Below are 113,791 nucleotides of genomic sequence, written 5' to 3'. Positions count from 1 at the left end.
ACATTTACCAAGAAATCTTCAGTCAATTGAGTTGGTATCTAATTTTAGTTTAGGGCTCTAGGAACTGATGAATTCACATATATGGCTCATTCTTCATGATGTGTTCATATAGGTATTATATAAATATATTACTTTTATTTTTACTACAACTACTCTGTCTGAATTCAGGTTTTCTAATCCATCCTAGACTGATGAACACAAACACAGGTTTTTGTTATAAGCAGACATTCGCTTTAGTGACTTGAAATTGGGAAACTAGGGCACTGACTATGTTGTTTTATCTCCATCACTGAGAAAGGAGGGATGATGTTCATTCACCTGATTTTTGATCTGCCTTAAGAGAGAGAGAGAGAGAGGGAGAGAGAGAGAGAGAGAGAGAGAGAGAGAGAGAGAGAGAGAGAGAGAGAGAGAGAGAGAGAGAGAGAGAGGCAGATGCTCGACAGCAACCAGCAGCCATCATCATCATCATCATCATCCAGTCATGCAAGTTTACAGCTCGCAGTGTGGGGAATAGGGACTCGTCTATTTTCGGCTGACCGAGTGTATTTTCAAACCGAGGAGGTTCATAAACAAGGAGCGAGTCTCGGAGAGACGCGCAGGAGGAACAGAAGCACCAGGATCCGATCACTCAGCGGCCGATGAGGGATTTTAACGACAAGATAAGAGGAGCAATGCACAGTGAGAGGAGGCTGCCGGGACGACAGGAGAAACTCGTACTCCTCATCTTCTGTCTGCAGCTGTGGCACAGGCCCATGGTGAGTGGCACGTCTGACTCCGTGCGTCATTCCACTGTCATCCATGGAAAAGCAGCTCAAAGTGCAGCAAAAGTTGGAGATCAAATGAGTAGAAATCGAAATTAGAAACCGCTTCATGACATTTGTATTGCAGTTCTATTAGCGTGGAGGTTGACCTGCACCATCCACATTTTGATACGGATTTGCAAGAGCCATCGTTGGTATTTTCTGGCACGAGAAATCAACTTGAATATTTGTGGAGGAATTCAAAGACTGTTTTGTTTTTCGACTTTCGACATTTTCAGGCGTCTTCTGAGACTTTTTTAATTTGAGACCTGAGGATACAATCTGTGGAGAATGATGCGTATCTGTTCGTGATGTTTGTTTATTAGACTCATTCCTGTTTAAATCTTCCATCACTGCTGCACCCACTCAGGCATCAGTACTCCCTGGAGAGAGGGAGCAGAGGAGCGTCGGCCGTGTGTGTGTGTGTGTGTGTGTGTGTGTGTGTGTGTGTGTGTGTGTGTGTGTGAGTGCTTTATTGTAGATAACTTTGGTGTGTGTCGTGTTTTTTCAGGCTGAAGCGATCCACCCGGACTGCGCCATCATCCAGCAGCACCTGCGGGCTCGGGAAATTTGCAGCCAGATGAGGAGGAGCGAGGCGCAAAACCAGAGCGACCACAGCGGTGGGTTTATGTGTGATGCTGCTGCTGTGTGTGTGTGTGTGTGTGTGTGTCTGCAATAGAGTTTTAATACCCACAGAGGGTTTTCATGATAAATTCCTCCATGGAGGCAGATGATGTATCGTAAAGTTTCGGCTCAGACCTTTAACCTCGTGGTTTGTGGTGTTTTCTTCTTTGTGGAATGATGTTTGCATGAGAAGACCTCATGTTAAACTTTGTTAATTTGATGAGCCACAGATGCATGTGCCAGAACCCCACGTGACTTCATGTGAGAGGCCGACAGCTGTTAAAATGCAGTCACAATGTTGAGAACTCCCTTTGACGAAATACAATCATGCTTAAATCACTTTTGTTAGAGAATTTAATTAAACTAATGTTTGTTTTAAAGTTTTAATTCTGAAACATTGTATAGGATGTTGGAACTCTATTTCCAATTTTGAAATACTTAACCAGAGTGTTTGAGGGTTTAGTTATCAGATAAAATATATGATAAGTTAAAACAACACAAACCACTGTTAAAATAAAAAAACAACTGTGATTTCCAATCGATGTGCCTTTTTTATCTCAAACAAGTGACCAGAGCCTGAACCTTGTCATATCTCTCAAGCTGTTGTCCGACATGAACTCTTCAGACTTTGCCATTTAAAGCACATATGTGTTTTTCTGGCTGCATTCTCACATGGGCTCATTATGACAGGTGAAAAGTTCAGGAAAATATCTGGAGGAACTGACTCCGACATTAATGTTGTCACATACAGCCCCTCTGGATAATTTCAGGGAGACGTCAGGAGTTCAGTGCATGTCTGAAAACAGCTTCTTAATTGTCAGCTCAACCAACAAATGTTAGTGGGAACCTCTCAGATCATCTTACGACTGTGAACCTTTCAAACTGTTTCAACAGTTTGAGGCCCAAAGAAGGAGAATTTTTCAGATATCAGAGAAATAGTCGAATAAGATTTTGTTGGAACTTCTGTTTTCTTTCCTCTCTCTCAAGTTATCTCACGACACTTCAGCTTTATCTTCTGATCCATTGGAAGTTTGGGAAAAGCCATATTGAACCATAAGACTGTGAATACAGCAGTAAAAGATCCATCTTACGCAGTTTCAACAGTAAAATGATGACTAGTAAACAATAATATGTAACATTCACTAATACTACTTTTATTTGAATATAATTTTGAATACATGACGATCACTTGTAATGGAGTATATCTACTCTGTGGTGTAGGGAACACTTCACACTGGCATTGTATACTGTTCTGCCAATTATTTTCTCATTTAATCAGTCAGTTGATTTGTATACTATGCCATGACCATAAAAATTCCCCCGATCCCGAGGGTGATTTCTTCTGTTTTCTTGAGCCAACCGTCCTAAATCCCACAAAAGACTGTTTATTTTCCAAAATGACAAAGCACAGCAGCAAATAATCTCCACAGAGCAGCTGGAGCCAGTGAGTATTAAACATTTATACTTGAAAAAGGTCTGAAAAGATTATTGGATTATCAAAGAAGTTACAGATTATCTTTCTGTCCGCTGAGGTATTGATTTACTGACACATAATTTCAGCTCCAAAACAATAATTTAAATACATTTTTTCAGAGGAGATTTCTGTTTTAAGTCTAAAAATACTCCTGTTTGAAATGGTGTTGTTTACACACAATGATCCAGACTCTGCTATATATAGATATATATTTCAACAGAAAAGAAATCCCTTGTTGCAGAGGTGGAAAGGAGTTAGATTTATATCGGTACCAAATACTGTTTGAAATAATTATCTTGTTTTTCTTGAGTTTTTCTATTTCATATTCCCCAGTACTCGTTTCAGAAGAAGAATAGAATGTAGAGCACATTCCTCCATCAGGGCCCGCCAGACCCCTTAAAACACATACAATTCACTAGATCTGGATTTTCATTTTGATCTGCAACTAACTGCTCATAAATACCTGTCCTCTGAACTTGCCTGATTTTGTCACAAAGATCCACAAATTATTCTCTGAGAAATCAATGAAAAATTCCTTACGTCAATGAAAGTGAAAAAATATCCTGGATCCTCCCCCTGATTCAGATCTGCACCAACTTTTGACAAGTTCTTTCCGGACCTAAACTGCATCTGTCCACTTAGTTTCATGATAATCCATCCAGTAGTTTTTACCTAATCTTACTTGAAATTAAAGAAACCAGTAAATACATTTTACTTAAGTCCATTTACTTCAAAGCCACACTTACAGTTCCTTTGATACAACATTTCTAACATGATCAGTGTATAAAAGATGTTGCACTGGTTTAGGTTGAAACATTCAAATTAGCTCCTGATTGAACAGCTACAACATGAAAGTACAGCTTTCAAAAAACAAATCATCCAGTAATAATAATACAACACTGACAGACTGAATACTTTTACTTTGGATACTAGATTTGGTGGCCAGTACTATACTGGACCTTAACTAAGTAACTGAGTATTCTTATATTGGGTTTTGGCTCAAGTACCTCAGCCACCACTGCTGGTTTGTTGTGGCGGTGGTTCATTTCCATGAGTGGGACAATAAAAGAGTTTTTTTATCTTACTGCCTGTGTACACGGACGCAGTGATGGAACACCATGTTATCTTCATCACACCGATCTTATACACACACTGACACCTGTTCTATCTCCTGGTGAGGCCTCACCTGCCTGTCCTTCCGATCGGACTCATTGACCTCATTATATTCTAATGAACTTGGCGTCTCCCAGAGGGGCCGCACCGCGTGTCTCCACACCGTACTGCACCTGTGAATCCGCTCGCCACTTCATCAGAAACCGCTTCAGAATTAACATCACTCTTCCGACTCCCCTCCGCGAGAGTGATGAACTTTAACATTTCCACACTGATTTGATCTTAATCATCCGTGATGACTTTGAACGCTGGAGTGACACTTTGGTGCGAAGCGGTCATTCACTGCTTATTGCACGGACACACGCCTGCTGATGAATTTCACTGCTGAACTGGGTGTGTATGTGCTTCCATCAGCGTAATGCCAACCTGCAGGCAGCATGTAATCACGCAGAGTTGGAGAATCCTGCAGAGAAGAGAAAACGTCTCCTTTGTGAATTGATAACAATGAGCCGTGATTGACTCCTGATGGTAACGGGACCAAGAAGATGTTGTATTCCGGTTACATCTGCCAAGAAGGGAATGTTTTCATTCCGGTCCCTTGGTTGGTTGGTTTGTTTGTGAGCAAGATTATGCAAAAAGAACGTTACACATTTCCACTAAACTTGGTGGAAGGATGTGGTATGGGTCAGGGAGGATCCCATTCATGTTTAGTTTGGATTCACGAATTTTCTTTTCACTTTCTTTTACATTGCGAGATAAGGTGTTTCTCAACATTTTCACCTTTTCCCAGCAAAAAAATCATCAATCTTGAATTTTTAAAAAAAATCAGATATATGTAGAGGACTGGTATCTATGAATGTGTGCAGTTTGGTGCAACTTGATTGAATTTAAGGGGACTGTTGGGCCTTGGTGGTGGAATGTGCTGTATTGACTGCCATTGTAGGTTTGTATGTGTTAAATTTTTTAAAAATTAAAACCAGTAACTGTTACTGTACCTTTATCGACGCATAGAGAAACTGTAATTCCTATTCAATAGACCAACTGTATTAAGCCAAAAAATAAAAAAAATTCCGGGCACTGAAAAAAACCCTCATTATAATGAACGGTAGACATAAAAAAATGTAATCCCATTAAAACGTAAGAACCCATTTAGAAAAATGAACGAATGTCGCTTAATAAATGATCATCCACTTCCTTCCTCACCAGAGCTCTGGAAGCACTCCAGAGTCATTTCAAACGTCCCTGTTAATCCAAAATGAGGTGACATTTAAGCGGCTGTGTGTTCAGCTTCCTCAAGAGCTGCCTTTTAATAAAAGCCTGAGAATAGAGTCCTGTTGAGGGGGGGGCGAAAAACTTTGGAATGAAAAGAAATGTTTGAAATTAATCATCAACCTCCTGCCATTACTGTCAGTTGCAAACAGTGGCAGAAGCACCAGGGAATACAACATTATGGTTTTTCCCCACATGATTAACACAAATACAAAGATGCGGTTCCCTGTGAAGCCGTGAACGTTTCCATAATTCATGCATTCATTGTCACTTTTGTTATATGGATGAAAGAGGACAAACGTTTAACACTGATCATATAATGGTGCCTCGTACTTTGATGCCTCTAATCTCAAACTCTTTTCATAACCAGGACATCAAGGTTGTCACGTCACCCTCAGTTGAAGACTCCAATAAATCTGGAGATCTGAATTAAAACATCTGGAAGTGAGAACTCCCTAATGGGAATATTGTTCCACCACTGAACAGACCATAAGCTGTTTATGTGGAAGCAATCTAATCTACAAGATCAATCCAACAAACAACAATACCAAAAATTTGTAGTCGATAGCGATACTATGAAATTCCCACGATTCTCAATACCCAAATTCGACAAGGCAAAAAACAAAACAATAAATCCTATTTACTTTAACACACAACTGTATACCTCAACATGGGCATGAATATTGACATATGGTACAAGTTAGCAGTCGGGTAATGTAATGGAGATAGATACCAGATAGTGTATTTCAGCATATGTGGCAAAAGCAAAAACTTTTATACCCTTGAAGGGATCAACATTTAGAAATGCTCCTGTGGGGGAACATGAATGTCACTGAAACTTCATCCATTCATGGTTATATTTCTCTCAAAACCACAAATCACAGGAATAGTTGAGTATCTTCTGGGAACCATGAATGTCTTCATTTAACGTCTTAACATCCAAACCTGTAGATGCTGAAGTGGAGGAGCAACAACCAGACAGACCACAAAGTCAACACTGTTCAAAAATACAAAACCTCTCTCAAAACTTTTAATATTTCTCATGTCAAGAAACAAATTAAATAAACCATTCAAAAATAAGGTTAAACTGCCAAACACCAACATGTTCTGTTTTTTATGTGGGTCCTGTTTCAAACGATGCTACAACTTTGATGAATTCATGTCTTTCTTTGTTGCCCTTTACTCCCCCATGACTTAATGCATCCTAACAGCCTGCCAGATAAAATTTATAGAGACGCAGCTGAAGTTCAGTAATTAAATCAGGTCGACCATCAGCTCTCCTGTTCGTCATGTCATTAATGCAGCAGGGTCTGTGCAATTGGTTTTGTTTGTTCATCCCCAGCAAAGTGCCCATAAACGTTCCACTGTCTCTGCTGTGAAATCTGAAATACTGTTTGGAAGCTGCCTTTGTTTTTTTCTGTTAGGATTTGATTAAATTAAGATTAGAGCCGCATCTCGAAACCTCCCACACAGTATGCTAAAATGCTTCTCACAAAATTTAAAAGTTTAGAGAGACCAACATCTGCTCGGCATTAACCACAGTGGAATTAGCACAACATCCCTTAATCCCTGATGCCAATTATTTTAGCACAGCCATTTAGCCCTTTTATGAAGATACTGTAAATGTCCCTCTCTTTCAGCTAATCCCTAACAGACAACACAGTTAACTGAAAGTTTATAACCAGACCCTTTAATTTGAACGCAGCACTTCACATGCCAGTTTTAATCGTCTTGAATGAATTTCTTCCCCTAACACGGAGATGCACTTGACCACGGGCGGTTTGAAAGCATTGTTTTTTGGGGTGTGAATAATTTTGCCTTAACGTGGATTGAAGCCCACAGAGAGAAGATGTGTTTTATATAATCAGGCAGTTTTTTGTGGACATGCACTCACAAGGATCATCAAAATGACACGAAACATCCTTTTTCACCGCAGACACTTAAACTTTTAATAGTTGTAGAAACGTCTTAAGTGTAATTCAACCAATGAGTGTTGTCCTGGAAGTGATTTGTCTGAATATAATGCATCCACTATTTATGTTATTAAATGGGATTTTACTGCTATAACATGTCTGACAGTCAGCTACTCCAGATTTGTCTTTACTAAAATGTATTGAGGTTCGACAAATATATGTCTGTAAATATTTTATACTTTAATTTCACACTGCTTTAGTTCCCCAAAACAAATCATTTATTTTTACCTGTATGATACAGAAATGCAATTTCTCAGGTTATTGGTTTGTGCAGAAGGAAACATGTTGTTCTTCCTTGGTTGGTTTTGGGCAAAACAAGTACTGGTGAAAGAGCTACTGAGGTCAAAACCAAGAGATGAAGGGATGAGTCCAAAAACATAATGTTCAACTTTACATTAAACATAATGACATGTATATAAATAATATAATAAAAGCCAACCATGCAAGCTTACACAACACAATTTACATCAAGTAACGGAATAATAACTGGAGAAGATCCAGGAATCATCAACCAAACTCATCGTCATTAGGTAAAGCAATGTCAACATCATTATAATTTTTTATTTAAAGAAGAACTATGAATTATTCAAATTAACTACAGACTTTGTATATTTACACGTGTTTTACATGTATGCTCATTAAGCACATTATCAGGGACACATATATACACCTGCTTTTCATGCAATTCAACAACCGATCACGTGGCAGCATAAAATCATGCAGATGCAGGTCAGGAGCTTAATGCTCACATCAAACATTTAGAATGTAGAGAAAATGTAATCAGGTTTTTAATCAGTTGGATTCGTGAGAGAGCAGTGGAGATCTGAAAGGGAAAAACATCGAGGGGAGGCGGGTGTGACACAGTAAGCCTGAGATGTAGAGCGTATTTGAATGGTAAACAGACAGTCAAAGAGCCAAATGCAAATATTAATGTAGAGTGTGTACAAACTGGCTTTTTCTCAGCTTGAGCCATTTTGGCATGAAGACCCCTGGTAAATGACTGTATGGTGGACAAAAGGTGGCCACTGTGAAAAGGCACCAACATTTAAAAACAAAGAAGAAAAGTAATGTGTTAATGCAGCGGAGTAGTTGAAATTGGACAAACCCAACCTTCTGTTTATGCATCAACATCTTCTTTTCCCACACAGTGATTGAGAATAATGCAGGAATAAATGTGATGGAATAAACGACATCCTGCTGAGTTCAGAGCAGGAATCCTGATTTCAGCTGGAGACAGACTGTGCTGATGTTTTTACTCAGACATCTCTCGTGGCCTTTTGAAACATTTTTACATTCCTGGAAATGTATAGTGCCTGAGGAGTTTCAACATTTTATTTATTTATTTTTTCCAGAAGAAGACATTTCTCAAGATCATATTCTGACATTTATTTTGGTCTCACTTCAGCCTTGAGGATAAATGAAGAGATTAATGCCTTACTTTTTTTAAAAATTCACTTCATCACTGCTCTTGACATCTGTGCAGCATGGATGAAGATGGTTTCAGATACAATATTTGCAGCCCCACACTCACTGACATGTTCATCCCTGTGATTAATGAGTATCAGATGTGAGCCACTCCGTTCATTCTTCTGCGAACATCCAACCTGTCACCTTATCTCCTGAGACCACGTCCGAGACACAAAGGAACAACGCTGAAATGCAAATTACAGAATCTGAAAATGTGGGACAGAAGATGGAAATATCTGGTGTGCGGGACATTAAGCAAAAAAGCTTTTACTGTAATCCATTTACATGACAAGGCGAGGGCAGTGCTGCTGGACTCTGGATAAAACCTGTCAGCTGGTTTCATGCACTTGAAAAGATTTATTATGTCGGGATTGATAAAAATATATCCTCTATTGGCTACATTAGAAAAGGAAGGTATCCAGGTCGCCTGTGTGTGGTGGTGGAAGAAGAACTCAAACATTTTACTCGAGTGAAAGTACAAATAAATAAACATAATGTGCACAAGGAAAGGTAAAACATTTTTCCTAATATAATTAAAGTATTAAAAGTACTTTTAGTCATTTCCCTCCACTCTGTTTGGATCAGTGGACCAGTTCTTTTCTTGTTGTCGGTGACTTTTAAAAGTAGGATGGCTCCCAGTAGAGCTCATACCTCCACCGAGGCAGTGACAGTCGAAAGCACACTTAAGAAAACAAGGTCTCCTTGGTGGAGGACACAGTGTGAACATGCAACACAATGCATCGTAACAATGTTGTGGAGAGTAAAGTAAAGATATTCGTGGAGTAAAAGTGAAAAATACATGAGAATAAATCTACTTCAGTTGAGAATAGATACATGAAAAGTACAGTAACAAAGTAAATGTACTTCTCACCACTGCCCGTATGTTCTGTAGGATCTGTGGTTTGAAAGGCTGCTGAAATGTTTCTACTTTGTTCTCCATAGATGCTGGGAGGTTTCAGGAGTATTTTTTAATTCATTTTGTGATATTATATTGAGAAATTGAATTGACACGCTGCTCCCTCTGCCTGTGACCGTAGGGTGTAAAACAGAGTGGGACGAGATCGGCTGTTGGCTGAGAGCTGACGTCGGGAAGGTGGTCAACGTATCCTGCTCTGAAGTATTTCAACATTTCTCCAGCAGTCAAGGTTTGTCTTGCTGAGAGCGAGTTGACATGGAAACACAGGAAATAACCTATAGTTCCAAACTCTTCAACCAATCTGGTGGTTAGATTAAAGTGAACAATTTATAAGCCCTTTTTTTTTCTCTCCTCGACAAAGTATAATTATATGTTCTGTAAAATCTGCAGCACTGATGCAGTCTCTCTGATAAAGGAGATCAGCATGAATTTTTCATGTATGTTTGTTGGCGAGAGGAAACAGTCGCCTATGTGTGCTCTGGGAAATTTCTGGCACAAGAAATTATTTGAAATCTTGTCTGCAGGTTTCAAACGCCACAATTTGACGACCACTTAGGCTGCTGTTCCCAGAAATATAGTGCTGATGACACCAAGAGAGACATTTCTAACAATAATAGAGTCATGAGAAGTATTTTACATTTAGAGTTAACATCTTTTTAAAACAGATGTCTTGAGGTAAAATACCTTTTGTGTTTATTTATTCTTTGCCTATCATTTTAATTAATTTGTTAGTTTGTTTATAGGACAGGAGGTACATTTTCAAAATATGGAAACCTCTGGCTTCCCCACCCTCTTAAGACATACGGACATGATAAATAAATTAAATAAATTGTTTGCGCTGTACGACCTTAATAGGATTTTCATTGTAACAGGATCATTAAGGGAGGTTAGGTCAGGATCATTAAGGAATAATGTTCTTTCCTCCTTTAGCTTGATGGAAATCCTGGCTCATTATGATTTGAATTGCAGATCAACTCAAACACAACAGTTTGAACTGTGCACATTTCTATTTGCTCAGTTCATAGTGAAGACAAAAAAACCTCAACACAACTTTGTTTGCTAATGACACATTGATTATATAATTTCAAGGGACTGTAGGGGCCCCAGGCAAAAGGGTCATGGAGGGTCCGACATCGAACCAAAGTCAACCCTCCCTGCATGTTAAGTGCAAACCCGACTGTCATCCAAGGCACATCATACGCACACATTTAGACATTCTGACCTTTAACAAAACCTCAAAAATGCAAAAATACAAAAAGACACATATTTCAAATGGATAGATGCAGAGATGCAGGATTTCCACACAAATATTCCATACAAAATGTGCATGATGCAATCTTGCAAAAGCCAATCAGCATTGAGAATAAAATGAATTTCTGGGGCCAACCCAAGCTAGCAGGTCATCAAACTAGCGCTGAAAACGGCACCAGTCCAGACACGGCTTCTTTGCTTTGGCTTCTTCTGCGTTTCCAGGTACAACGCAGCATTTGTCATCCAATGGGCAAATAATTGTGGTTTGTGTTAACTTGCACTGCTCACACAAGTAAAGCGATGTGAAAATTTGCTTTGCGTTTGGTGTGAACACAGCATAAGATTACGAAGCTTTTGACAAAAAGCTTGTGGCATGGGGCGTCGTCAGGGCTGCTCCGACCATTTTGTCATCGCGGTCTCCTCCACGTAGCTGATCATAGAATTTAAGGAGATTCTATCAAAACTCTAAACATGCGAGCGGGCTGGGTTGTAATCAGTCATCTTCGGCGGCGGCCTACTTTGCCTGTAGCCTGTCGCAATGCCCCCAGACAAAGCAGTGCACATGCTGATCCGGCAGACAATGCCTCCTGACACCTGCTGTTTCCAAGTGGATGTTAGCCAGGAGCAAATGTCAGTAGACTTGAACAAGAACGTGAAAGCCTCCAATGTTTTCTGACTGAGAGCACTAATGGAGTGAAACAGTCCAAGAAAGGAAATGTCAGTGAAGTGAATATTCAAGTGCAAAGATATGTCAACTTTCCATTGCAGCGTAGCCATGGTGTCTTAAAGATGAGAAGATAAACGTAATGAGATCTTTTCAGACTGAACTTAAGGCAGTATGAAGCAGTGAGATGAGCTGGTTTTGATTGTTTTAAAGATCACATATACAGTAGGTTTTGTAAAGAGGGTTCAGGGTTACTATCAGAACAAGACACATTAAATATTATGACTATGACTCCTGCTTCCTAAGATGAGGCCACACAGGGACATTTTATCCCTTATTGAGCAAATAGAGTGAAAGATTTATTAAGCTTTTCCATTTACCACTTTTTTTAAGAATCCAGGAAACATTAACATCAACTTTGACCAAAGGAAATCTACTTGTTTCAGTCTCAGCCTCTTAACACCAGGATTTCCAGCAGCATTTCCCACAGAGGAAATTAAACATCATGAGACAATGAGATCAAACAATGTCAAAGGTGTCCTGAAAGATTTTTGTGGTGTCTAGAGCGGTAGGTTGATTGATGGGTACTGAGAATCCGGAGGTCCATATGCTTTTGATTTTCTGAGATAAGTGAGTGTGGGCATTAGGCCCATATGTGTTTCATTAGGTTTTACAACAACAACCCTCCTATATAAACGAGGAGTTGGAGCTGTTGGGGAGAAGAGATTCACATCAGCTCTGAATCTCTCTCCAGGCAGACTGCAGTGCTTGAATTGATGCTGAACTTCTTGTAATAAACCTTTTATACAAGTAAGACAGTGTCAGCGGAGATTCCTTCATCATCTTCACATCATCGCCACCTAATAAACAACAAGAATTGGTGTCATGATCTTAGGACGTGTTGCCGACAACTTCAGCGCACCTACTCCCGCACCAAGCCGGCTGATACGGTGAGCATTTCTCACATGATTGGGCGCTGGTACGTTCGTTGATGCTGTTGTGTGTTTGCTGTTTGGTCGCACCGTTAAAAGACTCATCTGTGTGAGCATGCCATGATGTGTTGATGTTACCACGAAACTCCGTTCTGAATTAGATTTTATTGCGTTGTAAACGACGCAAAAGGGGGGGGATACAATAGAGAAGATAGAAAGGAAGAAAAACAGAAGTGGAAAAGTAGTGAAGAAAATAAGAAGTTGAAGTAAAAAGTGTAGAATAGCGTGATTAGTAACGATAAGGTGAGCTAAATAACACCATGCAAGATTAATGAAGATTGGGCCCTCACCTTCTTAACGGTAAGACATGTGTATATTAGTCCCTGTGTGAAAGTTGGCTTTGAGAAATAGTCGGATTAGGTTAAAAGGACAAATGGAGAAAAGTAGCAGCCCTGGGCCCAGGGGAAATTGGAAAGATGTAAAAAAGAGACACGGTAAAAGAGAATATATAAGTAAAGAGAAACAACAAAAGATAAAGAAAATAGAAGATAAGAGAAAAAAGTAAAGAGACAATATAGGAAAATAAAGAGAAATGAAAACATAAGAGTAAAGAATGTAAGAGAAATAGGAATAAAGAAAAAGAGAGAATAAGAGTTGAAGAGAAAGAAGCCACAGATTTGAACAAAAGGCCTCTGGGAGGTGGTTTTAAATGGGCCTAAAATCCTGGAAAATCACATGGTGAATTTCGGGTCAGTTCTTGGAACTGGGGGTGTAGAAGGAAAATTCAATTGTAAGTTTTCATTTGAACAATAGTTGACGAACAATGTTTGAATCAGCCTCTCATTGAATATCTACACCTCATGAGGTAACATACATTTGGAAGAAAAAAGACAGAAAGGAGCGGCCAGAAAAGCATGCTATAAGAAAAGTATGAATGAGTCGATTTAAGAATTTAGGATAGACAGGATGCTGTCTGTGTTTTTGGAATGATGTCAAGTTCTGTGTGTGTGTGTGAGATCAGCTGAGATGGGTTGATCTAAGTGGTTTATGTTACTGTGATGGATCTTATATTGAATAGGCACATGTAGGTTGTGGTTGAGAATAAGAGATTTAGTAATTCATAAGGAAAGACATTTTGTCTTTAACTGAAAAATCATGAGCCTTATTTAAAAAAGCACTTAAGACCTGGTTGAATGTATGAGCCTTCCTCTGGAATGTTTCAAATATTTAATAACCTAATGAGACTCTTAAGGGGGACGTGAAGCTTGGTTAAACATGAGCCACAAGAAGGACGTTTATAATTGTGAAGAGAAGTGGAGAAATCAGTAAGGATGTTTTCTGTGCATAAGCATGGGTAAAGACAAACTTAATAGGTAAGATAGGAAAAACAAGAGAGTACTAGGAAACACAGCCTGTGGGTAATAATATACTATTGAAAGATTTAAGATGTTATTAGGGTGAAATAAACTAACATTTCTATTAATGATGTTTGGTATGAAACTGTAACTTGATGTTTAAAGGAGGACAACATCTGTTGTAGATAAAACAGACCTAAGTGTTGGCAGATAATGTGCGCAAATCATATTGAATTGTTATTGTGCTGTTAAAAGGACCTAGTGGGTTAAAAATACTAAATTCTTGTCTGTTTCTTATCCATCTATGGTGTGTGAGGGAGAGGAGAGAACAGAGGAGAAGCAGAGAAGCTGCCCAGTGTGTCCCACAGATTGATACTTGCTTTGTGCAGCTCCTGATTCCAATCTGATCAATGCCAGTTCGGTTTTATCCAAAAACTCTTTTAACAAATTCCTGCATATGTATGTTTACTTATTTATAGTCATTATTGTTGATACACATTTAGTCTGCTGTGACTTATAGGCTATTATAAGAATATTTCTCAATTAGGGGGCTAATGGAAAAATACCTAAGTGAAGTGGGAAAATAACTGAGTGAGTTGGGAGATCGTCTTTCTGTTAAGGTAGCACGTTATAGTTCTGAACTGGTTGTGACCCAAAGCCTGTATGAAGCTGCTGGTGTTTTTTTGACCTTTTTAAACCGGAACATCTGGACTCTTACGACTTACTGTATGTTATAAGTTCCTGTCACGTCTCCTAAAATTATGAGTTCCTGTTACCTCTACAGAACCAGACTAAACCGGCTCAGATAACACTCCAGTACTGACTGTTATTCATCAGCAACCTGGGATCGCTGAGACTCTCTGAGTTGATTCTTTTGGCAGAAAGTTACCATTAAATACACTTAGACAGATTTGAACGTCCAGCCTCCTGTATTTTTAGATTTCTACGACAGGGGTTAATAGAGTACATCCATCTGTTCGCATATATATGAGATATCACATGCTGTAGTCATTTAAAAGAGAAGGTTGGCAGCGGACCGACCAGTTAATGCATTTAATTAATTAATGATAATCTTAGTAAGATATCGTAGTTTGACTTAGTTATGGAGTTTCATTTTATTGCATGAGTAATACAAAAATGTTATAATATTATCTTTGTTTTAATTGCTTGGAGAATGATGTTTTCTGTTATAAGGTGAATATATTGGGACCTCAGATGTTTTTTCTCTTGGTGTTTAGGGATATTGGGGCTAGACAAGGAAAGATCCATTGGAAGGTGCGATGGGTAGTCCAGCCTGAATTTGGACATTGTTTTGATTTTATTTTTCTGAGGGTTCCATATGTATTTGTTTAAGTCGTGTTTATACACAGATTATTAAAATTCCTCCTTTTAATTGGTCTGGAGTACTGTGTGGCAGAGGGGGGCCGTGAGAGAATTTTCCTGTCTAGATTGTTTGAGGGACATTTCAGGAAAGATAGCTGCCTGACAGGTTTTGCACTCCATAAAGTTACTTTACCTTCACCTTTTATACAAGTAAGACAGTGTCAGCGGAGATTCCTTCATCATCTTCACATCATCGCCACCTAACAAACAACATTTTACACAGAAGAAAGACACCATAATGAAGGAGTCATTCTATGCCTCTCCAGGGACTCTATCACTCCAACCTCGTTTGGTCCAGACCTTTAGACTTTTCAGTTTAATCTGAACCAAAATAACAGGTTCAGACCAATGGACCTAAATCATATGAATGTCTCACCGTCTCCTTGCTGTCTGCTCCCACACCAGGGTATGTTTACAGGAACTGCACTGCTGACGGCTGGTCAGAAATATATCCACCCTACGAGGAGGCCTGTGCATTCACTGAAGAGCCTGAATCTGAGGTACATGGACATGGTCATTGTATTCACGCCAATCAGTTAAGCTTGTTCATATTGTTTCTGCTTCCTCTCCGCTCTTCCTCCCGAGCTGCTTCCTCTTCAGTACAACCCCATTTGTAGGTTTAGCGGAGGGACAAAAAAAACATGCTTTCATATTGTTTCAAGATGAAATATAAATGATTCAGTTACAGTCCTTTTGATAGCGTAATGCAAAGCAAGTTATAGCACAATTAAAAGTGATTTTTTTATTTCCTCAGATCTCTGTTTCTGTTTCTCTGTCTCCAGATGAGTTACCTCTCGACGTTCAGACAGGTTTACACTGTGGGTTATGCCACATCTCTCATCTCCCTCATTACAGCCATAGTGGTGTTGACGGCCTTCAGGTGAGACCAGAAAAGCACACAATGTCCTAGAAACAAACTCAGAGGACAAAAATAGGTTGAAAAACTAGAACGTGCAACTATGATCCAAAGCGTGTATGTCTAGAGTGGTGGAAACTGTTTTTTACAAACTAGAATGTCACGCAGTAAAATACATACGTACCTTTGCCTTACGAAGGCACATTTAAATTCACTAAATACTTATTTTTATTTGTGACAAAATTAACAAAAATATTAAACAACATCTTATATCACAATGTTAAAGAAAGACAAAAATAAATCCTGCATCCGCTCTCTGATCTGGATCCACAAAGTTGTATTGAGTTATTTTCTGACACTGACTACATCCTTCCACAAGTTTCATGGTAACCCCTCAGGCAGCTTTTGTGTAATCTAAATTACAAACATACAAACCAACCAAACAACAAACAGAAACGATAAAAATGCAAAGCGTTTAAGACGGAATATTGTCTAAGAAGCTGTGCAACAACCACAGAATTAATGTGGATCTTCTGCACAATTTATTGGAAAATGTCCTGATATTATAAATAGAAATGGAGATTTTCTCATCAGTAAAGATGGAGGCAACCTGAAGTTTGCTCCTGTTCCAGGTGACACGTCCCCGACAGCTGGTTTAAAGCATGAGATGAGACAAAAGTCGAAAACTTGCAACTTCATACAAATGAGAGCAAAATGTGGCTGGAGGCTCTGCAGCGACCAAAAAAGTGATGCAGCAGCAATACCACAAGTTCATTCCTCACACGAATGTCTGCAGAGGAGAAAATCATTACTGCTGTTTCTCCAGTTTATGACAAAGAGAGAACAATATACAGAATTTCAGAGAATATCTAAATAGAGATCCAAATAAAAATAGATGTGGTTTCATTAGGGGACTGTCCTTGGAGGAGGTATACGCTCTATTGAGTGACATTCTAGTTGTATATGTGGAGCTCAATGACATCATTATTATTATTATATCATGTGGATGTTCACATCCATTGAGGCATCACAACAGTGAAGCTTTAAGAGGCTTGTTAAGTGTTACTATATTTATATGTGACCTCGCTTCCCTCCGTTTTCCTCGTATCAGAAAGTTCCATTGCACCAGAAACTACATCCACATCAACCTCTTCTCCTCGTTCGTTCTGAGAGCCAGCGCCGTTTTCATTAAAGACACGGTGCTGTTTGCTGACGAGACGCTGGATCACTGCTCCATGTCCACGGTGAGTTGATAATTTCTTTCCGTCATGAAGGAGACTTCCACATCTGGAACATGATTGAGTTAACGGTGGAAATAGAGGGGTGAAAGAGAGGAACTGCCACTGTCTGTGAAATCATCTTGTTAGTCGACAAGACTGATGGAGCCTTATATTGTAGTTACAACTTCATTTAAACATGTTTCACAAAGTGGATAAAAAAAACCATGACCAGTGTGGTTTTCTTTTGACCCCGTGGATGAAATATTATCAGTCCATATGTTCTGTGTCTTTTTATAACAGAATGTAAAGGAATCATTAATACCCACCAATTTAAATCAAACGAAACAAATTTTTTTTATCTCTCCTGGTCCACAGTAACTGCACAGTGTGTCTGATGTACAAGTAACTTTGCTCTCTATGTGTCCCCTCTAGACCGCGTGCAAGTCCGCCGTGGCTTTCTTCCAGTTTAGCATCCTGGCCAATTACTTCTGGCTGCTGGTGGAGGGCATGTATCTGCAGACCCTGCTCGCCCTGACCTTCGTCTCCCAGAGGAAATACTTCTGGTGGTACATTCTGATTGGATGGGGTGAGTGGAGGGGTGACTGCGGGTGGTAAGCCCATGAAAGACTTCCAAAGCAGTGCAGCGCTGGATATGTGAAAAAATAATGATAAAATGAAATAAAAAAGAAACCCCTCAAAAGAACAAAATATGTTCTGTTGTCTGCAATATTGGTAACACATAATCTCTGTTATAAGGGGGAATATTAAAAACCCAGTATTTTTCTTCTTCATATTTTTTGTGAGCCATTCATTCAGGAAAAGCTTTTTCTTTCATTGACATCAGACAGCTCAGTCTGGGAGCCAGATGACGTAACATCAGATCTGCAGTCTCAGATATAAACACCAGAGGGGATTGAATGAAGATGAATGAATGATTCGTCATAGTTAAATAAAGGTTTTGTTGAACACTGCACTTTGTCTGACTCATGATGGACAGTTAAAAAAAAAAAAAGATGATGCACATGCTTTTCTTCCTTGTCAAAACCTGGTGCCTACATTGCCCACAATGCAACTTGAAGGCCAACAGTTCAGTTAGCTAATGGCTAATGACAGAGATAAAGAGCTACAGAGGTGACATTCACTTCAGTTGAAGGAATGTGTTGCTCACCCAACAGAATAAGTCCATTTGGAAATGAAGATGAATCCTGCTTGTTTTGTAGTTTAGCTCTTTAGTCACAGGTTCCCTTAAAATTGATCCCGTTTGTTGAATTTCAGCATATTAACTCGTTCTCGTCACATTGTCTGTCTCTTGTCGATAGATAATGGTCACATGGGTTGGAGATCTGTTTCTTGACTCAACTCTCTTGTTCCCTCATCACTTCCTTTGTTTTGCATGTTGTCTTTTGTCTCACTGAGCTGTCCACAAAGTGTTTTCCATCTGTATTATCTTGTGTGGCTCAGTTTTCCACCGGCTTCCTATTCTCGTCCCATTTGCTTTTTCCTGTTTGTTCCATGTCCTCATGTTAGCCTGTCCTCATGTGCACTTCCAGTGAAGTTTCACAGCCTCTGTCTGTGCCATCCTGGCCCTGTTACCAAAGTGTTACAGTGCATCTCAGCCACTGTGGCCCAAGGTGACACCTACCAGCTCTGTTAAGTGCAGCAGTGAAGATGAAGACAGAGGCTGAACTCTTCAAGTGAGAAGTCTTTGTTACTGAAACTTTTAGCCATTCGCTGTGACACGACAGTAAAAAATAAAGTTCTCTACGAGCCAAAGTCATAGTGTAAGAGTCAATAAGACCCTTAAGTTGAGGCAAGTGCTGCATTCACAAACCATAAAACATCAGGATTTATAATCAGGAGATAGTTGGACCTCACGGCAGGATGCGGTGAAATGTGAAAGCAGGATGTCAGATTTAATCAGATTGTGTCAGACAGCAGAAGCTGGAGGGTAAAAGCAGCGGCTGTAGTTGGCAGCAGTCTCATTAGAGAATAGCTGGTTCCTCAGCATCCGGGCTGACATGATCGTTCCAATAAAGAGGTGTTGGGAGTCGTGTTTATCTAACAATTCCAGAAGTCTCTGTCTGTCTGTCTGTAGCTCACATATCTAGAAAATCATTCATTTCATCGGCTACACACTCGGTATGCGTGTTGTTAAGAAAGTGCAGGGTTGAATTTGGAGACTGGATATGTTCAAAAATAATAAACCTTCCACAACGGGCGCATCCACGTCAACCACAACCGATTCTCCAGTTTGGGGTTCTGTGCACTGAGTTGAGCTTCATTGAACTTGGAATAAATTGCTGTATGTCAACAATGTCTTTAATTTCTCAGGAGATAATCTGTTATTATCTATAGATGAATTAATGCAATTTGGTGTGGATCCAAATAAAAATCCAGATTTCGATTTGGTTTCAGATGAGAACTGTTCGGCTCTGTTGAGGGACAATCTAGTTCAAAAATATAAGTGAGATAAATCTGGAAATAAATATTGCTGTGATGAGTCTCTCTTTTTTTCTTACAACCCGACAGTGTGTGAGAGAGTGTGAATATATCAGTGGTGTTCACTCAGTATCCAGAGTGGCTCTGATGTTTCTTATCAGCATCTACAGTGACAGACTCTCTCTCTCTCTCTCTTGCTTTTATCCTGTGTCTGTTTCTTTTTTTGGCCTCAAGATGCAAGTGGTACACAGATAAATTTGATTCACAGACTTTTATACGTCTAACAACATTTTTTTATAAAATATGCAGTAAACATGTGAGTGGGCTGGGTTGATTCATTTTCCTCGACAAATGCAGAAAGGATGAATAATGTATATCTGTTCTTACATCGCAGGGCTTCCGTCAATCGTTCTCATACTTTGGGTGCTGACCAGATTCTTCTATGATGACAGAGGGTACAAGATCTTACATTAAAAAAATAAAACATGAAAATAATAATAATAATTCTTGCAGCGACTTTTTGATTGCAACATAATTTTAATGTCTTATTAAATGTCATCTGCTTTAAATTGCAGCTGCTGGGATGACACGGACAATGTTAGTATTTGGTGGATTATTAAAGGACCAATAACAGCCTCGCTGCTGGTGAGTGGACAGATAAATATTCTACCTGACTAACAGACTTGTTACCTCAACCCCTAGAGATGACTTAATCCGTACTGATATTTCTCTCATACATTTATTCCAATCATTTGAACACATGTGGGACCAAAGTTAGAGTCTGGCAGGTTTTCAGTCAACATGTTTTTTCTCTATGTGTGTGTGTTTGGGTATTTTGTCTACCAGGTCAACATAGTCATATTCATCAATGTGATCCGGATTCTGGTCCAAAAGCTGAAATCATCAACCATGGCCGGGAACGGCGACACTGGACATTTTATGTGAGTCACAACAAACATATCTGTACATTAAAGTTGCCAGAGACACGTCAGTTAATGAACGGATTACTTGCAATAGAGGGTTTTACACGAGAGTTTGAGGAAAAGTCTCTGCTTTTTGACAGAAATCTAGCAGCAACACTGACTCTGCTACAAAAGGTAACTCCCTCTTAATAAAGACACGGATCAGTAAAGTTGGCAACACCTAAAGCAACAGGAAAGTAAGAGGAGTTTGAGGAAGTGGAAGGAGCTGCAGCTGCAAACAGTGTCGACACCTCAGAGTGTGAGGAGTGCCAGGGCACCAAAATGAGCAGGCAGACAAACAGCTGATTGGAAGGATTAACAGAAGCAGAAGAAATGCTGCAGAGAAAGTGAAACAATGTTCCTGGATCTGCCTGGAATATTCGGATCTGCACTGAAGTGTAATGATATCCTTCCACCAAGATTTGTGATAATCCGTCCAGCTGTTTTTGTGTAATGCTGCTAATTAACAGACAGACAGACAGACAAATAAAACGAAAACATAACCTCCATTGCAGAGGTAATAACTTGGAGTTAAATGGCTCCTTTCTGTCTGCTTTACGAATTAAGTAAAAAGGAAAACAAAGAAAAGTAATTTACAAAACTATTACAATATGTTATCCTGTCACGCTGGTAAAAGGCCATTTATGGTCTTTCAAAATACAGAAACATAATTGTGTAAAATTCCACTGTGAAAAACACACAATGACCAAAAGTAAAAAGAAAAACTTTGCACTCAAATGCAAAATGTGCAGCAATAGGAAGCAGAAGACCGACGAACGAGGGGGAAACTCACACGGTGATAAAATCATTATTCATGATTGCATTGAAGTTATGAGAGTGGGCCTTCCTGTGTCTTTGATGTCTGCCTGTGAGCAAACGCCTCACGAGAACAGAAACAACTTTCCCCTCAGTTCTTCTTTTGTAAGAGAAATATTGAAGTCAGGGTCATAAGTGAATATTCCCAACATAAGTTCAGGTAGAGTTTGTTTGGTAAAGGACAAAAGCTGAGAGATTAATTTGACCCTTTAATTTATTTAAAGAGGACATAAGATTCTGATTCTTTTTTAAGTCTGATTTTAGAAGATTCATCCGCAACACAATACTGATCTGAAACCATCAGCTGACATGAATATACACTTGTCCAATGCAAGAATTAAATGATAAAAGGTTTTTTCTTTCATTGGGGCAAACGAGTTCAAAGTTCAGAAATGTTCAGTGTTGAGGTCAAACTGTGAGAAGGCAGTTTATTTTAAGAGTTTACTCATAAAGAAAACACTTTACTTTTTTCTTCAGTTTCAGAGAGAAAACATTCTCTACATGAATCTGCAATGTTGATCCCAGAAATCCTGTTTCTCCGACATGAATCCCACCTTCATTTTTGACCTTTGGCTGGTGCAGATTCCAGCGCAGTTGAATTAATTCACTGCGAAGGGACATAAAAATAGCAGCTGATGCCAAAAATAGATGTCTCCTCCATCACCATGGGACAGGATTATTCTACTGGGCCAATGAATGTTTCACACTTTCAAAAACTTCATCTTCGTCTTACAGACCTCAATCTGTTTCAAGCGGATCTGTGATATTAACACAAAAGCTCAAATCCCAGGTCTGACATAAGACAACATCAATCCTATTATAGGCTTTAAAATAAGCCTCAGGTTTTTTTTTTTTTAATCTTTCAACTTTTAGCTGCCAAGGCTGTGATGTTATTTTGGTTTTTTGATTAATCAGATGACAGACAGATATATTGTCAAGTCTTACAAAGTGCAGATTGACTTAGAGGCTTTAAATTTAATCTGAACGTCAGGGAACCAAAGAAAATGTCAGGAGTTAGAATGTTAGCTGCTGTTTATTGATCTTTGATAAACTGTTCTCAATTTAAATATCTACTCAGAGAGTTTAAAATGTCAGTGACTGGTGTTTTAGGTTTTATTTACTCCCACATAAATATATATAAAAGCAGGTTAAATGAAGAGTAGTTGGCTAAAATCCCTTTGGGTGATATATAATATTGATTGCACTTCAAATAGACAAATCGATATGGAAAATAGTGATCGGTTAAATAAAAAAATGTACGGGCAGAGATTTCGATATATTGAGATTGGAGAGTATGGTACGGAGGGGGTTTAAGAGCAACATGTTTAAGTTTGAAGTTGATAAACGTAGAACAAGAGAAACACAAGATATGGTCAAATCAAGAGAGTAAGCAATCTGTGCAAGGAGCAGGGGAGAGCTGCTCTTTCCGAACATGACTTGTTACAAGGATGAAAACACAACATGACCTTTGGACATCGATTATCTTATTTAAACTAAGCTCTGAGCACAACGGATCTGAGGATGTGCATTTTCAGCTGAATCCACCACCCTGACTGGCCTGATGGGGGTCTGACTTTGTAATTGCTTATTACTAATTAATGGCAAAATGTTTAAAACTTTCAAAAGCTGTTACATGATGACCTGGAGTTAACGTCTAGTCTGTGTTCCCACTTTCACTCTGCTGTATTTTGCTCTCCTCAGGAGGTTGGCTAAATCCACCCTGTTCCTCATTCCTCTGTTCGGGATGCACTACACCGTTTTTGCCTTCCTGCCTGAGAACACCGGAGTCGCTGCCAGACTCTACATCGAGCTGGGACTTGGCTCCTTTCAGGTAAAAAAAACCAAAGAGGAAGGAGCAGAATAAAAGAGTCCAGATGCTCAAATCACAGCTAGATGTATTATTTACAGTCGGATGCTCTCAGGGTAGGCATTTTCTCCACATCAGGCATTTTGACTTGTCACAGTAGGTGAGGCATGTTTGAAATAACATCAAGGAGGGCTTTGTTCTGCTCAGGTGTGACACTGAGCCAACACACAGTAATAAGCCGTCATTATCTGTGCTTTTGCTCCTCTGAAGGGACGGAATGAAAAAAATAGTCTTCATCAGAAAAACTATTCAAGTGATTGGTGGGGTTTGTGGTCTGCATCTTAAATCTGAATGTAATTGAATTCAATTACATTTTATTTCTATAGCGCAAAATCATGATGCACATTATCTCAAGGCGAGACCTTTGAAATTATAGACAAACCCAACAGTTCCCACAATGAGCAGCACTGTGCCGACAATTTCGTGACTCGCTCGCTAACTTCTGTCTATCGTCTCTGCTTCAGCCATGTGTGTCTCAAGACAAACCCAAGAGTTGTGTTGTTCTTCCAATAAAACATATTTTACACACATTTCATGTCTCGACCCAACATGCCTTTAAAATTGAACTGAATACATTTTAATTAATTTCATTGATTTCTTGCCATGGATTTTATGAAGCACGTTGCAACCTTCTTCAGATAAGTGCAATACAAATAAAGTTATTTATAGTTATATTAGTTATATTTATCTTTAGGGTAAAAACACTATTTTAACAGTCGTCCCTGTCTTCTGTGTCGCAGGGGTTTGTCGTGGCGCTCCTTTACTGTTTCATGAATGGAGAGGTAGGTGAATGTTTGTTATACAAATTCCATCAAACACTTATCATGGCTGACTTTGAGCAAGAAATCAATTCACCTTCAGTTCCCCAGATGGACGGCAAGTCTCCACTTCTTGTAGCCAAAAAATTATTCCTGACATGAGCGATGCCAACTTGTGATTTTAATGACCTATACTGACATACAGTATTATCCATCTTTAAATACAGTCTGCAACTTCCACTGTTGTGTGCGAAAGTATGATGTGTGAATTGTCCACACACACACACACACATATATATGTTATGTCTGTATAACTCTTGTCTGTTATTATTTCACACGTCTTCATCTCCAGGTCCAGGCAGAGCTGCGGAGGTGGCTGTTGAAGTGTCACAGTCAAAACCACCTGACTCCAGCCAAGAGAAGTATCACTCAGATCACAATTCGAACCCAGAGGGGGCTCGGGCGACCTCCTACTTGTGGCAACATCTCCTCAGTATGATTTTAGACACTGTCCATCAGAAAAAAATACAGAATAGCAGAGACTAAAGCTAAATCTGCTGTTCGACTCAAAAACCCCTGTGTGAGAACACAAGACTATAACAAACACTGCTGAGCCACTGAAGATGTGTCAGGATGCTTTTCATCAGCTGACTCTGAAAGGACGGTACAACACACGGTTCTACACTGTGGGCTCTCCACCAACAAACACGAACACTGGTGCTTGAGACCGCAGTGGAAATGTTGTGAAATATTTTCAAATGGTTTTGTTTACGGGTTATACATGGGTACAATACGAACAAATGTGGAGCGATAGCTGGGGAAACAATGCATGTTCGAACTTGTGAAATAAGCTTGACTTGCCTAATGAACTTGTCTAATTGTTACAGGAGCAGTTACATTATCTTTGTGCAGACCGAAACATTTTGGCTGCAGCTGTTGGTACATTGTGTCTTAAAACACTTTTATTTTTAAGAGTTGTCTGCTTTTCTGAGCCATGTCTGAAGAGTGTATATGTGAACATTTATGGCATTGTTTTCTTTTTGTCTGTCAGTTTTTAATAATTTGTTTATATGCATATTTAACTTATAGTTCTGACTCATCAAATACCGATTGCATGTTTTATTTTTTTACTGATGGCTGCAATCTGTGTCAGATCATTTGTGAACAGATGAGATGGAACAAATCCGATGATGCAGCCTTGCAACAATGGTTCTAAGTCTCTTGTCCATTTTGTCCGGCACCATCTTGTTTTTTTTTAAACAGAAGTGACCACATTAGTAGGAGCGAGGGGTGGAGCCTGACTGAGAGCTCGAGGACACTGCACGCCCTCGTCCTCCACCTGCAACCTGGTGGCATTGAAGTCCAGATAAATGTAACATTAATGAAAGTCATAAATGACATCAAAGAAACTGTCACATGACAACGACTTTGATTTGTGTTTGATTTACAATCTGTGTGTGTGTGTGTGTATAAAACTTATATAATATATATATATTTAAAAAACAACAATAATAATTAATAAAACTAACAAATAATTTCATAACCCCCCATATGATGAACACATGATCATTACTTTAAGTTAAAAAAACTATCAGAGGTCAGATTGCTGCATCCTTAGATTTTTTTACGTCAACTATGAACAATGCAATGTTGTGTAACTTTAAGCACTTTGACTGTCGTCTGTGCACAATATGTTTTAATGTTGCACTTTATTTCACATTTTACACTTTGTCTTCTTCATTGTGCGTCTCGTGGAGCTGGTGTTGGTTGGTGCACTGAAATGAATGATGTATTTTCTTTCACCAACGATAACTGCTGTGTTTTTTTGTTTCACCCACTTGGTTTTCAGAAGGTGAAGTGGGACCGGGAGAGGAAATGATGAGGAGTAATCCTAAAAAATGTTTATATGTATTTGGTCCCCAAATATCTCACAGAGAGTGATTCCTTCTTCTGATGAAAAGTAAAGATTATAACAATAAATTGAAAAATGAAATATAATCCTCACAAAGTACAACTAACCACAGATAGATTTATTTTGCAGTCAAAAATACACAAACTGGGACATGAATGTTGGACACCTAAACACATGTTTACACACAACAAAAGTTGGATGAAATTTTATATTTTCTTTCACATTTAAGTTAGCTTACTTATATCCTTGTGAATACTTGCCATTACGTACACATGCATACAGAATACAATCCAACCTTTAAACATACTCAGACGCACACCCGCACACACACACACACACCCGCACACCCGCACACACAGACACACACACTCTGAAAACTGGTACATAAACATCTACAAAAACACGGTCACAAACATTACAGGTCATCAAGAGGTTCACCTGTGTGCCAAAAATATACATATACAGTGTATTGTAGATATGATCAAGAAAAGACATCATTTGTACACTATGGCAAATTCATAGCAGGCGACATTTAAGAGCAGCAGAGCAACGACAGTACATTCAAAAATTCATTTGCAGTCAAAACAACTTACACTCGAACTCAGCACTGAATAAAACTGGCTCAATGTAGCACAGAGATTTATTACATTTGAATCAAATGTTTGGGGAATACGCTCATTTGATTTTCGCTGAGATTTACATGAGAAGATTAATATGTCCGAACAATGGGGAATCAAAATGTACAAATTTAAGTTCACTGAAAAAAACCTTAGATGGTTTTCATAAGTCTCAAGTCTTATTTTCTTATAATATTTTTGTGGCTGAACATTGCCAGTAACATTAAAACAAAATGTCTGTGTGGTATTTTCACAGTTAGTTGAGAGGAAAACGCTTCTATCTCTGATGTGATGTAACATTTATTTGAATATAACATTCATATGTCATTTCATCCATCATACTCTCTATTGTTCATCCATGAAATGAAAAGTTTTAGTGGAGGGTTTCATACTTTGCCAGTACGACCATGAAAAAGGCATTCAATTGTATAAATCTTTAAAAAGTCTCAAATGTGTCCTATTGTCATATTGTTTATCAGTATGTAAACATGCTGCAGTTTTAAGTATATTCCTTGTGCTAAGCTAAGCTAACTGGCAGTAGCTTCATATTCAGCCCACACACAGTTATATCAATCTTCTCATGTAATTCTCAGGAAAACATTAAAAAGCATGATTCCCAAAAAGGTAAAACCAAGGACATTTGTCAATGAATTTTTTTAGACATATAAAAAAAACATAATGTTTAAATCATAATTGATAATAATAAAAAGAGTCTTTTTGAAAAGAGTCAGCTTTAGCCACAGTGAAGCGAAGGTGGATTTTGTTGTTGTGCTCAGAAATACTGGCAATTCTTCAAAGTTCCTCCCATCCCACAATATACAGGCGCTTTGTTCTCAAAGAACATACATGGAAATGTGGGGATTTGAGACGGGGGAGCTACAAGCAAAAATCTCTAACTCTTTTATCATCCAAAGTCGCACACTGGGCCTCATCCAGAGTCCAATTTAAATCTTTGCTGATAAGTACGGAAAAATAAACAAATGAGGTCTTGTGTTAACAATGAGATGTAAAAGTATGTTAACGCTCACTCTACACCTTCTCCCTCCAAAAATCCAAGGTTCAAAAAGCAAAATCAGTGCTGGTCCAAACTTTCTCCTCTGTTTTAAACTAACAAAATAATATTCCAACGCTGTGCTGCCACCTTGTGGTTAATAAATATACAGCACTGACATGGTCAAGTAAGGAGTTTTCTCCTCTTGATTTTTTCTCGGACAGTAACAGCTTTGAGACATGGTCGTTTCCATCTGAGCCGATTCCGACTCAGAGTGACGGCTGGTGATACAACACGTAAGCAGCAGCAGAGTGTTTTGTCCAAAAGCAGCGGAGAAGACGCCTTTGACTGATGCATTTCTCCCGTCACGTTTATGTTTTTATCTTTCTACAGGTTGTCTTAATATTTCATCTCTCGTTACATCCTCTGCAGCTTTGGACAGCAATTTACTGAAAGTGTTGTTGTTTTCTTTAAAGTCAGAATGGCACTACATGTATGAAATTGCATGAGTCTTAAAAGTTATTACACAGTGAAAAGCATGTACACTGTACATTGAGTCACATTAGATGGCACTGGTTGATGGGAAATAAATATACATCCTTACAATATCACAAATTCCTTGTTTAGAGTCGATACATTCTTTTAATCCACTCAAATGACAGTACAAAACAAACCCATAAATAACTTGAATAAATATGGTGAAAAAATTCCCTCTGTACAAATCATTCCCCTTAATCCTAAGAAATGATTCGCCCACCTGGACAGGTATTGTTTGTCGAGACTGAAAAGAGAAAATGAGCAACACGCAGCGATTGTCAAGAGCTGTCACATTAAAGCATTTTGTGATGACTGGGTATTTTCTCCGTGATGAAGCTGTTTATGTGTTTAAACTTAAGTGCTCGTTTCACTAATAAACAAGCAAAATTACAATCCACCAATAAACCCCACCGCTGTACATTCTTTCCAGTAGATGATCGTTGCCCTGTAAATAAAAGCGATTGCTGTTTGTGACTAACTAGGCACTTTGGAATATGAGTGTGTGAGATCTCAGAATTCAAAATGAAGAGCGGTTTGATATGGCACGATGGGTTGAAGGAATCCTGTCATTGGAAAGAGCATGTTGAGGGTTTGATTATCACTGGCTACAATAAAATACTGCACAGATAAACTCATGGCACTATGAGAAGCTTTGGATAAAAGCATCCACGAAATGGCACATTTACTATTTATGTTCACAGTCTGCATTAAAACACGTCCGACAAGTGTGCAAAAGAGAAAAACGAGCTGGAGGAAACTACTCTTGTGCTGGTAAACACCTCTACAGCGACAAGTGTAGATTTGCAGCGTATTTTTCATTTTTAAATAATTTTCTTCATATATCCGGGGGTTTCAACCTTTTTTAGGCTGTGACCCTTTAAGTCCACTCACTGTCCCTCATCAAGCAAACAAGGAATTTAGCTTCTCATCTTGTTTATATTCTACAAGAAAAAATATCAAACGGAATATTTTTATGGAGCAGACACTTGTCTTCCTCAATTTAATTTATCTCCGAGGTCGGGAAACACTGCTCTTCATTTATTTTGGCACTATATTCCTACATACGCTGTTCAATAGGATTTAGGATATGTGATGAAGTCGTCTACAGATCTGGGCTCCAGTTCCTTTTGTTTTTTTTAAAAGGCTGTTACAATACTGTGTTATGCAAATAGAAAGAAACTAGACACCGAACGGAACTATTTACAAAGTCCATGAGTTGTTGTTTTGTTTTTAAATATATCTTTTGACATACTCTGTACTTATGGCTGACTGTAGAAAAATGTTCAAATTCAAGATGAAACATTTAAACTATGAGCATTTGTACAAGCAAGGCGAACATTTGGTTGATATTTCCCTTTGGACTGTTGTGAGATCAGATCCAGTCTGGTGACGTATGGCACTTTGAGTCACATTGATTTTACACCGACAGCCAAACATGACCCCATAATTTCATATTAAATTTTTCATCTGTTTCACAACTTGTAGTGTTTCTATTCGAACAAACTCGACCTTAATATTATTTGTAAATGAAACAATGTATTGGGCAGAAATGAACATTTTCATATTGGCAGAAAGGGAACTCTTAATATCTCCTTAATGTTTTAATTCATAAAGAATAATTTGTTTGTAAAAAATATTAAGTGCATCATTATTCATAAAAGTTTGCAACCTACAGAGACGACTGCAGAATTATAAATACTCAAATAAATTTGAAGTGTGAAAGCCAGCTAAGCACCTCTAATGAATCTCCAGTAAATACTACAAAATATAAGAGGTGTGTGGGGCCACTTTGGTCTGGTCTGGTCTGGTTGGTCTGGATGTACGTTAGTGGGACGGCACCTTGAAGTCGACTCCGGGCCAATCACATGCTCAGGTTGGGAGGCTGATGTTGGCGTTCTCCGCCAGCGGGCTGGACATCCTTATCTGGGAGCTGCTCTTGCTGAGGATCGACAGCTGAGTCCCGCCGTTCACTCCACTGCTGGCCAGCGAAGGGTGCCGCTGCTGCTTCAGGTCCACAGCAAAGTACCGGTTCACCGTCCAGCTGCGCCATTTCCTCTTGATCTCCGACTGCACCTTCAGGGAGAAACTTCACAAGGTCATTTTTAATGTACTTTAAGCTGCACCAGCTCCATGAAAAGGTACAGTACACTGCAATTTGGTGGGTAAGAAGTGAGATATTAGATGTTTGGATATCTGATATGAGATGATACATGTAAAGCAGCAACAGTTGTTTCATAGGAGAAGCTGTAACTGTTAAAAATACCATTAAAACATTCTTATGTTTGATAACATCTACATTTAAAGTGTTTTCATAAATGTTTTTATTCCCCTACGGGTAATTAACACAAACACAGTTGTCTGTACTAAACAATCCTTATGTTAAACTCATGTATTCATCAAAAATAACTTTAAGAGCAGTTATGATATCAGTCTACATGAAAATAAGATGTGATAATGAGACATAGGACAAAATCTTACTTCTCCGTTGAGGAAACAATAGAGAACAGCGACCACAAAGCCCTGAGGGGGAGAGAGGAGAAAAAGAAATCTGAGTAAAATCATCTGGAAGTATGTTTTCACCTTTCAATACATTTTTATTAAAAAATATAATAATAATAATAATTGTCCTCGGCATATCTTTCTTTAATTTATTCTTTTTGGTTGCAGAAATGTATTTATACACATTCATCGCTTCCAGTGAGTCATTATTGTTATTTATGGTTGGTTGCGTAGCTGTGGATAGTGAGATGAAGGTTTAAACATCCGTCTCCTTAAGAGCCTCTTTGTATCCTGTGCACTCAGATGGTTCATCATCACGACTTCTCATCCATCGTTTCTCTGTCACTGAAACCGGACGTTTGAGTCGGTGCTTCTCGTACCTGGAAAGATCCGAGTCCCAGTTCAAACACCAGCCGCTCCCGCTTACTGACGTCCTCAGGTGAGAAGGCGAAGACGGTGTAGTGAATACCAAACAGAGGGATGAGCAGGAGGGTGGAGCGCGCCAGACGCCTGTGCGCACACACACACACACACACACAGATTGTAAATCAAACACAAATCAAAGCGGTTCTCATGTGAACACGTTGCACTGCTGCTGGTCGTCTGGATGTGATGCAAGAACAGAGCCACTGATGAAATGTCATGATGACACACTTTCTGTCTATTGATGTGACCTGGTTCTGTTATAAACAGATTCCAATTTAGTCAAAACACACATTTACTTTGCAGATTGAATCATAATTAACTGTTGGTTTTATTCTATTTTTCTTGTCGTCAAAAAAATCCCACAAAAATAGAAAAAACATGATGTCATCCATCTTTATTTACTGTCTGTGGTTGACAGTGTGTGTGATCAGGTGAACAGGGGAAATATTATCTGAACATCAGTAGCAAGTTATTTGTTTATACACAGTCTGTGGTATTAAGAGATGGACTAACACATTGTTGGTTTTCATCTTTTAATGGGATTTGTTGAAAATAAAAATTATTTTAAAAAACCCACAAACCTTATTGGTGACCTGCAATTAATCCCCGAAGTCACACAGATGGACAGAAACGCACAAAGTACACACAACAGATGATACCTTGATAATGGGACAACACACAAATGCGCAACACAGTGGTTTTTACAGTGCAGATCATAGATGCTCAGGGGTTATTACATGTTAACGTTGTAGTGTTGGAGGGGAACAACTATAACAGCTGCTTTCAGACATGCACTGAACTTTTCTGGAGCGGCTGTATGTGAGAACACAAATGTCTGAGCCAGTTACTCCAGATATTTTCTGGAACTTCCTCTGCCAGTCCCATCGTAGAGTGTTGATTATATTTCTAACATGCTACCGATGCAAAGCTAAAAAACAAAAAAGCAGAAAGAGTTCAAACATCTCCAGGAGCCAGAGACTTTAGGCGATAAGATTAATGATTAGTGATCAGTGATTTCTATAGTGTATAAACTGTCCTCCTGCCTCTAGCATGCAGACACCACCACTCTCCTCACTGGTGTTGGACACGTGGTTGTGAAGGTGGAGGTTACAGGTCAGTGACGGTCCTCACAGGGACAGACGTACAAACGTGCACACATGTACTGTATGTGAGAGACAGGACGCATCTGGGAATCCAGACCGTCAAAGAAAAACTCGAAGAACTCCTGGAGTGAAACACACACACACACACACATGCAGTCGGCACAGACAGACACACAAACACGCATGTCTGAGGACTCACATACACACACACACACTTACAGCGTGATGGTGGATAACTCTGACATCCTGCACGAATGCTGAACAGCCTGTGTGGGCTCACTGAAGCATTTCTGAGCACAGCTGCTACACAGCACAAAGACAACACAACAACACAACAAAGACAGTGTCTTTAGGGACACAGACACACAGTCTCACACAACACACGCACACACGTCTTCACACTTGGTCACGCACATACAGGTCTGAGCAACAGATGAAAATGACATTATCTGCAGGGCCTCAACAGACACGATCCAGTGGGAGCGGAGCAGGAGTGATGTCTGGCTACAGTACAACTCCATAATGAGGCTGGAGCTTCCTGCCAACAGGTAGTACAAACAAATCTGCTGTAAAAAAGCGTCTGAGATTTATTGAAACGTTATAAATGAGACTGTTACAGCTCATCCCAGTCCATTTATTATTGCATGGCTCCTGTCTGAACGGAGCGCCGCTGTGTTTAAAGGACACATCTAGTATTTAAAGTGTCCAGAGTTAGTCAGTAAAAAAAGTCCAGAGTTTCTCCTGGTGTCTCACTGAAGGAAACATGTCGGCGTTTCTATGTTTTACTAAAGTTCATTGATACTTTTCTGTCATTCCCAGCTGGACGGGTAATTTTGGCAAATTCTATTAAACTTTAAACAGTGCAGTTTGGGAGACTACTTTCTTCAGCGGATGAGTAATCACTTGGCGCTCTATTGGGAGCATTGACAGCAGCAGGACTGTGTTTGTGTACTGATCATCTCAACCAGTGTGACAGTGTAGCTTTAAGACAAATGAGGCTTTAGAGCACAGACAGTATATAAAGTGAAGCCCAATCTACCATGTCATCCATATTTATATATATAGTCTCTTCTTTAGATACAAACATTTGTGAGTAATTATTAGTATTAGTTGTTATATTATTGTATTGTTTTGGTTTTATCAGAGGATAAAAAACATAGAACATCACCAGACTTTCATTTAAGCAAAGGTGAATAACATTTATTTTCTAATTGTTTCAATCATAAACATTTTTTTAAATATTAATCTATCCTCATATGCAGGCACACACACACACACACACGGTTTTGACATTTCTGAAGAACATCACACGTGTTAGTGACTTTTAACTTACAGGTAAATGCTTGATTCATTTCCTCCGATATCAGGCGACTGCAGCTTCTGCACCAGGATGATAATGATTCCGATGAAGAGGACAAAATTGATCTGAGGAAAAAACAGAAACAAAACAGTCATCACTTAATTTCCGGTTAGACAAAAAAAAAAAAAAAAACACAAGAAAGAATGAATGAACAAATCTGTCGTACCATTATAGAGGCCACGACAGGTCCTTTGATCACCCACCAGAGGGCAGTGTTCTCATTCGTATCCCAGCATCTGGAGGAGGAGCACAGTGTCAATCAATAATCATCCAGCATGCTCCACTTCACTTTCTCTCCACACGTGGTGATACACAGCACAAAACAGAGCATCAATCAAGTGGCCATTTGCAGAGTGAGCGAGGGAAGGGTCACAGGAGAGTGGGGGGGATTTAAAATGGAAGCAAAGCTGACAACACATTTAATCTTCAGTATTTTAAAAACCGGACTATTACTTATATAGATCTGTTTTCTTACACTTCTATAAATACATATATATTGTTTACAGGAAATAGTAAAATACAGAGCTGGAGTTAAGGGTATGGAAATAAATAAGATAATATTGATAAATTAACAATGACAAAAACAGTGTCACGTGTTCCCTAAATTCCTGCAACTGCAAAGTTCATCTAGTTTGATTTGTGTGTTTGATTGTGAAAGTGGATCATTTGTAATTTTTTTTATTTGTTTTTTTAATTTGTACAATTAACCTAAGACAGTAAAGTAAGTAGTATTATTGAAGTGTACTTATTTTCCACTGTAATCTCAGGAAGTGAAGGTGGGGACGTACCCAGTGTCATGAAAGTGGAGCCTCAGAACTGCCCAGACAGTCACACAAATAGTGGGAGTCCCTGTGATAATACAAACACAGCATACTTGTCATGATTACAGATAATTACTCCAATCACTCAGATCCTAGTCAGATCAAGCCGACACATAACGAATGAAAGTTTGCTGTCAAATCTGGGGTCATTCAGTTTTCGTCTATAGAAAGTTCAGATCATTTTTTAAATAAAAACAAAGAAAGGTCTGTAAAACCTGCCAGGAAATTACTTGTTTTCATCCTGCATTAACAAAAACACACTGTTCAGAGAATAAATAATAATAATTCTCCCTCTCTCTCCCTGTTCTGCTGTATATCTCAAAATCAGTTCTAAAAATCTAATTTAGTCAAAGACGGGAACAAGACAACCAGATTTTCACAGATAAAAATAAAAGAGGGAAGTTCCCACTTTTCACCACTGGTCAGACGCAGACTCACCCCATCCTACGATGGTGTACCAGTAGAAGTATCGTCTCTCGGGAAAGAAGGTCTCCACCAGCAGAGTGAAGAGATACAGACCTTCAATGAAGAGCCAGAAGTAGTTGGACATGACACAGTAATGGAAGAAAACCATCACTGCTTTACACGCCACCTGCACAGAGAAACACATACGCATTAGTGCAGCAGAGGTCGATGGACGTCTGGTTCTCTTGTGACTTTTACATTGAACTGAGTCAATTCTGCAATAATATATAACATACGAGTATAAGAAAATATAAGGTGCTTAACATTATATCTTAAATTAAAGAATATAACATAAAATATAATATGAAGCTGGAGACAGAGACTGCAGCCTTGTTCTATCCAAAGTTTGTTCAGTCCCTTAAAAAACATTGGCGTCAACACACTGCAGACCCTGCTCCCGATTAACATTTTGCACAATTCGATGAGCGACGATTAAAAGTGTCTCTAATATTTCACAACCTGCAGGAAAGGACCCACCTGTGTCAGGTGGACTGTAATCTAATCAGATCATGTTAATGAATAGAGTCCACATGGCGAGCGGGGGGTCAACCAATTACAGCGATGATGTGATTTCCAGTAATACCATGTCATGATAGTGACCTGTGATTGCCATGGCGACCGCGGTAAAGAGGAGGGTTTAAAAAAAGGCCAAAGGAGCCATTGATATGTTAATGGGCCTCTAGTAGAAGGTTTCCACTGGCCTTGCAGAAGCCATTAGCGTAGCTAATTAGCTTTATTTATCATGGCTGCCGAACAAAAGTGAGCTACGTGTCGCTACCAGACAAAGGCTATAAGAGCTTGTTCTGCATGTGTAATCAGGGAGCATTACTCATGTAATTGTGTGTTTACTTTTTCTAACATTTGCGTGTGATTGAAGCTCCATCAAAAGGTGAACATCAAATAGGAAAAGACGCGTCGGTCTGTTTCTGAGCCTTGTTTTGCATCTGAAGCAGAACAGCCCGATTGTATGTTTCACTCTCTGCAATTAAATGTTGCATTTCTATCAAAGTCTTTGGAAACGTTCTCTGGAATCACTCAAATAATAATCTCCACAAACATCGTAAACCTGCCAGCAATTATTTTGTCCGAGTAAGGATCATTTAGATTAATAAAGGCCTCATTTTGCAATTATCTGCATAAAATTTAAATTAATGAAATAATTAGCCTGGGGAATTAAAAACACAATTATCAATAACCAAACAAGCAGTCGTGGTGGTTTTCTTTCCTCCAGATGACGACCACAGATACTGTTTGTTTGATAGAGCCTCTAAACGGCCGTGCAGTACATTTATATGAACGAGCTGCTGTCACTGACTGTGTGGACGAAGCAGTGGTCGCTGTCTTCCTGAGCGTACAGCACTCCGTCCTTGATGAAGACGGAGATGGCTCTCAGGATGAAGGACACAAACAGATTCATGTGGATGAAGTTTCTGGTGCAGTGGAGCTTCCTGCGGAGAAGAGAGGAGAAATAAATCTAATCTCATCCTGTTATTCACACCACTGTTTAAAAATGCATAGATAGATATAGATACAGATAAAGTAATTAATTAACAGGTTTTTAATTATAACTTCAACCTTTGGCTGTTTTACTAGAATTTCATTACCTGGCTCACTGGTTCATGGCATAGTCATTATACTGTTTTCTTTAGCTCAGCATGCCATGTAGTTATAGATTAAAACTCAGGAAGTCTGAGTTAGCTTGTCAGTAAAGTGCTTATATGTTACAGGACAGTTTCTCAGGGTCCATTAATAATTCCATGAGCCCAAAATGAAATTTTTGCAAATCTTCACAACTGAGAAGCTGGAATTTGGGAATATTTGGCATTTCTATTTTGAAAAACACCAATTAAGGGATTCTAATCTTCTATTCATGGACCACTGAGGATAAAGAAACTAAGACTAGACATGGATTCTGTCTTTTATTGGATTTCTTTTTCATTCATTAATTTTTTTAATCCAAAGAAACTCAAAAATACAGACACACATACGCCAAACATACAAAATACACAAATAACAAAAAAGATGTTTTAATTTCTAAATGGGGAAACAATAACTTGAGTTTATTGAAATGGTTGAAAAAAATGATGCTTAAATGAAAACATTATGATGCTCACCTGAATCTGCAGAGGATAACCATGGCTGTCGTCAGAGACACCAACGATGTGCTGTAGCCGACAGTGTACAGGGCCTTGACTGACGCGTAGTACATGTCCTGAGGTCACAGAGAGAGGTTCAGTGTGTGTGTGTGTGTGTGTGTGTGTGTGTGTGTGTGTGTGTGTGTGTGTGTGTGTGTGTGTGTGTGTGTGTGTGTGTGTGTGTGGGTGAGAGATGGAAATGGAAACTTCGATACGGTGCAAGAGGACATACAGGTTTGGTGGTGTTGTCGTAGAAGTAGCAGACGTCCACGTAGTGAGGGAAAGGTTCGGACCAGCCGTACTCGGTGCAGTTACGACTGACCCTCCCCATTTCTGCATGGAAAAAAAACTCTCTCTCAACTTAACAGAAAAACATTGAGCTGCGTTTGAAGGAGGTGGAAAGTGACACGTTTCACTCACCGTCTTCCGGACCCATGATGTCATGGAAGAGCTCGGGACAGTTGACCACCACAACTTCTCCAACATTGGCCCCCTGCCAGCAGGTCAGGTTGTCCCACATCCACGGACACACTGAGGACGAGAGGAAGAGACACACATGAGTTCAGTCCTGTAACTGTTTCCTCTGCACATTACGTTTGCTGTTATTACACTTAACAAATGACACTGACACTAATTAAATTGAACTAAACTGAAATGAATTGAATTTCACGGTAATTGAATCGGAGATAATAGCATTTCATTTCCAAAGATATCGAACATTTTCACGAAACCCACACAGAGAAAACAGCTGCTCACAAGGAAGCTGCTTGGAAATCGTTCTACACATCTCGACTCATCTCAGTCGGATCAGTTTAAAGGAGACATATGTGACGCTCTTTGTTAAAACTATTGCCAAACTGTTGCACCTTTCCTCCCACATCTCCACAGTGCACAGGCCAACATCACAGACAGAGCAACACACGACATTCACACTTAGTAGAACGTACAACTCTCCCAAAGCTGAGCGATGCTACACAAGATTGATGTTCTTATAGTAGCGATACAAAAGAAAAAGGAAAACCGAAATTATTTATTTGTCATAAAACGTAGTTAGAGAAACTGACAATAATAAATAAATCCTGGATCTGCACCAGAATGTAAATGGTTCTTCCCAAACCCAGGCCCCATCCCACTAAGTTTGATGAAATCAGTTTGGCAGTTTTTGCCAAATCCTGCAAATAATAAAAGAACAAACAAATAGAAGATTAGAAAATATGTCTCTCAGTATAATGGAATAGAAATAACTATCGAAAACAAAGACTGAACTACTTTCATGAAGGTTAGATTTGTATCAGCACACACGTTTCAAATGTAAAATAAACTGTGAACTGAATGTATGGGTTTAAAAATCCTCATCTGTCTTTTGGCAGATTATTCTGATACAATCCACTGAATTTGACTCAACCCAGTTCAATCTCTATTTTTGTTTGGTTTTTGTTTTGATCTGGTTCTATTCATCTGCCTCCATCATTACCTGACTCAAGCTCACTAAAAATCTCCCATCTTTTATTTTCAGTGCCGTTACATCACAGCTTTGATTTCTCTATCTCTCTTGTTCTGGTTCCATGTCCTTTATCTTCAGCACCTCCTCGTCCCTCCCTCCTCCTCCTCCTCTCACCAGCTCTCTAGGTTTAACCACGTTGTTGATGCTCGGACGGTTTTATAGCGCTGCAGTGGCAGGTCTCATTGTGTGTATGTGTGTGTGTGTGTGTGTGTGTGTGTGTGTTCACTTACATGCATTTTGTGTCATCTGTGTGTTTGTGTCTCTGGACATGCCGTTGTGTGTGCGAGTGTGTTTTCAGTCCTTCCTCTATTCTGCACGGCTCTCTAATCTGTTTTGGTTCTGTCTGGTGAGCCGGACATGAAGCCAATTACCTTTTAAAGGGCAAATCGGAGCCAAATGAGCCGCACTGAGCTACAGAGGTAACCGGCTTAATAAAGCACTCTGTCTGCATCACTGGCCGCCTCACACAGGATCCCACAGCGGGCCGAATCTTCACTGAGCTGCAAAGCCACAGAATAATAACTACACATGTAGTGCACATGCTCGGTGCAGAGCACATGCACAGAAACAGAGATGGATCCTAGAGATGGACACAGATTCTTATGATGATCTGATCAAAGGACTGGGTGAGATTTGGGTTTTGTATCCGAGTCACGGAGAGCAGCTGTAACAGAATACTGATCAGAAATTCAGAGGTAATGTTTTTATATGCGACCACATGCCACAGAAGAATTCCTTCATTCTTTAAAACATTGATTTGAAAGGGAAACTATGCTCCTGTATTAATCTACTAATTGTCAAAGAAGACAAGTAAGTAGCAAAATTAAAGCAAGGCCGCGGCTACTGATTATTTTCATCACAAACTAATGAGCCAAATATTTTCCTTTTTAATTGATTGATCAATTGGTCGATAAAATGTCCCTTACAATGCCTGAGTGACATCATCAAACTGTCTGTCAGTCCAATACAGACAAGATCTTTAAAGATGGAGAACGATTTAAGATATATTTAATTCATAGCGATCACAAAACCCTGAACATTTCTGCACACAGTGGACGAGTTAGCTACCAGCTTATTTCCTGTTAACTAACGGAACAGTGGCTCTGCAGGAGAAGTCTGTGTCTGTATCTGTGACGTGACCGTCAAGTCTTAGATGCCACCATGAATCCGAACGAATCATTCTCTCTTACATTAGGACGAACTACGAGATTAAAATGGTTCAGTTCTGAATAGTAAACACTGCAATTCATTTAACAACAATTCATTTTGCAGTTTCTAAATTCCGTTGGGTGGTGATTACAGCACCAGACAGCAAATCATTATGGAGCAATTTCACATGAGCTGCAGACCAATCTGAGGCTGGAGTACTGCAATTAAAAATATATTAACAGATCAATCATGAAATACGCGTTTAGAAATGGACCTGGATAAATCAACATGGAAAATGTGTCCAAACAAGCTAGAAGATGCCACCTCTCACTTATTGTTACTCTGTCCTCATTTCTCTTTTTTTCTTCGTCAACGTTTTTTCGACGCCTTAAGTTGGATTTCTGCAAAGCAGGCGTTTTTTATCTCCTCATCAACGATTTGCTGTCAGCAGAAACAGTGGACGGTTCCTCTTACAGGAGAGGAGGGGGTGTGTGTCCGTGAGTGGAGGCAGTGTGACCATACAGTCTGAAAATGGATATCTCAATACAGAATGAACAAGCTGCCCATGTCTCAGAGGAACAGGATTAATGTGTGTGAATGCAAATTTAAAGGTACAGCGTGTAGAATTTTGTGATATCACCTCATCCAAACATGATAAAGAATCTAGCTTAGCTTCAGTTGTCATAAAAACTCAAAAGGTGTTTAGTTTGTTCTGTCTGGACTAATGTAAAAAACATGGCAGCCTCTGTAGAAAGGGTCTCCTCGATGTAAATATAAAGTATTTGAATATAAAGTATTTAAATATAAAGGGCCTTTTCTGGGGTAAAGAAAACTACAAGTTACACAATTTAGATGAAACGAACTAGTGAAAACATCATGAGGATTATTCTACATTAAATTTCTGCCAATAGTTCCCTTTCACCTAAATCTTACACACTGGACCCTTAACCAAATCAAGAGATCTTTATATACGATGCACTCAGTCGAGCCCACCACGGATGAGGAAACGGAGATAAAAACACATGCAAAGATCTCATGCAGTTTGCAGGAAGACTTCAGGGCCGACCTTTAAGAGCTACAGATGAAAAACGAGCTGAACTTACAGCTCCTCTCTTTAAACGTGTTATCTCTCACACTGACGGCTCGATTTTTAACAAGCTAAGCACAGCACACAGTTTAAATGCGTGATGCAGGTGCATTTAAAGGCGACTTTTACTGGTGTAACGGATAAAAAAATATCACTGCAGCAGGCAAGTGGGTCAACAGGGTTGTATTAAGTCTTTTTTTAATTAATCGTGTGTATTTTTGTGCAACCACAGTGTGTGTGTTTTTTTACTATTTTGATAATGCTTCCTTAAAGTAGCCTGATACTGAAATACTAAAAAACAGTTTTGTTGGTGCATTGCGCACTACGCTGTCGCTAAATGTGCACTCAGACAGGCGCAAGTGCATTTGCCATTCAACCCCTTTAGAACTTTAAGAGTGCTTCACGCTTTAGAGCCGGATGAGACATATCCTCTCATCTCATTGTTTTCAAGAAATGTGACTGATGAAATACATCGTAATTCACTGAAATACTCGTGGGAAATGTGCTTATTGTAGCAAATGTAGTTTGTTTGTCTGCAAAATATTTTAAATTTGCATTTCAGACAATGGCTGATGATTTAGGAGAGGGGAGACATTCTTAAGCAGATGAAAATAATGAAGAAAATTCAGAGGAGAGATGGCTCACGTTGAGTATAGCCACTAAGTTTAGGGTAACGGCAATGATTTATGTAAAAGCCAAATGTTTAAGTCATCAAATGGTTTTTATTTCATGTCTCTATCTCCTTCAGAGGCTGAGAAATAAAAGTTTTTGTGCAGCATTGGTAACTTTTCAGAAAACCCTCAGATTTTAGGTGACCATTTTCAAACAAAGCTTTGGTTCTGTTGCTCTGAAACTAGCAAAGACTTCTGTCAAGCTTTGAGCTGCGGATGTAGAGATGGCCCTCGATCTTTAAGGTTTCATGTTTCTTTCTTGGTGGCTGTCAGAAAAGCTGTGACTCACAGTCCAGTCTGGGAGATGAAGTCTGCTGCGCAACTGTTGAGCTGCAGGAGGGCTGCAGCAGTTGCTAATGAAAACCACAATCCATAGCCAAGAAAATAATTGCTTCCAGGGATCACATGGCAACTTTCCTGTGTTTTTGGAGGGGAAACATGTGAACGCAGCTCAGCGTGACATTACAGGCAGACACTTGGTTTGTGAACTGTTTATCATCGGATGGTCGTCTGTGCTGCAAGGTGATGTATTTATAAACTGAACATGACATGAAGAAACGTTCATCTCTCGTCCCTACATGTCTCTCTGTGACCTTTTCAAAGCTGATTGGATAAACTGAAAAATGCCAGATCGCTCAGCAAAAAAAAAAAAAGAAGCCTGTCGTCAATTCATTGCTGGGAAGTCGCATGAAGCTCATGACCCAATACATAAACTATTTAATCACAGAGCCATGAAAACCGGTGGTGTCAGTCATCGCCCGATTGTGCAAACAGAAGGATGTGTGAACAGAAACACAAACTTACCCAACTCAAGGTCATCGCTGGGGTTGTGCAGCGCCATCCTCTCCATGCATTTCTCATGTTCACGCTTTATTATACAGTGCTCGGACTCTGAGGCCACCTGGAGAAAATACACAGACACAAAGCTGACACACAACACACTGATGCACACACACACACACACACACACACTGTGACATTGAATGTGGTCTCACTCGGGGAATGACTTAAGCAGAATATTGTTTGCCAACGTTAATTGATGTGAACGCCTTCTTATGGAAAACCTGATTGCTAACAATTGATTCGTTACACACCCAGCAACATCATGATTTATTTTGGAGTTCTATCTTTTAGCTCTAATTTTAGTTTCTACCAAACCTAAAACTTCTCCCTCTGTTTGTATCAATGTGTATTTATCTATACTACCCCACCCCCCACCCCCCTCATGAAAAAGTAGAAATATGTTTAATTACTTCCCTTGAACCCTATGTCGTAAAAATCTAATCAGAAATGATGTAGGGTTTATATAAACAGATTCCACATGTGAATTTGAAGAATCTGTGGGCGAGGTATGAGATGTTTAGGGTTGAGAAACCTTCTTGCGTCTGATTCCACTTTGACCAGTCACGTTTGAGCAGACTCTGGTTGCCTGCAAGTTAATAGTCCATGTGGGGAACAGCAGGGACTGAACACATTGACAGAAATGCTTCAGTTTTCTGCTTTCTGCGTTTTCATTTATCTGCATTCATATGCAGGTAGCGGTTAATAAAAGACCTACAAAAAGCATGGCTGCTCGTGCTTTGTGTGGAGAAACACGGCATTTGCTCGGCGACTTTCACCATTCGCTCACTTCATTTTATATGATAAAGGCAAACAGACCCCAAAATATATATTTATCTTGTTTTTTGCCTCTTAATTAAACAAATTGTGTTTCTCCATAGATTCGCCAACTGAAGACCACTTTTGAGTGATCAAATCGAATCCCTGAGACTTTTCAAATCCCCAACTTACAACCCACGTCAAATTCTGCGTCACTTTGATATTTAAAAAAAAAACACTGTGTGAGAAAGTGGTGTCGTCTGATTCTGTGGTGCAGTCACAGAAACTCTGTACCCTGAGGTAGTAGAGTTAACAAACCTCTCTCAACTTCTCCATAACTCATTTTCACTCTCTCATGGCCAATCTTGGTTTTGCACCCCCAGCTTTCCTACACCCTCCTCCCTCACTCTCACTATGAAATGATGGGTGTTATATATCCCGGCCCTCTGAGCCATGGCTGACTCTTCACTCCATCTCTCCGCGCCCTAATATGAATTCACTTCAGGCCTCGCTGCCTTGATAAGATAGGGCATCAGCCGACTGTGAAGATGTCTTAAGATTCACTTCCTCTCTCCATCGTGTTGCACGTGGAGAGAATTCTGAAGTGTTGAGTATTGTGCAGAATCATCTGAATCCACAAACAGTTCCTGCTTCACTAAACAAAAACAACAAGAAATCAGAGTCATCTTTTTTCCATCTTGTTGTTGGTGTATGATATTATTTAATGAAACTGACACTGGCGTTGTTAGAAAGAGAGACTCTTTGTACCCGTACCAAGCGTCCATGTTGCTAAGCAGCAGGTAACCAGCTAAGAGCCAACACATATTGACGGCGAGGCTTCCCAGAAATGAGAAATTATTGGATGCAGATGACTAAATGACTAATATCAGTTTGGCATGAGTGCAGACAGGCCTGTTAGATGACAATATGAAATATGTCCCTCATTAAGTGACTTATATGGAATCCTGGATAGAAATGTTTGATACTGAGGTGGAGGTGGATGGACGGGTTGAACAAACACAGGGCGGTGACCAGAGGAGACTGCGTGACTGGTACAATGCTGTGAATAGATGACTGGTTTGAAGCAAGTTAACTAAGAATTTAGGAAGAAAGACCTGTTTCAACCACGTCCACATTAAGACAACCAAGACTTGACTCCTCTCCTCTCCATCTTCCTCTCCTCTCCTCTCCTCTCCTCTCCTCTCCTCTCCTCTCTGAAACAGATGTCTGTCCAGATAAGCTGCCCATTTTGAAGCAGCAGAATTTCCCTCCCCCAGGCTGTTTTCAAGGGCCAGATAACTGAGTGGCTCCCACAGCACTGTGCAGCACAGATAATAAAACTCCCATTTGACGTTGCAGACCACTGGCCCTGTGTACAGACCCATCTGACACACGACAAGTGCATCACAACAGACTATCTGCCACATCAGTCGCTGAAGGTCAGCGTGAGACTGCCTTGTGTAAAGATGTCAGCTGGAGGAACACTTCACATATGTTCAGGAACAATGTTAAATTAGAGGTTAGAAAATACATTTGTGACCGTACGGACACATGGGGAATTCATCTCAGTCTCCCTGGTAACCATCAACAACGCAGACTATTACTGTTTTTTACTGATGATGAAGAAATAAGCAACACAATGAAAGTCAAAGAGTGAATACCAGGAAGTCTGAGTCACATTCAGTCACATTTATTTTAACAGTTAACATGTGTCTTCACCAAGGAAACTGCTGCTGCGCTGCATCAGTGTGTTGAATATAATGCCTCCCACACATCTCGCACAACTCCTCCATACTGCTTTTTATTTCTTTAATAGAAATGAGCAGATTAATCTCCGGTCAGTGAGGCCCTCTGTTATTGTTCTATAACATCCGGCCAGTCGCATTAACACAGAGCTGATCCAGGAGCTGTGAACGTATGCTGATGTGCTGAGGTGGCATATGGTGATCGCCATCCGTCCAGCGCCCGTCACAGGCACACAGAGTGTTCGTATGAAAATAGACCAGAGGAAGAGCGGAGAGAGAGGAGGCCAGTGAAGTGATGGTGACATGCAAACACACTCACAGTCCTTTGTATGGATATATGTATTCCTGTGTGCTCACACACACACACACACACACACACACACACACACACACACACACACACACACACACACACACACACACACACACACACACACACACACACACACACACACAGTGGATGCATGCACACATACAACTCACCAAGGGCAGCAGAAAGATTGCAGTCAGCAGGTAGCCTCTCATTTGTCTCCTGTGAAAGACTTGTATCCAAAAGGCTCTACAATGAATGTATGTGTGTGTGTGTGTGAGTTCACAGTGATCCACTGAAATTGCTCCCCTCAGCGTCACCACACTTCAGCATCAAGGGCTCTGAAATACAACACAGACAGAAAGAAACTCTGTAAGAGAACAAACACCAACACAACAGCAGTTCCAGTGTTGTGTTGCTCCACGGGCCAGATTAATATAGTTTTTTTTCCCAAACACTGAGTATTGTGAATGCTTCTGTTTTTTTTAGATGCTCTTTTGATTCTAGTATTGACGTCATAGCTGGTAGCTCTCTGATCTCTCATGGTAAACTTTAGAAATTGAGTCACTGGCTTCTGGGGATTGATTCCAGATACAATCATTGTTTTTACACAGACCTCAGCTCAATGGATTTATTGTGGAAAACACCAGAGTCTCACAGCAGTAGTGTAGCGTGGAAAACCACGAGAGCTTATGTGCTGTGAATATTATCTGTGGTGAGTTTGTTTCACCAGAGAAGTAAAATGGAACAGAAATGCTAAACTGATGCAGAATGGATTCATATTATAAAAATCAACTCTTTACACTTTTAAAATCATTAAAGTAATTATACTGTATATATTATTATATTGCATTTATGTTTTCTGGTAGAAATTATATCATGCCTGTGTGTGTGTGTGTGTGTGTGTGTTTATATACAATATACAGCTGTAATATATACATCTAATGCTTGTTTATTCTTTCAGAATATTATATAATATATAAATATGTGTTTTGACTTGTGTAAGATAAATAACAACAATTATTACTTTTATTAATATTATAATTATTGACAAGAGGGGGTTAGTTGATAACAAAGGGAAAGGCTAAATAAAGTAAGTCCAGGGGTTGGACTTTAAAACAACTCTCCCCCGCATTCACGTCTTACTCATCAGCATGGCTTCCTCAATGATTCACTGGAGAGAACCAGCAGACAGACACACACACACACACACACACACACACACACACACACACACACACACACACACACACACACACACACACACACACACTGACAAATTCCGCTCTGTGTCCCTTCCCTCCAGAACTGAATCCAATTACCTCTAAAGCATCTCTCGGATGCTTTATCAACTGATAGGACAGACCGTGCTCAGAAGAACAACCCTGAGATACAGAGGGGGATAATAACACGTGTGCAAGCAGAGCTGAAACCAAACTGTCTGCAAGAAACAGAAAGACTGACACACGCAGAGACGGACATGGGATCTGTTGGTGTGTTTCATTTTGTCTCTTTAACCCAAAGTATCACAGCAGCCATGTTGCTGGAGGCTGCAGAGACAACAGAAGGGCCGACATCAAACTCTCCTGGAGGGCAAAAGAAAGCGAGAGAGTGTTTTCTCTGCTCAGCTCTGGATACATGACGCTCAAATTCAAAATGTTGTTTAAACCAAAGGCAAAAAGCATTAGGGCAGGACACCTTTAAATTAAATCAGCCTGTGACAGAAGACTGAGAAAACACATATGAAAAATGTGCACATATATGACTGAGTGAGTGAGTGTGTGAGTGTGTGTGTGTGTGTGTGTGCGCGTGTGGAGATACAGATGCAGAAAGACAAAAACAAGAGATGGAGAGGAAAAGAACGAGCTCTCTTCATGTCTGTGCACCATCTTTAATGATTTATCTCCATGGCAAAGAGAATTTTAAAGATCTGTCTCATCAGATCAGCTGCTTCATCATGTGTGTTGAATTCCTCTGTGGTGCATCAATGATTCATCCCCAGTTTAAACCGATCCCATGTAAGACATGAGAGGCTTCCAATTAACCCAAATGCAGCTCTGTTAAAGCCTGCATGCATCTGTCAGTGTGCAGCGACGCTCCCATTCAAAACCATGACAGAGGAATGACAGTTAATCCCTGCTGCAGTTTTTCCTCCTCTTAAAAACGTTTTAGACAAATCGTGGAGGAAAAGATGAACATAAAACAGTCAATTACAATCAATCAGTAAAAATGATCTTCCCCCTGGTGCTGCAGGATCAATGGGCTAATTTCTCAGCCTTTCCCCTCCTTCTAGTCCCGCTTTCACTCAGGTTTGATTCATCCCGTGCATGCGGGTGACCTTCGCTTTGCACATTGGAAAACAAAAGCAAAGACGAGCGTCTGCCCCCCGTTTGTTCCCTGCACCCACACTGTCATTCAAGAGGAAATTTGACTTTATTTCAAAACGTGAAAATCTTCCTCTTCATGCAGCAGCCGCAGAGAAAGCCAGAGATGTGAGTGAAAGCGCATCAGCAGCCGAGAAAACAAGTAGAAAGGGAACTTACCGATGCGTAATTTTCACAGGCGCAAATATCTACACATGAGGCCATCGGTATTCCGCCGCGATGTTTGGCTGCGGTTTGGTTTTTCTTGGAGAATATCTCGTTTTACGCACACGACGCAGCAATCAGCTCTTTCCTGGGAAATGACAGGTGCCGATACTGCTGCTGCTGCAGGACGCAAACTCACCGCTGCTGCTGCTGCGGCACCACGACGAGGAGGAGGAGGAGGAAGAGGAAGAGGAGGACAGGGAGGGTGGTGTCAGTTCCTTCGGGATTCGCACCTCTTCAGACACAGAGGCAACAAAGTGAGGAAACAGTTTAGTCTAATAATGCAGGGATGCAGCTTTGAGGAGGAGGAGGAGGAGGAGGAGGAAGAGTAAGAGGAGGGATTACAAATAAATCTCAACATGCACCGGGATGTTGATCAGACAGAAAAAAACACACCCTGCCCACGTGTATTCTCATGCGTGGGAGTTTGATCCAAAAACTATTCATGAACTCCCCGACGTGTGCGCCTGCGCCAATCAGACGCTCCAGAAGGTCCGGCTCCCTGCTGTGGGTAATTTGCGGTGCACTGAGTCGTGCGTGACTCACAAATAGTCGAAAGTTCATGTGAATCCCTGCGTGTGATCCAGAAAAATCCAGAAGTACACGTCAGTCAAGACACACAAAAGATATTTTGGTCCAAAGAGAGAAAGTGACTCTCTGGAACGTGAGCTGTGGTGTTTAACTTTCAGCACCACGGACAGTCACCGCAGAACCGCCCCCAGGTCATTAACGAGCTGGAAGACACACCCCCACTGAAGTTCATCACATGCATGTCTTCTGGAAATGGATGTAAACAGTGGATCCATTATGAAATGTAAAAAAATAAATAAGGAAAGCAACAACACAGATGAAAACCAATCGATCATAGGGATGAAAAACCACCATATAGATATATAAGCATGAAGGATGAAATCACAGGGATGCAAAACAAAAGATGACCGCGAAGAAATGCAAAACCATAGAGATGTTAGAGAGATGCAAAATGACCACAAAGAGACACAAAACTACCTCCATAGAGAAACAAATGCATGATGACCAGCAAGATGTAAAGATACAAAGCAATCACATGGATACAAACAACCAACCAAAGAGGCAAAATGACCACAAAGAAGCATCTGCAGAGACAGAGTCAGAGCGACCACCAACAAATGCAAAATGACCATAAACAGACAGAAAATAACATCAATACAGACAATAAACAATAAACGATCACAAAGAGATACACGATGGCTACAGAGATGCAAAGATGCAGGACAATCTTACAGACGAATAAAACAAAGAATCAACCAGTGATTAAACAACATGACACTAAATGACCTCAAGCAGATGCTTTTTCAAACGTTGTGTTTTGTCCTTGTATAGAACTGATGAAAGGCCTTTTCCATGTCTGTGTCCAGGGGCCCATTGTTTCATAACCAATCTGCCTGTCGACTACTCACACACATGCATCACATCTCTTTAAGACTATTTGAAGTGTTCTTTTATTCTACCAAATAAATAATATTGATAATGTACAGATTATTTTTTGCCAAGGGATGGAGCTTTAAACATGAGCCAATTCATTTTCTAAATCCATCTCTGGATCTATTCCAGTCATTTTCTAGTGGCAGTCATATGCAGACCAGTGTTTTGAGTTCAGCACGACACGGCGGTGATTGATCATCCAGCTGAGGCCTTTTAATGGGTTGGCCATAAATCAATGAGGCATAAAAAGTATTAAACCTTGCCATGTTGTGGATAATCTCAGAGGGAAAAAAAGGAGGGAAAGGCCACCATAGCTGCCTTGAACACACCAGCACTACCATGACGTATTAAATGTGGAGGGAAAAAAACCCATGACGACACCTGATTGGATGTAAGGCAGTGAGGCATGTTTACTGCCGTTCCCGAAACCTTTTACCACTGTTACTCAATCTGCCTCAAGGACATCAACGGAAATGCTCCCGTTGAAAGAAATTCAAAAATTTTCTGTGGACTATTTTTTTCAGCATAATAGCAGGTGAGACAATGACATGAGCCTCGTTTCCATGGCGAACACTGCATCTCAGAGACTAGAGGTGTTTTGGTTTTTCCAGTTCTCCCTGAACCTTAGACCAAACAACGAGACGGTGTCAGACACTGCTGTGAAAACAACAAACTCTGCTCACATGTGATTTTATTTCTCCAAAGACATGTCGCTTAATTCCGGTCACAGAATAAAATAATTGATTCACAGTCTCAAGGACACGGTGACACTGACGGTGGATGCCATAATTGAAATGTCTGTCGGTGTCAAGGGTCAAAGCAGCAACCTTCTGGCCATTAAATCTCCTCTTCACCTCCAGGTCATGACGAATCTGTGCTTCTTGTACATGTGCAGGTTTTCATTCCAACAAAAACAGCTGATTATGTCAAATCTTCAGTAATAGCACGAGCTGGTTTAAGGGGAGGGTGCATGGGGTATTTATCTGCCATTTTGGCAATTGCCACTATTGGGAGGCAGCGTCTGTACTATACTGATCGAGGTGTGGACCCGTGCTATCAAGGTTGCATCCAAACTTGTGCTCAACCAATCTCGAGTGCTGTCAATCATTTCAACCGAATTTCATATCATCAAATAATAATTCAACCGAAACTTACCAGAAACACACGAGTCTGAAAACTAGCTTAAACAACTAACAAGCAACAAACAACAAGATTACGCAAATACGATTACAATTAAACTTGGATACGATTGGTCAAGTATGAATCAGTTACATTTGGTGCTGATTCAGGATCAGGGGGTGGAACTAAAAGATTATAGCACTTTCTGTTAACTTTGTGAGAAAGGGTGTTTTTAACATTTTCCTTCTTTTTTCGGAGAGATCCAAATAAAAACCTGGATCTTGGGACTTTAGATTTGGTTTCATAAGAAGTTAAAGCACTCCATCTGCTCTAGTGATGCACTTAGATGATCATCAACAATCAGATATTTTTCCCCTGCCTGCACTTTCCTTGACGTCAGTTCAATGATGGAAACCACCAGTATCATAACATCAAACTGTTTTTATACTCCACACAGTTACACATATGTTTTTCAGGGGTCTGATATCATTCCCATAAAGATAAGAGTTTGTTTGTTGCTTTTTCTGCTTTAAAGATAACACACAGTCGCTCGAAGATGTTTTTGCCTCATTGCTCCGCATTCAATGAAACTCTCCACAGGACGTCTCCGCCTCTCTGTCTGTCTCTGCTCTGCCATCACGCACCAATCGGACGTCTGGATATCCATGGAGACTCGTCTCTGACTCAGTGTGGGAGGAAAGCATCAAGTGGTTGAGTGCTGAGCTCATATACTCACCCCATCACAAAGAGGACTCTGCGGGGAACCAGGCGAGACCTCATCCTCGCCCTCCAGCCCCTCTTCACTCTCCTCCCACATATCTGTCTCCCACCGAGTGTCTCACTTGTAGCGGATTAATCAATCAATTATGCACATGACAAAAGGCAGATGGAGGGAGAAAGAAAATCCATTTAAGTTATGTACGAAAAAAACCCCTGCTGCCTTGGTAACTCCAGACACACTTTTTTCTGTAAGTTCTGGGAGCATTTACTGCAATTTAACTATTAATGTGGAGAATATGCTCGTTTACAAACACAAGTCCTGCTGTAGAAGTGTGTTGATATTATCAGGAAATGAATGAAAGACTATCGGAAACCTCTTTCACTGTTTTTGAATTATATATATTATTTATTCATCCAATTGAAAATGTTTTTGAAATTCTTTGTTTGGACTTGTTTTAACTGGTTTGGATTTATATTTCAATTATGTGGACTTTTGAATTATCTTTGTGAAACTTTGTGTTGGGCTCGTTTTTGAACTGACTTGTTTTTTCAGTTGCTTGGACTTTTAGTTCTGTATGACTGGGCATGTTCATATTGTTTGTGTGTTTGAGTGTCTGGTCTTTGCACTTTGTTCTATAAGTATTTCACTTTTTCCTCGAGAGCACGAGGAAAGCTGTTACAGCACCAACAGCTGTTTTTTCCTCCAACAATAATAAGGGTTAGGGTTATTATTATATTATTATTATAATAACCACATTGACATTATCCTCACAAAGTGTGTGGCTTAGCGGTGGCAGTTTTCCCATCTTAAAACTACAGGATCTAATGAAATATATAAAAACACATTTATCTAAGTGCCAGCAGGACATCGCTGCTTTTATTTCCTCCCGATTCATTAAACATTTGGAAAAGAGAAGGAAATTCAAAGTCACATTTTGAAGCAGGTATTAAAATATGAAGCGTCTTTCGTGCAGCACTTTTATTATCAACAAATCACCATTGATAAAAAAAATATTCTCATAATGACCACAAACAAAGAGACTACTGCCAAGACGACTGGCAGCTCCGATACTTTCAATGTGCCTCTGGGTTAAGATTTCACAGGACGTCTGTCGGGTTGCTTTATGGCACAAAAAAACATGAATGACAAGCACGAGGAGGAGGAGGAGGAGGAAGGGCAACGATCTTTCAGCACAGAGGGAGCTAATGTTTTCTCGCAGTGGCAGATGGTGAGATGAGAAAAAGGCAGATAGAAAATTGTGTCTATTATAAGCGCTCACCGTCAGTAGTGAGTTAGACGGAGGCTGCAGGGGTTGATGGGAAATGTGTCCTTAATTATGAGACATGAGCACTAATCAGCTGTTAACCCTGCGAGACGACTTTCCTTGTGCATGGTCTCCTCAAAACTGTGATTTTTTCTTGGTTGGATTTACCAGATTGTTCAATTTCCCAAGTCATTATTAGTAATTTGAGAATATTGTGGGAAGCATTTAACTCGTTGGGACTTGATGTTCCTCTCTCAGTGTCTTTTTCCTCGAGCTGCAGATGTTAGAAAGACAGCACAGGGTTTGGACCTCCATTTTGTGCCTGACAGCCGTTGGTTGTCTTTATTGTGCGACTGGCATGGTGGCTTGACTTCTCCGAGCATGCTGATATAATTGCAGGTTGTCAGTGGAGGAAAAAAGCGGCTCAGTGAAATGTTCTGTAATGGATGACGCGTCATCATAAGGTCCTTTCACCAGAGTGGGAGAGGAGGATGACAAATCCTCGGCATCACACGTCTCAGTGTTTCTTACCATGTTCGGGTATTTTCAGTTTCCAGTTATAAGTGAATACAGACAGAAGAAGAATAAATGTGTAGTTGTTCATACAAAAAATTACAATTGACATACCAGGGTATAAGAGTAACCATCTGCAAACTAAAGGTGTTTTCCCACTTCAGCCAAACCAGGGTTTGCATTTTTGCTACATGTTTATATTTGATCCATTTAGTTTTGGTTTCACAATGCGATTTAGGTAGAAGACTTTTGCGTGACACACAAATACATCCTGTCGTCATCACCTATGTGGGCGGCGTCTACCTTTACTTGGCATTGATTGGTTTGTAGATGGTCGTGTTTCTGATGTCTGTGTGTTGACAAAGCAGCCTTTCCCTTTGAATGGTAATAATAAATGAACCTGTGCATTTAGTTTTCCTACCATCCAAATGAACGTCCTCTTCACTGAAACACAGAACAACACTACAAGCAATCCTGTGAGGTACTTACGATTCTTTTTCTTCCTCTATTGTTTAATGTGTAACTTCCTACAATTACACCGAAAGTCTTAACTATCCAGAAAGTATTTTCAAACTGCAAACAAACAAATCTTCCAGTTTAATCTGGATTGAGACCACCTCTACATGTTGGTCCGTTGGTCTGATCTGTGATCTGAGGCACCTTTCACACCTTGGACATGGAAAGGTCTGAAGGTCCAGATCAAACATGATGTGAAACAGCCCTAAGAAATACTGCAAAATTCCAAAGAATGGAAAACCTAAAATATGACTAACATGAATTATGCAGAAGAAATATTATATTTTTGTCCGTTAACACATCTACCATACCCACGCTTGTATGCCTCTTTAACTTCTCAAATAAATATTTCATTGTTACAAGCCTAAATACATCAACTGCAGCATGAGGGACTAATTGGCCCAAAGGTCTGTTTCTCCATACTGTGGTTTCTGAAAATATGTGGACCATCATGGAGATGAGTTGTGGTCATGGTCGAGAGTATTCATGACATTCTACAAATACTGACGTAGGAACACACGCAAGTTCAGTACATTAAACTCAAACATTTGTTTTCGATCAATGCTTTCTTTTTTCATGGACAAGTTTGAGGTTGAAAACACATCTCGGGTTACAAAAACAGGCAAATCAAAAACAGGACATTGGTATGAAAATGGTTTTGACACAGAGAAGCAGAGTAATATTCAACAGATATGGAAACTAGAAGTCACACTGTTTGAATAGCTCTAATTTTATAGTCAGCCTGGCTCTGTTTATTCCAAAACAGTGTGGTATCGATGTCTCTGTTTTCACCAGTATGACTTTTATTTCCCAGTCACTGCCTCGCTAATGATGACATTACAAACGCCTCCAAATGCCGATTCACAGGTTGTGTCTAAATGTAATGGGTTGTTTTGAAGGTTATGCATCTGCTGCACACATTGAAGTTGAAAGAGAGATGATTAGGGATAATTCCCACCTCCAGTCAGGGATGCACCTCATCCTGGAAACAGAAAGCCATTCTTATTCTGACGACAATCGCTGAGAGCAAATCTGAAAATCACTTTTTTTCATTCCAAGGTGTATGAATGTTTCAGGTTTTCACCACAATCTACTAGTGGTGCATTTTCAAATAATGACCTGATGACCTGATTAAGGTGCAAAACATGTTTGCAGATGAGGTCATACAGACGACTGGCTAACTTGTTATTTTCCTTCGTCGTATGTCATTTGCGACGGAAGTTAAAGCAGACGGACAAAGCCACAAGTAAAGCAAATATGACGCAATGAAAAGGCGACCTAAAGTCAAACATCCCATCACTTGGAACAATGAAGAATTGTTCCATATTATATATCTTAATATCTCTGTTCACTCTAAACATTTACCCACAACATCCCCATGCCAACAGGTCTGTGTGAGAGCGAAGATCTGCCACAATAACCACTATCCAGTTGCCCAGTTGATTAATGGTTGCCATGTGAAACACGGTAATCACTGTCATCCTGCTTTAGACGACTAATTATAAGGCGAGTGGAAGCCAGCTGCATGACCTCCAGGCTTTGTTCAGGCAGCTGGAGTTTTCAGTGCGCTACAATGACCATTTGGCCTGCGACACTGACTGAGATCTCATGAACCTCCTGAGGCTACATCACAGGATTATCACCGAATGCTACTTGTTGGTGATGTGAAATATAAACTCGAGGGTGCAATGATAATCCTCCTGAGGTAGTTTGTATATAGACAGTGAAGCCTCAGAATGACTCTTCTACGGCAAGTTATGCTTTTTTTTCATGCAGCTATAGAATAGTTTGCCATAAGTACATTTTGTGGGTATATTCCTATTTGCTGCTCTTTTTTTTACTGACCTTTGTAACTTTTACAAAAAGAAATATTAAAAGTCACCTCAAACCATCAGAGTCCCCAGCAGGTCATCTGTGCCACTCAGGTTTATTTAAAAAACTGTTTATTCATGCCTGCAAATCTAATGACATCTGCCTTAGCTGCACTGTGTAACTTGTATGATTGTTGTGAGTTGTGTATTTTAATATCTCATACATTATGCAGTTATGTTAATGTTTGCTTATTTATTTATTTAAACAGCTTTTTAATTGTGGCTCTACTGCTTATCTCCTATCTTCACCTTCTGACTGAGGATGCTGTAATTCAAGTGTCTGTTGAGTCTCCTGTAATCACCGCTCGCTTCTCTTCCATTGTACACGAACACACAGGCCCTCTAATCATAGTGGTTTCACTCTTAAATTATCCAAGCTTTTGTCTCCTGTTATTCATATCCCTGTACTTATCATCCAAGGGGATATTAATATTCTCATCTATCCCTTATTTGTTTATTTAAAACCCGACTCTGGTATTTTCACAAATCTCACAACATCGTTGGTTTTGATTCAGAAGGCGTTATTATGTTTGAAGTATTTGTTTATGACTGTAAAGGTTTGAACTGTTTACTATTTCTCCCTTAATCCCAGACTTCTGATCTTTTGGCATCCTAATTCCAACTCTGCATTCTGTGTTTTATAAAAGCAAACACCAGGGATATTGCAGTCCTGAGGAAATATTCAATCCTAGTGTGTGTGTGTGTGTGTGTGTGTGTGTGTGTGTGTGTGTGCCCAGGAAAAAGTTAAATATGCAAGATACAGTATTTCTCAACGATTTGGGTTGATGATGGTGTGTGCATCTTTGCAAATCTATTGATAAAAGCAATAGTACTTAGCTTTATCTGTGTAAGGTTTGGAAAGAATTATTGATCATTTTCAATGTTTTTATAATGTTGGCAGCGAAAAGGAATTTCTGATCGTCCATTGAAGGAAAACACAGCTGGTTATGTTGTTATTGCAGCTGAGAAAGAAAAAAAAAGCCTCTTTAACTGAAACGGGAGGAAACAAAGACAAACTGCATCTGAGCAGTTTTAAATAGCACAGATTCTTTCAAGTCAAATACAGTATGGATACGTCTCCAGCAACATCAGAAGGATCTAGGGATGACATGTTCCTGTTGTCATGGAGACCAGGGCTTTACATATACAGCATTTGTTGGTTATGAGCGGAACTGAGATTGCTGTTTTCCTTTTAGATTATAGATGAGGAGAAATCACATTATATGGATGATCAAGAGAAGACATAGTTTGCAGTTTATTCACTGAACAAAAGCCTCTGCTGCTTTTCATTGGTAGAACTTGTTTTTCTCATATGTTGTAACTTGTCTTCTTTCTGAGTATAATAACTTATTATTATAATAACCAACTGATGAACCTGTCTAAGTCATAGTCAGTACACTTTATGTAGAGGACATACATGTGATATCTATAGTTCTAATGCTGAAAACAACAGGCATACAGACAAGGCTGCAAACATAACCAGCGATGCATGAATCCTTCTGTCAAGTTAGACCAGACAGAACACACTTTTATATCAGCAACAAATTAACCTCAGGCTGCCAAAGGCTAGCTTAGCAGAAATTAATCGCAGAGAAACTACATTACCCAAATTAATATCTGTCACAAAAACAAAAAACAGGACCTACAAACAACAAGCAAAGTATATAGAAGTATACATTAATAATTTTGCATTTATAGAAAAAAAGGATTTATAAAATGATATGAATTGGTTCTTGAGTGATGATGTCGGCAACTTGGCAACTTATGTTCCAAATTCTTATAGACTTCCAGGGTAGGTGTTCCAACTTGAGATAGCGCTCATGAGAATTTTTCAAGTCTGAAACTCATTTTTCTGATTATTCCGACACCACTTGAACGCACAATCAAACCAATTGCTGGTGACAGAGCATTTTTTTGTAATTTTTGGATTTCACGCAGCTGCAGACTGAAAATGTCTCCTCCTCATGTGTAAAATCAGCAGAGTGCCCCTTTAATAAGTGAACCATCATGTTTACATGCATGCTAATAATGTGATTAAAGCCAGATTAAGGCAATACTCAAATTAGTGCAAGCGTCTTCACCTAACTAGGTTACATAAGTTGAATTAAGGTAAGAAATTGAAGCGATCATAATCCAGTTAACAGACCTGAATTAGTCATGAATCTAAAATTATTATAGCACGTACCACAAACATTGGTCTGATTTCTTTCATTTTGTACATGCAGAAGCTGGTGACATAAGATTTGCATTACAACAACATCAGATAAAGTCAGGTTGTTGGAGAACTCAACCATGTAACCACTTGAATTGAATTTAGAAAGTCCAATCACAGTGGACGTGCTTAATCTTCTAATTTGTATTAATTGGGCTGACTTGAAGCCCAGAGAAGAAAGTGGGCAGCCCAGGAGAAGCAGATTAAATGTGCTGGGTTTACCTAACAATCACTGAATCACAGTTTCTTTTCAGTTTCACACTTTAGATTTACAGGCTCAAACACAATAGGCCATTTGAAAGCCTAAAGGAGTAGATCCCTAAGTTCAAAAAGTGGTACTAAGTGGAAATATTGTTCACAACGGTAACAGTTTAATTTCTTTTTCTTGGACTGTGGATTCTGACTAAAAAAAGACTGGTAAGCATATATCACATGATTCGTGGTTAGAATCTCTTACTTTCAATCATTGGGCAGATTACAAAACTGCATTGAAGATGACAGTAAATGCAAATTATTGTGTAGTGGTGCATTGAGTGCTGCTGATAATAGTCTCATCATGGTTGTTCTGCTCGTACTATGACAATCATGTGCATTTCTCAGTGGTGTATAGCATGTGAGTGTGTGCTCGACAGCATTTATATTAGCCTCAGTGTGAAGACACTATTAGACATGCCATGATCTTTTTCTCCAAAGAGATATACAAAAAGCACACACACACACACACACACACACACACACACACACACACACACACACACACACACACACAGATCTACGGATAGCCGAAGAAAAAGCCGTGCGAGTCTAAAGCTTAGTGATGCGAGCGAGCATGAAATGTTGGCAGGCTGCGATGTGTGCCGAGTCTGAGATCAGACAAAGTGGAGATCGAGTGAATCGATCACAGGGGTCAAAGGCTCTGACTCAAACAGTAGAAGAATGTGCAGAACCGTGTGAAGTTCATGAGCACAAGGAAAAATGAAAACAGAATTTTCAAAATACCACGTCACTCAGGTCATGAAGATGAAGGGTCATTAGATGTCGTGCAGGTCATTTAAAAAAAAACTTAGATATTACCAGCAACATGCGATCACAATGTGTTACAGGGATATAATCCCAAAACTCACATCCTGTTGGGAAATTCTTGCACAAAACTACAGGGTGCTGATGTTTTCTTCATCCCTGTAAACACAACGTCTTAATACAGACAGACATTTATTATTTAGTCTGCACAACGTCGTAATTAAATCAGTGACTGTGCTCTCACCTGTAAATACATATTTCAGCAGCTCCTGGCGTATTGTTGTTGTCACGTTACATTTACGATCAGAGGACATATTCCCTCTATTAACACTCAGTACATAAACCCATGCAGACAGTCTGTCAGCTCGACTTATTAACACCAGTTTGCGTGAGTTTGTCAATACTAAACAGGGACTTCAGCTCATTTAAAATTTGCGATTTAAAAATCAGACCAGAGGTGTAAATGCACCTCATGAACCAATAAATCTCCATTGTTCCCAGTTGATTTCAGAAGCACAGTCACAGCACACATGTACTTCATTAAATCTTAAACTTGGGCCTAATTAACCCATGTGGTGCTCACACTGTGTTGCTTCTATTTCAGTAACATACTGAGCTCCTGGGGAAACAGGATTTAATCAGCTGAGGTCACAGGATGTCTGTGCAGTAAATAAAACTAAGTGCATATGGCTGCAACCTGGGGAAATAATTCATGTGATTTTTTTTATCAATTTGCAGTAACAAATGTTGATGTGTATACTTGAATAACTGCAGCATTAAAAAGAGCATCTCTGGTACGTACTGTACTTTTAAACAATCAGAGAAGGTTTGTACGATTACCGATATGTGGTTTGAATTAGTGCTTAACCTGAGAGGTTGTTTATCTGGAAAAATCAACTTGTGGGGACATTTTGACCTTTTAGGAATTTTAAATACGCTCAAATACACAAATAAAAGTAGAAATACATGACCTATGTTAAGAGGTTGCGTTATTCAAATTGTAAATCCACAGGACTCTGCAAATGTTGTGCAACTGGCCACCTCTGTAATTTAACACAAGAGCAAACATGACAAATTCTCATTGCTGTTGTGCAACATTAGACAAAGCTGATCCCAAATATTTTGTGTTTTGGCCTGGTCTTTAGTCAAATCTGCCAATATTTAGGAGTAAACACTGAGTATGAGGGTTCTGTGCTGCAGCTGTTCCACCTGTGTGTGTGTGTGTGTGTGTGTGTGTGTGTGTGTGTGTGTATGATGAGCACTTTGTAACTTGGCACAGCAGTTATAGAGATCTGAGTAATATCACGAGGTTTGTGTTACTTTAATTAATTATTAAGACAGTTGTGTTTTGTTCCTCGTCACTTTTCCTGTCTTCCCAGGCCGATAAATATTATGTATATTGTAACCTACACACCAATTTAATGCTAGCTGTCTTTCACAACGCAACAAGAGCCACAACACAACCACAAAAGCCACAAAAGCCACCACATAACTAGAAAAGCCACAACATAACCACCGAAGCCACACGATGGAAGCACAACCAGATGTTGTGACAACAGATGTTGGAAATGGAAGCAGTTACTCACTGTGTGTTTGTGGGAGAAGTGAAAACCTGAACAAACATTTTGAACGAACTAACAAACCGGTTGCTGCTTAAAATGGGATGTCTATTTGAAGTGTTACGGTACAGGTGTGAACCTCTTTTTTTGGGGGGCGCCCGCCACTGGTACCGTAACACTTCTAATAGACAAGCATCACATTTTAAACGAAGATTTTCACGACAGTTTACTTCTCTTCTGAAAAGAAACACTTGACGGCAGTGAGTCACTCTGCTGTTGCTCATGTCCGTTGTGGTTGTGTTTCCCTTGTGTGTCATTTGTAGTTGTGATGTCACTTCTGTAGTTGTGTTGTGGCTTTTGCATTTGTGTGCATAGTTGGGCTGCACACTGTGGCCATCAAACTGAAGCCATTCAATCATAACTCATTATCATCCGATTGCCATGGCAACTTGGAGCTCTCAGCATGAGTGTGTGTGTGTGTGTGTGTGTGTGTGTGTGTGTGTGTGTGTGTGTGTGTGTGTGTGTGTGCACTGTAGGGGATAGAAAATGCCAGAAATATCTGAGCTCTCATCATTCCCTCGATATTAATGTAGAAGCTGTCACCTGTCTGGTCCGTGAAGTGAAGGAAATAAACAAATGACGGAGAGAAAGTGGAGAGATTGTTAATTTTCTTTATGTAGCACATTTTATTATGCGATGAAGGTGGCTGTCGAGAGAAAGTCTAGTTATGAGAACAATTCTGTTTCAGCTCACGCAACATGCTTGCTCCTTTCTGGAATACGCTCCTCTGAGAAGGACACGTTACACACAATACACATTCAAACAAACTTTGTGAATGCTCCAATTCTGTTTGACCTATTTTTAGAAGTTAGAACATGAAACAGATGGATAGAAAGTCAGAGGTAAAGTGGCTGAAGAGAGTGAAAGAAAGTTTTGCACAGACATTTACGACAAATCTTCCTGTCATGGTGATGTGTTGACTTTTCATCTAGCACCACCAGCATGTTGACATCTGGATGGATTGTTGTTATTTGTGCTGCAGAGGTTCATGTTCCCTACAGGATGAATTCTAATGATTTTGGTGTTTTAGCGCCATCAACAGGTTTAAGATTTACAGTCGCATAAAGCTGCCAGCATGACTGTTGACTCTGTGCAGGATTGTTATAGTTCAAGCATCTTAATTCTATGTTTAGCGAGATTTTAAAAATGAGGACGTGTTCCAGATTCTCAGGAGGGATTTTGCAAAAAAGGGGGTCAAAAATAAAATGGGACAAAGTTACCTGGAACCTGGATGTTGATTTTATTCAAAGCCTGTGACTTCGGAGACGTGAGGTTTTGATCTGGAGCCACAGAGAGTCCTGTCCTAACCATCTGCTGTGCTCTGAGGGCCGGGCTGCTGTCAGTACATTGTGCCCCTGACTGCCCTCCAGTCCTTACACACACACACACACACACACACACACACACACACACACACACAGACACGGACTTCCTCTCCTTTTCTTTCCTTCCTTGTCTTCCTCTTGTTGTCACTCCAGCTGGTGGCTTTCGGTGAATGCTGTCAGATGCTGAGCTCCCTGGTGCGGAGGCGAGTGAGGAACAGAGGACGAATGGATGAATAAAAGATCACAGGCTAGCTATCACCCTATCCAGTTCTCCAATGTAAATGAAAAAAAAGAATTGGCGCTGATGCACATGAAATGAAAAATGTCACGTTGTTCGGAGACTGTGAGAGAAAATGGAGAAGTTCAATGAATAATGTTCCACACTGTTCTCACAACACTCATTTCATTTTCATTTATTCACTTTATTCCTAACAAAGCTTCAGATTACCTTTTTCTCTTTTACATGTGTGTGGCTCAAACAGTCACATATAGTGTTTAAGTGTCTGTCCCATGTTATGTTTATTTAGATCCATATACTTTTTTGTGTTTTTATCTTATCTGTTCTTATTTTATCTGAATGAAATGCTGTTCTACTAAATAAGCTGTTAAGACAGTTTAAATCGTTTGAAACCAGCGTCCACCCTTGGGGATGTATTTAGATTTCACAAACGTAAAGTAGCAATCAAAAGAATTCACAACAGAACAGATTTTCTATTATGAGCAAAATGTTAAAACAAATTGTACATTGAGATGAAAAAGAATGAAAACCAAATGTTTAACCTGATTCCCTCATCTCAAGAGTAAAAAAATAAATGCATGCTTGGTTCAGTATGGTAGTAACCAACTGTCTTTCTTAAACTGGAGTCTGTTTTCTGCATTATAAAATGATATAAAACACATTGCATTGTTATCAGTAATCCCTGCAGACTTTTTTAACATCATCGTTTGATTGTCAGATCTGCACCTTCCCTCATGTTTGGGCCACAGAGGAAACTGAGAAGCTTTTCAACAGTTTAAGAGCCAAACGTTTCCCTCATTGGTTGGTGGAGACCAAAATCAAGGGTCAAAGGGAGTTGATATTGGCCTTATATCGTGTGACCAAAAATTGAATGAGTCATCATGTTTAAGCGTTTGTGCTGGACATGTGTATCTTCAAAGGTGATGAAGGAAGGAACAAATCTATTGTTTTCCTCGTTCCAATATGTAGGGTCAAAATAGTAAATCTCAAGAAGACATACAGATAGTATCCTCTAAAATTATTTAGATCGTGAAGATTTGATTCAAAAAATGATACACCACAAAAAAACAAAAGTATATATTCAGGTGTTTTATTCAACCAAAATTTGCTATTATAGTATGGAGCATTTTGTTTAGCAGACATGTCTTTGCTCAGTTGAATATTTAGTTCCTGTGTTCATAAGCCTATACAGTACATGCACAGACCAGTGAACCCAAATACTAATATCTTATTTTGCAAAACTGTGGCCTTGCAAACCTCCAGCTGGTGAATCACAGGTTACAAGTAATTGCATTTTCCACTGAAAGTCCCAAAACCTCCTGTTCACGTGCATCCATCTGCACAAAAAACCCCATCATCCCCGGCGATCACACAATTCGCACTCAAGAGCTCAATTTGGAAAAGTCCTCTGTGTAAACAACACGTCCTCCCCACCTGCACTCCCCTCAAAGTAATTGTGTGCTTTTCCTCACCCTGAGGTCCACAACGCTTCATCCCCGTGGTTGAACGTGGAGCTCGCCGTTGTAATTAGCGGGGTTAATATCCCGGGCAGCATCACTAAATTAAATCTCCAACTCCACTGCGATGCGGCTGAGTGATGCACCTGTTCACTGTAATTACAGATGCAGCCTGGGAGTGAACTCGTAATGAGTTGGGATAGTCAAGGTTGAATCACTTTTCAGACTCCTCCCACCACTTACAGCCACTAATGTTTTTATCTGTCTACATGCAAACTGAAGTGAACTGAATGAGGCTCTGGAAAACTAAAACACACGTCATTCTAAAGCTGCAGAATAAATTTGCATCAGTTGGATCTCTGTGAAAATCAACACGTTACTTGACTTTGGTGATTCCCTCACTTTTCCCTATAGCGCTACCAAGAGGTTAAGATTTATGCTATAATGTAAAAGGTTTTTGATCCCTATTAAGGATACATTTCAATGACTCATGTTGGTTTGGAATAAAACACATGTAGTGTATCCTGATTACTTTGGGGATCCTCTTCCTTTAGCGCCACCATGAGGTTGACAACAATATGTTATTACATATTGGCAGGATTGCCCTGAAACTTGGTGCTGATAGTAAAGAATTGTATGGTTAATATTTGGCTTTGGCAATTGACTTGTCTGTCTTTTTTTTAATTTAGAAACATAATCAGATCAAAATCTTTATTATATAATCATATCATATTGAGAGTTAGCATTTGGCTAAAATAGCCGACTTGTGGGGGCGGGTTGCGTGATTGGGAAATGTGATTGTCTGGACAGTTTATCTTCGCTGCCAAATGTTTGCAGTCTGTATTACATCAAAATAAGGTCTGGGTCTAAATTAAAATGTCCTTCAATTTGTTTTGAAAATCTTCCGGCGTGTAAACGAATGCTGTTACACCATAAAGCCTTCCTGCAGCCCTGAAGTCCTCGGCGACGAAGCCCACGCTCTTAGATCTCCTGCGTCAATTTTCTCCAGCCCTTTGAGGCCGGCTCTCTGTGTAAGTATGTGCTTAGGCAAGACGGCCTCCTGCACTAATTGAAGTCAATGACACAAGCTGCAGGGGCGCGTGAACAAATTGTGTCTCCATGGAAACACATGCTGGAAAGTGTGTCCACAGAGCAGCCAGCAGCCAGAGAGAGGGATAGAGAGAGAGAGAGAGAGAGAGAGAGAGAGAGAGAGAGAGAGAGAAAGAGAGAAAGAGAGAGAGAGAGAGAGAGAGAGAGAGAGAGAGAGAGAGGGATTGAGATATGATCAGGTCCAGACACAGAGATGAAGACTCTTGTCTCAGCTTCGTCCTGCAGACATGTGTGACCTCCTGGAAATGGGATCACAAACAAAACCTGTGGTGCATTCATGATCCATGAATCAAATGAGCCACGTCTGGTAAATGTAAAGAAACAAAAGAAAGTGCACTAGAAGATCGGAACACTGGAAAAACAACCTGAGCCTAACTCAGATGAGAAAACCTCTCCAGGCCAAAAGCTGTGTGTTATGATCAAAAGCTCCAGAACAGCCTCTGGATTTAAAGATTCAAGATGGGTCTGAAAACTCTCATCTCATCACCTCTTCATCTCGCTTTATATGCCTTCATTTTGTCAGCTGTAATAAAGCTCTAATGAATTCATATACACAAAACACACCGTTGACACTTTGTGTCAGTTGAGGCCACCTAGTGTCTTCAGGCTTATTCCCAGGTAGCATACGGATGTGGGACACTTCAGGCAATGATGCAGCACTTCTGGCCTTCTTGTGACCTGGATCTGAGCCGACAGTTGCCCACTTGGAAAACAGCAAATGTGGCCATAAATACCCCTGAAGAAATGTGTGCCCTTTTTTGGAAAACATGTGGGATAGTGTGGATGTGAACCTCCAGTGGCCTATGTGGTAAATGGGGGCTATGGTCGAAATAGCACAAAACTAATTTGGGCCACCTTTGGTTGACGTGCAAACACGAGTGGAACGAGGGCCAAAAGTAAGAAAGGAAAGAGGGTTTAAAAGTTTTTAGTTTGGTCTGATTTTAACAAAGTAGCTTAGCAGTTTCAATGAGGAACGTAAAACCTCCTGTTGCAAATGGTGAATACCTTCCTGACTGTTTGTAGCCGCAGAGACACGTCGTCTTCTTATGTGCAGACACGGTTGTTTTTGTACGAGAATTCCTCCTCTCAAGCTTTCGACATCATCTTGTCTCAGGGATACTTTAAAAATAACATCTCTGATCTTTTGAAATGTTGTGGGCAGAGGTTGCTCTCACAGAGTTGCCATGGAAACAGTGGCGACCATTTCACTACATACCTCAGATAGAAGAAAGGCTGTAATGAACAAATATGCCCCCCCCCTCCCACCATCCTCCTCTTCCTCTGTCTGCGGTTTCCTGCCTATATGTGATTGAAGACCATGTAGATTTGTGGGTGGATCAATGGATGATTGGAAAAATAAATAAATAATCACGGCTTAGCTGCATTACATCATCAGAGACTTGCTCATCTAGATACTGCACATAAAGACACATGCATACAGCTCATAGGGGACGTATTAACTCTCCGCTGCTGCTCTTCGTGAATGTGCTCTGTGTATTGAGCACCGGCTGCTGGATCTATATCTGCAGCTCTTAAGACATCCGCTGTAACAAGGCTGACGGTGCTGGCTGAGAAGCTGCAGGAGGGAAAACTCCAGACACGACGTGTCGTAAAGAGCCAGACGGGGATAAAAAAACATCACAGCTTCATCTGATACCTGTGACAAAGACATAAAACGTAAAATTTACATGTGGTAGAAGCTGATCGCTCTGCCCTGAAAGAAAGAAAGAAAAATCTGCAGCGACGATGCTTCAGTCTGGGACCACTGCAGATAAACACAGTGATGTGGTCGCCATCGTCATGACTCATATCAATCGCTCAGGGTGGAAAATCTACTCAAGTACTCTGAGATTTTTACCTTACTCTTCCTTTATACTCTAGGATTTTATACTTTATACGTCTTCCCTTCTACATTTAATACAATAAACCTTGCACTACATTCATTTGACAGCTGTACTTACATACAGGGTGAGATTTTTCATTAAAAGCATTTGATTTGCTTAATAAATGTATTTGTTATTTAGATTAAATCAGTGATTCCCCACATTTTTGGGGAGAGAGTTTCTATCCATTCATACCCATGGTCAATTTAAAATCTCTAACCCATGCAAACACGGAGGAGAACATGAAAACTTCACACATAGAGCAGGGAGTCAAACCGAGAACCTTCTTGTTGTGAGGCGACAGTGCCACTGGTCCACGCTGCTGCACGACAGTGTCTAATCTTTTCAAAAATAGCAAAGAACAGAGTGAAGTGAGAACAGACTTATGAAGCGGAGCTTTGTTTTTGTCTTCCTTCCAAGCAAATGAATCATTTCAAGATCCCCCAGATTTCACTTCTGACCCTTTAGGAGAAGTGCCAACCTTTAAAATGTGAATCACTGGACTAAACCAAACTGTTGAGAATATAACTGTATATAATTGCAACAAGCTACACCTCCACCTCCTGTCCAAGAATAAGTTCAGAGCACAACCGTCCATGAATAGGCAGTTTTTCAATTTTAAACATTAAACTTTTATTACTTTTGGACGGATCCAGACCAACTCTCTGCTTCAACCTTTATGCCAAGCTAAGCTAACTCCCTGCAGCTTTGTATACAATGTGTGGATATGTAGAGAGAAAGATGTCAATCTTCTCGTATAACTGCAAGAAAACAGATAAATGTTGTAAATTTCCCCAACAGGTAGAAATTTTCCCTTCGGCACATTTTGTGTATTCATGCTTCACTTTGGCCAACAACATTTCACCTGTTTGTTTGTTGGTTGGTGTATTTCTTTATGACCAGTATCATGCAGAAATGAGTTAACAGATTATGGAAGGACTAGAGATTTTCCTATAGAGACATAACAATAAATCAACATTTAAAGAACTGAGAGCAGCTTGGTTGAACTTAAGGAGACTATTAGAGAGTTTTTAAAATTATTTTCCTGGCACTTCATCTACCTCTCTCCCTCTCAAAGAATCAGGTGAAACTCCAGACAGCGTGAAGTTTAAAAATAAATAGATAAACGAAGGGGAGTCCTGTGGAGGGAACAAGTTGTGCTGCTGAGGGGGAAAGTCCCTGACAGGCCAGCAGCTTGTGATGGAGGGTCCCAGTGCAGCAGGAGCCGTAACCATCAGGGTGAAACCATATTTGACAGGAGCAAACTGTCTGAGAGGGGCCAACATGATCCGCCATGACCACTCATGGGGGCCGCAACGCCTCCAGAGAGAAATGGTTGACACAGGAAAAAAATACACACACATACACACACAGGGAGGGGACAGATGGAGGTACACTCACAAACACACACACACACACACACACACACACACACACACACACACACAAGGGGCACACACTCTGTGTCTCTTGCACACAGAGCAGGGACACAGAGGTGAGTTCATATTGGTGCTCCGCCCTCTGCACACAGAGCGGCTCGCTCTGACCCATCTTTATTCAGTTATGATAATGCAGTGTCACGCAGGCACAGATTATGTTCAGGTGTCTGAGGGGAAAGCTTAAATGGAGGATGAGAGCTCTCACACTGGGACGGTTACCGTCGACAAAGCGCTGCCTGAGACTTGGTCTTGTGGAGAATTAACTTTAAATCTACCGTACGAGGGTTCTGTCCACTTCTGCAGGTTTTTAAGCTCACTGACTCTGAATGTAAAGTGGCCCTGACTGTAAAAACACATTTCAGATCATGGATCATGGTGTTACAACACTTCTAGTTTGTGATTTGACAGAAGCCCCTGGGAATGGTTTAGTGTTACTTCCTGTTTCTGTTCCATGTTTGAAATCTAAACTGAGTTTCACAGAATGGAAGAATGCTCTTTGTTGGAGTCCTCACATTCTTTGAGCCTGAAACACGTTAATAAGTGCATAATAAACAACATATACAAAGTAATAGGAACATCATGAATCATTCATATAAAATTTAAATTCACAACAGAAGTATGTAAAATCTAAATATTGAGTGAAGTTGCCTCTACGGAGTCGAGATCTGCAAAGAGCACATCACTTCACACGAGAAAACTTTACACACAAATGATTTAAGCCACATTTCAGGCAGTTAACAGACAAATGTGACTCAGCTCTGCACGTTCATCGATCCTGTGGGAACTTTTCACAGAACGTCTTATGTGTCCATTGTTCAAACTGTGGGAGACTTTGACAAGCTCCACGGCAACGATAATAAAAGTGTTTCCCCTTTTTCTTCTATTAGGAAAAAGGAAGTAACACGAATTTGTGGGCAACAATATCTCGAACTGAAGAAAGGTCAAAGCACGTTCATCAAACTATAGGTATGTGTGTTTTTGTGTGTTTGTTTGTGTGTGTTTTTGTGTGCACGTTGCAGGAACTGATGTTGACAATGATGTGTATATTATGCTGCATATGCAAGAATGCAGCTACTTCTGCATACTTATGTGTATGAATTACCCCATCTGTGTGTGTGTGCATTTATTGTTGCATTAGCATTCAGCACATGCAGACACACACACACACACATACACACACATACACACACACACGTTCATACATGTGCACGGCCACAGAGCAAATCACAGATTCAGTGGAAGGCAGCAGGCAGGAGGAGAGAAAAGCAGGAGAGAGAAAGAAAGGGGGAGTTGAGGAGGAGGATGTGACATGATTTACAATGAGATCATTAACCTTGAGAAACAGAATGGCGTCTGTGACATAAACACTATCTCTAAGACGGACACCTTGTGAGAACAATACCTCGTGCACACACACAATACACTCGTGAACACTCTGAAAAACAAATGCACGCCAGTGGGTGTGCACGAAAAAAACAGCTGCGCAAACGCACACACTGGAAACGTTTCAATTTGATCCTTAAAAGAAGTCAAATGTGTCCCAGATACAACTCAGCCTTTTATGTGTTTGCATTGGAAAGTGACAAAATAAATGACAAAAACAATATGCTCAATAAAAAACCCAGGTTTTTGAGTGTGCTGTTGTTGAACATCATTGTCCCATAATGCAATGCACTTTATGAAACTAAGCAGCTACTTACAACTGTGGAAGATTAAAAGAAATGACTGATGAAACATGTATTTGTGTATGTGACGCATCATTTCCTGTAAAACACAGCACATTTTGTTCATTATTGTCGCCAAGGTTGTTATGTTTTCCCTGTTTGTTTGTTCGTTGGTTAACATGGTTGTTTAAAGCAAGATTACACAAAATCTGCTGTGCGGAGTTCAACGAAGTTTACTGGAAGGATGTGGTTCAGGGAAGGAGCCCCTCAAGGACAGATTTCTTTAACATAGTGAGATAGGACAGTTTTCCCAGGGACTGATTCGCGGATCTTGATGACAGACATCAGAAACATTTAGGGGGCTGATTCCTGAGCGTGTGAACAGCGTCATTGAATTCATAGGAACTGTTGGACCTTGGCGGAGTTGTGTGCAATTCTAGCTAACCGGAAACAAATGGTGTATTGTATAAACTTAATGCATTTACTAAGTCGTGCAGAAATGTGACATATTGTAAGAGTTCACAACGACACCAGCAGCTCTGTGAGGCCACCCCCCACATTTGAATTCTGAATTCTCACTGGCAATATAGCAGGATCTTTGTTTATCAATATTTTTGATGAACAAAAACTGACCAGCACTCACAAGCATTTATCACACAATCCTTATTTATTTATGTATTTGTCCACAATCATGAATCCGTTCTATTATAAATGTTTAGTTTGTAAATGACATTTCAATAAAACATTGCCAACGATCATTCACAGGTTAAGTCAGAGAGTTTGAGCTGCTCTCTGGTAAATCCAGCTGTAAAATCTAATCACTCACTAGAGACACAGGAAAAGAAAACCATTCATCGACTGGCACAAAGGCTTATGGGATGTAGACTGACAAAAAAAACAAAAACAAGCCCTTTTCAAAAGTGCATGATACGGCAGTTGTGTCACAATGTCTTCAAAACACAAACTCCCTTTTAAGAACAATAAAATAGACAAATATGTTCCCCCAATATATTTGGCAACGAATCACTCCTCTTACTTAGACATGTATAAAAAGTGAATTTTCTTAGAAAGTAAATTTCTTCCTCATGTCAGTTATGCTGAAAATATATTATTAGTTATAAAATGGTTTCAAAATGTTGGAAGACACTTTGGAAATGAGTCAGTGTAATAATTCAGTTCTAAGACACTCAACAGAGGATTAATGATTTCAACTTCAAGTATAAAGCAGATTTTTTGGATTTGTATTATTTGAAGACTGTCTTCTGTCTGACACACTGCGAAACGCATCCAGAACATCACACAGCAACAGTAAACATCTACTGAGCGTCAAACATCTAGAAAAGCACTCTATATAAAAGTATTATTGATTGGTATCATTTATTAATCTTAATAACTGAGCTACAGGTGTTATGGATCTTATGAAAATATCACATCCTCACTAAATGTTTTGCAGAATCATCATTTCTTTTTAAACATTGATGATGATTGATATTAAACACTAAATATTTAAAGCACTGAACTGTATGATATGATATGTGCTCCCTCTTTTAAACCCTTCACGGGTTGAACTGGGGACATTCTTAGTGTTTATATCCAGAGAAACCACATTCTTCTCTTCCTTCATCTGCACTGAATTAAAGCCTGTTTAGTTAAGACAATTCAAACTGAGCGATGTGCTGCTTTTCTTTGGAGTCCTGCTTCTTCCACCTGTTCTTTATCATCATTGCAACAAAAACCTTACAGCTGAAAAGGCAACAATCATACAGATACTCTATGTGATGAGAACAGACTTCAGTGCATATTGTGATGAGTTTCCTCGATAACCAATAAACAGCTACTTGAAATAGTTTAAGGTTTAAGAAAGAAAAATAAATTCAGTTAAGCTCAAAGTTAAATCAGGGCTCTAGTGATTTTCTTCAACATTGATTTGAGTAAGTAAAACAAACTACTCAACAGTTTACACAAGTTGGGTTTAATCTCACGTTGTCAACTAGAGCCTGATGAACGTATCTATTGGCCAATAACAATTGTCTGATATGAGCCTTTTACAGGACACGTACTGAAAACTTTTATTTGAAAGAATAAACAATTAAAAAAAGATGTGCATATATGTTGATATTTTAAATAGGTTCAACATATTTGTATTTTATTAATCTATTATAAACAAATTTAATGGTTCAACTGTATACATTTATATCAGCTGATATAAACGCTATCTGAAATTGTTTATTTTCTGATATCAGCATTGGCTTCAAAAAGTCCATATCAGTCAGGCTCCATTGACAACACAGTAAACCACAAACTTAACATTACTATCCACAACATGCACACACACACCAACACACCAACACGCACACCCACAAACTCTGATGGTCATTACATGTTTGTTTATACTCTGGTTTCTCTCTCTTAAACATCTCTTTATTAGACCAGTGTGCAAATCACTGAGCAGCACTGACTTTTATCAGTACTGAGATTGTATATTATATTTTAGCATAAACAAGATAAAGTATCTCAATGTGACACATTAAAACAGATTCTTCTCTGCTACTTCATATCTATAAACAGTTTCTCTATTGATTTTCCATAAATGTGTTGAATCCGAATGAATACTGACATAAGATCAGATATACTGTAACAGAGGATTTTAACCATTTCACCCACTTCTAAAGGGACACTTCTCACCATGCATATTAATCCTATGATTAGAGTATACGCAATCTGCAGCTTTACTTTATCAAAATGTGGCCACTTGACCTGCATCTCACAAACCTGCCACATATGTTAAGTTCTTCACACTCAAATATGCCACAAACCTTTACTTATTGAGTAAATCTTAGTGTCTTTGATGCTACATTTAAACCACAACGTCAAGCTTTTATAAAAGGTAGTGCATGCTCACATTAACCAGTACACCATTGTTTTACTCCACTGATTTTTACCTTTGTTCAGCTCTCGTATGATCAGAAATCATCGGCAAGCCGCACGCTGAGAGAGATGTTTTTAAAAATGCCAGAAGCTTCCCGTGAGGCGGATGAACGTCAGTGGACTCCAACCCAGGGACCTCGAAGTCATGCGCATGAGCTCAAAACACCCAGAATTCAAGAGTCGGTTTCACACCTGCTCACGGTGCCTCCTGTCACGCTCAGAGGAGGTCAGTGCCGTCGTAGACCACGGGCCTGTCAAGACTCAGGTGATACAGCACCTTCTTTGAGATGAACCTGGTTAACAGGAGAAGCAGAAATGTTTGCTTTACGTTTGATATCACTCCTCCCAGTCTGGTTTTTTACGAGTGACTAAGGTTTTTATTACATGGGAATACCTTGTGTGAGAAAAAGAAGTGAATGACAGGACAGGGCGACTGACCTGGAGAAGGAGTTGTCAAAGATGAGTGTGTATTCTCCGGGGTTCCTGACTTTCAGTTCCCCCTGGATCGTCTCTTTGTGGGAGTTACAGCGAGTCAGTGGGATCAAAACCTGCACAGTGGGATCGGATTTGGCATTTATGCTTACAGCAGAGAAATATATCTGCATAGATTCAGGACAAATCTGAAAGGGTGAGCGAATGATGGGGGTCGACACATTCATCAAATCTGCTTCCAGTTTTGAATCCCTGGGAATAAAAAACCCTCTGGGTTATTTCACTGGAATCTAAATTAATTCTGCCGTGATGACAGGTAGGACTTTCACCACATATAATGTTTAAGATTAAGATTAAGATTCGTCTTTATGGTCCCTCACTGCTGTTTTTTAATGAACTCTTTCCTGAATCGTTTCGTCTCTTGCTGTGAGGGAAAATATTTTTGCTTCTTAGAGGGGCGCTGGTGTGCTGCAGAAGCAAAAACACAAAGGGAAAATATTATTCTACTTTATTTTTCAGCCAATAAACTAAATAAGAAAAGAATCCTACATGCAAAATGCAGAACAAGTTACCTTAAGCTGCCATCGTTGTTTCACTATAGGTCACAGAATCTGACAGGGGACAGATTGCAGTGTAATACCAGCTGTATGCTGAGGCAGTGAACTCGTCCATCTTGAGACATTTAAATCCCTCCTTCCACAAATGCAGCATTTACGAATAGTATTATTGACTTAAGTGTGACATTAGTGCGATAATCCAAAGTGCAGATTTTTATGTGCTACCTGAGAGCAGCCGAAACTGTGGTCACAACACTGACACATCATCACCCTCAAAGTTTATATGCAAACATGTGTTTATATACACACCCAGCACATTACATAGCTGCCGTGCTCAGTTTCCCTAACAGGGTCACCGAGTTAGCATGGAGTTTTTTATCTTTGCATATATCTGTTATTTAAGAGACAAGCAAAAGATTCGAGAAGGGATTCATCCAGAGCCCATCCCTAAAAGCTGGCATTGTGTTTGCACTTCCACTTCACACACGTCCCAGTGTCTCACCTTGGCCTGCTCCAGCGGCGTCTCTGCGCTCTCCCTGTAGACCACACTGAAGGAGATGCTCTTGGGCTCAGAGGTGAACGTCCAGGTAACAGTGGGACCAGGGCTGCTCATGGTGATGGGGATGGTGCTGTAACAGCTGGATTTGATGAAAAGCTCTTGGGAGCTGTCCCCAAACCCAGAGATGTCATCGATGGTGAAGTGGACAGACAGTCTGAAGGGAAAAAATACCAGGACACAATGTTGGAGAGCCGCGATTGACAAGTATTTTCACTATATCAATAAAGTGTTTGATCAAAGGAAGTAATAATGCTGTCACAGTTTCCAGGTTGATCAAATTGCTTGCTTCCAAACAACAATCCAACAATAAAACCCAGCTCTTCCATTACCCAGGATGGAACTCAATTGCTCTTAGTCTATATAGGAACAGAGGACACAGCATATGACCCAGGTAACATTTAGGGAAGCTTCTTATGCAGCATGTAGATTAGTTTCATATTTCACTTCTTGTTTTTTGCTCTTGGCTATAAGTTTTCTCCAGGAAATAGTTTTAGGGAACTTCCTCTGAGAGTTTAACTGAAACTTGTGACTGCATCAATTCAGTTTTTCTAGTGTAACTTTCACTACATGTGATAAACTCACGTGAGTTCTCCAGACTTCAGCAGGCAGATCTCTGCATCCTGCAGGGAAGCACTGAGGTCCTCGGTATCCTCTGATGTGATGTCTCCTGCACTAGCACTGCTGCTTCTGGAGAAAGTGACAGATATTTTAAGCTAAAAATCATCAGTTTGTGGGGAACAGTAAATGTAAAATAAACACATTTCTACTGTCCACTTGTGCGGGGAATGTCAAAGTGCAAATTTGTGTGTGTGTTAGAGTAGTAAATCTTTGTTATAGATAATGTATGAAAAAAACTATAAACCTGAACGAATCCAAATCATGAGTAACTGATTCAAATTCATTTTTACTGATAATTTCTGCTGAATTTCTTCTCACTGCTGCAAATATTTCTGGTTTTCCGGCTGTGATATCCAAGAATCAAACTGAGACAGACTAAGGAGATGGTGTCATGTGTGTAAACTCCCTCAGTCCCCATCAGGGGCTTCATGCAAGATACTTACAGCTGTGCTGCCCCCTGCTGTCCGTGCTCAGGAGAGCAGGCAGTGGCAAAAGAGAGGGAGTCACTGACGCCGCTCACTTCTTCGTCTGTGATGATGTCAAAAACACCATCATCCAGTTTTTCATTTTCACCAGGTCCTAGAAAAAACACAATAATTCTTGTTTTCATTGCACGCTCACTGTACTGTAGATCCTATTGTCAAAACATTAATGAGTTTAAAATCAAATGTGCTAATACCTTATTATTCAACAGATAGGTGTGTGTGTGTGTGTTCTGTTACCTGGCCCAGCAGTCACAGTTCTCCCCGCCTGCAGCAAGCGGCTGAAAGGTGTCCCTGGTGTGCTGTGCATCACTTCCTCCTGCGGGTGGCGCTCCACTACTGCACTGTGCTGGTTGTAACAGTCTGTGCAGCAGCGTTCTCTGTTGCCGCCCTGTTGGGTGCTCACTGTGTTGCTGCAGCAGTAGTAGCAGAAGGGACGCCCACACAGTCTAGAAAAACAGCAGATACAACGTGATGGAGATGAAGAGAGCGAATGGAAAGGCTCATTATTTTTTAAACGCATGATAGTGTAGAGGATTCATTAGTTTGTGAGTAAGTGAAGCTTTCTGGGTCAAGTTTTAAAATCAATTCCTAAAAATATATTTTTTTGACTTTAAACACATAAAATGAAAATAAGTAAACCACAAACACATGATTTAATCTTAAGGTATTTGTTACAGTTGTTTATTGTTTAAAACCTCAGACTAGTCAACAATAGGAATACTGCAGTGATGCTGAGAGCTTACAAGTCTCTTTCTGTAAGTTCAGTCTGGTCTGGTTGTGTAAGACAAATGCAACGTTTCTTTAAGTCAGGAAAACCAGTGGAAACAGGATATAATGATATATACTGATTGGCATTCTTCTTAATACGAGAACTGTCAACAGCCATCACATGGCGTCTAATCTGGTTGGAGTGTAGTAGACATCCCGGTTCCTGAATGTGGAGCTTTGATGGATACTGGTGAGTCATCAGTTGGGGATGTTTGACTTCCCAATAATGCATCAGGTCATAAGTCAAAATGAGAAGTGAAAAACAGAATCAAAATGGGCGTCTGTGACTCAGTTCCGAAAAATCGTATTTATATGAAAACGATGCACAAAACCATACTTATGACATTTGGGTAAAATGTGCATAAGAGACAGTTTTTTAGATCAAATAATTAATGTTGTTTCACACAGTACAATGTGTATTAAGGGGCCAAAGATTTGGACCAGCGATGCATTTAATAGAGAAAAGCTTTGAATAAACATGTGACCAGCGCTCTGCAGCAGGAGCGGCTGAGACTCAGCAACGGAAGTGAAATTGTCCTTCATAACAATTGAGCAACTGAGTCTCCAGTTCAGGGTGCGGCGTACTGAGTGGAGCTTCACCAAACTTTGAATAAACAAATGAACAGCTCTCCAGCAGTCTTTATTTGCCACAGCTCTATTACTGCAGGTCACTTTTACCGTTTCAGAATAAAAGCTGCAAGCAGCATTACCTCAGACCAAACAAACTATCAACTGTCATTACACTACTATTCAAAAACCAGTAGTATTGATAGTACTGTAATTGGTTGGCATAGTGACAAGTGTATGTGTTAATTACACAGAGTACTATCTGACCTGCAGTTGTACTTGCGGAGCCACCAGCTGAACTGACTGTGACAGCCGAGACAGTAGTTCACGTCCCTCTCCGTCTCCTCATCCCTCAGTTTCTGCTCAAACTCCAAGGCATCTGTTTTCTGCCAAAGTGCATCTTTCTCCCTGCAAAGAGCAAAAAACAACCACAATTCAACTTTTAATGTAGATTAAACAAGCTGGGTTTTTGGTTGAGGCCATTTGAAAACAGAAAATCCAGACGCACTGAAGCTCAACTCTGCTTTGATTTGTTACAAATTATAAATCATAAGCAAAAGTAGATCAGAGAGACTAAATCTGGACATATTTTCAGTCTGTTTATACCTGATGAGTTCTATCAGTCTTTCCTCCAGATTGATTTTGGTGCGGTAAAGGTCATCAAGTTCAGCAGCTGTCTTCAGATCCAAGCTCTGTTTGTCCTGTTTGACTTTCCGTAGATTTTCACTCATCTCCTGACATGTCTGCTGAGCGGCTTCGAGACCCACCTCAGACCTGCGTGTGAGAAAAAGAATGCAAATTTCCTCGAAAAAGCAAAGTAAATAAAAAAACAAACATTCTGATCCAAACACCCGAGATCGGAAACATTTGATTTCACAGAGCTTTAATTTGGTCCAGAATGTGTGATTATGAATACAGTATCTCACCTTGATAAATTCTCTTTCAGATGGATTATCTCGTCTTCTTTCTGCTGCATGAGATTTTCAGACTCGGCCATCTGGATGTTTTTCTCCTCAATCTGTTGGCAATATCTCTGATTCTCAGCCTGCGATCAGCAAAGCAAAGCGAGGCATTATTTCTGGTTCTTTGTGAATTATGCTTGTGACCATAACATTTTGATTACTTCAGTTGCAAAAAAACCCCACAATGTTTCATTTGCAGATTAGCATTTTCATTCATCAATCTGAGACACTTGTACCCATAAAGATAAATGTATATACACGTTATTAGAGACTTTCTATGCTAGCGTTGTCGGCAGCATAGCCCACGTTTAACATGGTTTCAGTTCCACGTCCACAACCACTGAAGATGTGCAGTGAAATTATGACTGTCAATAATAATATCAAACCTGCTTTGGACTGCTTGACAACGTTAGTTAATGTCAAAGTAAATGTGGATGCGGTTTGTTCCATGTGTTTCATTATACCATGGAACAGAACTGTGTCAGAAGCAGGTTCTCCTCTCACCTCTATTTTGGTGAGTTTGTTCTCCAGATCCACCACTTTCTCCTCCTCAGTCGTCAGATGTAATTTCACTTCCTGTAACTCGTGGTTTACACTCTGTGTGAGAATATGAATCACAGATTAATCATATAGACAATCTCAAAAGCCCATCAGCTCTCATCTCAAGACATATTAGCCTCTGAAGGCAGCAGCCAATATTTTGGAGCTTCCGGAGTAGACAGTGGATTTCCTGGCCGAGACTCGTACTTGAGACCCGACGTTGTCGAGACAGTGCTTGCAGTCTGACTAGCAACGGAAGATAAATTAAAAAGCAGATAGCTGAAGCATTTTGGTCAATGTGTTGCATCTTTTTTGTTCTCCACACAGACTTTTTGCTTGTGGGCAATTAAAGCTATCTCGAACGTGATTGGTAGAAAACCAGAAGGCTTCCAGACCCAAAATGTTTGCCCTCACCCAGAAATTCTGCATATTCACATGTAGAATCTGTTTATCGAGTTTATCACACAAATGGCTTTGCAAAAAAGGTAAAATTTCAGACACTGCTGCGGATTTGCTTTAATTAATTCTTGTTAAAAGTAGAGCAGAAACCATTTCCTGTAAACACTCTCCACCAATAATTAATAAGAACTTAAGAAAAATCAGGTTTCTCTCATCCTCTAACTTTATCCTCAGACTTACACCCTGAAGCAAACATGGTTACTTAAAAGCATTTGAATACAATGAAGCATGAAACATTTATATAGTTTGTATCTGACCTGGAGCTGGCTGCCCTGGCTCATGGCCTGGCTGCTGAGCTGGAAGCGGAGTGCCTGGATCTCCTCCTGGTTCGTCTCCTGCAGAGATTCAGCCTCCTGCTGGGCCTCGCTCAGCTTCTGCAGCTTCTGCTTGGTTGCCAACAGATCGCCCTCATTATGGAGCTGATTGAGAAGTTGCTGGTTCTCTTGCCGTAATTCCTTCACGCAGCTATTCCGCCTCTCAGCTTCCTGAGACGCCTCGTCTTCCAGCTCTTGCAGCCTTGTCGACAGGCCCTCAAAGCGCAGACGAGCCTCTTCATTCTCAGCGGTTAGCATGCAAACATGCACGCCAAGCTCAGCGGTTTCTGTGTTTGCTCTATGCAGCGCCTCCCTGGATTCACTGTTCTCCAGACACATGGCTTCATAGCGCAGCTTCAGTTTGTTCAGCTCCTCTCTGGAGGCGGTCACTTCTGCAGCCAGACCTGCTCGAGCCTGAGCCTCACCATCTCGCTCACGGATGAGAGCCTCCTCTCGCTCTCGGGAACGGAGAATCTCATCCACGTGATGGCGGTTTAGCTCCTCCACCTGGGCCTTGAGTTGTTCTGCTAAAGCTCGGAGGTCTTCTCTGGAGGACTCTGTCACCTCCTGCAGGGCCTGAACTTTCATTCGTTCCTCAGTTCCTGCCAATAGCTGAGCCCTGAGGTCCACCACCTCTTCCTGGAGCCGATGCACCTCCCTTAGGTTGAGCTCCAGTTGAGCCTCAGCTATCACCAGCCTGAATGAACCCTCTTTGGTTTCCATTGAGGAACTCTGATGTCCTTCATGAAGCTTCTGCATTTTCTCATTACTCTCTGCAGCTCCCTTTTCATCGTGCAGCTCTCCGCTCCTGCTCTCCAGCTCCTCTGCTCGAGCCTGAAGAAGTCCACATTTAACAGTCTGGTCTCTCAATTTTGCCTCAGTTTCCTCTAGCTTCTCAAGTAACTCTGCTTGGCTTCTTTGAGACGCTGTGAGGTTCTTGTCCAACTTTGCAGCTTTGGTGGCGACGGAGTCCAACTCCTGTTGGGTTCTTGCTAACTGCTTCCTCAACAATGATTGAACCTCGAGAAGGTCTCTGTTCTCCTGCTCTTGCTTCTTCAATTGAGCATCTGACACTTCCTTCTGGACAAGTGCATTTTGAACAGTCTCTTCCAAATGCAGGTTGTCATCGAGAAGCTTCTTCTCCCGGGCGTCGACACACACATTCATAGACTCTACTCTACTTTTTAAGTGCTTCTCCGATGCCCTCAAAGTAGCCAGCTGATCTAACAAGGCTGTCCGGCTCTCTGTTAGCTCTGTGACGTTATCCTCACTCTTCTTTACTGTTTGGAGAAGCCTTGTGTTTCTTTCCATGAGATTGCTGCATTGTGTTTTGAAGTCCTCAACATTCTCGGTTTGATTACAGGAAGCGACTTCATTATCAGAGAGTCTAGAGCTCAGACTTTCTTTCTCAATATTGAACTTCTCCACCTGCTCCTCTAAGTGTTTTATTCTCTCTGAACTAACAGCAAGCTCTTTCTCTCTGTTTTTAAGGGTTTTTCTTAAATCCAACATTAGGCTCTCGAGTTCCTCGTTCTCGCTGCCACTCCTGCTACATCTCTGCTCTACCTCCTCTCTCTCCTCCCACAGCCTTTTCCTCAGGTCCTCTGCTTGTCGCTCTCTGCACTCCAGAGATGATTGTAGACCCTGAAGCTGGGCTCTTAGGTTCCCTGTCTCCTTCTCTTTCAAACTCAACGCCCCTTGAATTCGACCCACGACCCCTTGGAGCTCCTCCAACCTTCTCAGCGCCTCCTCCCGTTCGTCATGGGCTCCAGATTTTACCTCAGCAAGTTTCTCTTCACTGTCTCTCAACTCTTGATCCCTTAGTTTGAGTTCCTGTGATAGACGCTCAGAGATTCTGGCCCTGTCTTCAGACTCTCTCTTTGCTGCCAGTCTCTCCTCATCTGATGTCTTAAGTTTATCCAGAAGTTCCTGAATTTTCCAGGCTGAGTCACAGTAGCTTGCTGTTTGTTGGCCTTTTTCTTTGAGTGCTTCGTCCAACTTAGAGAGAAGCTCCATATTTTTGTTCTCGGCAGATGTGAGTCTGTCTTGAAATTCGCTTTTTATTGCCTCCCTACAAGTGTGAAGTCGATTTTTTCCCCCATCACCAGCTTCAGCCGATGCCAAGTGTCCAGACGACTTCTGAGCTGCCAGCTCTCCTTGCAGCTCTTTCACCACGCCTTTCAGCTCAGCAGCTTCCTTGCTTAACTCCTGAACCTGCACCAGAAGCTCCTGCTGTCTGAGCTCGGACTGATCGAGCTCAATGCGGAGATTCTCTGCAATACTGCAAGGAGAGGGTTCCCCGAGTTCTCCCAGTTCACCAAGGAGACTGTGACTCAAGTCTGGGATTGGAAGAAACTCCTGTGCCTGGTGAATGGATGGAACAAGATAGCTGGGGTCAGATGCTTCAAACAGTCACACGTCAAAAAAACAAGTTTGTATATTTTCTTGATTTTTGACGTGAAAGTGAGCTGCTTTTCAAATGTTAGACGTTCAGCTATTACTTTTCATTGTCATGATCTTCAGCAGATTACACTGATTGAAAAAATGATTCACAAGAAGCAGGCTGCCACAATTCATGAAATAAAAAGAAACAAATTATGAATGCATAGGCAACAGAGGATACATGTTATTGTTTGTTTACTGCTTGCCAAACCATAGTTTAATTACTCCAGCTTTTACTATATTTTGGTATGTTGTTGGTATGTGAAAGTACCTGTGAGTGTGAATAGCTGCTAACCAAACTGTTGATGCTGGAGCAGCGACTTGGAGGTTTCCACAGGAAAGCTGGTGAGGCTGTGCTTAATGTCCGCCTTTAGCACAATGAAAAACCAAAGGTCAAGATCATTCAACACCTGATAAATCATCAGAGTAAAAACGTCAACATCCAGCTGATTAAAAAGCACAAAAGAGGAACTAACACTGACAGAATTGACTGTTAACTTGAACACTTTTTGGAACACAATTTTATAGGTCCCCTTCCTTCTAATAATTTCCAAGGAAATTTTCCTGACAAGGAATATGTACTTGTTACACAGAAAACATCCTAGTACAGTGCAAATTCCATGAACATGCAAAGTAATGGAGATTTTAGGAAAGAAACTGGAAATAATGTTATTAATTCTAATTAACATAACATCATTTAGTGGCGATAAAGGAACTTCCTTAAATTAACTGTTAAATACATTACAACTCAAAACAATAAAATAAATCCCTTTCAAACACAGATATTGATCTATTTGAAAGATAAAAAAGGATTGTGACATGTGCCACTTTAACTATTTGTAGGTAATTCTTCATGCCACAGCTTATGTTATTGTAGGCATATTACAGAAGCTAAATAATAACCCCTGTGATGTGATTCCATAAAACAACAACTGAAGGAAGTGAAAGGTTTTGGCAAAGGTGTTGACATGAACGATGGTGATTAATGTTCACACACTGTCGGCACCCACATCCTCTTATACACACATTTACACACCCTCAAGCAAAAAAAGGGCTGTGAAGGTGCAGAATGATCAGATAATTAAGTGTTTCTTCACGTTCTAAAATACCCACAGCGACGTAATCTTACATTAAATGGACTTAATTGGTGTGTTATAACAAAGTGTCTTTCTCTAATCAATTTGCTGATTACTTCCGACCCCATGAGGATTTATAACCTTCCATTTGTTAATCAAGTGTCTTTGTCACATCACAATAGAAAGAATAATTCCCACATAAAGAAACATTTGTGTTTTGCGTTCAAAAACAAAAGAAAGCTGCTTATTGTCAAAGTGCAAACAGTAGTGAGTGCAGGTATTTGTCACCTTGCAAAGGAAGGCCAATCCGCATCGAGGTCATAACCTCTGGCCGCCACGTCAAATTGGATCTGGTTGAGCTCATAAAGATGGTTGATTATGTCAGCGGTAAGGTGACACTTAAGAAATGGACTCCGGGCATAATACCAGTCACTGCATCGGAAGAAACAAACAATTAACCACAACAATATATATAGTAAACACACACACACGTTTTAATGGATGCAAAATAATGTTTGTTAAGCAATGTGATTAATGCAATTTACACGTACACTGACTGGCACTAAAAAAAATATATCTGGTAAAATAAAGTGAAAAGAAATTCCATGTGTTTGGCCTAATTAAAGAGAGGAAGTGAGAGGTGTGGAGGGTTCTTTGTCCTGTAAAAACAGAACTAAGGACATAAACTCGGAAGAGACAGACGCACTTCTTGAGAAACGATGCCACCAAACCATCTTCTGTGTTGTAAAAACTCTTGTAGCTAATTTCAAGTGAGCAAATGTGCTAAAAATATAGAGATGTGTGTGCGTAGATCTGTCTCCTCTGACCTTGTGACTTTCTGGTTTATGAGACACTGCTGCAGCGTGTCGGCAAGACGCTGGTGAACGAGTGAGTAGCGGATGAAGGCCCGTCCTTTCCCCAGCGACGTCTTCAACTGAGGACGCACAAAAAAATTCTATTTAGTGTACTGAAACATTTTTATAGTGCTTTATACTCTACTACACTACTCGGCTGCAGCTATCAATTATTTTCAATATCAATTCATCAGTGTATTACTTTTGTTCTAAATCAGTTCCCCACTAAGTCTATACAATCAGAGACTAAGACTAAGATGTTACCTTCAAATGTGTTTATTCTTCTGACTGAAAACCCAAAAGATTCAGCTTATGTTGATATAAAACTAAAAAAAGCAGAAAGTCCTCACATTGGAGAAGATGAAACACACGACAAATAAAATTAATACAAACAGGCATAAAAAAATATATTCAGCAGGCTTGAATTCATGTTATAAATACTGCACATAAGTGAGGCTTTAATTGTAATAATTGACAGAGGAAGGAATAAAACATTAAGATGTTTCTCTTCGCTGTATCGTCCTCAAATGTTTAGCACGGTGTTAAGAATCTTTAATTATCGTTGCTGGTTTCCTCCACACAGACTTTTGTTTTAAAATTACCCTGGAGAAAGTGTATTTTGTTCAAATGGGCCCCAGCACAAAAACATTTTAGATGTGAAAAGGTCATCGCAGCGTAGACACTCTCCAGCTCAGACTCTGGAATATGTTGACAGATGGGGGCTTTAGGTAAGACAACAGACTCACAGATCTACCATAAGGACACCAGCTGGAGGCTCCCTTATGTCTGTGACTAACCAACAAGAAACATAACGAGCTAAAGAAGAGTAAAAATATTATATTCTAGTATATTATATTTTTCTAGCAAAATTACACAGACTTGGTGTAAAGATGTGAAATGGATCAGAAAAGTTTCCACGATATTAAGGAGCAGATCTGGATCAGGGGGCGGATTCAGGAATTCACTTTCTTTAACATTGAGTGTGCACTCCACTGAGTGACATTCTACTATTCTATTATATATCATAATATATTTCAAATAACAAGTTAATGGCAGTCAGCTATTATCAACTGAACTATGTTACTTTTGAGGACAACCCCTAAATCAACAAAGAAAAGGAGCTTCGCCATTCACCGAATGTAAGAAAATACCATTGGTGGGTACAACACAAACCATCTTAGTTGATTGTTGACATGTTTTGGTTGACCCTCACTGTCCACCTAAAGAACCTTTCAAATAGAATAGAATCCCAGAATGTACCCATCACTCAGTACTCCCTCAATCCCTGCTCACACATACTGAGCATGAAAAACCACCATACATGTAGGAAACACTGATTTCCCTTCAATTTCTATGTTTCATCCATAGACTGTATATAAAGAGGTTTCATCACATTCAATCACTCTTCAAATTCAAACAGGTCAACATTTCTGTTGTTGAGATGCTAGGCTCCCTGTGTTGACTCTCTTCGCTTACGCTGGCGTCAAAAACTTTTGTTTTCTTGTTTTTTTTTTTTACAGATGTTAAGTCCTTGGGCTCTGCATCTACTTCTTTGAAAAGCTGTGGATGACCGGCAAGAGCCATTGCACACACGAACACACACACACACACACACACACACACACACACACACACACACACACACACACACACACACATTCAAAAAGCTACTTTTTTATTGACCAAACAATCAGATAAATAAAACCTAAATAAACACAGATTCACTGATAATGAAAACAATTGTTATTTGCAGCCCTGTTAGAGAAGAACCTGGATTGTATTTGCCATACATCTCTCATGAGGCAAAGCCAATAAAAACATTTAATTTGTGAAACATTTTTAAACAGTTTGAACAAGCTACAAATTAAAGACAATACAAACTAAGGCTAAGTCAAGTGCAGTTAGTCGAGTGTGAAGCTCACCACTGGGGATCCTCAGGACAGAAGGAAACAGTGCAGGAGGAGTGTGTGAGGCAGTGAATTAGCAGCACAGAGACTTACTGGTCCTGACTGTATAGAGGATTACTAACAGGGCTGCACTGTCACTGCGCATTTGTGTGTATGTATATGTGTTGCATGCCATGGCAGGGCTGAAGACAAGAAGAGTGTGTGTGTGTGTGTGTGTGTGTGTGTGTGTGTGTGTGTGTTGTTGCACCGGAAGATTACCTCAGGGATGGACTTAACAAAACGGATGCCATCATTAGCTCCCTTGATCTTAATCAGGCAGTCGCAGAAGTAATCCCAGTAGTCTTTCCTCTGGCCAAGAAAGGTTGTCTTCTCTTTCTGGTCGAACTAAAAACAAACTGTCTTATTATAGCAAAGTTCTCGATGTGGATTGTGCAACATTTCTGTCAGACACTAATGTGTATAACTGCCTCCACCAAGAAGGTTCTGTTTACATCTGTTTGTTTGTTAGTCAGCAAGATTATATAAAAAACTACTGAACAGATTACCACCAAATGGGTGAGGAAAAAAACTCAGTTTTTGGTAGGGATTTGGATCAGGGGGTGATTCCAGGATTTTATTTTTTTTTACTGCCAGATTTTTCAAAATTTTTATTGATTTTTCAAAGAATAATTCATGGATCTTGATGAAAATATGGGAAAGTTGGGCCTTGGCAGAGGCGCAAGCTGTCTGAGTTCCCTTCTAGATGTGATTTAAGTTCAGTTTTTAATTCCTCAGAATGAAACCAATCACACATGAGAAAAAGTTTCTTCTCTTTTTTTTTTACTTAAAAAAATCCCCTCATCACCCTTTAGATGAACCTCCAGCAGGACACCCTTGGTTCAGAGAGTCTAAGGAGGGCTGATAGCACACTTTGAAATTCTCACTCCAAACAAACTACTTTAAGTTTGGTTGTAATTACTGTTCTAGCTAAAACACATTGTGATTATGTTATTTGCAAGTCACTTTTTTTTAAAGAGAAGGGGCCAAACATGTTTTTCCAGCCTCTTAAATAAGAACATTCAAGAAAACTGAATGTCTTTGGGTTGTGAACAGTTTTTTGGATCAAAGATGTAATACCTTCAGTTCTGAAAACCTTTCACTGTGTTGATCACACAAGTTGATCAAGACGGTAAGTGGTGGCAGATTTATCATCATTTAAATAATAAATAAAATACAGGTGGGTACTGTACCTGGAGCAGGTATTCTAGTTTATAGAAGAACTTGTGCAGGTTGGAGCTGTCATCAGTTATCGGTTCACCACACTCCCTCTGTTCTTTACTCAACTCCAAAACAGCATCTAAACAAAATACTCATAATGTCATGAACACACACACACAAATACCATTTTATATTCTTGTGTACACAGAGAAGGCAGAAAATAGTAGATAATCCACATCTTATTTTACTCCCACTAGGACTGGACGATGTGGCAAAATATTAATTAAGATTAAGAACAAAATGTTCCTATCAGTTGATATTGAGAATCATCAGGATAAATGTCACATTATTATTCCTTTTAGGTGTAAAGAAACACTTGATAAATAGCAAAAAACGAATCTGATGTAATTTAGTGATGTGTTAATCCTTCTCACTGTGCTTGCACACTGCATACGCATTATATCCACATATAGTGAAACTTTGCTATTGATGAAAATTACATTGTGATAATTATTGATGTTGCTTTATTGCCCAGCCCTAACTCCCACAATCATTTCTGCAACATTTCTATTATTCATGGATCCTCATCATTCACGAAACACTTCCTGACAGAGATCTATGACTGATCCAGATGTTGCAGTGAATAATTATTCTGGGATTAAAATGCTGTTTTCCTTCTGTCCTGTGTTTTACCTTGATACCTCCTTTTTTTTTTCTTTCTATTTTTAATTGCGGTCCGTGTCGTGTGGCACACATGCAGTAACACCGCACGCTGTAGGACACATATGTTGTTTATGGTCGGATATGTGTGGACGGCTTAATTACCATGCAGATCTCTGATTATCCTCTGCAGTTGATTATCTCCAACCGATGAGCAGGAGGCCATTGTGGGGAGGGGGGGTGTGTCAGGAAATTCTGCATGATGGATTAAAACAGAGACATTTTAATTTAATTTCTGAAATGATCACATGATTTCAACATTGTCCCTTAAATTTTAAGAATATATGCATAAAGAAAAACAAGTGTGACAGAGCTGCTACCACTGGGAAACATTAAGCTAGTATTGATCTAACTTAGCTTGCAGTGAAAACAACAGACCAGTCTGTGCAGTCCTGTTTGTGTGAAGCTGAATGTTTGGAACATGGATGTGTTGACAGACTGGAGAGACCTCAGTGAGGAGTCAGGTTAACAACAACAACAACAGCAGCAGCAGCAGCAGCGTGTTGATCAGACCTGACTGACACAACCTGCTCTTCTCCACAGTCACATCAAACCACAGCTTCACATCAGAGACGTTTCTCTATCTGAGTCAAACCATCAGACCTCCTGACGCTTCGAGCTGCGACGTAAACACTGGATCTATCAAACCCAGAAGAACTGCACCTGCTCCTCAGCTCCTCAGCTCCTCTGCTCCTCAGCTCCTCCTCGTCTCTTTACTCTGCGTGACTCTCTCTCTCACAGGATTTCGCAGTTCGGTTGTAAATGAACAGGACAAACACCTGAGTGTTAGATGTAGAGTTGATAAATGAACGTACTTGTTCGCTCTCAGTGTTCAGGGTCCAGGTTTGAGGCTGGGACCGCAGAAACTTGCTACCGCTGGGGGGGGGGCGGGCACTGGCGGCGATTGACGGGTCTGACCGTCCAATAGGCGCCCGCCTCTGCTGGGGATCCTTTCAGGTTTGGTTGAGAGACAAACGACAGATGAACAGGATTTTATAAAAAGTGTTTTTAAAAATGAAATATGATGTTAGAATAGTTTTATGTTGGAGGGATTCTCAATATTACAAGAAATGGGTTTTTAATAATAAAGAGAATAATTACAATGATACAGTTTTTATATTAAAAACATAAAATCACAATATTAAAAAAATAAAGTTTTGGAACATTACAAAGAAAGTACTAAAAGAATACTGCTTTGTTTTCTCACCTCACTCTAACCCTAGTAACACAACTAACAACATAAAGCAGGACTTTATCATTGTCATCTTAGTTTCTTCTTTTACTGACAAAAGTGGGATTGACATGGTTCATCAATACTGTTGAAGTCAGATGACAATAACAACAACTGGTTTAAGTCATTGTGAAAGTCTCATTGCTCAATGAGTGTCCTGTTGCGTGGTTAGAATTTCTGTTCACCTTTGTGGTCGATACAAAAGGAACCGAGTTCACCAAGTATTCACTGACATTTGCAGAAAGGACGCTGGCAGGTGAACGACTTTGTGGAGGTTCAGTATGTTTCTATATTTCTATCAAGTGTTTGTTAACATGAGGCTGAATCTAAGGAGAAGGAATTTTTATTATTTTATCCAGCCATTCAAAAGAAAAAAATCCTCTGGCCGTAACTGACAGTCAAATAAAGTAAAGTAATCCCTTGCTGATGTACGATGGTAATAATGTTTATTGACGGTTATTATTTCATATTGAAATGTTTAAACTCCCTGAAAACATAGTGATGGATTCCAACATGAAAACACAACATAACAATATGTCATTTATTTGTTAGTTACTTCTTTTTATGTAAGATTTTCTTCTTCTTGCAGGAAAATGGATGTGTACGCCACCTCAACCCTCGACACAACCTTAGACCCTTATTATTATTCCAGCACCTATGAAGATGAAGTCTGTGACAAAACAAGCCTCGTGCAGTTTGGAGCAATCTTCACTCTGGTTTTTCTTTCCATCGTGGTGATCCTCAGTCTGTTCGGCAACATCCTGATGATTGTGATCCTCGCCAAGTATGAGAATCTCAAATCCCTCACCAACTCCTTAATCCTGAACCTGGCTGTGTCGGACATCTTCTTCACCGCGGGTCTGCCCTTCTGGGCCTACTACCACATGTACGGATGGAATTTAGGGGAAGCCGCGTGCAAAACAATCAACTTTGTCTTCTACGTTGGCTTCTACAGCAGCGGCGTCCTCCTCATCTTGATGACTGCTCATCGCTATGTAGCTGTCATGAATCCTCTGTCTGACATTGTGTCCACCACCGGCTTCTACAGCGTCTTAGCGTCTGTGATCATCTGGGCCACAAGTATCTTAATTTCCAGTCCGGCCTACATCTTCACCAAAGTCATAGACCAGAATCACTGCGTCTATACGAATTCTTACTGGAGCTTATTTGGAATCTACCAGCAGAATATCGTCTTCATGGTGAGTGCTTTGGTTTTCACTTTCTGCTATTCTCAGATCATATGCAGGCTGCTGCGTCCTACTGCCCGAAGAAGAAAGAACAAAACTTTGAAACTCATTTTTACTCTCATGGTGGTTTTCTTTGTGGGATGGGCACCTTACAACATAGTGATATTTCTAAGGTCATTTTATGTCTGGGAGCAACAGCCCCTTGACTCAAAGGATTTGGTTGCAGTTTGTGAGACACAGAGACCACTGGACTATGCTTTTTACGTCAGCCGGATTTTTGCCTTTTCACACTGCTGCCTCAACCCTGTGTTTTATGTGTTTGTGGGGGTTAAATTCAAGAATCACCTGAAGAAAATGCTGAAGAGCAGGGTCCACCGCACAACTAGCATCCCCTGTAGACAAAACCGACTGACAATCACATCGATTACAAGTGGGGAAGAGTTCTCCATCTAGTCGATGTCGCTCTTGATGAGATGATTGGACTTTCTCTCTCAGGGCTCCCACTCTTTGGAACAAGAACCATATGGCAAACTCCTCATCCTCTTACAAACCTCTTTTAAAGACACGTTCTTATTGCTGTGCTTTCTCTTACAAAATGTCCAATGTTTTATTTTGTAATATTCTACTCAACATATTTTATTTCTGTATCTGTGCTGTGTGATCTTCAAATTGCTTTTTAACTGTGTTCAGCTGTTTGCCTTCGATTTTTAATTTTAAAGTTGTAAAGTACCTTGTAATTATTGTTTTGAAAGGTGATATATATATAAAAGTCTATTATTACTATTATTCAAAATCACATGTCTTCTATAATACAAGAAGAACAAGAAATCCAGGCTTGTAAAAGACTCCATTCCAAACATCTGAGGACGGTAACTTAAAAAACAAGTCCAACCAAAGATCATCAGAAATGGTGCCGAATAAATGAAGTGTAAAAACAAACAGTACAACATGTATAGTTTTTATAAATGAACATTACTGTGTTGTTAAGAGTGAACGAGACATTTAATTGAGTGAGAACCTTGACAATGCAAGAACAATGGATGAAAAATATGAGAATGAAAAAAATATACAATTTAACTTGGAAGATTTAATTTGTGTATTTTTATTCAAGCAGACAAATGATGTAGATAATATACTGACATTCAATGTATCTGTTAAACTGGAAGAAAACACTGTGAGGCGTCAGTATGCCATCACTCGGTTTAAATAATTCAGATTATATTTGATAAAGTAACTGCACTGAACAAATCAAACCACGTGATGGCAACAAAAATGAATCATTTTGGTATTTCAATTTAAAAAAACAAACATAATATTAAAACTATTTCATTAGTAATTATTTCGCTGAATGTTTATCTCATGCTTTAATGTCGCTGTGGTAATAGCTGTTGTAAACTAAAGGCCTGAAGGTGGGTGTTTATAGTAGTGACAATGACGATGTGCCAATATGAGCAAATGTACGTGTTATAAATGTTTCATACCAGGTTATAAAATAACATATTGGTTAATATATATTTTAGGTGTGCGTATATTTTTGTCACCAAAATATTTCTCAAAAAGGTAAAATCGATGAGGATTTTATTTTTTCCCTCACAAGACGTCAAAAATGATAACCTGCACATCCGATGTTATATTTCTGTCCACATCTGTTTATTCTCTGTCTTCATATGTGCAAGCACCAATTAACCAGCCAATGTTTCCACATGGACCCACTGTAACTGCAAATAAAGCGAATCTGAGTTAATTTATTTCTTCTTCGCTTCTTTACAAATCAGCCCGGGCCAGTGCATTAGGCTCACCTTCTGTGTGACAACAAAATAAAATATGTCATAACACACAGAGTATTTAAGATCAACATAAATCAGTCAGGTATGTCTCACACCACATCCCAGCACTTTGTGTCAGTTTTCCTTTAGAAAATATGTGAGTCACAAATTCCTTCAGTATGCTGTGGTATTCAAAATACTGCAAAAGTCATTTCCCTCCTTTTTTCTGGTCCAAATCTTTCAAATCTTTCATATAATGTGTTTCTCCAGAGCCCTGTCAATATAGTCGAACACGGTTGAGTAGTGAGGCCCTGATGGCTCCACGGGGGGTCCAGAGAAGAGTGTACAGGGACAGCTCAGTGGGCCACTGTAACAGCACTCATATCTGTCTCTGGGGGTAGATTAAGCTTAATTAACTAAACCATCCAGCACGCTTGGATGAATGGATACAAGTCAAGGGCAGAGCAGTCACGGATGTGCTCACACGTTCTCTGGCAGCCACTGGGAAAAGGGTTTTATAACGAATATTATCGGAATGTGTGTGTAAGCGTGGCAAAAATAAATATACTGTGGACGTGTAAAAAGTTGCAGGTACAATGACCTTTATTTGGTGTTGTTGTGTGTCTGTGTGGAGTCGGTCAACACAACATGCAAGTGACTTCTTCACAGAGGTTCAAGATATAAACCTGCATTGTACTAAGGCAGTTTATGCCACAATTCTATATATGGGCTTTCCATGATAAAGCAATGCATTCGTTCTAAAGTCTACAGATTAGAGTGAAAAGATTCTAGTAAGAAAAATTATCAAACCTTTGTGAGATTGTCTCAAATTTGACTCAGACAAATATGCATCCAAACAAAATTTCAGGAAGTTTATTGTTAGAATTAAAAACACAAAATACAGGAGAGAAAAATGAGAAAACTGAAAAATATATCCGCCCTACAGAGCCCCCACAGAAAAAACAATCTCAGGCCTCCCATTTCTTATCTCCGAGTCACTAGCATCTCTTTTCCCAGATCATTTTCTTAGCAAATGATGTTGTTGTTCAATCCTGTTTTTAGCCACAAGCTAAACAGCTGTTGTTGTTTTCTTACGTAGTCTCTGCTACTAGCCCTCCCTGGCCCTAACATTCACTCTGTGCGCTTCTTTTCTCCAGGGCAACTTACCCTCCTTTTTCACATTGATATCGCTCCTTTGATTCCAGTTATCTGTAACGATAATTGCACCGACCATATGTGAATTTAATTGATGCCTTGCAAACGTGTAAATGTGTGTGTGTACTTTGTGCACATTGCTAATAAAGTCTTATTTCTTGTTAATCTGGACTGTCAGGGAAATGTGTGCAAATTGATTAAGTGTGTCTGGCTTATCATTACAAACAACTGTTTTAGTGAACAAATATAGATGACTTAATCCTCGTATGACACACACTGGCATGTATGACATTTCGCTAATGCACCACATCCTGATCAAATTTGTCACAGGAATGAAATGTTGTAAAAAAGGATTAGATCCACTGTTTTGCACACTCTTACTCTACACATTAATGCATAGGCACATGTCTTTGCTTTAATGCAGGAGGGTGACGTGTTGTGGGATCCATTCTTAAAAAAATGATCATTTCATAGACTTTAATGATAATCCATCTCTCATGCTGCATCTTGGTCTATTTTTCACATATGCAGCGTTTCCACATTCCTCCACTAGAGGGGACATGGGTATTGGCATCATGCAGTGTTTTATTATTACTGGGCCTCATCATTGATTACACAGTGATGCACTTATCATTGAAAGAATTGACACAGACGTGTTCGTCCTGGTCGTCTTACAAGAAGATATAAAAGACCCCAACTGCCTTTAATGCATTTGATCCTTTTCTTTTGTTCACTTACTTTGCCTGAAATAATTTTTCAACACAAATTTTACGAATGGAACAATTGAAACCTGTGTCTGCATGTCCCACACCATCACGTCTCTATATGTCTGGATCACCTGCTCTACTTACCTGCTGCTGTCAGGAAGAAAAAACACAGTCACAAAACAAAACAGCGACGGATGCTCAATTAACAAATGACACAGCAGCATAATCACAGAATTACAGCATAACACAAAATAAGATAACATAACATAGAATATAATAACATGATATATCATAACATAATATAAGATATCATAACATTACACATTACAAAATAACATCACAAAATATAGCCTTATACAAAATAGCATAACACAACACAACATAACATAAACTAACACAACACAACATAACATAACGTAATATAAAATAACATAACACAACACAACATACTGTACATTTAAGACCAAAGTGCTTTGCATTACAATGACTGAAACATTTGTAGCTGTGATGGTCCCAGTGAGAGCTGGACCTGCAGACCTGGCACTAACTCTTTAACGCTCTACCCACTGAGCTAATATCCAGACCATGCTTTTTGGCTTCCCATCCCTTATCCTCAGGCTGCACCAGCTGCCGTCTACCTCCGACCACACTCCACGCCCCTGATATGTTGTCCTCTACCTGCGTCGACCCTCCTCCTCCTCATTTGTAGGTGTTCTATCCCCCTTTCGGCCGCAACTTTCCAAAAGGTGAACAGAAGTGATTTTCAATTGCACCGTGCATGACTAATGGTAGAAACATGTTAAAATCATCGCAGAAATGTCCTTGGGAAGACAAATGAATTTTCAGCAGAATAATTAACTTAATTAACAAATTTGCATGCATATTCATCAGGGCCATTGAAGTCTTTCCAGCTCAGCTTGATGAACGTTGCTGTGTAATAACCAGCTCATTTACATTCTGCCATCCACTGCCATTTGTGTGGATTACCGAGAAAAGGCAAAGTGTGTGTGTGTGTGTGTGTGTGTGTGAGAGATGCTGGAGGTACATCATATATGCACACACTATCCTCTCTCCCTTAACATGTCACTGAGAAAGTTTGATCAATTGATTTGACATACTGTTTTGTTGGATGTACACCCCAATATTGGACCCAGCCTCTCCTCACACACACACACACACACACACACACACACACACACACACACACACACACACTCACATAAAATGAGTGTACGTGTGTGCCATACACCCATATCTCCTTGCACCTCTACCCCTCCTCCCCCCATCTCTCTGGTGGGCAGTTCTTGGCACCAATCCTGAGTCGTAAACCCTCCTGGGTTGCCAGACTGTGCGTTGTTAAAAACGTGAGGCCCTCCGTACCCCCTCCCCGTCTCTGCAGGGCAATCTTTAAAGGCAGCAAGGTGTGACGGCACAGACTGGCAGCTTGGCAGCCATGCCCGAGGATACCAACACTCCGTCAGCCGTGAACGGGCACCATCACATGGGCTCGCCTAACTAATACGCTCACCGTACATGTGCCTTGCTCATGCCTCATCTGTGCATTCAGAGACAAAGGAATTCATTAAGAAAATTTCACATGGCGTTGTTTTGTGATTTTTCTGAGATATAGTTAATTGGGAATTTCACACAAGCTGAGGTAACTGGGGGAGAGATTATCCAAACGAGTTTGGAAAAGTAAATTACACTCACTTGGCTGTGTGTGACCTTGATCCGGTTAGGCAGGGAACAACGAGGAAACTTATTTTACAAAAGCTTGGGCAGGATATTTCCTCCAACAACATGCTTCTCCTTCTCGTCATGGAGTTTTCCACCGATTTAGATGCCACCCAACACTGTTCGAAAGAGCAGGTTACTTCTCAACCTGTCAGAAAACTGCTGCACCACCAACATTTTCCTTCCAACATAAAAAAGGAATGCAAAGCAAATGCTTTTGCACCTTTAACATAAGCAATATGGTGCACTGTCCTGAGATTTTACAGGAGCAATTATCACATGTATGACAGAAAAAAAACACCTGACACATACAAACTTGTGATATTCCGCATAGTTTCTTCCTTTCGCCTCTGTGATACTGTTCTCCTACGCTTTTTATGCAAACATATGTGTGGCACTTGAAGCTGTTATCATAGCTGGAAGTGTGAAAGAGAATTGTTGCAATAATATGTCGCTCTTGAGTGTTATGACAGGAAAATGCTTTTCAAATTCAGAACTGGCATTTTCAAGTCTTGTCTGACGCAACAGTGTTTGTGTTCCATACCGATAACAGTGAAGCCAATTTCTCACTTTATTTACTCCCGAGATGCTTTGATAGATTCTTCGGAGAATAAGTTGTGTGATAAAATAAATTCCTCACTTATCGGGAGACTTATTGCGTTTTTAACGACATGTTTTACTCGTAAAAAAAACTCATTTATTGTGTTGTCTGACCCTCTTTGTTTTGAAGCTTCCACTGAAGCAAGACGAATACACAACACAAATGGACCATTAAACTGACCTTCAAACTGGGCCGTATGAAAATGTAATAGCTGTCACCGCACTGATGGGGAAAATTTACACGACTGCAGCCTTTTCCCTCCAGTGACAAAATATGAAAAATACACATCAGATGCTTGTTTTCATGATCCTCCCTTTTTGAAGAAGCAGCAACTCACGCAGCTCGAGTGAACAAATCTTTAAAAGCTTCCATCACAGAGCATGAAAGGAGAGTTTGCTGGGATGAAAAAAAAACAACAACAGCACACTCTCCCCTGCAGACTTGTTTTGTTGGCATGCTGATGGGATTGTTGCTTTTTTATAATAGCTGCAGCACATTATTATAAAAACTTGTCGTCTGATCTCAGGCTAAACCACACACACACAGACACACACACACAGACACATATACACACACACACACACACACAGACATGTATGGAAATAAAACAACACCTGGATTTGCCATGAAGTGATGAGGATCATGCCTTCCAGGTACATCTTGTGTCTTTCTGTCTGTGGAGTCTGTTGTTCCCACAAACATTAACAGACACTTGTATGTTCCACGTTACAGCTGCAGAACTTGGCCAAGTCTATTGGAAAATAAAAATCTTGTCACTTCTTTGTATCTCTTCTTTTGAGATAGAGGGGGGGGGGGGGGCGTATTTGACGACGCCACCGTTTGATGGTGCAATTGATGGGAAAGTTCTGAAGAAAGTCCCAAAGCCTCAGAGGAATTTGATTACCTCCATCCATTATCTGCACAGTGAGCAATCGCAAGGCTCACCATCTGTCATCCGTTTCATTTGCATCGTCAACACCTGCCCTGCCTGTTTATGCCTTCACATTTTTTATAAGCTGCCTTTCATGGCAGGGAAAAATGTTGACTTTTCCTTCTAAATACATTCATTCCACAAGTTCAAAGAACATATTGAATGCCGACAACTTGGTTTATGTCTAATTGAATTTGGAAACTCTCCTTTTTATTACTGGATTTTAAAATTTATACATGGATTGGTGCAGTTTATTGAGCAAGACTGTTGTTTTGCAGATAGATAGACAGATAGACAGACAGACAGACAGGCAGATAGATAGATAGATAGATAGATAGATAGATAGATAGATAGATAGATAGATAGATAGATAGATAGATAGATAGATAGATAGATAGATAGATAGATAGATAGATGGATCAGTTTCCATATCACAACATATCTCCCGGTTTATAACCAACACATTATGCTGCATGCACTCCCTCTTCTCTCCCTCCCACCCTCCCTCCTCAGTCCTCCCCCATCCATCCATCCCGTCTCCCATATCCCCAGGTGGTGTCGACGGCTGCGGGGCCCATTAGCGACAGAATTCCTGCCTCCAGCAGGCCATGCGTGTCCCGAGTGACACATTTTTGGACCGGCACCAAGAATCCAACCCTCCGCAGACAGCTCACTTCCCTCTGCAGTCACCACAGTGTGTGCATTTGTGTGTGTGTGTGTGTGTTAGAAAGAGAGAGAGAGGGACATAGAGAGAGAGAGAGGCCTTGTGAACACAGTATGAGTCCCACAGGAAATGCTTGAAAGGCAGTATGGGCCAGATTGGTGATGGCGCAGAATGGACTAGAATACTAAAAAGAAACGCAAAGATATTCCACAGTACACGGATCATACATCGACAAGACGAGTCTCTGCCAGCTCTGGACATTTCTTAGGTCCGTAACCTGCACAAATAATCCTCCATTGTCAACTTCTAGGTCTCACGACTGCTTAGGAGTATTTCGTAGAAACATTTTAATTGGATTTTGCAGATTTACATTGTTGTGTGTTGATGGTGTTTGCCAGCTGATGCTTGTGTACCAAATTCTATTTTCCAAACAGTTTGTCCACGAGGAGGAGAGAGAAGCTCCAGATGAGCTTCGTATTAAATGTTGCATGCGTTGCATACAGCGAACAGTGCCGTGGTCGTCATTACCTCATCTGAATTGATCTGCACAAGTGATATTTGATGGTCGATCAAGATTCTTATTAATCATAAGGAGGAGTGATTATGAAACAAGTTAAGAAAGAGCAGTGAGACCTTTAAGTATAGATATTATGAATGGATTCTTTCTCCATACTAATAGATAGTTAATTATGTACCTAATGACTCCTCACAAAGCGCTATATAATTAGTCTAGATGAGCCGAGAAAGTTCCTACTTGTTCTTACATGTTTAATGTTGGTGATTTCTCATTTGCAAATGGGAATGTGGGTGATGGTGGTCTAACATTAGTCTCTGTGGGGCCACAGGAAGGTAGTGATCTATCTATCTACTTATCTATCCTCCAATCTATCTATCTATCTATCTATCTATCGATCTATCTATCTACTTATCTATCTATCTATCTATCTATCTATCTATCTATCTATCTATCTATCTATCTATCTATCTATCTATCTATCTATCTATCTATCTATCTATCTATCTATCTATCTATCGATCTATCTATTTATTTATCTATGTATCTATCTCTCTATGTATCTATCTATCTATCTTCCAATCTACCTATCTATCTTCCAGTCTATCTATCTAGCTATCTGTCTGTCTGTCTGTCTATCTATCTGTCTGTCTGTCTGTCTATCTATCTATCTATCGATCTATCTATCTATCTATCTATCTTCCTATCTATCTATCTACATATCTATCTATCTATCGATCTATCTATCTATCGATCTATCTATCTATCTTCCTATCTATCTATCTATCTATCTATCTATCTATCTATCTATCTATCTATCTATCTATCTATCTATCTATCTATGTATCTATCTATCTATCTATCTTCTAATCTATCTATCTATCTATCTATCGATCTATCTATCTATCGATCTATCGATCTATCAATCTATCTATCTATGTTCCAATCTATCTATCTATCTATCTATATATCTATCGATCTATCTATCTATCTTCCAATCTATCTATCTATCTATCTATCTTCCAATCTATCTATCTATCTGTTAGGTTGTCTGTCTATCTATCTATCTATCTATCTATCTATCTATCTTCCAATCTATCTATCTATCTATCTATCTATCTATCTATCTATCTATCTATCTATCTATCTATCTATCTATCTATCTATCTATCTATCTATCTATCTTCCAATCTATCTATCTTCCAATCTATCTATCTATCTATCTATCTGTTAGGTTGTCTGTCTATCTATCTATCTATCTATGAGGACAGCTCCAGGAATATTTTTATCACATTCTTTATCACCAAATAAAGTTTTTATTTATTTTACTTTATTTACATTTTCACTATTAAGAAGAATTAGAGAATAATTAGAGAATAATTAATGGATCTTCATTTTAAAATAGCACAGTGTCAAAAGCACATTTAGAGAACTGATATCTATAAATGTGCCTCTTGGTGAAGCTTGATTGAGTTTCTGGGGACTGTTCTTCTCTTCTGGGTGTCCTGCTAATTTTGCACATGTCCATGATGACGATGTAATAATCATACATTCATCAAAAGTATAATTTCATCCCTTTTGTCCACAGATCCATACATGAGGCATCCCTGGATTACTTGAAAGTGTTTCTTCATCTGTGCATAAAGTGAGCATGTTTCTAGAATACAGAAATAGAATAATAATAACCCTTCATTCAATGATCGTACAGTTGTGGACGAAGAAGTGCTCACAGATATGATGCATGAATTAAACCTGTCTGTCTGTGGGTCTGTCTGTCTGTCTGTCTGTCTGTCCCTCACGTGCCACACTAGAGTCATGACGACCAGATGCTCACATTCACAGTCGAGGGATTTGAAACCACCTTACCCAGTAGCACAGTCTGCCCTGAAATAGGGTGTTGCTGGGGTGTCAGAGGATCACACCCCTTTATGCTTCCCACCTGCTCCAGAACCCACCCTATACTGTCTCATGATGTAGCCACACACACACACACACACACACACACACACACACACGCACATATGCATACACCAGTCGGAGCAGCTCTACAGACAAAGAGCACAGAGCACAAAGGTGATGTAGTGACAGATGCTCCTGTCACATACTTAGCATATCTCCACCTCCAAAATAGTGCAACTGCAGGAGTTGACGTGCCTCCATCCCTCCATGGAAATCAGCAGCGCCACTATTCCGAACTCATTAATCGCCACTTTATCCGACTGATAAAAGTAGCTCTTAAACCGCGATCCCTCACCCAATATTTATCCAATCTGACCAAATATTATAATTAATGCCTTCGTCTCCTCCAGGCCAATATATCCCCCACATCCATCCCTCCCTCCCTCCCTCCCACCCCAGACTAACCTTTCAGTGCCAAGTTCACAGATAGAGAGAAAGTACTTCCTGTGAGAGGCTGGGCCGGCTGCCAGAGAGACTGATCCACCAATCTGACACGTTAATGAGATCCTGGCCCATAGTACTGTGAGTGTCAGGCCTCCTCCACTGCAGCATCAGCCCTGCCATGACCCGCAGCACACTCACACACACACACACACACACACACACACACACACACACACACATGCACGTCTCTACTCATATGTGTAATTTTTTTCACACGTGCACCCAGAGAAACACAAGTACAAATGATGCAGAGTTTCTGCACTGACACACACACACACACACACACACATACACACACACACACACTTTGAGGAGGGGGGGGGGGGGGGGGGGGGGTTCAGCTCCTTAAATCTGTCTAATTAAAACACCAAATCCCTCTACTCCCCTCACCCACCAACCCAATCCTCACTTCCCAGCCACACACACACACACACACACACACACACACACACACACACACACACACACACTCTCGCACCCCCCACCCTCCTCCACCACCCACCACCCCCGATTCCGCAGGAGAAATGATTATTAGGAATTTAATGGGGGAACGTTTCCCATCCCACACCATCTGGGGCTTGGGAATGGCACGAAATTTGAGGAGGCTTGCAGACGTGCATGGTGGGGGAACATTATTTTCATTTTTTTTCTTGACTGGTGCTCTTTCTTTCAGACATCGCAGAGAAAAGAGGCTCCTGATTACAATAAATTATCATAATATATCACAAAGTAAAATACATAGAAATACAACTGCGCTGCGTTTGGTGACTGCGCAAAACTTTCCGTCAACTTGTGAGCTGATTACTGCGCCTGTGAAACTTTCCCCACAGAAACACAGTGTTTGTTTTGCAGTAACGGTGACACCACATCTCAGATTGTGAATGCACCTCTATACGATACGTATCCTCCACTCCTGTCCTTCACCTCCCACACAGTGCTGGGCCATATGCTCCCTCCCTCTCTCTCTCTCTCTCTCCACCCAGTTTAAATGGATAGTTCACCTAAAAATTAAAATTCACTCATTACCTACTCACCACTATGTCGATGAAGTGGTGCAGTGAAGTGTTTGAGACCACAAAACACTTTTGGAGTTTCAGGGGTAAACAGTGTTGCAGCCAAATACAATACAATGAAAGTAATAAGAATTGGGTTTTATTGCCAAGTGGGTTTACACATATAATGAATTTGCTGTGGTGGATTTGTGCAAGTATAAATATAAAAAAATATATGAAAGGAAACCAAAGTTAAATATAAAAATGCTATGAGAGGATGGATTGTGCAAAATGTTGTAAGTAAATGGCAACCACTTCTTCAAGCGTAAAAAAAACAACCGATAAAAACTGTGGGAAAGAGAAAATCACTCCAAACTGCTTCTGTGGTGTCGTCCAAGTGTCTGCAAGCCCCGACATTCAAATTCAACTTGAAACGGCATCATTCCCGTGTTTTTAGTCTAAATGTCCGCTGTGATCTATGTGCGAATGCGGCTCCAGAGAAGGATAACAAAGGACTGAAACATGGTGTAAATGATGCTGTTTCAACTTAAATTTTTATGTCAGAGCTCACAGACACTTGGATGACACCAGGAGCAGTACGAGGCATTTAATGTTGTTGTTTTTTTGGTTTTTTTACATGCGGTGGCCGTTAACTTCAATCTGAATTGGATTTGGCTGCAATGCTGTTTGGCCCTAAAACTCCAAAAAGTGTTTTGTGGCCTCAAACACTTCACCCCTCCATCAGCACAGTGGTGAGTAGATAATGAGTGAATTTTCATTTTGGGGTGAACTATCCCTTTAATGAGCTGCATGAATGTAGGGGTGCGTGTACACGTTTGACCTCGTGCTAAACTGTCGCATGCCGCCTCGTGGACCCCGTGGGTGTGAAACCACCCCCTCTCTCCATCCTCGCCTCCTCCTCCTCCTCCTCCTCCTCCTCCAACACGCGAGGCCCCAAGAGGGATCTGAACCCCTCAAAAACACACATGTGCGCTCATATATTCACAGCGAGGAGGGAGAGGCAGCGAGACTGACAAGGTGAGAATCTCTTGTGAATGGGACAAATAGGGGGTGGCGGAGTGAGGGGTGGGGGGGCTAAAGAGGTGCTTTAAAGCCCCAGAGGGACCCCCAGCAACCTGGTCCCCTGGTTTTTACGATTGGAACGAGGGAGAGAGGGTTGAGTGAGGGAATGGGCTGGTTTTTCCCGGATCAGCTGAATATTCCTCGTCTTGATTGCCGGAAACACAAATCACCAGAAGCAACATTTATTTCCTGATCTAAATCAACAGCAGACAAGTCCCAGCAGAGTCTGGAATCATTAGCAGTTGTGTAGATGGACGAATTAAAATTTTAAAAAAAAGAAAAGAGATGTTGTGCAATTTGCTGTTTTCTGGTTTGTTTGATCTCCGCAGAATAAAACCTGATCCATGTTTCCTTAGAGAAGCTTCAACCAGGAAAACTCTGACTTTCTTCTTTCTGACACTTTTTTGATGCAACAAATTCAACTTGAAGATTTGATCCTCATTTCATTTTCCTCTGTAAACACAATGGAACAGATATGATGATGATAATCCAACATCATAGTGTCACAGCCCTGAAATGACTTTTTGTGTTCAGTTAATTAAAGAGAGGATTTGATAATGATGATTTACAGCTCTAAATCTGTGTTTTGCTCATTAGCTGGCAAAACAATATTAATCAATATTTAAAATTGTCTGGTGCTGAGTAAACGAGTTTGCTCTGGGTGCAGCTGCAGCAAAGACATGAGGATAAATTGTTGCCCTGGTGGAGATATTAGGTTTCCTGAGGTGTCAGGTGTAATGTGATCAGCACATTAGTTATTGTTGTAAAGGTGAAGCTGCTTTTCCTAAACTAATGACACACTGGCCAGGCCCCCTGTTAAACCTCATGAAATTACAAACAGGTTGTCAGCGTCTTTTCACAGACAGGAGAATGTTCTCACTTCCAGATCTGGAGAAGATGAGTGAGGGGCTGCATCTCTTCACATGTCACAGGGGGCTGCACGTTTCTGTCTGGAATCAGTTTGATTGACATGGAGACATTTGCTCCAGTGTAGAAATAAAAGGATGATTTGGAGATTCAGCTACTTGGATTAAAGTGAAGTTAATCTGGTCATAGTATGGTGTGTGTGTGTGTGTGTGTGTGTGTGTGTGTGTGTGTGTGAGCATCTCCTTCAGCACCTGATCAATAATAAAATAATAACACACAAATAAACTACCTATTCCACACATTAACTTAATCTCTTGATTGATTGAGTTTACACTTTAATATATTAAATTATTAAACATTCTGCTTCTCTGAATTTGTCTCTCACAAACATTACACAAATCAAAAAAAGAGAGAGAAGTGATTTTCCCCTTCATTTAATCTCATTCTCCTCACAGTCAGTGTCTGAAAATACTGAGGAAACAAAGTGACTCCAGTGTTTGGAGCCAGTGATGGTTTCTCCCTCCAACTAACAGAGAGATCTCCAGGGAGCAGCTCTTCTCTCTGGAACTGTGAGGACTGGGATCAACTGTCTGAGCTCTCTGGATCACATCCAACACCTCGTGGGCATCTCACACAAATCATCCACCTGATCATCCGAAATCTAATCACATGTTTACCCACTATTCTCTTTTACATTTACAGAATTTCTGCAGGAGCGCACCACATTTTTTCATACAGGTTTATAATTTAATATCATCTGTTTGAATAAATAAAAAAAACAAGTTGAGGTGAAGTTTAGACATTGTGTCTATAGAAAATAATTAGGTTTGATTATTTTGGTTAATTATATGTGATTAAAATGTCTTTCTATGAATTGACACCTCAACATTTTATGATATTATTCATGACATCGTTTTCTCTGCATGCATCTCATTTCTCTTCGTGTCTGTTTCCTATACAGGTCTCACGATGTATTTCTGATAGATGGATAAATAAAGATAAATGAGATTATGCTCGCGGAATTTTACCTTGATTTATTTTTTTTAAACAATTTATTTCTTTTTTTAAATTGCAGTCGATCATTTCCACAGAAAGCTGAGAAGCAGCCTCTTCATTTTATTGCGACAAAAGCACATTCACAAAAAACAATAAACACATTACTTCACGAGTATTTCGATCCATAACGAGTTTCCACAGGAGTGTGTGCGTCTGTGTGTGTGTGTGTGTGTGAGATATGAAATAAATCAGAAATCATTCGTCATACGGGTAAAGTTACAAAATCAACAGGGTTTATGTGAGTACAGTCACCAACATTGTGCAGAAAGACATGAAGTGCATCACAGTCGCTCCTCAGTGTAAAAAGTTCACATCAAACTATCCCAAAAACTTCGTTGCATATTGGTCAGTGGTCGTCATCTCCTTTTTTTTTAAGGCATGTTGATCGGATTCAAATAGTTTTTGAAACATGGTGTTCACCTCACGCACAAATTATAATAATACTAATAATAAAATAAAATCTTTTCACTTCCAATGCTCGACTTTCAGCTGCAGTGAAATATACAATGAAACATAAACAAACTTTCAATGTTATGGGAAATCCACATTAAAGGTCACACTGTTGAATTTTACAATATCTTTTTTTTGTTATAATATATTATCCACATTCAAATTGACGGACTTGTTATAAATAAGCTTAAATAAATAAATAAATACAATAATAATAATTTCATATTCACCTCGTCACCACACTATTTACTCCAAATACAAATGCATTTAATATTTTTTACCTTTTCCCCCCCTCACAACTTCAATTCATCACATGACATCATCCAGGTCTCCTGAACACATGCACGTCTCCTTTTCTCCTCATAATTAATGTCGTGTAATTGTCATCGTTTTAATTAGATATTAGATGATGAGAAACGCCTTGAGGAAATAGACATAAATCATTTTTTTACAAGCAAAGATTGCATTTAGCTGCCTTGCATAGCTCAATTGACCTTTATTGCTAACAGAGTGAATCTCTAAAGTCCAATCATGTCTCAGAAAACTTCAGCGGTGAAGTGAAACCTCTGGATTCTTCCTCTCCGGTTGTTGTATTTACTGTTTTTTTTATTTGACTCGAATTAGTAATTTTATTTAATATAAGTTAAACATGTCAATATCTGCAGGTCTGCCATAAACAAACAATTATAATAAATGAATTCACTGTGGCTGTTAACCTGCATCTTCAACAAATGATTCTCCATTTGAGTTGTTGTAGATTTTCGTTTAAATCAAATATGTGGCACTTTGACATTGAATCTTTTTTATTTTTAAATCGAATCAGAGGAACTTCCCTCACATTCAGATCATTTTACTGCTTTTGCTTCGAATTCCTGTGGTGTGTCTTTTCTCTGCCTCGCATCGACACACATTTAGTTGCACAAGAATTGAGAACAAGTGGCATCATCGCATCTAATTTGCTCGATTTTACCACGTTTTCTTTTATTTAAATAAGACTGAACATCTAAATGAAAATGACTCGTTAAAATGGGGATTTTTTTGCAGTGCACCAGGAGTCCATTTGGTTCCACTCTCGACATCTGCGCGGGGGAAATTGCATCGCTTCTGAAACTTGAACTTTGTCCAGCTGATTGATTAATTGTGGAAAGAGCCATTAACTTCCCCTTGTGCTTGGAAGGACTGGCTGCGGACGTGCAGATCGTAGGGAAAACGGGCCTCTGGGGAGACGCGGTACATGGAGTTGTGCGCAAGAGCCGTGCGCCCTGGCCCACCGCAGTAGCGCACGCCGAAGTGGCCGTTTTTGCTGTAGTCTGGCGGCTCCTCGTGTTTCATGGAGAAAATCCCGTTAAAGTTCATCGGGGGGCTCAGCTGGCCGTCGAAATGCGGGCTCCCGCTCTCCGGGGACGGGTTCTCGTAGTAGTGCTCGTACGCGCCGCTGTAGCTGTAGTGCCGGAACGTTTTGGCGCTGCTGTCCAAGTTACCGCCGCTGTGGCCCGGGGGCGTGTTCACGTCTGAGCCGGGGTACGAGTACATCGCGTCGTAGGGCGACCTGCCGGAGAACATGACCTCTCCGTTGTGGTCTGTGAGGAAGTTCCTCGCGTTCAGCTGCAAACAACCGGCCACCAAGTTGGTCGTGGGCTGAGATAATCCTTTGCACAAAGTCTGTACGAAGGCGAGGAGGTCCGGTCTCTTCCCTGCGCTCAGAGTCTCTGACAAGGCCCAGATGTAATTTTTAGCCAGTCTCAGCGTCTCGATCTTGGACAGTTTCTGAGTTTTGGAGTAGCACGGCACAACTTTACGCAGGCTCTCCAGCGCGTCGTTCAAGCCGTGCATCCTGCTGCGCTCTCGGGCGTTGGCTTCATGGCGCCGGTGTTTGACCCTGTCCACCTGCTCTTTGCCGGCCTTCTTTTTCCGGGGGCCTCGCTTTTTAGGGAGCCCGTCCTCGTCCTGGTCGTCCTCCCTCTCGTCCTCCTCTCGGTCGGAGAGGTCGTCCTCGGCCTCCCTCATTGCTGAGTTGGACCTTTCCAGGTTGTGCTGGCGCTCCTGCTCCAGGCGCTCAGGTAAGCTTTCTCGGGGATAATTGGCACCGAACCGCGGCTCGCACATCAAGTGAGGTTCCTCGAATGGCAGTGTCAACATATTTCCTACAGAGATCAGAGCAAAAAAAAAAAAAGAACAAGTTTAAACACAGAGCACACACCCTTGTCTTCTGAAGGTTGTCAGTTTATTACCTTGTGAGAGGAAGAGGAACAAACCAAGGCCAATGTCACATCAGTTTAAAGACGCTCAACTTCACTGTCTCTGCACTTTCCAACCATTCTGTGATGCCACCACGGGTTTGTTTCAACCAAAGTGCAGAATAGAATCATCCAAACATTTGAAGGGTGTTTAACTCTGAATAAAATACACAGAAGCATTGAAACAACATGATGTGTTCTCACCTCTGGTCAGCGTGCGCCCTGCATGATCCCAAATATCTCCAGTGAATCTGAGCTGCAGCTTCTTCTCGTGCAAACCACAAATTAGAGGAAAAGCTTAAACATACGCACCCAACCCCTTTCTCTCTCTCTCTCTCTCTCTCTCTCTCTCTCTCTCTCTCCCTCCCTCTCTCTCTCCCTCCCTCCCTCTCTCTCTCTCTCTCTTTGAGGAATGACACTCATGCCAGCAGCGGGTACCCGTGCCATCTGCCGCTGACGTCTTGTGGCAGCCGAGACCACGTGCTCAGCCTCCCGCGGGACCTCCATTCCGCTACCGATCATCTGGCAGCTCCGGTAATGGGCACCGGGAGGCCCGCGTTTACCGTCAGAAACACAGACCGGAGAGGGATAACAACGAATATTCAGCCTCTTCTCCCTGCATGTGAGAACAGATGAATTCATGTCTTTTTTATCCGGGAAAAAAATGGAGGTTTGCGCAGGAGGAGAGTTGTTGTTTTTTCTTCCAGGCACCTCTCAACAGGTGAATGAGCCCGAGTGAAGTGGAAAACAAGATGATAAATAAGCAAATTAAATAAGATTCTAAAAAAAATACAGTGAAGCTCAAAAGATTTGGATAAATAATCTGATGGAACATTTAAAATCCAATGGAAAACAGAAGAAAAGAGAAGGTTTTAAGTGATTGAAGAGGTGATGTCTGATTGGTTTGGTGCATGTTTATAGATGGTTCTATTATCTGTCTTAATAATTTGAACTCTAAAATGTCTCATGCACATACAGCAATGTAAAGGATGCGTATGTTGAATACACTCAGACCTTCCCTGATTCGATTACATTAAATTAAACCAATTATAAATGAGGAGCCGCAAATAAGGGGAATAAAAAGCCATGTCAGGACTATAGAGGATTTCAATCATGAAGAAATCCAGTTCTCTTCATGTTCTGTTTAAGTCCTGCAAACATGGGGACTCTTTCTAAAAGCTCAACATCAGAGGTGATGTCACAATAATGTTCTTTTTTTTGGAGTCAAATGTAATATTTATTTTCATGCACATCCCTCAGTCATTTACCAGTTAGTTGAAGTGAGGGATCATGACTTCAATACTTTCCCACATGTATTAGACCATCATGCACAAAAAATGAAACTATCAGCAAAGGTCCTTTAATGAGATTAGCAAATGTGCAAGTGACAAAGGATATCTATAGCAGCACCTAATGATTATATTGACTAAAATCTTATCTTAACACAAACCAGCATCTTTCCCTGAACCTTAAACAGCATTGTATGGCCAAACAGTTTCATGATTTTGAAGAGATTTGAGCAGCACACACATACAAATGGCCCCTGATGACCACATCCTGAAAAACCTTTCTATGAGTTGATCTGAAGGGAAGGTGCAAAGAATATGTTCTGTTTATTTTAGAAACAGTCTCACTGAGTTTACAATGAAATAACAAACAGAGAAAAACCAGTGAATCATTGAAATCTGACATTTGTATCACTCACGTCTATTATCTTAAACTCACTGATTGATTTTCTCATCGATCGATCGACTGATCGTCTCAGCACCACATACAATAGACGAAGAAATTCCACCAGGCGTTTTGCATGCAGAGGATGGGCATACCAGAGGGGCGTGTGCACAGTGTTGGTACCTCAGGACCGTAGATATTAAGTACACCCCGTGGAAAAGGCCCAGTGGCACGCTGCCAAATCCACACTGGGGCACAGCTGGCACTCGATATGGGTATATGCCCTCCTCAGTTATGTGGAACGCACACACAAGTGCACACACACACAAACGTGTGCCTGTGAATGACCTTGTTGCAAGGAGAATCAATTAAAGCGACTTATCATTCTGTATTGGACATTACAAGACATCGATCAGCAGTGTGTGTGTGTGTGTGTGTGTGTGTGTGTGTGTGTGTGCAGAGGGTCTCAGCACGTTGATTACACCTAAGAGTGTCAATGACCATGTGAAGGTAAAGTAGCAGATGACACAGAGACAATGACAGCGTGTGCACAGTGGTCTGTGTGTGTGTGTGTGTGTGTGTGTGTGTGTGTGTGTGTGTGTGTGTGTGAGTGGACAAACACCTACTGTACATGAACACACCAAAATAACAAAAAGAAAAAAAAACAAAAACAATCCTTTCATTACAGCCCCCCCCCCCCCTCCAAAAGAAAATGCCTCAGCTGGTCTGCTGATGGTTCTGGTCGAGCACCCACACACACACACACACACACACACACACTCACACACACACTTGCATCTGATGAGTCAAACTCCCCATCTCAGACTAATCAGTTGACTGCACTAATTGCAAATGCAAATATGCAAATTTATATTAATTAATTACTCCACTAATTAGTTCTCTTGTCTTTTCAGGTAATAAATCATGGTGTGGTTGAGAGAGAAAGAGCGAAAGAGCAAGAGAGGGAGAGAGAGATAGGTGGCAGTGATCTTTTGTCTGCTGCAGATCCTTGTTTCAGGTCTGAATCTGAAGCTGCCGTGTTCCCAGGACTCAGGGCTCCTCCTTTGAGACGCCTTAACTTTTCTTGTTTTGTTTTTTTTTTCTCACTCCACAACAATTCCAGGCCAGTTAATTATTTCAGATGATATTTTATGTTCCGTACTCTAAGGGTGGAAGCCTTGTAATTTGAGAGGTTATAACAAATAGCAGGGGTTGGTAAATCAGGCTTCTCGCTGACTTCTTGCCTGTCAGCTCCTTTAATTATCACATTATCAGCTTTTATAGACACGAAGCGTGGTGTGGAGCTGCAAATGAAGGCGCCGCCGATCGCATGCTGAGCTGCAAACGTTTCTCAATTGATGTCAGCATTTAAAGGGAGTCTGTGTCTGGGTGACGAGCGTAAGGTGAAGTGGTGGAGAGGACGGTGATGGCAGAATATGACACAGATCTGTCCCAAAAATTCAATTCCCCACCTATCTTTGGAGTTATACCTTCAGGTCGTTCCTCTGGTAAAACCCTGTGAAGCAAAGGAAGTCTCCAAAAATAAACTGGAAGGCGAAGAATGTATTTTTTTTGCATCCTGACACTGACTCTGTAATGAGGACTGAAGTGTTAATTTCCACTTTCTCAACAATCTAACAACTCTCGCTATTTATTTTGCGTTGCTTTACACTGAAGTGCACGAACAAATAACTGAACCCAAAACACAAAATCTAAAAGAGGAAGTGTTTAGACGGCCCCAAATACAACTGCAAGCATTTCAGTTTGAGTACTTGTTGATGGCTAATGCCCTGATGAGTACCTCGGTTGCGGCTGTTAAACAATGTCAGATTCTTGCTCTCACACCATAAACCTGCTGTTTGCAGATTTATTGTCTTGTTTATGATGAAACGTTCCCAGATCTCTGGCAATTTGCTCTTTCGCGACACCTCGAGTGTATTCGCTCGCACTCCTGCCCAAAACCAAGCATCAGTCTTTTATACAAAACACACAGATTACCAACCCTCTCTTTTTTAACTCGTCTTTACTGCTAATCAGTTGTTTTTTTTACATTTGTTTTTATTTGTCATAGATTATGAGTAAAAGCTCAGTACTGCAGTTGTCACATCAGTAAAAGTACATAAGAACTAATGTACTTAAATACCCAAAATTAAACATACTCATAATGCATAAAATGGCTCAGGTGAGTGTTAAACTCTTAACATATATCACAGTATAATATTCAACTCTTATTACACATGCAACAACATATAAGCAGCTTTGCCTCCATGGAATATTAATTGAATTTAGTTTGTGCCTAAACTAGGAGACTTAAAGTAAAGTGAGACTGATCTAGATACTTTTTCAGATCAGAATCATTTCGTATAAATAATCGGATCCACGTTGTCGACGTCCAGACTGGTGCTTTAAATAAAACCTGGATTCAAAAGGGGGAACATGTTGTGAAACCCTTTTAGTCTCAATCCGGTGCCGTTTGGTTGAGACGTGAGGACTCATCCAACGGCCTTCGCCCACAGACGGCTCACGTGCAGCACGGCGGCGGATGCGAGGAGGAGAGCTGAGGATTGTGGGACTGATTACCAGAGGCCAGGTCCTGGACTAGTGTCCTCCAGCTGTGATGTTCTACCCAATTAGAAACTCCATATGCTGCCCCACTCAGCTGCTGAGTGGCCACACCTCCCACCCACACAGGTGGAGCAGCTTGTGTGTTTGTGTGTGTGTGTGTGTGTGTGTGTGTGTGTGTGTGTGGTTGCCTTTGTAGCCTGTCAACACAAACCCACCACTGAGAAGTGAAAGCAAAGTTTCTCTTGTGCCTGTTCATGCTAATGTTTTTAAAGCGTTCAGATATCCACACCTCACACATGGAGTTTAATTTCACGAGGAGGTCCACCACTGCAGTGCTCTCTCAATCCCAACCCAGCTCCTCACACACACACACACAAAGTCACTGCTCCTGTGATAAGAAACACACAGGTATTTAGGTGGGTGGCATAGAAATGCTAATAGTATTAAAATATGTGGGTATGAATAATGGATATGTTTTTGAAAATGTATAATGTAAAGATGTTAGAGCTGTTTTTCAGACAGAGATGGGATGCAGACGTGAGACGTTGCTGGAGGCAGCCGCTCCTTTTTCAAAGCACAATCTGTTCGCGCACGTTCAAAGTGGCTGTGACAATCTGTTCAACTCCAAAGTGATAAGATAAATAAAAATGTGTCAGATATCATATTTAAGTAAGAGCCATGCTTCAGTTTTATGTGTGTAGATTGTGTGGAATGTATGATCAACTCTGACAGTCGCTGACCTACAGTAACTACACAGGACTAAACAATACACACACGTTATGTACTTTCCGAAAAATTCTGAAGCAGCCGGAGAGAGCGGGAAAAAACTGTAATAAAGTAGCTTCAGCTTAAAAGTGTTTTTTGTTATCCGTGTGATTTTGCCGACTTGCCAACTTTCACCACATTTTTTCACAGCAGCTCAGGATCCCCCCCCCCCGAACACGAAGCTGAGATGATTGACGGTGCCACAACATCATTTTCTCACCTAATCGACACTCTCAGTGTTGGTACGACTCCTTTTCTCCTCTTTTCCTCGTCAGCTGTCCTCGACTTCCTGTTGTCCTGCTGTGTTTCAAACCACGTCTCAGTCAAATCCAAAACCTTTATATCAGTGTGAACCAGAAATGCAGCGGAAATTTGGTCTGTGTCATTTATATCAGTGGGAGAGACACATATGAGGGAGTGAGTGTTCGTCTCACGCACACACACACGTTCTTACTCCTATCTTAGTGAGGACACTCATTGACATAATCCAATCCCTTTAGACCCTTACCCTAACGTTAACCATCCAAAGTCCAAATCCAATGCCTAACCCTAAACTAAACCTAATTCTAACCTAAACCTGAACCTGAACTTAATTCTAACCTCAACCTATTTCTAATCTAAACCTATTTCTAATCTAACCCTTCTAACCCTAACCTAAACCTAATTCTACTCTAAACCTAATTCTAATCAAAACCTAAACCTAAACCTATCCTAAACCTAATTCTAACCCTAATTCTAACCTAAAACTAATTCTAACCCTAACCCTTAACCAAGTCTTAACCTTCAAACAGCCAATTGGACAGGTCAAAATTCAATTAAATTGTATTTATATTGCACCAAATCATAATGTGACTTATCTCAATACATTAGCTCAAGGCAGTTTACATAGAAGGTCTCTTCTCGCTTTCCAAACATGTCGTCACTCTGTCGAGTCTATGCTTAAAATGATCCTCACAAAGATTTAAGAACAGGAACACACATGCACAAGGAACATACAACAAACATGTCACTGTGAAAACACGGCCTGATAGTAATCGATACCTTTTTTAAAGACAGACATCAGCTGGACTTTTCTTCAGGAGTGTGGTCGATAAGAGTTTGACTGAAATCCCAGCTTCAAGAAGTTTAGTGTTTGAAACAGTTCAAAGGTTTTGACGTTAATTGAAAATAAAAGATGAAATGAAATGAATTCTTAACGAGTAAATCTCGTGCTGGCCGTTCAGCACAACTCCACCGTCTTCTTCTCCCCTCGATGAAACGCCACTGGTAACGTTGGAAATATCTCACCATGACACCACGCCATCTGTGTTTAACCAGTTTTAGCAAGAACAAGCAACATGTCGCTGTAGTGTTTAATTGGTTTGTGGTAGTTTTAAAGTGAAAATGGATGAATGGCACCTCAGAATAGAGTCAACACCACAAAGGAAATGAGAACTGATAAAAAGTTGGACGAGAAGTTATTTTTCAGTTAATCTCTGAACTTCATGGTGAAGGTCAGATGTAAAATGTTGCTGATACATTGAATCATCGATATCTATATTAATCCAACAACTTACATAGTCATCAGTTTTACTGCAGAACCAGAAGTTTTTGTACTTTTGAAGCATATTTTGTTTTGAGTAACTAGTAACTATGGCTGTAAAAATGTTTTTTCTTAAAGGTCCAGTGTGTAAGATTTAGGTGAAAGGGATCTATTGGCAGAAATTCAATGTGGAATAATCCTCATGATGTTTTCACTAGTTTGTTTCATCTAAATTGTATGAATTGTAGTTTTCTTTACCCCAGAAAAGGTCCTTTATATTTAAATACTTTATACTTTTACATTGAGGGGGTCCTCTCTACGGAGGCTGCCATGTTTTTTACATTAGTCCAGACTAGACCAACTAAACACCTTTTGAGTTTTTATGACAATTAAAGGTTACCACAGGTTCTTTTTCATGTTTGGAAGGTGAGAGTGAGGTGAGGGGTGTTCAGCTGCAACACTAGATATCACTAAATTCTACACACTGTATCTTTAAATAAAATCATCTAAAACTGTACAAGAAGTAAACGTACGTAGTTTCTCTCCACTGGACATCACACTCTTTTTATTGTTAATGAACTCCAACACAATGTTTATGTCAGAACATTTTTATATTCTGCACAGTAAATCAATACTTGAGTAAAGATTTACATTTTCACAGCAGATCTGTGTGGACACATCAGGGAGCTCGATGCCCTGCCTGACTTGCATCATCTGTTGAGTGTCACAGTGCTGCTGCCATGATGGGGGTCTGCCCTGCCCCTCGTGCCCCCCCGAGGTGGTTACAGTTGGCAGCCTCGACTCCTCACCTGACAGGCTTCCAGGAAGTGAACCACTTGGCTGCCAGCAGAAAAAGCTTCCTCCTGTTCGGGGGTCAGCCCCGAGTCAAGATGAGGGAAGCTTGGCTCTTTAAGAGTTGGGCCGGTTCCCGGACACACGAGCAGCTTGTGCCACAGGGGCCTTTGATTCTGGGCTCTCCATCAGTCACTTCTAAATAGAGCTCTGTGCTCTTTCCAGTATAGACGGGGTTTCATTTTTATTAAACAGCTTGATATGTAACGTCTACTTTACACGCTGCATGATGAGCCCGTGTGTAGTTAAGTGGCATTAAGTGGCAGAACATGCTGTCACTTCTGGTTAAGTTAGAGGATGGATTCCCAGAAGGCAAGTCACGCGACAATGTCAGAGCGTCAGACTTTATTTTGATCTTTG

General features: G+C 40.2%; 5 protein-coding genes across 12 annotated transcripts; 2 read left to right on the top strand and 3 right to left on the bottom strand.

Moving 5' to 3' along the window:
* Positions 1–433: 433 nt before the first annotated feature.
* Positions 434–25,604, top strand: LOC109638906 (pituitary adenylate cyclase-activating polypeptide type I receptor-like). Its single transcript, XM_069511148.1, has 13 exons — positions 434–755; positions 1,312–1,420; positions 9,758–9,865; positions 15,627–15,721; positions 16,004–16,101; positions 17,189–17,321; positions 17,730–17,883; positions 20,131–20,191; positions 20,312–20,381; positions 20,583–20,677; positions 23,216–23,345; positions 24,122–24,163; positions 24,492–25,604. The coding sequence occupies exons 1-13, from the start codon at positions 639–641 to the stop codon at positions 24,636–24,638; spliced, it is 1,359 nt and encodes a 452-aa protein (XP_069367249.1). The 5' UTR covers positions 434–638; the 3' UTR covers positions 24,639–25,604.
* A 544-nt stretch (positions 25,605–26,148) lies between these two features.
* On the bottom strand, positions 26,149–48,316 carry LOC109647336 (pituitary adenylate cyclase-activating polypeptide type I receptor-like). 6 transcript variants are annotated; one of them, XM_069511142.1, is made up of 16 exons: positions 48,055–48,316; positions 47,614–47,893; positions 45,244–45,411; positions 42,221–42,317; positions 37,426–37,536; positions 37,238–37,338; positions 36,985–37,082; positions 36,186–36,318; positions 34,844–34,997; positions 34,373–34,433; positions 33,751–33,820; positions 33,558–33,649; positions 32,444–32,527; positions 31,076–31,205; positions 30,675–30,716; positions 26,149–30,282 (listed from the first exon to the last, which is right to left on the bottom strand). In XM_069511142.1, the coding sequence occupies exons 3-16, from the start codon at positions 45,283–45,285 to the stop codon at positions 30,058–30,060; spliced, it is 1,440 nt and encodes a 479-aa protein (XP_069367243.1). In that variant the 5' UTR covers positions 45,286–45,411; positions 47,614–47,893; positions 48,055–48,316; the 3' UTR covers positions 26,149–30,057. The 6 variants fall into 6 exon arrangements, with proteins under 6 accessions (XP_069367243.1, XP_069367245.1, XP_069367244.1 ...); XM_069511144.1 differs by having other exon boundaries at positions 47,798–47,893; XM_069511143.1 differs by lacking the exon at positions 48,055–48,316 and having other exon boundaries at positions 47,798–48,008.
* A 21,424-nt stretch (positions 48,317–69,740) lies between these two features.
* Positions 69,741–87,429, bottom strand: fyco1b (FYVE and coiled-coil domain autophagy adaptor 1b). Of its 2 annotated transcripts, none has more exons than XM_020099269.2 (18): positions 87,294–87,429; positions 86,584–86,673; positions 85,791–85,897; positions 84,820–84,945; positions 82,628–82,734; positions 82,089–82,232; positions 80,996–81,092; positions 78,226–80,646; positions 77,474–77,566; positions 76,934–77,052; positions 76,614–76,781; positions 76,275–76,415; positions 74,910–75,118; positions 74,631–74,766; positions 74,152–74,256; positions 73,513–73,723; positions 72,460–72,569; positions 69,741–72,314 (listed from the first exon to the last, which is right to left on the bottom strand). In XM_020099269.2, exons 2-18 carry the CDS (start codon positions 86,642–86,644, stop codon positions 72,239–72,241), a joined length of 4,431 nt encoding a protein of 1,476 aa, XP_019954828.2. In that variant the 5' UTR covers positions 86,645–86,673; positions 87,294–87,429; the 3' UTR covers positions 69,741–72,238. The 2 variants fall into 2 exon arrangements, with proteins under 2 accessions (XP_019954828.2, XP_019954819.2); XM_020099260.2 differs by having other exon boundaries at positions 87,142–87,364.
* Positions 87,430–87,848: 419 nt separating this feature from the next.
* Positions 87,849–90,640, top strand: LOC109642091 (chemokine XC receptor 1-like). 2 transcript variants are annotated; one of them, XM_069511215.1, is made up of 2 exons: positions 87,849–87,965; positions 88,299–90,640. In XM_069511215.1, the coding sequence occupies exon 2, from the start codon at positions 88,303–88,305 to the stop codon at positions 89,347–89,349; it is 1,047 nt and encodes a 348-aa protein (XP_069367316.1). In that variant the 5' UTR covers positions 87,849–87,965; positions 88,299–88,302; the 3' UTR covers positions 89,350–90,640. The 2 variants fall into 2 exon arrangements, with proteins under 2 accessions (XP_069367316.1, XP_019962315.1); XM_020106756.2 differs by having other exon boundaries at positions 87,850–87,983.
* A 12,048-nt stretch (positions 90,641–102,688) lies between these two features.
* neurod6b (neuronal differentiation 6b) lies at positions 102,689–106,386 on the bottom strand. Its single transcript, XM_020106047.2, has 2 exons — positions 106,261–106,386; positions 102,689–105,963 (listed from the first exon to the last, which is right to left on the bottom strand). The coding sequence occupies exon 2, from the start codon at positions 105,956–105,958 to the stop codon at positions 104,954–104,956; it is 1,005 nt and encodes a 334-aa protein (XP_019961606.1). The 5' UTR covers positions 105,959–105,963; positions 106,261–106,386; the 3' UTR covers positions 102,689–104,953.
* Positions 106,387–113,791: the final 7,405 nt, after the last annotated feature.

This window comes from Paralichthys olivaceus, chromosome 16, assembly GCF_024713975.1.
Source record: "Paralichthys olivaceus isolate ysfri-2021 chromosome 16, ASM2471397v2, whole genome shotgun sequence".
NCBI classification, from domain to species: domain Eukaryota; kingdom Metazoa; phylum Chordata; class Actinopteri; order Pleuronectiformes; family Paralichthyidae; genus Paralichthys; species Paralichthys olivaceus.
This window is presented reverse-complemented; position numbering and strand designations above follow the sequence as displayed.

Excerpts from the sequence above, each read along its gene's own strand:
- LOC109638906 (XM_069511148.1), top strand. The coding sequence starts at position 639 with ATGAGGGATTTTAACGACAAGATAAGAGGAGCAATGCACAGTGAGAGG. Across the intron at positions 20,192-20,311 it reads TTCTTCTATGATGACAGAGG|CTGCTGGGATGACACGGACA; the intron begins GTACAAGATCTT and ends TTTAAATTGCAG. Across the intron at positions 20,678-23,215 it reads GGCGACACTGGACATTTTAT|GAGGTTGGCTAAATCCACCC; the intron begins GTGAGTCACAAC and ends TGCTCTCCTCAG.
- LOC109647336 (XM_069511142.1), bottom strand. The coding sequence starts at position 45,285 with ATGAGAGGCTACCTGCTGACTGCAATCTTTCTGCTGCCCTTG. Across the intron at positions 37,083-37,237 it reads ACGACAACACCACCAAACCT|GACATGTACTACGCGTCAGT; the intron begins GTATGTCCTCTT and ends CTGTGACCTCAG. Across the intron at positions 30,717-31,075 it reads TGGGACTCGGATCTTTCCAG|GGCTTTGTGGTCGCTGTTCT; the intron begins GTACGAGAAGCA and ends TCTCCCCCTCAG.
- fyco1b (XM_020099269.2), bottom strand. The coding sequence starts at position 86,644 with ATGGCCTCCTGCTCATCGGTTGGAGATAATCAACTGCAGAGGATAATC. Across the intron at positions 76,782-76,933 it reads CTGAAAGAGAATTTATCAAG|GTCTGAGGTGGGTCTCGAAG; the intron begins GTGAGATACTGT and ends TCTCACACGCAG. Across the intron at positions 73,724-74,151 it reads CTGAAGTCTGGAGAACTCAC|ACTGTCTGTCCACTTCACCA; the intron begins GTGAGTTTATCA and ends TTTTCCCTTCAG.
- LOC109642091 (XM_069511215.1), top strand. The coding sequence starts at position 88,303 with ATGGATGTGTACGCCACCTCAACCCTCGACACAACCTTAGACCCTTAT.
- neurod6b (XM_020106047.2), bottom strand. The coding sequence starts at position 105,958 with ATGTTGACACTGCCATTCGAGGAACCTCACTTGATGTGCGAGCCGCGG.